Here is a 144,179-nt window from a genome sequence, read left to right as displayed (position 1 = left end):
AATGGGAGAAGTCTGAGGCCAGTTCTTTGTACTTGCAAAGCTTACTTCTTGACTATAGTTTTCCTCTCCCCCTGCCCCTTTTTTTTTTTTTTTTTTAATTACCACCCAGCCATTTAGCTTTGTCCTATATGGCCATTTTTTTCCCCACAGAAGTCAGTAAAGAAGAGGTACTTACAAATTTTCACCACGTTCTTCGAAAAAGTATTTTGTAGTGTTTATTTCAGTATGACAGCATTGATTTTTTAGGCTTAGGTAAAAAAAGAAAAGGCACAAAAGTAGGAGCATTTTCTTTTGCAACTATCAATTGTATGGAATAAATAAACTCTACAAAAATACCTTTCAAGCTACTGGAAAATAACCTTAATATATAACTGCTTCCACAAGAGGCCATTCATTTAACTGTTTTCCTGTATTTTATACAAATAAAATAAGATGGGGTATTTTTTCTGTATTTGTAATTAAACCTCATGCTCAAAGCAGACACACAAGTAATTAGAAAAAAAAATACAGGTAAATCTTTGAATGGCAAGAATACAATACGTTCCTTTATTACAGGGAATATATTTCTTTCCAGCAACGCATACACAAAGCTGCTAAAATAATGTTAGCTGAGTTACCAGTCATAAGAGTGTCTCTAAATAACAGAGGGCATGACATTGTGTGGATACCATTCCCCACTCCAGTATGGTCAGCTAACAGTCTCAATAACATAGTTTACAAGTCCCAGGAAAACCTTACTAGATATGGAAACATCTGCCCGGACCATTTAAAAGTGTTTGGGTTCAGGATTCCGAAATATGATGAGTTTAGGTGAACAATAAACTCATTTCCTAATGGTTGCAAGCCATGTTTTAGAAAAGCTACAGTTATTTTTGTATTTTATTTAGGAGGCTGCTCTCTGCCATATTCTGAGGCATTCTGCCGCTATCTCTAGGAAGATGGCTAGTCACATTGTGAGAATTCAAGAAAATTCAGAGCTCAGTCTTTCATTCCTTTGCTCTCCCAGAGTACATTTCAGTTCTGAATTACCTAATGTCAAACTGTTTATTTCACACCAATGCACATTCCTCTATCCCTACCCCTCCTCTACTTTATGGTTTACACTAGCCTTCCAGCTCTTCATCTGACACAGGTAACTTCTTCAGTAAAATATGTCCTTGAATAGTTAAGAATTAATTTTTATATGTAAAGAACAATGCACCTGATGGATGAGCGATCATCTTCCAGAGGCTGCTGAGTTGGAAACAGTCATTTAAAGATGCATGTGCAGCACCACTCACTTACAGGACTCCAAAAGTCAGGAGACATTTTAAGAGGCAACATTACTAAGGCGTTTCATTGTACTAGAAACATCTTGCCAGTATGTACTTTCCCCAAAGCTTTCTTACATGAAAAAATCCTCAGCTGCCCTCCTCTACTATAAAATCTCCAGCTCCTCATCTGAAACCTGCTGCAATTTAATTATTTATTTGTTATTGATACAGATTTCTGCATCATCTCACTCTTCTAAGTAAAAGCAGTATACAAAATTAATTGAGTTTAGTTCTAAAAATAAATTTAGAAAATTAGTTTATAACAGCTAATATGTACAAAAGAAAATCATGTCATAAGTGATGTAAAGTGTGCGTGATGTAAAAAGTGTGAATATAATAGTAGTGAAAATAAGCAGTCCATGTTTCCTACTGAAATTAAAACTGTGGAATCAGATATCCAAATATCTCCTCTGATCTAAACCTTAGTGTATTCTCTACAGTTTTAAGCATGAGCTCTGGAAAATATTTAAGCTCAGGCAGCCTCAATTCAACCTCATGTAACAGTGACATGTAGGGACATCTATTGACATTCATATACCAATATCTAGTTAGTCACAGTGTACTTAACATATATTTTCTAGTACTCTTTCACCTCTTCGTTTTTTTTCTTTATTATTTTTTCCCTCTTGTTCTCTTTTCACCCAAAATGAAAGGGGAGGCAGAGGCAGCAGATGAAACTTTCATTTAATCATCAGCATGTCAAGGGAAAAGAAGCAATGTCTTTTTGCTATGAAAAATGTAGACTTGTTCTTTGATTACTGATCAAAATCTCATAACTTTTGTGCTGTGAGGCATGAAACTCATCCTGTCAAAAGAATAGCACGTTCAGTGTAGAGTTACTAAATATTTATTTCAATGGCAATGTTCTGTAAAGGTTCGACTGCTTAGATTGAGTGCTGCTTTCAGACCTTTTCCTTTTTATTGATTGCATTAACACTTTTAACACTCCACCTTCATAAATAGTCCCCAGAAAGCATTCATTCAACACTCAGCAAAACACTTTTGCATTGAGTAGCATTATATTTGCACATGTATAAATCAGATAAACTGTCTTTATCCAGCTGGGGGTCACAGAGCGTTCAGATTGCACACTTTCATACCAGTCCTCTGAATGAACTCTCGAGGCAATAGATGTATTTTCCTGCCTTTCCCAGAGCTATTTTAAAAGTCTCCTAAGACTTGCCAAATCTCCTGTTCCTGGTCCATCAAAAAAATAAATGTAGGATGTAAATAAAACCTCCTGGAAATAAAATGTTCTCATCATAGCTGTTTGCCAGGAAATATGTCGACTATAAAGACAAGATAATTTTGCCTCACCACAGAGCAACAAGAGCCACTGAGGAGGGAGCCTCAAGTCCTCGACAGGACTTGCACAGAGCTCAGCTACCGCGAGGAGGTGACTCACCAGGGGCGGAGACAGGAGGAGTGGCACCAACTGTGAGTGGTTAAAAATCTACCCAGGAGCACGGCGAACAGAGCGGGCAAACAGAGCGGGTGGAGGCAGTTTGCGCAGCAGTTCACACGGGCAGGCGAGCGGGATGGTGAGCTCTGCCCTGGCTGCCCCGGTGGTGACCAGTGTAGGCACCCAGACAGAGCCGGTAAGTGGGGAGGTTGCGGTGCAGAGATTGGAGTGTAGAGAATGCCTGCACTGGTCTGGTGAGGGAAAGGTGCAGAATGGGCAGGGCTGCACTCGCTGCTCCCTGATGGAGGTCCTCCTCCAGCAGGTGGCTGAGCTGCGGGATGCTGTCAGGAAGCTGCAAGATGTCAGGGAAGCTGAGAGGAAGCAGGACTGCTTGCTCCAGGACCAAACAGCACAGGGGCCTCAAGATTCCCCTCTAACTCATGGAAGAAAGAAGGAGGCTGTTGATCAGGGAAGCTGGGAATTAGTAACAAAAAAAAAAAAAAAACAACCAAAGGAGGAAGAGAGCAATTAAAAGCAAGGGGCTTCCTCCTAAATCTGCTGTACCCACCCAGAACCGCTTTGCTGTCCTGCAGGGGGCTGATGAGGAAATGCATTTGCATCAGGAACAGTCGGCTGGTGCACTGGTACAGAAGATCTCTACTGGTGCTGCCAGGAAAAAGCGGCGGGTTGTAGTAGTAGGGGACTCTGCCTAGAAAGGGACAGAAGCGCTCATCTGCCAGCCTGACCCGGTCGCAAGGGAGGTGTGTTGCCTACCTGGGGCACCGATCAGGGATGTTGCAGAGAGGCTGCCTGCTCTAGTAAGTCCCACGGACTATTACCCACTTCTAGTGATACATGCGGGTGCTAGGGATATAGATAGTAGTAGCCTGAGGAGTATGAAGAAGGACTACAGAGCTCTGGGAGAGGTGGTCATGGGTTCTGGAGCTCAGATAGTCTTTTCGACAATTCTCCAAGACACAGGGGAGGACCTTCCAAAGGCAAGGAGGATTGGACAGGTTAATAAATGGTTAAAAGGGTGGTGTCATAGTCAAGGGTTTGGGTGCCTTGGGCATGGGGCCCACATTTGTAGGCCAGGTCTACTGGTGGCTGGTGGAACTGCTCTGATAAAGAAAGGGAAGAGTGACTTTGCTGGGAGGCTTGCCAGACTTGTCAAGGATGCTTTAAACTAGTTGTGTTGGGGGAGGGGAGCACCATTCCATCCCAACACACCCAGCCAGTTGCCAGCACCTATAATAAATGCTCTGAGCAAAGTGGTAATATTCTAGCCACTCCAGGTACTGAGCTGGCTTCATTTGGAGCTCGGATCAGATGCCCCTATACAAATGCCCGTAGCATGGGGAATAAACAAGAGGAATTAGAGATGTGGGCACATCTATGGGACTATGATATAATAGGCATCACTGAAACATGGTGGGATGGCTCCTTTGACTGGAGTGTTGGAATGGAGGGTTATAGGCTTTTTAAAAAAGACAGGCCCGGTAGGAGGGGAGGGGGAGTTGCCCTTTATGTTAGGGATAGGCTGGAGAGTATGGAACTCTGTCTGGGGACAGGTGATCAGTTAACAGAAAGTTTGTGGGTCAGGGTTAAAGGGAAATCGGTGATGGGACCCATTACTGTGGGGATATGTTACAGACTGCCTGATCAAGAGGAACCTGTGGATGAAGAACTCTACAGACAAATAGGAAAAGCCTCACACTCGCAGGCCCAGGAGAACATCCTGGGGGACTTCAACCACCCTGACATCTGTTGGGGCAATGGTACGGCACGGCACAAGCAATCCAGGAGGTTTCTCGATCGTGTGGAAGACAACTTCCTTCTGCAAGCAATAAAGGAGCCGATGAGGAGAGGTGCCCCGCTTGACCTCATGCTCACCAACAGGGAAGGGCTCGTTGGAAATGTGACTCTCCAAGGAAGTCTTGGATGCAGTGATCACAAGATGGTCGAATTCGAGGTCCTGAAGACAGTGAGAAGAGCGTGCAGTAAGCTCACTGCCCTGGACTTCATGAGAGCAGACTTTGGGCTCTTCAGGAACCTGCTTAGCAAGGTCCCATGGGATATAGACGTAGAGGGCAGGGGGACACAAGACTCTTGGTTAATATTCAAGGATCACCTGCTACAAGCTCAGGACTGTTGCATCCCGACTAGAAGGAAGTGCAGCAGGAGGGCCAGGAGACCTCCTTGGATGGATAAGGAACTGCTGAGAAAAATTCACAAGAAAAAAAGAGACTTATAAAAGGTGGAAGCAAGGACAGGTGGACTGGGATGAATACAGGGATGTTGTCAGGGTAGTTAGGGACCAAGTTAGGAAAGCTAAGGCCCAATTGGAGCTAAACTTGGCAAGGGATGTTAAAAATAGGAAGGGATTTTATAGGTACGTAGCGGCTAACAAACAGACTAAGGACAATGTAGGCCCCCTCTGGAAGCTTTTGGGAGAACTGGCTACACAGGACTTAGAGAAGGCTGAGGTTCTGTATGGCTTCTTTGCCTCCGTCTTCACTGGCAAACGCTCTGACCGCAGCACCTGAGTCTTGGAAGGCGGACGCAGGGACTGTGAAAACCTAGACCTTAGGCCCACTGTACATGAGGATCTGGTTCGAGATGATCTTAAGAACCTGAATGTACACAAGTCCATGGGACCTGATGAAATCCATCTGCGGGTCCTGAAGGAGCTGGCAGATGAAGTTGCTAAGCCACTGGCCATCATATTTGAAAAATCATGGCAGACAGGTGAAGTTCCTGATGACTGGGAAAAGGGAAATATAAGCCCCATTTTCAAGAAGAGGAAAATGGATGACCCGGGGAATTACAGACCAGTCAGTCTCACCTCTGTGCCTGGCAAAATCTGGGAGCAGATTCTCTTGGAAGGCATGCTAGGACACATGAAAAAGAGAAAGGTGCTTGGTGACAGCCAGCATGGCTTTACTAGGGGAAAATCCTGCCTGACCAACTTGGTGGCCTTCTATGACAGGGCTACAAAAGCGATGGACAGGGGTGGAGCAGTTGACGTCATCTACCTGGACTTGTGCAAAGCATTCAACACTGTCCCACATGACATCCTTGTCTCTAAACTGGAGTGTCATCAATTTATAGGTGGACCACTCGTGGATAAAGAACTGGCTGCATGGTTGCGCTCAAAGAGTTGTGGTCAATGGTTCAATGTCTGTCTGGAGACCAGTAATGAGTGGTGTCCCGCAGGGATCAGTGTTGGGACCGGTCTTGTTTAACATCTTTGTCACTGACATGGACAATGGAATTGAGTGTGCCCTCAGCAAGTTTGCTGATGACACCAAGCTGTGTGGTTCTGTTGATACGCTAGAGTGAAGGAATGCCATCCAGAGGGACCTTGACTCACTTGTGAGGTGGGCTGATGCCAACCTCATGAAGTTTAACCATGTGTCATGGGTGCAGCAGTAGCAGTCATGTTTTCTCCTTCTTGTAGCTGATGCAGTGCTGTGTTTTGCCTTCTGGGCTGGGAACAGTTGCTTGATAGCAAGCATGTTTTGAGGCTGTTTTTTGTTCAAGGCCTTTTTCTGAGCTCATGCTCTGCCAGGGAGGAGGGGAGGCTGGGAGGAAGGAGAGACAGGACACCTGACCCAGGCTAGCCAAAGACGTTTTCCATACCATAGCACGTGATGCCCAGGATGTAACTGGGTGAGAGCCGGAAGGGCTGGAGCTCTGGGGGGGAATGGAGGAGGTGTCGGTCAGTGCTCAGTCGGGCAGGGTGGAGTGAGTTATGGGTTGGTGGCTGGTGAGGTGTTGTATTCTCTTTGCTTGTTGTTTGCTTTATCATTATTATTTGCAGTAGTAGTAGCAGGAGTGATTTGTGTTATACCTTAGCAATTAAACCATTCTTATCTCAATCCGTGGGGGCCACATTCTTTGGATTCTCCTTCCTAACTCTCCGGGAGTTGGGGGAGCAAGGGGGGGAGTGAGTGAGCGAACTGTGTGGATTTGGTTTAAACCACAACACCATGCCAAGTGCAAGGTCGTACACCTTTGTGGGAGCAATCCCAGGCACAGCTACAGGTTGGGCAAAAAGGAAATTCATGGTACTCCTGCGGAGAAGGACTCGGGGGTGTTAGTCAATGAGAAAATGAACATGAGCCAGCAGTGTGCACTCACAGCCCAGGAAGCCAACTGTATCCTGGGCTCCATCAAAAGGAGCGTGACCAGCAGGTTGAAGGAGGTGATCGTGCCCCTCTGTTCTGCTCTCGTGAGACCTCACTTGGAGTATTGTGTGCAGTTCTGGTGTCCTCAAAATAAAAAGGACATGGAACTGTTGGAATAAGTCCAGAGGAGGGCCACGAGGATGATCAGGGGACTGGAGCACCTCCCATGTGAAGACAGGCTGAGAAAGTTGGGGCTGTTCAGTGTGGAGAAGAGAAGGCTGCTTGGAGATCTCATAGCAGCCTTGCAGTATTTGAAGAGTGCCTACAGGGATGCTGGGGAGGGACTCTTCATTAGGGACTGTAGAGATAGGACAAGGGGTAATGGGTTGAAACTTAAACAGCAGAGGTTTAGACTGGATCTAAGGAAGAAATTCTTTCCTGTTAGGGTGGTGAGGTACTGGAATGGGTTGCCCAGGGAGGTAGTGAATGCTCCATCCCTGGCAGCGTTCAAGACCAAGTTGGATGAAGCCTTGGGTGATATGGTTTAGTGTGAGGTGTCCCTGCCCATGGCAGGGGGTTTGGAACTAGATGATCTTGAGGTCCTTTCCAATCCTAACTATTCTATGATTGTCAGAGGTAGATGAAATACATTCAACATGATAAATTCTTATGCAACCAAGTCATTTCACAGACATATAAATAAGATCTATAAAGTTTAAGGAAGATGGGAAAGATGGACCTCCAGAATCTGCCTTAGTATGCGAGCTTCTCATGGTTGCATTGTGACTTGTGAGGAAAAGCACTATATGAACTACAGCAAGGCCTTGAGCCTGGCTCTCCCATGTCTTTGACTTGTCTCTTGACCACTAGCATGTAAGCTCTCAATGCAGTTTTGATCAAATGCCACCAAAAATGTATTTGTCCATCAAAAATTTATTTTTGACCCAAGTTGGACCTGATTCACCTTTTTTTAACAAAAGCATTGGCAAGAGGTTGCCTTAATAAAATGTGGAAGTTAAATAAATTTTGGAACTTTTTGAAAGCTAGTGTGAAGAAGAATTATTGCCCTTCAAGAAGCTCAAGAATTTTGTGTCAGCAGTGCCACAGGAGGAAGTGTATGGTTACATGAAGAGGTACAGACACAGGTTTCAGCCAATGGACTTTTATTTAAGTAATGCATTAGCAACTACTGAATGAGATCTGGTTTAAAAATTTACATAAAAATTGCTCAACACATGAAGTTGTTATGCCCGTTATATTGGTGTGGTTGTCTTAGATAACCTTAGGATCCACAGGATGGCACTGTGCCACAGAAGATGCAATCATCCTGAGGTTGCTAAAACAAATATTGGAAAGTACAACATAGTCTCATCACAACATCACAACCTCTGCTTATAATGAGAATCATTCCCACTTGTAGATACCAAAGAAAAGAACTGCTTCTTGAATGAAAATGCTTTCCCTTCCTTTTAGTGCTAATACACATGGTTGAAAGCAATACATTTTTGCACCTAATAGGACAGGAAATGTCATTGAATGTGATAGTCTACTTTTTATCCATTGTCCTTGGGTAGCAGTATTTTAATCAAAAAAAATGAGAACTTAAGCTTGTGAGAGGAATGTATATACAAAATAAAAAATTATGACTAGATGGGCAATAGTTTGTAAAACAGTAAATGCAGTGACTTCTACAGCACTCAGGATAGGATTTCGTGCTCAAAAGTCTGGCCTGCAAAATGTACAGATGAGAGGGCCTTTAGAGAAATATTTATTCCTATAATGGACAACTCAGCTCATTTATTTATTTGTCTATAAATAAAGTTTCCAAGGTCTGGCTTTTGTTCCAGAAAAGAGCAAAGCAAAACTTTCTGAAGCCTGTTCAGACAAAATAGGCATAACAATGCGTGAGTTCTGAACCCTCCCTAAGAAAGTCCTCATGAATTATGTCCATATAACCTCTCCACTTGTCTGGACACAAATGTGCTGCTGTTTTCATAAAGATCAAATATTTCCAGAAATGCTTATGATGCTGCTGTTCAGCATTTATTTTCATGTCTGGCCCATATCAAGTTTGCTATCCTTGAAACTTATGGTTTCTCAGATGAAACAGGTTCTTCCTCATTTTACAGACCATTCATCAGGGCTTGTTTGGTGTACCAAATTCAATTCAAGTCACTTCTAGTCAAAAATAAGGTTAGCTTCAGTTGGACCTGTACTACCAGAATGATAACAGGAGTGCATAACATTCATTATGGGGATAGCAAAAGTGCATCCGAAGCCCAGAAAATAAAAATTAAAGGGAATATTATTAATGATTGGATGTATGTTGAAAGCAGGTATAAACTGACCATGAATTTTCTAACCATCATTGTGCTGGTTTTGGCTAATTTTCTTCATAGTACTTACTATGGTGTTATGTTTTGGGGTTGTGCTGGAAACAGTGTGGTTAACACAAGGATGGTTTTGTCATTGGTGAGCAGTGGTGCTTACTTATGAATATTCCATACCATAGGAGGTCATACTCAGAACATAAAGCTGGGGGAAGAAGGAGCAAAGAGGGACTTTTGGAGTAGTGGCGTTTGTCTTCTCACATCACCACGATCTTCTCACATCACCACATCACCAGTCCTGCTGTTCTGGAGACGGCTGAACTTTCTGACCATGGAAAGAGGTGTATTAATTCCTTGTTTTGCTTTGCTTGTGTGTATGGCTTCTGGTTTACATGTTACACTGTCTCAAACTCACTCTCAACCCATGAGTTTTCTTACTTATACCCTTCTGATACTCTTACCCATCCTACATTGAGGGGAGCAAGCTATCAATTGTGAGCTACCAGCTGTGTGGGGCTAAGTTGCTGGCTGGAGTTAAACCACAACAACAAGATAAGTAGTGTTTGGGTACAAATTTTAAACATGGCATTTGTCAGCCAGCAACCTACTTTACAGCAAAGTGGAATTTGATAAATTAATGTGTGGAAGCGACAGCAGTGATGACATTCTGCACCTTTCAATATACTCACAATATTATTTATAAGCTATTCTCCATTAAATAGTTATGGTTTTAAGCTTCTCTTAATTGCCTTTGGGATTCTCCCTTTTCACTGACAAATTTTAGGAATTTTTCACTACCAAGACTGTACCTAGATTTAAGGTGGATCTGTTGGATGAACTGCTGCACTTCCAGAGTTTGGAAAACATTTCTCACATTTGATTCCTTCCTTTGAATACAGTCAGCTATTTCCCTCACACAATTTTCTGTTGTTTCTGTTCCCCAGTTGCTCCTTCTTAATATTTTTTGCTGATAGCAGAGAGGAGTACCAGCCATGAATCAGGACCTTACAATGCTGAGAGCTAACCCAACACCTAACAAAAAAGCCAACTTGCAAAAAAGAAATTACACTAACTTTTTATCTAAGGTCCTATCTCTAACTCCTATTCATGTGTGAATCTCAGCCTAAATTTGATAAAGAAAGCTGGTGCTCATTTGCTACCATTCACCCATAAACATTCATCACCTGCAGGGGTGTATTCTTCTTCACCACAGGTCCTAAGACTCACCAAATTCACCTTCAGAAAACACTTCTGCATTCCCTTTGGTATGTAGAGTTTTCCAAAAATCCTGAAAAAAATAAATTTCCAGAGATAGAAATGCAGAAATCCAGATAATGTGTAGGTGATGAGTTCTTAGGTCATTCTCATGCATCTCATAGCTTTCATAAAAGAGCTTTCTCTATGGAGAAAAAAAGAGCTCTCTCAGTAACTTTCCAATGAACTCAAAGTTGGTGATGCCTAATGAAATTCTAATTAATTAATTTAGTGGCTGTTTATGAAAGAGAATATTAAGTAAGAAATTTAAAAGCAAAAGTTCTCCTTGTCTTTCTCCATTTCTGTTATTCTGTTAACCAAAACTTATACCCCTTTATAGTTTAACAAGACCCCAGACCATTAAATACAGCCACATGAATACCTCTTTTTGCTGATAAGCTTGCAGGGTAGTTTTCTCTTAATTTTTATGTGGTTCTTCAGTCTTCTGTTCATTCCTTGTTTGTGTTCAGCTCTTCTTTCAATTGAGTGTGTTGTCTCATATTTTGATACTATTAGTATCTGATTATATTTCATTGCCTTTGTCATGAGTAAATCCAAGAAAAAATGGGTTTCTGTTTATTAACTTCTTTCCTGAAAACAATTAGCATCGGCAGTGCCTTGGCTTTGTCACAGTATGAATCACACCCTTGTTTTACATTGCCTCATAAGTATTCATTCCCTACATCTCATTGTCATGGTTTGAGCATGTTTTAAGGGTGTTTTTGTTCAAGGTTTTTTTCCAGCCAGGTGGAGGAGGGGAGCCCGGGAGGAAGGAGAGACAGGGCACCTGACCCAGGCTAGTCAGTGAGGTATTCCATACCATAGCACGTGATGCCCAGGAAGCATACTGGGAAAGAGAGGCCTGGAGGGGTAGAGCTGTGGAGAAAAATGGAGGAGGGAGCACACGGTGCTCAGCCGGGCAGGGTGGAGTGAGTTATGGGTCGGTGGCTGGTGGGGTGTTGTATTCTTTTCACTTGCTGTTTGCTGTATCATTATTATTTGTAGTAGTAAATGGCAGTAGGGGTTTTGTGTTATGCCTTAGCAATTAAACCGTTCTTATCTCAGTCTGTGGGGGCTACATTCTTTGGATTCTCCTTCCTAACTCTCCGGGAGTTGGGGGACTTGGTTTAAACCATGACATTTTTGGCGCCCAACGTGGGGCCCGAGGGATTGAGATAAGAACAGATCTGAGCGGATTTATGGTCTCTTGTCACAATGCTGATTTATTGGCTCTTAGAGGTTTTTCTCTGGATCTCGCTGTTTCGGGATTTTGCCGGGTACTTTGTGTATGGATTGGATGTGTTTGTGTTTGTCGATCATGGGGCTTGGGCTAAAGCTTTTGTTTCACTGTACTTTGTGTCGGAGGCTTGTAATACGGTGGGGCTCCGGCAGCAGGGGGGGATGGACGTGGCCGTGGACTTGGACTTGTACCAGGCCGTCCCCTGGTTGGGCGCCCTAATGACTAGCCTGGGTCAGGTGCCCTGTCTCTCCTTCCTCCCGGGCTCCCCTCCTCCACCTGGCTGGAAAAAAACCTTGAACAAAAACACCCTTAAAACATGCTCAAACCATGACACTCATCCACAGTAATCAGTGCTGAATTCAACCTATTCCTCTTTGTGTTGCTGATTAACTGGGAGGGTAAGAAAGAAAAAAGAGAAAGAATGTAGTACATGGTCTGTTGTTTGAGTAAAATGGGGTTTATATATGCAAAATGACATTACTTAGGTTATTCTCCATCCCTGGCAGTGTTCAAAGCCTAGCTGGACGGTCTGGTCTAGCGGAAGGTGTCCCTCCCCATGGCCAAGGGCTTTGAACTAGATGATCTTTAGGTCCTTTGCAACCCAAACCATTTATTCTCCTATTCTATTCCCAGAAATGGCTATTTGCTCCAAGTACACACTTCTCTCAGACAGATAGATCATAGTTACAAGCAAAGGAAAATGCACTTCCCTGAGAGCTAGCCACTCTGTAGCTGAAATGCAGTCTGAGGGAGGCTGGACCTGGAGCAGATAGTGGTACTGTGCAAAGACTCTACAAACTTTACATAAAAGGTATCAAAGCAAAGAGTGTTTGCATTCAGAGTGTATGTCAGTTTAGAGCTAGTGGTGTTGCAGTGATCTTTCTAATCATCACTGGGTTCTCACTGAACCCAGTTTTGGTTTGAAAGAACTGGGTTGCTTCATAAGAGTGTCTTCATGGATCTGGAAATCCTGATTAGCAAGAATAGCAATGAACACTTTTCTTCACAATGTCTCAGTAAATTTCTAGCTTCCTGGATTTTGCAGAGCTACAGCAGAGAAGGGCAACAATCATACTGCACTCTACACTGGTGCTTTCAGGCATAAGAGACTCGTTTGTTATGTTACAGCCTTGTAAGACTAGAAAGTGTAAGTAAGAGAAACAGAGCCCACATGATAAGTAAATTTTCATTCAATTTCCATTTATGTTCTAATTATACTTAAAATCAGTGGTAACTACAAATTCATGGGAACCCAAAGTCCATCACATTGGGCAAGATTCACTTACTCTTTCTGTGAAAACAGCTCACTTCTTATGTGTGCACAAAAATCTAGTCAAGATTATGGCATTGTCAGATAATTATACTAAAATTTAGTATGAGGCAAAAATGAATTTAATAGTATGTAAAATAAAGAATTTATTGTCAGGGTAAATAAAATCTTAATAGCCTAATACACAATGTCTTATTAAGTACAGATCTAATTATTATAGAAAATGAAAAGGAAAAAAAAACAACCTCTTATCAAAACAAGTCTCAATAATAGTATAGCTAAAATTATATACACATTTAAAGAGTCTACACCTTTTTCAGGTGTTTTGCTCATGCTTTCCTTACTCCCTGGGGTCTTAATGATGAGGTCTTCAGTCTGACAAGGAGCACAACAAGCTATCAGCATCCCAAGACTTTTGCTTGGAAAAGCATGATGATAGTGAGGTTTTCTTCCTTCCTTTAGGATCCATTTGCAGGTTATTTTAAATTCACTAATGTACTTTACATTTCAGTCTTTCTTTATTGATCTGTAAGTCACATTATATCCAAATTTGCAATATAATGGGGCTTTTTCTGCATTATACACTTGATATTTGTTTCATTTTTTACCCCTAAAAAGCATGACTTTATCCAGCTCCAGGGCTGCTTTTGTTTAACTGATCAATAATAAGTTGTTTATAGCAACAGGGTCTTGAATGCTGGCCCATGCCTTGATTCTTATCATGATTGCTGCTCTACTCCACATCCTGCATCCCCAGTTCTCGAGAGCTCTGCTACTGTACCGGACTGTATTCCTCTACACTATGTCACCATTCTAGTTACAATACTTCATTCTACACAGAATAATGGTTTGTTACAGCTATCTGTATAAAGCTATGGTTGTACTACACGAAGATAAGCTAAAGTAAAATAAATCAGGTATAGCCACTTGGACTTGCTGCAGCTAAACCTTGAAAAACCAAGCTCCCAGACAGGTTCAGACAAAATTGGCCTAGGAAACCTCAGTCTTGAGGTCTTGCAAATACACTGAAATGCCTACAGCATATTAATAACCATGAATTGGCTAGGGAGCTATTAGTAAGTGACAAACAAATCATAGAATCACAGCCTGGTTTGGGTAGGAAGGAACCTTAAAGCTCATTTAGTTCCTAATCCTTGCTACTGGCAGGGACACTTTCCACTCGACCAGGCTGCTCCAAGCCCTGTCCAACCTGGCCTTGAGCACTGCCAGGCATGGGGCAGCCACAGCTTCTCTGGGCACCCTGTGCCAGGGCCTCACCACCCTCATAGGGAAGAATTTCTGCCTAAGATCTCATCTCAATCTCCCCTCTGTCAGGTTAAAGCCATTACTTTTGCCCTGTCCCTGCAGGCCCTCATCCAAAGCCCCTCTCCAGGTTTCTTGTAGCCCTTTTAGGCACTGGCAGCTGCTCTAAAGTCTCTCCTTAAGGAGCCTTCTGTTCTGAAGGCTGAACAAGCCCAGCTCTCTCAGCCTGTCTCCAGAGCAGAGCTGCTCCAGCCCTTGCAACATCTCTGTGGCCTCCTCTGGACTCTCTCCAACAGCTCCATATCCCTCTTGTGTTGTTGCCCCAGTGCAGGGCACAGGACTGCAGGGGGGGTCTCCCTAGAGTACAGCAGAGGGGGAGAATCCCCTCTCTTGACCTGCTGCTCACACTCTGGGCATGCAGCCCAGCACACAGGGTGGGGTGGGTTCTGGGATGAAGCACACACTGAAGCTGGGTCATAGGGAGCTTCTCACCACCCAACACCCCCAAGTTCTTCTTCTCAGGGCTGCTCCATCCAGTTTCATAGAATCATAGAATAGTTAGGGTTGGAAAGGACCTTAAGATCATCTAGTTCTAACCCCCCTACCATGGGCAGGGACACCTCACACTAAACCATATCACCCAAGGCTTCATCCAACCTGGTCTTGAACACTGCCAGGGATGGAGCATTCACAGCCACCCTGGGCAACCCATTCCAGTACCTCACCACCCTAACAGGAAAGAATTTCTTCCTTAGATCCAGTCTAAACCTCTGCTGTTTAAGTTTCAACCCATTACCCCTTGTCCTATCTCTACAGTCCCTAATGAAGAGTCCCTCCCCAGCATCCCTGCAGGCCCCCTCCAGATACTGGAGTGCTTCTGTCCCTTTCAAGGCAGAGTCCCCTACTACTACAACCCGCCGCTTTTTCCTGGCGGCACCAGTAGAGATCTTCTGTACCAGTGCACCAGCCGACTGTTTCTGATGCAAGTGCATTTCCTCATCAGCCCCTTGCAGGACAGCAAAGCAGTTCTGGGTGGGTACAGCAGATTTAGGAGGAAGCCCCTTGCTTTTAATTGCTCTCTTCCTCCTTTGGTTGTTGTTTTTTTTTTGTTACTAATTCCCAGCTTCCCTGGTCAACAGCCTCCTTCTTTCCTCCATGAGTTAGAGGAGAAGCTTGAGGCCCCTGTGCTGTTTGGTCCTGGAGCAAGCAGTCCCAAACTTTGTTTGTGTTCAGGATTGACCGACCCATGTGCAGAACTTTGCACTTGGCCTTGTTGAACTACATGAACTCCATAAGGTTTGCCTGTTCCCATCTCTCCAGCCTGTCCAGGTTCCTCTGCATTCCATCCTGTGTGTCAAGAGCACCACACAGCTTTGTGTCATCAGCAGACTTGCTGAGGGTGCTCAATCCTACTGTCATTGTTGCCAAAAAAGTTGTTGAACAGGATAGGTCCCAGTACCAACCCCTGAGGGACAGCACTCATCACTGGTCTCCATTCCATTGGGACATTAAGTCAGGTTGGATGAAGCCTTGGGTGATATGGTTTAGTGTGAGGTGTCCCTGCCCATGGCAGGGGGGTTGGAACTAGATGATCTTGAGGTCCTTTCCAATCCTAACTATTCTATGATTCTATGATTCTATGATTGATCACAAACAACTCTAAGTGTGACCAGCCAGACTATTTGCTATCCGTTGAGTGGATCCATGCCTCTCCAATTTGGATACAAGGATGCCATGTGGGACAATGTCAAATGTCTTGCACAAGTCCAGGTAGGTGTCATCAGTCGCTTTTCCCTTATCTTTCCAGCAGCGTTGTAACCCTATCATATAATGCCACCAAATTTGTCCTTAACAAATTGCCTTATTGTAGTCATGCTGGCTGTTGCCAGATCTCTTATTGTCCATGTGACTTAGCACAGCTTCCAGGAGGATCTGCTGCATGATCTTGCTGAGCACTGAGCTGGGACTGACTGGTCTGTAGATCCCTGGGTCCTCTCTTATCCCTTTTTTAAAAATGGGGCGTGTTTTCCAGTCAGCAGGAACTTCACGACGATGCCATGACTTCTCACACGTGATGGATAATGGGCTGGCAACATCTGCCAGTTCTCTCAGGATGTATCTCACCAGGTGTCATGGACTTCTGCACCTTCATGTTCCTCAGATGATCTTGAACCTGATCTTCTACAGCGGTGGTTCTTCATTCTCTAAATCCCTGTCTTTGCCTTCTGTGACTTGGCAGTGTGGCTGGAGTTCCTGCCAGCAAAGACCAAGGTAAAGAAGTCATTGAATGCCTCAGCTTTCTCAATGTCCTAATAACCTAATGTATTTGTGTTAACTAGTGTGCAATTAGTGATGCATTATTTTAAGTTATAAAAACACATCACAGTTATCCTGCAACAAAAAACTAAGTCTCCAAATTCAGGCTGTCCCAACAGCACCTGGCAGACAAAATACTGTAGTGGGCTCCATCACAACAGCCAGACTGTGGATAGATCCCTTCAGTTTTCAAGGCTGCCAGTCTTCCACTGCTCTCAAGCACTGCATCAGTTCCTTTGCAAAATGCACACAGCATTTTGAATTTGGTAAATGTGCAGATAATGACAGCTAGTCTTATGCATTTTACTATTTGGAGGGAAAACATGTATTACAAGACCTAATTATTTATTTTGGAAAAGTGGTTAGTTTATTACACTGCGAAGACACACTTCTACATTTTGACTGGAAGCGTAAATCAAGTGGTAAGATGCAGTCACCACCAGAAATTATTGAATTAGACACAAATATTCTGCAAATGGAAGGTTTTGGGGACTGAGATTCCCTAGCAAAATATGATGCTTTCAGTAAAACTAGTCTTAGCTCTTGCCTTTTTATTAAAATATCATATAATACCAGGTACTTCTGTACTAAAGACAAAAGATTAAATGTATGTCAATGAAAGATTAACTGTTGCCCTGGGCAAGATTAAACAAATGACCCAAAATGAAATTTGTACAGAATTTAAGCTCTAAAACTGAAACCCTGAAAACCCAGCTCATCTCTAATTATCTCGAAGAAACCTAAAGTTGATCATGTTGTACGTCTTTAAGGTGCAAAATATACCCTCAGTTATATTGCAGACATTGAGCATCTTCAGTCTTACCTGTTAGGGTAATGTGTCTTCTAGGATGTGAGACAAGAGAAAACCTTCCCAATGACGAAGAATTTCCCAGTGCAACTAAGATGCATTTTGCTATCAGATTTGAATGAAAGAGGTCAACATAAAAACAAAATAAAAGACTGAACTTTTTGAACTTTCTGAAATATTGTAGCAAGTACTTTTATCAATTTCACTCTTTGTGGCTTTTAATTTTGAAAACTTTATTTCTTATTAAAAGTTGAACAAAACATGAGGTGTGCGCAAAAAGACCCAAAAAGAAAACGCCATGATTTTTTTTTTCTATTGAAGAAAGTATTTTAGGCTAACTTAACTTTCTTTTTTTTGTTTTTGTTTGTTTGTTTGTTTGTTTGTTTTGTTGCTTAGTTCACCAAAAAGCTGAAAAAAGCCTGGTTTATTTTGTCTATTGTGATGTATGCACTTGATCCCCTTAACCAAACTAGGAGTAGTTTGATACTGGATCAAAAGGAGGTAAAGAGCCATGGTCACACAAGAACTCCTCCAGGAAACCCACAAAGGCAGAATGACCCAGTGAGTCTGTGACATGGATCAAATGATTATCATATAGATAGTGTGTGGACTTTCCAAGACTCATTTATCAAGGAACAAAGAAAGTTGTGTGTACAAGGAGTCTCAAGCATATCTTTCTCGTCTTATGCAATCTGACTACAAGCCAACCCTTTTATCCCATAAATGTGACAGCCTTAGTGATCCTTCTTAGAGCTCTCCCTTCTAGGCAGCATGGCTTTGGATGAGTTGAACTCGACCCTTCCCTGAACTGCAGTTGGACAGCACGCCACTTGAACCTCCTCTTGATCAGGGACGTTTTCGCAAGGTTTGAGACTCCTTACCTGAAACTAAGAGATCCTTTCTCACCCAAGGGGGAGAGACCCCTTACCTGAAACATATCCTCAGTAAGTAACTGACAGAAAGCTGAATTAACACTTCTGAAATCCATACAGTTAATTCCTTTAGACATACACCATTGTCCAGGTTTGAGAGCAAGACTGACCCTAGCTACACCTAAGCTCAACTGAAATTAGAAATCAAGAATTCTGAACCTTTCGACTCAACAGGAGGGTCTCCCTTACCTTTCTGTGTCTGTGTAAATAATTCTAAACCAGTTCTAATGCAATCTACCTTTGTATGTTTCATCCATGTAGTAAGTAATAGAGTGAACCTTGCCCTGGAACTTTGTTAAATTGCACTTTTATAAATTCATATTAAAACCACTTTTGCTAATACCTTTGACAATGATTCTTTAAGTGACCTAAATCACCCATTCCTGACAAACTACTGCAGTAAATCAAGATTCATGCCACCATATATGAAACTTTTCTCATGGTTTAAATCCATTTGCAAAATCTCATTACTTTTTTTTAAAGTTTTTTTCTGAAATAACAAACCGTATGTGGTTTATTCTCTGCTTTCCTTTGTTCTCCTTTTTCACCTATATGTTATACCTGAACTGTTTTGATTATAAATACTTCTGCTGTGCTAGCAAAGACAGTTGCTTAGAATCTCACAAGCTCAGATGATTCAATGCATATTCATCAACCATACATTAAGGAGAGCGCAGTTTACATGGTATTAATATACCATCTAACTGATGAAGAGAGTGATAACATTATCTGTGCAACCCAGTGTGAAGTAGTATTTCAAAAACATATCTGTGTATCAGTAGTTAATACTACATTGGACAGATTTACACTAGCAGAAGGCTTATAAATTCAAACAGTAATTAAATTAACAATCAAGACTGTGGTTTATTGGCAATTCCCTTGAGGTACATTTATACTCTGTAGAATCCTTGGAGAGTAAAGCAATTCATTAAATACAGACTGTCCTAAGCTGGAGGCTCCAACTCAGGAGAGATGATGCCAGATGGATGTAGCTCGTTAGAGGAACTTGGTCATAGCTCTAACAAGCTACAAATCCATCCTGTCAGCTCTTGGGCAAACAAGCAGAGTGGAGGCAGGGAACCAAGCCAAGTACAGCTGGCTAATAAGGTATGTAATTGCCTTGTTTCTTTGCATTGACTTTCCAAATTTAGCAACTATGCAGTTGACTTTGCCCTTTAGTAGCTTAGAAATCATTTTGTTTTCCATCAAAATCTTGTGTTATGTTCAACACCACTTAATTGAATCAAAACACGGACCTGTGTACAACGTGCCTCTCATCAAGACCTTATTCTTGTAAGCTGCAAGTCCATGATATGAGATGCTGACCATGAGTCTTAACAGTAGGGAAAAAATTCTCTTCATTAAATGTTGGTATCTTTGTGTTCTGCAGCAAGGAAGCAGCAAAGGAAGATAAGATTTCATATTCAAATATCATCTTATGGCACGTACCCCATCCTATTCCTATGTTCAGAGAGACACCAGGTTCTTCTAAAACATAGAATCGTAGAATGGTTTGGATTGGAAAGGGCCTTAAACTCATCAAGCTCCAACCCTCCTATGGGCAGGGACACCTCACACCAGAACAGGTTGCCCAAGGCTCTGTATAACCTGGCCTTGAACACTGACAGGGATGGCGCATTCACAACTTCTCTGAGCAACCTGTGCCAGTGCCTCACCATCCTTACAGTAAAGAATTTCTTCCTTATATCTAATCTGAACTTATCCTGAGTTTAAACACATTGCCCTTGTCCTATGAGTACAGCCCCTGATTAAGAGTCCCTCCCTGCATCCTTAGAGGTCCCCTTCAGATGCTGGAAGGCAGCTACGAGGTCTCCATGCAGCTTTCTCTTCTCCATGCTGAACAGCCGCAACTTTCTCAGCCTATCTTCATATGGGAGATACTACAGTCCCCTGATCATCCTCATTGCCCTCCTCTGGACTTGTTCCAACAGTTCCATGTCCATTTTATGTTGAGGACACCGGAACTGCACACAGTACTCCAAGTGAGGTCTCACAAGAGCAGAGTAGAGGGGCAGGATCACCTCCTTCAACCTGCTGGTCACGCTCCTCTTGATGCAGCCCAGGATATGGTTGGTTTTCTGAGCTGTGAGCACACACTGAATCTGGCTCATGTTCATTTTCTCATCAACCAACACCCCCAAGTCCTTCTCTTCAGGGCTGCTCTGAATCTCTCATTTTCCCAACCTGTAGCTGTGCCTGGGATTGTCCTGACACAAATGTAGGACCTTGCACTTTGCTTTGTTGAACTCCATGGGGTTAGTACTGGCCCATCTCTCAAGTGTGTCCAGCTCCCTCTGGACGGCATCCCTTCCCTCCAGCATATCAACAGAACCACACAGCTTGGTGTCACCTAGCACATCTGGTTAAGGAGGTGATACCATCCCTCTACTCAATACTGAAGAAGAGTATTAACCTCCTGGCCCAAATGAAAATAAGCTGTGTCAATCACTACCTGGTGATCTTGCTCTGAGTAGTACCTACACCTGAGGAGCAGTCAGGTTTCAAATCTCACCTGACCCCACGTGCCATTGGTTAGCCCCATCCAATTTCCCTTCTCAGTAGTCTGTGCGCTTGCATTCTTTCCTGACCTACTACTTCAGGAACTCAGACACTTGGGATTTCACTCTTGGCACAAGCTACCTAAATATTACACATGGCAATACTCTGCAGCACAGTACTTGAATCTTTTTGTTTGGAACAGATTTTTTTTTTTTTAATTTAATGTGCAATATCTACTGGTCTCATAAACCAGCAAAATGGTTATTGCTGCTTTGGAAAACAAAGAGATGCCAAATGTTGTTGCCCTGCTAGAAGGGTAGCAGAATATGTATGAACATCTAACCTGGTTCAGTATTCCTTCACCTCAACTAACAGTTATATTTTTTAATTGAAGTTACGTGTCAAAGTACATACAGTTACATAGCTGCAAGGAAAAACTAAGAGAAATCCTTAATCCTTTAAGCTTTACTCTGAATCTACAGGAATTGTTTTTGTTCATTATATTTTTTCATCATATCAGCTAGCATTTGCTAACCACAATGACATGAAAGCTTTCCTTCATTCTTCAACTAGCAGCTCCACTAAAATCAAGACATTGTTAAAAGAGGACAGCAGATTCAAGCTCCTGTTGAAATAGTTAATATGATAATGCGTATTTTACACAAAAAGTCTGATTTGGCTGACAACTATGGAGTAAAGCAAGTACTAATTATTGCCATTTAAATTTTATATCCCACTGGAACAACTGTTCAGTGCAGAAGCTGCTTCAGACATAGGGATTACTGTTTAGTTTAAAATAATTCTGGGAAGAGCTGAGAGCAAAACTAATTCCTAGGGATGGAGTATATATTATTGCAGCCACTGCATTGATAAATTTGACTCTGATACTCTTGTGATTAAAACATGCTTAAGTAGACCCTGGCAAAATAAACTGTAATAGATTTAAAGAAAACATAGATGTAGAAAAAATGTAAAAGTAAAAAAGACTTTTCAAAAAATAGGAGCCCCATTAGAGCAGAAAATGAATATATTTGCACCAGGAGCTTACATGAAATAATATGGTCGCTGTGTCCTGATTTATATAAGTTCTGTGATTCTCCATATTTTTTGCATAATTTCTTTATACCTTTTGCCTGAAAGGAAAAAGAGAAATTCTCACCCAACTTCAACTAAGCTATTTCAGAGTAACATTAAAGCTTTGACTTGGGCTGACAAATGACCTCCCCATAGGGATCTCTTTCTCTGCACAAAACTGGCCATTGAAAAATACTGTAATCAGACATGGTGATGATTTTATTGGAATAAGCTTATTCATTCCTGTTGGCTGTCAAGCAAGTTTCTGTATGAAACATTTATAAAAAAAATCAGTGGGAGGCTTTTGATTATCATTTTTCTTGAAAACATATAGAAATACCTAAGCTTCATAAATGTATTGATGTGTGTCCCTGTGTGCGTGGGTGAGTGAAATGAAACTGTGTCTGAACAATGAAAAGCTATAAGAAGATCTGAAGTTCTCTCAGATGAGGTCCCAGTGTGGCATGGAAATTCCCCCAAAAACTTTCCATCAAACAGGGACACTCTGTGGAGATTTCCCAAAGAAATGGAACAAATAAAAGAGCAAAATGACTTTGTGAAATGTAAGATAATTGGGTGATAAAAAAAAAATAATACTCCTAGAGAGTTTCTAAAACTTATATTGCATCCTATGAAAAGACCTATCTTCACCATGTCCTGTCTTGCTGGATTCTTTGTCTTGAGCAGCCGCTACAGACCACTGTCAAGAAAAGGGATATGGCATAGCCACAGCTTTGTTCTAACTTTTCAGAAGTATTCATATATTAAATATATAATGCAGTAAAAAGAATTTAGATAATTTATATATATTTTAATGATCTTCAATTACGCAGGCAGAAATAAAGAAAAAGTTCATATTCCTAGTATATATACACTAATGTGTTCAGGTTTTCCTCTAATGCATGTATGAAGACACATACAAGTTCAAACACAACCCAGTAATTTTCCATCCAGGCTCACTAGAAAAGAATCACTTTGGTAAATACTTATGGAAGGACACATTATGTCTAAACAGAATAAATATATTTACATGGACAGTGGTACCACATTTGTAACATATGTAAAACAGGAAGGTAATTTTTCACAAACATTCATGGAAAATTACATGTGCAGAAAAGAAAAGAAGACTTTATAACATTCCCTTCAAATGATACAAACACTGCCTCATTTCCATGCCTCTTGCAGCGTGTGAAGCCCATGGGACAAAGCTTCACCAGAGACCTACCTCACCTTAGGCGATGTGCATTTTACCTCAATTTGAGACTTCTGTCCTGTTTCAAAGAGAGCAGTGGAGAGTTAGGTATCCTAGTATTCTCACCTTGCATATTGAATTCTTTTCCATCCATGGATGATAAATAATCACAGACATTTCGTTTGGTTTGCCAACTGCGAACTATGAAACATGGCATGTCAATAAGAGAGAGACAACATTTCTGAAATCAAATAGATTTAGATCTGCTTAAAACATTGGAGGAATTTAAAAGTACTGTTATATTAGTAACAATTCTCTTTTTAGTTCTGGCTACAATATAAGAATGTGGATGAGAAGGACAGGTGGATGGAGAACAAGACTATTGTGATCCCTAGCTAAAATTATAAGTGAAAAAGATAGTATAAGGTAATGATGTTTAGAAAAAAAGGTAGAAAACCCAAAAAGGATTAATGTGATGTAGCTGCAATAGAGAATGTCAGAATACAGCCATTAGTTTCAGAATGACACTGATAAAAAGGGAAGGAAACACACATGAAATTAAAAAGAAAAGGAAAAAAAAGTTAATGAGGGCTTCAGGAAGCATTTTTCATGCAATGAATTATAATACTCAAGCTTGCATTCAAGAACAAATTGTAAGACAAAAGCTGCGTGATTAATTCAAAAAAGATATGAAAAATGTCATGCTGTTACTCTGATTACTGGTTAGATTTATGATATAAACTTCACAAATTACAGTACATATAGTGGAGAGGAGGAATAAATATTCTTTCTGAAACTTAATGACTTTCTAACATGAAAAATCTACCCAGTGGTTCTTCAGAGACTAAAAATGTAACATGCAAAGCATTATTTTGTTGCTGTTGTTGTTATTTAATCTTAAGCTAAATCAGAGGAAACTGTAGTACCCAAATCCATCTGAGACCTCAAAAATATAGTATTAGCAGAGTAAATTGCTCTCATGTTCAAGCTGCCAAAAGCAATTTAGTCTGTGTGTATAGAAACACAATCAGAGGACTAAATCAATATGTTTTCCCATGTTTGTGCAGAAAAGATAATCAATTGGAATTATAGGTCACATCTATGCTAATGTACCACCCAGTAGCTGACAGTGTCTCTCTGTATTTGAAATGAACACCAGCTCATAATACTCATATACCTTTTAATTACTTTGCTTTGTAGCCAGAAAATGGAAGGCTAACTCATTAACCTTCTTTGTCTTTCAAGGTGGGTTTTTTCTTTCAGCCTTGTTTGGGCCTGCAGTTCTGCAATTCCCATAGACCACAGAGGTATCTATTACCAAACCTGATCAGCTGCAAATTCAAACCCAAATTCCAGTCTTACCAGTAAATAGAAATGTCATAGACTATTTTTCCTATTTCCAGGTATAAAGCAGCTTTTGCAAATTCTAAAACTATTCTACAGATTGTTTCATTTCTGGCAGATAATTAAGAAAATATTTTATAAAAATAGATATAGAACATAGATTTTTAAAACAGGACATTCACTTGTAACAAACATTTCTCTTACTTAAGAATAATGACTCCTATTTAATGTGTTCTTAATGCCTACCTAAAGCACAAGCATCAATGTGCCAGGAAGAAAAGAGAAATAGTTTTCCTGGACCACTGTAGAATTTTTCAAGGTCAGAACAATAGAACTGGATGAAGAAACACAAATTAGACAGCAAATATCAGAAAATAATAATCCTGTTGCCATTACAGTGTTTTGTTTATTTTCCTATAAGAAGACCTAGAAAAAGAAGAGAACCCTATAATATATAATTCCCCAGAAAAATTAAACACCTTTGCACCTTTCTGTAAGTTGAAGATGCATAAAGGTTACATCATGTGTGTGAAAAAATAAAAACAATCAAAGAATAAGAATTTGTTTCACACTCTTCCATTCCCCCAAAATAAAAACGCACAGTCATTTAAGGGGAAGCCATAGATGAGCGTGACTGTATCTAATTTTGGTAAGAAGCTGTGGTAAGCACAAAGGAACAATCCTGCACTTCAAAGGAAGCTTTAAGTGACATCAGGTTAAAACTGCTTTGTCTAATAAGTTGCTTAAATACTACTAATCACCTGGGATATGTGCCAAGCTCCACACCTATAATCTGAGGGTTCCATACTCAGATCAATGATTTTTATGTGCTTGCAAGTTATAAGAAGGGGACTCCAAGAAAAGCTCACAAGTTAACACCTTCTACATTTTTAAAAGGGGCTGCATACTGAATATGTAAATTACATCTTTAGAAAATTATAATATATTTTAAAGAAGCTACAAGCAAGGGAAAACATTCAGAAGCCAGGAATGCAGCAACTAAGGCCCATAGTAGAAATGTTAATTGAAGGTTCCTATGCAGAAGGCAGAAGGAAATTCAATGGACATAAGGCCATGGCAGTAATTTTGCATTAGTTTCTCTGCCTGCCTCTTTGACACACATCTTCTGCGTTGTCCCCTCTGATGTACTTGCCCATCTGCTTGTACATCTGAGGAAGTCTGGAATATGGGAACATCCTAATCTGAAAAAAATAACCCTTTTTTCTTATTTATTCCAAAATAAATTTTTGCTGACTGATCAGGTTCATGGTCTAGCTCACCACATGACTGTAGATGCAGCTGGACAGTTGCAGAAATTAAAGACCTGGAAAAAGATGAAATTCCTTATGTTGATTCATATATTATTGCTGCATACCAAAACCTAACAAATGAGGAAGCTGAACTCTTCTTAGGAGAGAATAAGTAACTGTCATTTCATTCCAGTGCAGAGACACAGCTGGAGATTAAGTGCACCAGCACCAGTAACCACCTTTAATAAAAGTAGCAGAAAGATTTGGGTTGGGAACTGAGAGTATACAATAGCCCTGAGGCAGTTTGCAGGAGCTCATTAGCCACAGTCACAAGATAGGCAAGGTTGTGGAGCTGGTGAGGCAGTAAGGGTAAGCCCAGTAACAGTTTCCGTTGTTTCATTATCTTCTGGTTTTGTCAACTTTTTTTAGAGAAAGCAAATCAAAAAATAAAGACAAAGACTGGTATTTCCTACAACTGAGTCTTCCATGGAAGATGCAAGAATTTGAGAGGAAATCCACCAATGATGACAAAGAACTGAGTATAAAGAGAAAAGAAAAGCTGCAAGGATAAGATTGAAAGACAAATTTCTAAATGTATGGTGATCTTATTGCTCCCCTAGTGATCATGTTATCATTACACAGGCTTGCCTGGCGTAACCCCAAGGGCTGTTGGCAGGATGCAGGTTTGAATCAGTCTCAAAGCCTGAGCTCTTCAAAAGGATGTGCCTAACACCCTGAACATCAGTCTCAATATTTTATTGACTGAAGCTGCCGGGATGAACTTTGTAATTTTCCATCTTCACAGCACCCTAAGTAATCAAATATGAATTATTAAAACGCATTGCTGCTCCCAGCAAGAGGTAACCAGAGGCAATGCGTATCATAATGATAGCCCACTCCCAAAACAGGGATGCTAGAAATTATCATCATGTAAGAGTCAGTAATAATGACAACATATTTTGTATGTGCTCAAAGCACATTAAATGCACAGCATCTGTGTTTTCTGCTCCAATTTATTGGCTATGCTTTTCTACTAACTTCTTACAATAAGAGTGTAATGCTCCCAAGGTACTCAACAGCCACCTTTTTAACAGCTGTGTGATGCTTTTATGTACAAAAAGAATGAATACCACATGAGATTGGACCAGGAAGTTGCACTGCCAACACACATAGATTGGATAACAGCTTTCTTGTGATGGCAACAGTGGCAAACTTACATGAAATGCCAGTACTAGGAGTAAAAATTAACCATAAGAAAAATTAAATGTCTTATTTCGATGACCAAATTCAGGCCATTTAAAATATCAGAAACTCCAGGGAAATATAATGGGATGCTATACAGCAAGAGATAGCTAATTTGAGAGCAAAGATGTAACTCATTGACTTGCTGCATCTGGAGAACCAGGAAAGAAATTCTATTCCACACCCAGTTAGAAAATCATGTGTCTCCAGTTTAGAGACAAGGATGTCATGTGGGACAGTGTTGAACACTTTGCACAAGTCCAGGTAGATGATGTCAACTGCTCCACCCCTGTCCATCACTTCTGTAGCCCCATCATACAAGGCCACCAAATTGGTCAGGCAGGATTTTCCCCTAGTAAAGCCATGCTGGCTGTCACCAATCACACTACTCTTTTTCATGTGCTCTAGCATGCCTTCCAAGAGAATCTGCTCCCAGATTTTGCCAGGCACAGAGGTGAGACTGACTGGTCTGTGATTACCTGGGTCATCCATTTTCCCCTTCTTGAAAATGGAGGTTATATTTCCTTTTTTCCACTGGTCGGGAACTTCACCTGACTGCTATGAATTTTCAAATATGATGGCCAGTGGCTTAGCAAGTTCATCTGCCAGCTCCTTCAGGACCTGTGGATGGATTTCCTCAGGTCCCACGGACTAGTGCACGTTCAGGTCCTTAAAATTATCTTGAACCTGATCCTCTCCTACAGTGGCCAAAAGTGTTCATTCTCACATTTCTCTTCCAAAGACTTGAGAGCAGTGTGATCAGAGCATTTGTCAGTGAAGACTAAGGCAAAGACGCCATTGAGAACTTCAGCCTTCTCCAAATACAGGGTAGCCAGTTCTGATAGCTTCTGGAGAGGGCCCATGCTGTTCCTAGTCTGTCTCTTATTTGCAAAATAAAGCCTTATGGCATTTTGCCCCATTTCCTTCCTGCAGATTGGAAAGCCTGATAATGCAACTTGTTCCATTGCTTTGAGTGATGAACTTTGACCTAATTGACCATCTGTGCATTATACTAAAGTACCTTTCTGCAGCTGCCTGTAGTGTCTTGCTACTCACTGCAGTAACTGCTGTAGCTTTACCCCTAGTCACAAAAGAAATTTGCATTCTTTAATGACTTTTTGAAAGTGTCCTGGGTTCAGCAGAAGCAGTCATTTTTCTCCTTCTTAGTAGCTAGTGCAGTGCTGTGGTTTTGACTTTCAGCCTAGGAACAACACTGATAGCACCGATGCTTATAGCTGCTGCTCAGTAGCGTTTACTCTGACCAATGACTGTTCAGTCTCTCACACTTTGCCAGTGAAGAGGAGCACAAGAAGCCAGAAGGAAGCAAAGACAGGACACTGTCGTGGTTTAAAACCCAACCACAGTCTCCACACCTGACCCAAACTAACCAAAGAAGTATTCCATACCACAGCACGTCATGCCCAGTATATAAACCAGGGGCAGTTATCCGGAAGAGCTAGATCACTGCTCAGTTTGGGCTGGGTATCGGTTGGTGAGTGGTGAGCAGTTGTATTCTTTCTCCTTGTTATTTCCCTTATCATTATTATTATTGGTGGTAGCAGTAGTGGTTTTCTGTTATAGCTTAGTACTGGACTATTCTCATCTCAACCCGTGGGAGTTACATTCGTTTGATTCTCCTCCCCATCCCTCTGAGAGTGGTGGGAGGAAGAAGGAGGGAGTGAGTGAGTGGCTGTATGGTTCTGGGTTGTTGGCTGTCTTAAACCATGACAGGACCAGAAAAATTTTTGACTCCTACAGGAAGAGATAAAAAGATGGAACTGAGTAATGACATTCCACTGTCATCTATTTACGAAGGATGCACTATATATCATTCCCTTGGGTATTTCTAGAAGCAAAGACTTTGCCCAAAAGCCTTCACAAGAGGCTTCATTTTCTTGGGAATATCACAGTGGCTTCTCTTTTCATGTTTTAGCTTTTTTTCTGCTTTCCTATATCCTCCTGGCATGCATGTGCCTCCGCCTGTGTTCTGGTTCTCCTTTCACTTTGTCATTCACCAAGGAATAACCTAGTCATCTGGCTGACCTGCTCAAAACTTCTCTCTTGATGAGGGATGTAAATGTGATATCTTCAGCATTCTGATTATGGAGGGGGGTGAAAAGGGGGGGGGGGGGGGTCTCCTTTTTTTTTTCCCTTTTTTTCCTTTTTATTTTTAGCTATTTCAAAAGCTACTGTGGTACATTTACGACACATACAACTTCACTGGAGAGAGGAGTTTTAGCAGTTTTAGCAGCTTGAATATCCATCTTCCTCTCCCACTAATCTGAGTAACTTTCTCTTCATGACTAAGCAGTAGCCAAATATTTCTGTACTTTCATATAGAAATTCAACAATAATGATGGCTTTGACATTAAATAATGACTGTGTTAAGCACTTTAGAAAAGATAATCAGAATTCAAAAGTATACCAACAAAGTAATCTTCCAAAATCCAGGAAGAAATTCAGCTTAGTAGAGGATGCTGAATTCACAAATACCAAATGGGGGTTAAGAAACTACCATGAGTCAAGTGGCAGAGATGGTCCTGGGGTTATAGGCAGACCAAAAAATTTCAATTAAGTTTTATTTTTACAGAAGATACATAAAGTTACTCTGCTCTACAATGATTAGTAAACTGTCAGCTGGGACACTGTCTGTTTTATCATGTACTTAATGAGAAGTAGACACATGTCAAGAGTGGGAACCATTGCACTGTGGCAGGGAAATGCCTGTTTGGTAGGCTTAAATAAGTGTAACTAATCTCAGCGCATGGGAATAGAGTATATGTCTTGAGCTCCTTTTCAGTCCTTTTCAGATTGAAATTACACACAGTAAATTTAGAGAATCTGAAAGTAGAGAAAAATGTTCCTACAAACCAGCATTTCAGCCATGGCTCCACTGCTTCAGGATAAACCATGGCAGCTGATAAGTCTTAAATGTTTGAATTTTAACCTCTAAACCCATAAGTGGTTTCAGGGTTAGTAAGCCAAAGGTCTGCCTCTTTCTCATAATACATATTCATCTGTAATTCATATCAGTGGAGACAGTTCAAAATAAATTAAAAGCTTCTATGGACTGTCTCCTGCTATATTTCAGATAGCTCTTATGTCTTCATGTTCTAGGTAAGATGCCAGGTCCATCTATTTTGCCATTCGCTGGGACTGGGTATGTGCAAGGCTAGAGTGAATTGGCTTTTCTTGCCTTCAGTTGTGAATGTGAGACTTTTCTGGCTGCTATGAAGAGGTCTTTTATAACTATGATGGCTGAAGCATATATTTATTTGGTGTTAGGAGGATTTCATTCACTAGGCATGTATAGCTGAGTTCCTGAGGAATACAGTTTATCATAAAAAATCTGAATAAATACACATTAAACATAGACTAGTGCTCTGCACTAACTGAATTTTAAGGATACCCCTCATATTTAAGTATATTTGTTCAGCCTTGGAGTACAGTATGAGAGAGAATTCATTACTGTTTCAGAGCTTCAGAGCTATACGAATACTCAGTCTTTGACAATAAATGTCACACAGGTTTTTCAAAAAAGAGAAATCTCAAACCATGGAAGCAAAAGTGATCTCAAGTTAAAAAAAACACAAACCCACAACCAAGCAAGCACAAAATAAAACTCAAAAAGTTAATCTAGATATGTGGTTTTTACCAATTTATTTCCTTATTTCTTTAGCTGACATAAGAGACTGGCTAATTTAACCAGTCTCTTATTTAATGCCAACAAGAATGAGTGTAATTCTAGGCAATTATTCTCATCTTGATGCAGACAACTCAATCATTCAATCATAATGATAAATGTCCATTAACTAGTGCAAAATCACACCACTTGTTATTTGGAAAACTATATGACCTCTGTATGAAGTTTAAATTAATTTATTCTGATTAGCTACAATCAACTATCAAATTAATTCATAATGTTTTGAATAGTATTACCAAGCTTCTGAAAACCCTGTTCACTGAACAATGACACACACTCATCACTTTCTCAAGCATAATGAAGCCTAAAGTGCTAGGAAATTATCTGCAGCTATAGTGGCAACAGCAGTTGGCATGTTCCTCACCAAAGAAACTACTGCAAATACACAAATCTCCTCTTCATTCTCCAGGAATCTTTCCATTGTTAATGAGAATTTTTATTTTATTTTACTTGTCTCCATTTGCTTTCCAGCCTGGGACCCAGCCAGTAAAGCATTTTGGAAGCAGAGCCGCTGAGAGCAGTAATATCCATGACCTCTGGAGCAAGATTTTGCCTGGTAAATGAATGCTGGAGTCTGTCTGTTTTCTGCCTCACATTCCACTGGGACCCACATTCTCACAGATCACCAGAGAAGCTTTGTGTTTCTCTCACCAGAGCAGATAACACACATGAGCTGCTCTGACAGAAGAGGTTAATGAAGGAGGATGCTATGACCTGGCACTACTCGTCGCAAACAGGGTACTACCAGGACAAAGAAAGCCTAGGTAAGGCACAAAAAGCCCCCTTGCAGGAGAAGTGATATGCAGCTTCTTTTTCATGTAACTTGGTCTCTGAACTATAAATTGATTTAAATCTGCTATCTTAATTGTTTCATCTAAGAACAAGATAAGAAAAAGTTTCAGAAATAAGGTGTCAGAAGTTGTCCCTAGGGCAGTGCTTCCTTCTTATGTTTTATAAATTTCATTATCTGAAAAACTGCTTAAGCAAGCTCCCTGATTTGTTCCAGGAAATAAAAAAATGCACTGTTTCATTGGCTCAAGGAGGCTGGTGTCACACTTATTTTCTGGTTTTAGGGATAATTATTTTTTATTATTGTGTTTCACTCAGTACAGCACAATATTTTAGTCCTAATCAAGCACATTGTCCCATGGAGATGACTTTCCCAAGGATGCCTTTTAGTTTACTCCATGGATGGGCATTTAGGACTGCCATATCATGAATCACAGGGCAGAAAGTTTTACTCCTTAGCACAACATAGCCAGTCAGCTCTAGCTTTTCCTGTAGACTAGAAACTCTAGAATACTGTCAGGATAAGACACTTTTGTCATATTTACTCTTAAAATGTCACTTCACACTTAGATTTGAACACAAAGAGATGGGAGTTCGCTGGCCTTTTCCTGATTGTGCCTCTGTTTGATGTGAAATTATGCATTGATACATACAGCCACAAGAAATTTCAAGATGAAATACTTTTCAGCAACATCAAAAGCAAGAAAAGTCTGAAAAGTGTCATAATTTTCCTAATGTGTCAATAGAGTGCACAGTGCATCTGATATAAGGCTTTGCCTTGTGCATTTGTCATGACATAAACGGCTCTTCGTCCTCAGGAGACCTGCTTGGTATGTTCTAGCCCCTTTTGCCCAGAGATGAATTAGTGCACTTAAAGGAGAGCACAGAGGCTGCTTTCTGAGGCTTAGGCCTTACTTTGTTCTTGGTTGCAACTCAACTCACAGAAAGCATCATTCACACGCACAGACACTTACAGGCCCAGGTTTATGATTAATCCCACCGCAGTGTGCTCCTACATGCGTAACAAAAATGGTCCCTTTGTGGAACCTGACAGACTGAAACAAGGGCACAGTATATTCAGTCAGTTTTTTGACCAGTAGGTAAAAAGTTCAAACTCAGCCCAAACTGAAGGATGACTCAAGTTTCGTATCTGGAGTTTCTGAAAATTTTCTCTGAAAACAGTATGTGTGGGACAGTACACATGTACAGGAAAAAGTGATTACAGAAGATGAGGAGGTAAAGAAGGAGCATGCTCAAGAACTTGTAATGAATTTGCAATTTTGTTAGATATAGCACACAAAAATGTTGCTTGAATTCAGCATGTAATTGTTCTTTGCCTTCCCAGTGGCTTGTGGGAACATTCCTTTTAGCACCTTAATTTGTTTTCTCTAAGCTTAAAAATGTATTGGCAGCAGCTAATGACTAATCTGGCCTAGATACAATACAGTACTGTGCAGCTTTATTACACTGCAACAACAAATTGGGAATAAAAACTTCGGGGAAGCAGTAAATCAAGGTTGCAATTAATTCTTCTCCAAGTGCCATGGAGAGACCAGTGGAGCTTCCAGAGCACTGCTTCCCAGTCACTGCGTATGCTAGCTGCCCACCCAGGAGCTGGGCACTGTGTATTTAAGCTGCTGGTTGAGCTCCTGGCTCCACCCTACTCCTCTCTCCTTTCCTTCATTCTCAGTGGGAGTTTTTCTGCCCTGGTTGCAGGGGGAGTGCTTCCTGGCACCTTACATCCCTCCCTGCTCATTGCTGCTCATCTCTGGGATGGTGCTGTGAGATGGGGCAAGACTTGTTCCACCAGTTACATCTCATATTGCAAATCCAGATAATCAGCTGCTCAAAGATCTCAGAGATTCAAAGATATTGCAGCCAAACTGTTACTGATGGAGGAATCAAAAGGAAGACAACCATGACAGCTTGGCTGTATGAAGCTTGTTCTTGATGAGTTCAGCATTTAAACACTGTTGTTCAGAAATTTTTGTGTTCCTGACTGCTGAAAATAATTATTGCCGTGCTGTGAACCCCTCCAACAAGTAACGGTGGGTTTATACATTGTGTTTTTTAATTATGATGCTGGAAAGAAATGGACAACACAAGTTTTTTTAGTGAATATACAGATGGCTGTTCATCTTCATCAATCATTTCTCATATTGTGAACTGTCTTTGCCTAGATAATTATTGCTGTGATCAATAAGCTGCTAAACTAAGATCAGAAGTGTCCATTCTTGAAAGAGAGAAGTGCAAAATGATGACAGTGACATGGGTTTGAGTTAGGGTTAGATGCTCACATCTATGAACATATAAAGGTACACTGAGAAAATGTAAGTCCAAAAAGAGGTGACGTTGTAGAAAGAAAGCAAAACAACTGCACTGGATAGTGTATGAAAAGAACTAGTAATCATGAATTCTTCAACACTGCAAAGAAAAAATGCTTAAATGGTCTTTTTAATGCCAGCAGGAAGACTGTAACCTCAATGAAGCTGCAGCAGATGCTGAAAGAGATTTTTGAAACTAGGAAATAATGTGCTTTATTCATAAGAAAAGGTATTGCTAAGCATGAGCAACAAGGACTTGTTCTGAGACTTAATTTGTGTGTTCATTAAAAATAGAAGGCTAGATTTTATTTTGTTGCCCACAGAGCTCCTATAAATTCATTGGAATGACAGAACAACATCAGTTTATTAGAATCTGAGCACAAAGCAATTCTGTCAGTTCAGTGTGTTTTTGAGATACACAGATGCTGACTTGTAGTAGGTTGGCAGAAGACCTAGATTCTCTTCCTAACAATCCTATTTAGTACCTAACTCTGACAGCACCATAGCAGACGGAAAGGATGACAGTCATATCTTGCTGTTCTTTTGCACAGAAAAGTCCTATTGATTTCAGAGGAAGGTTTGTACCTGTAAAGGCTGTAGAACTCAAGTCTCTGATCATTTTCTGATAAGCATGCGTAGCTAAACAAATGTCTGTTATAACAAGTGTAGCCTTGCTCTTGTGTGGATATCCTACTGACTTTGGAAGGACGTCTCTGTCTGAAAGATGAGTATGACTGTGTCTAAAACAGTTGTAACCACCTTAACTTCTTACAGCTTTTTCTCTGGGACTCTGAAAGAGAATCTGCAGTAATTTTCTTGGGTAAGAATTCTGCACCATCAGTGGTGGGTTGGATCCCAGGGGCTTCTATGCCACTTCTTTACAGGTTCAGCTGAGATGTAGCAGCAACAAAAAACTGGGATGCTATGTCTGTTTGATCCTACAATGCTGAACTGATGCTTGTACACTGTTCACAGCTGGAAGAAAAAAAGGGTGGCCGTGTGGCCATCTTGGATATGCTGGTTTTCAGCCACAGTCAAGTGCCAATCAAAGCTGGCACTTGATTATGCCAAAAGAGGGAAGGGGGAAAAACACTACTGATGATACTTTTTCACAATACCTGTTAAATGCAGGTTAACTTTCTATCTGGAATTAAATGGAAATATATGAATGTAAATACAATATAAAATACATAATGCAAGTCTTATCAAAAGCCCTCAGGATTTTCCACTAGCTTTAGTTATTTTTGAAGGACCATTGTCCATAACTATTTCGATTCCTAAAAACATCAATAAGAATACAAGACTATCTACAAAAATTGCATGCTGTTCAGCTACCTTTAAAGGACTTCCAGTAGGTACTAAGATAGGTACTTCAGAAGCCTGATGACCTGTGTAAGAGAGATCATAACCTTAAAGCCGTGCTAAGGGTGTATTGCCCAAGGAGCTGCAGGTGAAGTTCAGAGGAGCTCAAAGGTTGTAACTAAGTGATCAACCATCTTAAGGTATCTGCCTAGGCTTCTGAATTGTCTGTGGTTACTCCTTGACTCTTTAAATCTGCAAAGAGACTTTCATTATTTTATCTATGTAAGATCTGGGTAATTTGACTTTTCTCAATTAAAAATCAATTTTCTTAAGTTTTGTTGATTCATGATATTCAGAATTATTTTTTTTCTTTCAACTAGCAGAGTTTGAAAATATAGTTCTACTACTATATAGATTTACGTGGTTAACAATTTTTTTTCCTCCTACTTATGAAAATGCATTAAGAAAACATACAAGAAAGAAGATCACCATCTTCTTCCTTCTCTGTACCTGCAGCAACTTGAAAGAAAATGATGACTGGCAAAATGTAAGAGCAAAGGCTCCTGAAATGAAAGAAGTTATTAAGTTCTATATTTTAAATTAGAAATAACTGCTCTGAATGCATAAGCAGACATCCTTTTATGTCCTGGTTAGAATCTGAAGCTTCATTAATTGCATCACACACAGAATTAAGACTTCCTCTAAAAAGGCAGGCTTACTCAAAGAAAAATTTAGTGTTGTATGATAGCATTTTCCACATTAGAGTTCTGGTCATGGCTAAATCATCGTGGATAAACATACGTATATTTAAACAGAGAAAGAATACACTCTTTTAGTCTAAAAACTGAGCCATAGAAAAACCAGTGGACTGAATACTGATTATTCAGATGAATCATTAAGCAAAGAGAGGTTAGAACCAAAAAAATATGAGTTACTATTTCTAACGTTCAAGTTTGTGTGATATTTCTAAATGTCTTTTTGTCATACCCAGTTGCTCCATGTTGTTGCAAATAGAGATGAAAACTAGATCAAAGGATAGCCTGTGTTGCTAGTAAACATTCAGCCTCCCTTTTCCTTTCAGTCATAACTTTTTTTACACTAAATAAATCTGGGAGCATTTCTGTGTTTTTACCATTTAGATCATCACATGATTTCCACTGGAGGATGCACCAAAATAAAGACAAGCATAGGACAAATATGCAGCAAATCTGGATGAAGTACTGAATATCTCCAAATTCACTTTGAGAAAAAGTCAGTAAGCCCACTGAAACTTCCTGAAGGACTTTACCCATGGCACTGAAGCACTCAAGAACTACTTACATATGTAATTGTACACTCAGGATCATATTTTGTATGAGCTACTAACAGTTATTTGTGTAAATAAAAAAAAAAAAAAAAAGAAAAATGGAGGCATACATTTTATCCCATCATGAGAGCACCTTAATTTATACATCTACATTTTATAATCATTTTACCAGACTAATTAGTATTTAAGGGAAACATGTACTTCTCATGAAAAGTTATACAGTGCGATCATTGCTTTAGTTAAGCTATAGAAAAACCAGGTTGAAAACAACAGCCATGCTGCTAAACCATGTTAGGAATGAATGTGTTTTTTAACTTGAATCTTAAAGGAGTACAGTACTTCTTGTAACCCTGCCTGAATTTTTCAGAGTATAATTTTTTTTTTTCCATTTACCCACTTTTGCTGTAGTCAGTTCTTTTCCTATTACAAATCCCATGTAGTTTATCCAGGAACTCAGGAAAATCTAGACAACAAATAAGCACTATGAGGAAAGATGGAAATATTTGAAATGTTGAGCTCACAATAACAACAGAACATTCATTAAGTGAAAAACCAGACTTCTGTTACATTTTCATTCACTCCTGTACTACTGTTGATGCCTTTCTAAATAAAACGTGTGCATCACTACTCTCTCAACTGCAACAAACATTTTCCTATTTAACAAAGCTCCTTTGAGGTCATTCTCCATATATGCCCTTAATAAAAGCAATCTTAAAATGAACTTTCTATGGCTCTCACCTTGTCCATTTTACCGTTTTGCTACTCTCTGCTAGCTTTCCTTCCTCTGTCCCATTAAACAGAAGCTACTGGTTTTCACTTTGAAAGCGATTCATAAGGAAACTTCGGGAATAGCCTTTGAGTCTGGAAAAAGGGAAAGGGGTGAAACTAAGTTACCACTAAGGTGGCACTGACTTCTTCCATTTCTGCTGGCATGAACAGGGATTTTCATCCAAATAAACAGTTTTGTTATAAGTCCTTAAAATCAGCTCCCAGAACTACAGCCATTATGCATTCTCAGCTCCCCTGTTCAGTGCATATTCACTGAGTCTGGTACGTAACAATAGTAACTATGCCCGTATTTCTGACCTTTTGAGTGAAAATAGGAAAACCCTCCACAAATATGGGTGAGAGCTCCATGTCCCCTTGATCTCTGCATACCTCTGAATCATTTTTTCATAATTTGTATGGATCTCAGGAGAAAGAAAATAACAGTAGACATCTAGTAGCAAATTGAGTAATGACAGCAAACAGACCTTCCACTGCAAAACTGTGGGAGAAAAATATAGTTCATAGCTGCAAATACATCACACGTGAAATGCCAGGTAAAATTATTTTTCTACAGTATGTGGCTGCTCTCAGAAAATTGTGTTTATCCCTGAGACCCTCATTATTGAGAAGAGTTGTAAATTGCAGAGAGGTCAGTGCAAAACCACTGGTATGATTAAAGTGGGCTGGAGGCATTGACTTAGGAAGAAAGATGAAAAGATCTAAATAAACATGGCCTGGCTGTGGAATGTTTGAAAAGCATCAAGACAACTATTAACAAAGAGCTGAAGGACATGAAAACTAAGCAAAGAGATATTTCAGGTAGCATAAAACAGAACAGGCAAAAGTAATCAGATGAAAATTAAAAAAGGAAAAAAGTGTCTGGATAAACTCCTATGGAATGCACCATGCTATGGAGCACTCCCTCAGGTATAAATTGAAGTCCTACCAGCTGAGAAAAATAAAGCTGGGTAGACAGAATTGAAGTGGTTGTACAATGGGTTTGATCCTGCCTTTTTAAAGAGGTTGGCCAAAATGTACAAATAAGTCTTTACCATATCTAATATCTATGCATTACTGCTGAGATAATTCAGCTATCAATGCAATTTAAAATGCTCATGCCTCGCAGAGAAAGCATGAAGTCTACAAACAGTATGGTTCCAGAAGATAAAAACTCTCCAAACATACCTCTTACATTTGGAAACTTCAGACTTTATTAGTTTGTGTATAATCTGATTTGAGTTTTTAGGGCTACCAGGCATGGAGCAATTGTGGACAAATTAATGAAGACTTTAAATCTTCCTGAGCAAAATTTTCAGAAGCAAAAGAGGGTGTACCTAGAAAAATCACATTTAAGATAATTCTTCCTGTGACCATTAAGAAAATATTAGCCAGAACTATTTTTATTCCTTCTTATTCCACTTACTGCCAGTGGGAAGAGAAATGTAAACAGTGCCTGTTTTCTGTTCAGGGTGGCAGCCATAATACACAGGCTAAGCAGGAAAAAAATCCCTTTCAGTTTTCATGCTCTCAGATGCAGTCACTGACATCCTAGCTACAACAGTTTTTATCCCTTTGGGAGACTTAATATGGTCAAATGATGTATCTGCAACCTGATGTGATTCACAGGCTGGTGGCACAGGGACCCCAGTGTCTACTGGAAGGCTGGGCACTCCACCCAGTACCAGAATCAAGATTACTGCACAAAACGTCTGCTCATTCCAAACAGGCAAAGCCTCATTGCTGCACCTACAGCAACAAGAATGAAACACTCAGGAACTGACAGGCTTGCATGACAAGGAAAGAAACATGCAGTGTCTGTGCAGTAGTCTTAGATGTGGAACAGCAATGCGACTTTTATCCAATTCATGCTTGAATAAGCTGAGCTTCCTCCTGAATGTATCTGATGCACCTCAGTTGTGATGTATTATTATCTTCTCTCTTGTGATTTTGGGCTGCATTCACACTTACCCACTCTTTTTATTATCTGTCGGCTTGATCCTGCTGATGCCATGTCACTTGCTGTGTGCTGTGCATGCTGTCACAGATCTGAGCCAATTGTGATTGCAGGCACAATTACACTGTGAGCCTGGCCTTCTCTTACAACAAGAAACTTAAAAGCTAATTTTGCTTCAATTAGTTGAACAGTCTTCCTTGCATAAGAGGTCCACCATCCTTGAGAACACACTAATAACTTCTGGTCAAATTGGATTAAGCCTAACTAGCAGAATGACACTAGCATTTAGAAGTAAGTCTCTATTATTCAAAAATATGACCCAGTTGCACGTCTTTCTTTTTTGCACTGTCTGCCTGGAATTTAGTTCTTAAAAAGTTAAGAACTTAATTTTATTTTTAAATAGTTCCATATTAAAAGAAAAAAAAAATAGGAAAGATTTTCAAGGAGACATAAGTTCTCTGAAAATTAAAACTACTTATAGAACTTCATAATAATAACCTTTCACAGGCTGCATTTGTGTAGAGATTATTTCACTAATTGTATTACATATAACATCCATTTTGGCAAATCACAAATAAGAAACATTCCAGTCTGAAACCACAGGTAAAATTTCAGATACAGAAAAATTATTTTTTATGCCAAGACTTATCTTTTTCTATTCCATATGTCTTACTTCACTTTAACCCTTATCAATGACCTTTCTGGTGCTACATGCAGCTCTAGAAAACAAAATTCTCTCCATCAAACACAGAGCTGCTGGAATGATAGAGGCAGACTGGTTTGGGTAGGAAGAAACCTTGAAGATCATCCAGTTCCAACTCCCTCCCACAGGCAGGGACACCGTTCACTAGACCAGGTTGCTCCAAGCTCCATCCAACACGGCCTTGAGCACTGCCAGGGATGGAGCAGCCACAACTTCTCTGGGCACACTGTGCCAGGGCCTCACCACCCTCACAGGGAAGAACTTCTGCCTAAGATCTCATCTCAATCTCCCCTTTGTCAGGTTAAAGCCATTCCCCTTCCTCTGTCCCTAAAAGCCCTCGTCCAAACCCCATCTACAGCTTTCTTGTAGCCCCTTTAGGCACTGGCAGCTGCTCTAAGGCCTCCCCTTAAGGAGCTTTCTCTTCTTGGTTAATATTCAAGGATCACCTGCTACAAGCTCAGGACTGTTGCATCCCGACTAGAAGGAAGTGCAGCAGGAGGGCCAGGAGACCTCCTTGGATGGATAAGGAACTGCTGAGAAAAATTCACCAGAAAAAAAAAAGGCTTATAAAAGGTGGAAGCAAGGACAGGTGGACTGGGATGAATACAGGGATGTTGTCAGGGTAGTTAGGGACCAAGTTAGGAAAGCTAAGGCCCAATTGGAGCTAAACTTGGCAAGGGATGTTAAAGATAATAGGAAGGGATTTTATAGGTACGTAGCGGCTAACAAACAGACTAAGGACAATGTAGGCCCCCTCCGGAAGCTTTTGGGAGAACTGGCTACACAGGACTTGGAGAAGGCTGAGGTTCTGAATGGCTTCTTTGCCTTCGTCTTCACTGGCAAACGCTCTGACCGCAGCACCCGAGTCTTGGAGAGTGGACGCAGGGACTGTGAAAACTTAGACCTTGGGCCCACTGTACATGAAGATCTGGTCGAGATGATCTTAAGAACCTGAATGTACACGAGTCCATGGGACCTGATTAAATCCATCCGTGGGTCCTGAAGGAGCTGGCAGATGAAGTTGCTAAGCCACTGGCCATCATATTTGAAAATTCATGGCAGACAGGTGAAGTTCCTGATGACTGGGAAAAGGAAATATAACCCCCATTTTCAAGAAGGGGAAAATGGATGACCCAGGTAATCACAGACCAGTCAGTCTCACCTCTGTGCCTGGCAAAATCTGGGAGCAGATTCTCTTGGAAGGCATGCTAGGGCACATGAAAAAGAGCAGGGTGCTTGGTGACAGCCAGCATGGCTTTACTAGGGGAAAATCCTGCCTGACCAACTTGGTGGCCTTCTATGACAGGGCTACAAAAGCGATGGACAGGGGTGGAGCAGTTGACATCATCTACCTGGACTTGTGCAAAGTGTTCAACACTGTCCCACGTGACATCCTTGTCTCTAAATTGGAGTGTCATCAATTTGATAGGTGGATCACTCGGTGGATAAAGAACTGGCTGCATGGTCACACTCAAAGAGTTGTGGTAAACGGTTCAATGTCCAGCTGGAGACCAGTAACGAGTGGTGTCCCGCAGGGATCGGTGTTGGGACCGGTCTTGTTTAACATCTTTGTCACTGACATGGACAATGGAATTGAGTGTGCCCTCAGCAAGTTTGCTGATGACACCAAGCTGTGTGGTTCTGTTGATACGCTAGAGGGAAGGAATGCCATCCAGAGGGACCTTGACACACTTGTGAGGTGGGCTGATGCCAACCTCATGAAGTTTAACCATGCCAAGTGCAAGGTCCTACACCTGGGTGGGAGCAATCCCAGGCACAGCTACAGCTTGGGCAAAAAGGAAATTCATGGTAGTCCTGCGGAGAAGGACTTGGAGGTGTTAGTCAGTGAGAAAATGAGCATCAGCTGGCTTCAGTGTGCACTCACAGCCCAGGAAGCCAACCATATCCTGGGCTTCATCAAAAGGAGCGTGACCAGCAGGTCGAAGGAGGTGATCCTGCCCCTCTGTTCTGCTCTCGTGAGACCTCACTTGGAGTATTGTGTGCAGTTCTGGTGTCCTCAACACAAAAAGGACATGGAGCTGTTAGAACAAGTCCAGAGGAGGGCCACGAGGATGATCAGGGGACTGGAGCACCTCCCATATGAAGACAGGCTGAGAAAGTTGGGGCTGTTCATCCTGGAGAAGAGAAGGCTGCATGGAGACCTCAGAGCAGCCTTCCAGTATCTGAAGAGTGCCTACAGGGATGCTGGGGAGGAACTGTTCATTAGGGACTGTAGTGATAGGGCAAGGGGTAACAGGTTGAAACTTAAACAGCAGAGGCTTAGACTGGATATAAAGAAGAAATTCTTTCCTGTTAGGGTGGTGAGGTACTGGAATGGGTTGCCCAGGGCGGTTGTGAATGCTCCATCCCTGGCAGTGTTCAAGACCAAGCTGGATGAAGCCTTGGGTGATATGGTTTAGTGTGAGGTGTCCCTGCCCATGTCAGGGGGGTTGGAACTAGATGATCTTGAAGTCCTTTCCAATCCTAACTATTCTATGATTCTATGATTCTCGAGGCTGCACCAGCCCAGCTCTCTCAGCCTGTCTCCAGAGCAGAGCTGCTCCAGCAATCACAGCATCTGTGGCCTCCTCTGGACTCTCCCAGACAGCTCCACCTCCCTCTTGTGTTGTAGCCCCAGAGCTGGACACAAGAGTGTAGGGGGCGGGTCTCACAAGACCCATATAGAGGTGTAGAATCACCTCCCTTGACCTGCTTGTCATGGTCTTTTGATGCAGCCCAAGATACCACTGCCTTTTTGGGCTGTGAGCATGTTACTGGCTCATGTCCAATTTTTAATCTAGCAGTATCTCCAAGCAGCTCTTTACAATCCATTCACCACGCAGTTTGTACTGGTACTGGGGATTGGTCTGACCATGGTACAGGACCTTGCATTTGGCCCTGTAGAATGTCATGAAGATCCCACTCGTGGGATTGTTTTGCTCAGGGACCTGCACGTACTTGGTAGGTAACGTGCGAGGATGGGAAAGTCCGGTATATACCTCAAGGGGATTTGATTTTAAGGGAAAACAGCCAATGAACTCAAGTGTATGTTGTTGCCTGCTATGTCGCACTTTTATAGCTCACCAGGTAGATGTCTTCAGGTCACCAGTGACTGGCCCTGAATTCCCTCCAACCATCATCCCAACAAAGAATGAAATTTAACAAAACCAGACCCACTCAGAAGTGACCAGACAAGTCCACGGTGTCATCAGCAGGCAACAGCCTGACACTGCACATCGTCTATCCTGCTCCGATAGACTGTTACAAGAGATGGAGCCAGATATCATGGACTGGATGAATTCAGCAGCTTTATAGTTATTTGCCCATGCACTAAGGAATAATATTTTTGTGTGTATATATGTATATACGTATATGACAAAATTGATGGTATATTGAAAAATGTGGGATCTGCGCATGATATGAAAGGTATGGAATAAGGGGTGGATACTGTCCTGGGTTCAGCAGTAGCAGTCATTTTTTTCCTTCTTAGTAGCTGGTGCAGTGCTGTGGTTTTGACTTTCAGCCTAGGAACAACGCTGATAACACCAATGTTTATAGTTGCTGCTCAGTAGTGTTTACTCTGACCAAGGGTTGTTCTGTCTCTCATGCTCTGCCATTGAGGAGGAGCAGAAGAAGCCGGGAGGAAGCAGAGACAGGACATCTGATCCAAAACAGCCAAAGAGCTATTGTATAGTATATAAATTGGGGGAAGTTACCTGGGAGGCCCAGATTGCTGCTCGGGCCATGCTGGTAGGTAGGTGGTGAGCAATTGTATTCTCTCACCTTGTTATTTCCCTTATCATTATTATAAATGGTGGTAGCAGTAGTGGTTTTGTGTTATACCTTAGTTACTGGACTGTTCTTAGCCCGTGGGAGTTACATTCTTTTGATTCTCCTCCCCACCCCTCTGGGAGCAGGGGGAGGAACATGGAGGGAGTAAGCAAGCGGCTGTATGGTTCTCAGATACACACTGGGCTTAAACCAAGACACATTGATCTAAATCCTGAGGCCTGTCAAAGTCTCACTGTATGGCATTCCTTCTCCCTAATGAATGAACTGCACCGCTCAGCTTGGAATCAGCTGCAAACTTACAGAAGGTGCACTCAATCTTACTGTGTGTCATCGATGAAGATATTAAATACTATTAGTCTCAGTATGGCCCCTTCAGGAGCACCACTCATTACTGGTTTCCATTAGGATATTGAGCCATTGACTGTAACTCTTTGAATATGGCCATCCAGCCAATGCTTTGTCCATCTAACAGTCCATCCATCAAACCAATTTTTCTTCAATTTATAGGTAAGAACATTGTAGGGGGACTGTATCAAAGGCCTTACAGAAGTCCAGGTAGATATACCTAGGCAGTACTAAGAAATGCTAATTCTGTGGTTACCATTAAGACCAACCCTAGTAATAAATGGGTGGGATACAGAGGGATGAAGACCACTGCCAGTGACAGGACCTGAATTTTAACCCAGATCTCTGCATTCGATCTTTGTTGGAGCTGTGATGTAAGCATGCTGGTGCCCAGAATTCTACATCACATCCTCACCTTCCTCATAGGACCTCCCAACATTATCATGAATTGGTTTCATGGCCACAGACCAGTCTGTATGGATAGAGAATAGTTAGGGTTGGAAAGGACCTTAAGATCATCTAGTTCCAACCCCCCTGACATGGGCAGGGACACCTCACACTAAACCATGCCACATAAGGCTCTGTCCAGCCTGGCCTTGAACACTGCCAGGAATGGAGCATTCACAACTTCCCTGAGCAACCCATTCCAGTGCCTCACCACCCTCCGATTATTTATTCCTTATATCCAATCTAAACTTCCCCTGTTTAAATTTTAACCTGTTACCCCTTGTCCTATCTCTACAGTCCCTAAAGAGTCCCTCAGCAGCATCCCTGTAGGCACTCTTCAGATACTGGAAGGCTGCTATGAGGTCTCAATGCAGCCTTCTCTTCTCCAGGATGAACAGCCCCAACTTTCTCAGCCTGTCTTCATATGGGAGGTGCTCCAGTCCCCTGATCATCCTCGTGGCCCTCCTCTGGACTTGTTCCAACAGTTCCATGTCCATTTTATGTTGAGGACACCAGAACTGCACACAATACTCCAAGTGAGGTCTCACGAGAGCAGAGTAGAGGGGCAGGATCACCTCCTTCAACCTGCTGGTCATGCTCCTTTTGATGAAGCCCAGGATATGGTTGGCTTCCTGGGCTGTGAGCACACACTGAATCTGGCTCATGTTCATTTTCTCATCGATAAACACCCCCAAGTCCTTCTCCACAGGGCTGCACTGAATCTTTTCTCTGCCCAAGCTGTAGCTGTGCCTGGGATTGCTCCCACCCAGGTGTAGGACCTTGCACTTGGCATGGTTAAACTTCATGAGGTTGGCATCAGCCCACCTCACAAGCGTGTCTAGGTCCCTCTGGATGGCATTCCTTCCCTACAGTGTATCAATTGAACCACACTGCTTGGTGTCATCTAGAGACTACGGACATGGTGGCTCCTTGGTGGTTTGCATACTGCCTGTCCTCGCTGCTTCCTGCTTTATCAATGATGCTGTCTGCTACTAGCTTATAGGGGAGAATTAAGATATCTCTCAAGACATGGATTCAGTCCTTGCCCTGCTGATCACTTCAGTAACAGATCAATTGACAAACCACAAATCAATGGACAAATCACAGTGGACGGATCACAAAAACTTTCCTGCTTAAGGACCATTTTTGATTTTGGGGCACATGGACCTAAATCCTCAGAGATATGCAGAAGCTTAGGTAGCAGTGTTTTCACTTGGATTATGCCCTTAGAAAAGCCTGACCAACATGAATTGCCCAAGCTCAGGTGTTCAGCCTATTGCAGAGTGAATAGTTAAAACTGAATCTCCAAAGTCCCAACCCTCTAAAACAGCCACTGGACTTCCCTATGTTTAAAATGAAAGATTACCTTGATAGGAGCCTCAGAATACATAGTTTATTATGACTGTCAAATTAAATTTTTAAAAAACAGTGATGTGAGACGAATCAGAGTCTCCTAGTTACAGGCAATGACCCATTGTGCACCCATTAGCTAGATGCCTACTCACTTTTTGATAAGGTATCTGTTTTATAAGCAATGTGCTTCAAAGGCAGAATCACAAAGCCGAAGTGGAAAGAGGAAGGTGGCAGTCTGCCAACTTGAAAAAAAAAAGAAAAAAATTCCCTTATCTGTTATATACTGAAGTCATTAACTATTTTACAGCTATAAAAAGTACATTAAAATGTCCCAGTGTGCTCCTAGTGGGGTCATGATTTGTTGGTGACTGAGAGGCCAGCACTGTGCAGTTTGACAGGTATTTAGGTCAGGATGAAATATGACATCTGTGATCCCTCTCAAGAGCTGGTATCAGTTCTGGATGATTTGCCAAATGAAGATCTATTCAGAAGGTTTCAGTTTGACAGATAAATAGCCCATCCAAGACTTTTCAGTGCTAGGGCATCCAAGAGATTGCCCCATTTATGGTGCTTTGTGCAACCTACAGACATTTTAATCAGCTTTACTGGTATTTTAACAAACAGACCTTGCCTTCAGTATCTCAGATACTGAGGTCTGTACACGTCTTCAAAGGAAAATCCAAAACAGGAAAGAAAAGAGAAAATGCAGAGCCTGCAAATTTCCCACTAAGACAAAGTTATGCACAGTGAACTATCCCAGACTAAAAGGCAGAAAAAAAGGTAATGAGATTATAGAATTACAGAACCAACTAAGTTGGAAAAGATCTTTAAGATAATTGAGTCCAACCATTATCCCAGGACTGCCAAGGCGATCACTAAACCATATCACTAAGGGCAAACTGATCTCCCCTCAAGACATCCCCTCATGGCCACCCATCACATCCTCTGGCTGACCCTGCTCTTCCCTCACGATATTCCCTCAAAAATGCCCCTCATCCCTGATGACCACCCCTCAAGATTTCCCCTCACGGCCACCCTCACATTCCATGGCCACTTCTCTCCCATAATGGTCTTCAAAGACCAACAAATTTTATGTCTAGTATAGATCATGATTTAAACATTTGGTCCTAGTGCATCTTTATTCATAAAGTCTATTCCCATCCCACTGGCTGATCAGAATCCAAGAGTATGCCCCCATCACCTGTCTCTTAAATGTGATGTGCTGAATAAAAGGTAGAAAGCTCTGAAAAACATAAAGCATCATTCAGATTAGAAAGTATGCAATTCAACACTTAGCTGAAACCCATAACTAAAGTAGCTGAAAGTGCATATAGAGTATCTGTTGCTATAGAAGAGTGTGCACATGAAATCAAGACTTTTCTCAATTCTCATAAGAACTGGACTAATAACAAGAAAAAGATGACATTTCTAAGGACACAGGGTCATTTACCATCATGCTGTGGCATTGATCATTTGCTGAAAAGAGGAAATTATCAGCTACAAAAGTTAGCTTTGCTTTGATTTTTTTTTCTTTAATTAAGAATGTCAAAGTAAAGATGAGGCATGAGCTTACTTTCTAAGCTTTTTGTGAAGAACAACCCACAAAGCGCCTTTTTCATCTCTGCTTCCATTTGGAATTATTGGTATATGACCTGTAAATAAACTCAGATGCCTACTCCCAAGAAAAAAATCACATCAAGTCCAGATACCTCAATTATACTAGCAGAGCTAGAAAAAAATGGATTTTTATTTTAGGCACTCGTGGATTCTGTATCACCTCAGCCCCTCTGTTTGGGGCCATCTGAAAAGTTGATGGGCAAGGACTCTGATCTCCTCTGGATCACTGATAAAGATGTGTACTGATTTGGGCTGGGATACAGTTAGTTTTCTTCATAGTACCTGGTATAGTTTAGTAGCTTATACATGCAGCTATGTTTTCGATTTGTGATAAAAACAGTATTGATAACACAGGGATGTTTTAGATACTAATGGACATGCTTACAGAGCATCAAAGCCTTTTCTTTCTCATGCTCAGGCTGGGGGTGCTCAAGGTGTTGGCCAGTATTAAGCCATGACCGATATTAATGAGAGGTCCCAGAGAGACCCCAGCAATGCCCCACTTGTTACCAGGACAATATGCCCCATTGATCACAGCACTCTGAGTCCCATTATCCAACCAGTTTTTCATCTGTCTCACTGTCCATCTATCCAGATCATCATGGCCAAACCTGGATATGAGAACTGTGACTGTGTCAAGAACCTTGCTCTAGCCCAGGTACATGACACCCACATCTCTCCCACCATCCACAAAATAATAATTTCTTCACAGAAGGCCATCAGGTGGGTCAGGTGTGATTTACTTCCAATAAACCTTTGCTGAAAAAACCTTGTTCCCAATCATATTATCCTCCATATGCCCAGAAATATATTCTACAGTTTTCCTGGGGACTTGTGATGGTTTAATCCCTGCCAACAACTAAGGATCACATAGTCACTCATTCTTCACCCTTTGTGAGGTGGGGAAGAGAACTGGAGAAAAGGTAAAAATGCATGAGTTGAGATAAGAATAGCTTAATAGCTAAAATAAGGCATAGTATAATATAATAATAATGAAAAGGGAAATAACATATAAGCCTGCCTGGGGAGAACTGAGGCAAAGGCACCATCCAGTTCCCCTGCCTTCTGCACCTGCCACACCAAATCAATTAACATCTTAATCACAGCAACAATAACTTAGCTACAGAACAAATGGGAAAACAGCATGTTTATTTCTCCCCCAGAAAGACAGATTAAAAATAATTATAATATTTCTGATGAAAGAAATGCTGATTTTGGAATGGAAGGGTTTTGGTCCCTTTATTAAAAGTAGATAGACAGTAACAGTACAAACATACCCATTAAAACCACTAAATGGAGAACACAGATCTCAATAAATTCTGGACAATTTTATCTTCCTTTTACTGTATTCTTCAACAGTTGCAACTGCTGGAGCAGCTATTTTTGGGAAGGCAAGTTTAAGGGAAAGAACAAAGCTGTCCCTGGCCAGATGAAGAAAGTTCATAATTACAGACTATCATCACCTCCATAATGGGATGCTCCCAAATGATACAAAAGGGAATAGTTTACTCTTCCTGTCTATATCACGAAATAATTGCTGACAAATTTAGCTTTTATTCTCTGTATATTAGTACACAGTTTTGTCACAACTGATCTCTGCATCATCAGTCTTCCCCTTGCTAATACATTTTGCACTGTTTCAAGTTTCTTCATAAGAAAAATCCTCTTATGTCTAAAATAATTTGCTTTGTACTTGAATATTGATTTAAGGCAGGATGAACTTAATATATGAATTTTCTCTCACCTTTATGACAGTGCTATGGCAGTTACTACTAGTTCAAGCTTTAAGCACTACTTTTATGTAATAAAAACAAGGGTATACATAAAAATTAAACTAGCTGTCATCTCTCGCCTTAAAACTAAACAATACCAAGCTTGTATAGCTGTACTTCCTGAAAGACTGGAATTCCTGAAGTATCAAAATTCCTAAAGCATTAAGCATAGAAATACAGATAATGCATCTACATATATAACAGTAATACTGCAGTCTCAGTACCATTCTATATATTTTCACTAATGCAACCTGTTATCTTCTTCTTTGACCACCATGGCACATTGAGCAGATGTTCTTATTGAGCTTTTCCCCTGTGAGGCACAGGCCTTTCTCTGGAATGATTACAGGCAATTTATAACCCATCAAGGTATATGAAAAATTCAGATGGTTCCTCCCAGCAATAAGAGACCTTCCAGAATCAATGCCGTTGGAATTTATTTGAGAACAGAACTGGCATTATCTGATATTTCAGTACCACACTGCCAGCAGCTGTTTAATATTTTCATATATGCCATTCACCCTCACTAGGGCAGCAGGCCCTAATTAGACCTTACTGGTCTAATTACATAGGTTTATATTTTACTTATTTACTTTCCCAAAGTCTGTCATTCTCCAGAGGATCTTTTCAATCTATTACCAGACTCATGACACCTCAATACTTGTCCATAGAGAGAAATTAAAACTGAGCCTTCTAAAATGCTGACAGGACTGTAACCAAATTCCAAGTCATTGTGCACAAAGAAATCAAAGTATGTAGCTTTATTAAATCACAGATATATTGAAGTCCAGCTATCAGGAAAAACATTGGAAACTATAGCATAAGCCATACAAGTGCCACTTAGCATTCTTCTAGATTCATGAAGAGAAAAACTGTTTTTTTGAAATACACAGTCATCTCCTTGAAAATGAGCAGCTGTCTGGGTGTGGTGCATTTTCAGAAAAGACATGATTATTGTTACTAGTTTAGTGTTAAAAAATGACTGTGTTCCTTGAATCAATACATGGAAGAAGGACTCCCATAAGTGGTGTGCAGGGAGCTGAAGTGTAAGTGCAACACTTAATCCAGAGCTTGGAAGATGTGAGGCAAGAAGCAATCTACAACGAGTGCTCCCAGGACAGCTCAAAAGTCTGCAAAAGGATTCAATTCACAAATCTTTCACACCCCACGTCCACTCAATAGCTCAGTGGCTGGTGCTTCTGTCTAAGCTGCAGGTTAGAACAACTCAGCTTCCTCCTACGTCTGCTAGACAAACCACTGTGCCATAACTGCAGCTTTGCCTTCCTCCCCATATGGAGTCCATGCATAAGTAATTAAACATCTACTAGGATAGACATCAGCACTCAGAGGTTTCATCCAAATACTGGGTGAGTCAGAAAAGTTTTCTCTCTCTCAGTAATAACCAATATAACTGGAAAACAGAGGCAGATTGACACCTGGCAGTGTACTGTGCACAGGGGTGCAACCAGTTTTATCATTGCATCGTGATTGTTCTGAGGCCATGGTGTTTCTCTTTTCCATAAAATACGTAAACATTTAGTGAGAACAGACAAGTGACTGTGTCAACAGTGGTGAGAACACTTGGCTGAGGGGTGTGAAAGCTTAATTATTGATTCAAAGCTGTAGAGTTTCAATGGGACTCCTGAGCAGACTTCTCCCACCTCTTTCTGAAAGCATCTTATAGACATTAGAAATGCAGTTTCATGCACCTCGGAAGAGAACTCCATTTGAGCAGTTGCTCTGACTCTAGTTAGAGGGTTAACTCTAACTGTTGCTCTAACATCTCTAACTGTTGACTTCAACCCACATTTACTTCTTATTGTTGTAAATAATGTTAGCACTGAATTAAATTATTTTGGGTGAGTGAAGCTATTCTCTCCAGGAAAAAATATTACAAATTGTGATTTCATTCACCATTCTCTCTTTTTTCATCAGATACTCAACTCAGAACTCAAATTTAACCCTGCTACTGCTCATTCCTCTTCCACCTTCTTCCATCAAACTAGCAAAACTGGATTCAGATTTACTAGCCAAAATTCAAATCCGCTAGCATAGCTACTATACAATTAATATATGAAAAATTAGTAAAAAAGTTAGTATATGAAAATCAAGTAGAAACGAAAAATTTTTAATACATGATACAGGATAGTCAAGTAAAACACTTTTTAAACTTCATATTTTCTATGAAGCATATGAGCAACACAGGGCAATCAGCTGACAAAGTAAGGGATAAAAAGCGGACCCAGTGTAAAAACCATTCTGGATAATTGCAAAGCAGAATTCCAGGAACTGCAGAAAAGGTCACAGATAATGCTTGCAAAAAGCCCCAGTGTATGTAAATATTAAATACCATTTTTAACTACAATATACAAGAAGTGCTCCTTCTGTTCAAGTTGGACATAAAATATTAGTAAAGTGGCAATGAATATGTGTGTATTCTGTAATTCCAATAATATGCAGCCTGAAAAAAAAAAACAACAACATTTCTTTATTGAAAACTTCAGCACTGCATCAAAGCAGGACTTTAATACTTTGAAGGGAAAACAGCACAGAGGGAAATGACCCAGGAAAGTTTCTAGGAAAGATTAAGACTGGTGATCCAGAAAGACCTACATATATATTTGATGTGAACATAAGTCGAAAGAGGCAGTAGCTATTTAAGAGAACAAAATAGAGAAAAGGAAATGTAAAAAAAGTAAAGAAAAGTAAAATCATTCTGACGGATAGTGAAATGCATCAGGTTGCTCACAAGTTATTTCTCAGCATGCCCTTCAGGGTGACCCTATCTCCAAACTTGAAAAAACCTTAAACATTATTGTCTGAAGTTTGCTATTTATCATAAAGCAGAAGCTCAGATGCAGCTTGGAATTTCTCACAGGACACAGGCGTTTTAGGCACTGGTGTTACATACTTGCTACAGGGAAATTATGCATCTTGTTCAATCTTATATCCTCCCAAACACTGTCCTCCCACAGTACATACCCACGCCATGACAGATGTGAAATGCTGCACTAAGAATGTACTCATATGCTGGAAGAAGTCCAAGCACAGCATTTCTTTACCTCCACAACTGAAGAGATTGTTTAAATAGCTTTTTCCTAGTTCATAACAAATAGCTCAACTAGTGATGACTACTTAGAAGGACTAAAAATCTGGAGAGGGGCTTTTGACAAGGGCCTGTAGAGACAGGACAAGGGGAATGGCTTTAACCTGACAGAGGGGAGACCGAGATGAGCTCTTAGGCAGAAGTTCTTCCCTGTGAGGGTGGTTAGGCCCTGGCACAGGCTGACCAGAGAAGCTGTGGCTGCCCCATCACTAGCAGTGTTCAAGGCCAGGTTGGAAGGGGCTTGGAGCAAGCTGGTCTAGTGGAAGGTGTCTCTGCCCATGGCTGGGGTTTGGAACTGGATGAGCTTTAAGGTCCCTTCCAATCCAAGTGATTCTATGACTCTATGATTCTATGACTAGCGCAATGGACTACCCACTGTAATGCAGTGCAGCTGCACCTTTGTATCCACTGGTGTTCACAGTTTCAGAAAGTGGTACTTAATTTAATCCACTGCAAATGGAGCTCCTCAGCTTTCAGTAAGAGATATTCATTTGTTTCAAGCTTCCTCTTGAATTTTTTACAGTGCAACATTTCACAAGGGTGAACTCCACTGACATCCATCAAAAGTCATGGAACCAGAAGGCAACAGGAAATAAGTATATCTTACCATTCACTAAGCAAAGTAATTTTCAGCAAAAGTTTACCTGTTGAGAAAATACCACTCCTGTCAGGAAGTCAGTATTGGCTTTCAGCTGCAGTATTCAGCCCTATTTTAATTTTTTTTATTTCTTTTTTTTAATAAAGAAACTGTTAATTTCTTGCCTGCGGTCAACAAATTTCTCATAGCACATGGTAAAGATCTGATAATTTCATTGGGACAAACATTTTCCAATATGCAAAGATATTAGACATCATGTGCTGCTTTTTAACTAATGTGTAAATTTGATTTCTTTCTTTAAATGCATTTAAGGCCACATATTGGAAATTTTATTCAGGCTGAGCTTGTCTTATTCTGTGAAACCACTAAGTTAATTTGCTTGTGAACTAAGGTCTTGGCATCAATGGGATTTTTAGAATGTGAGCCTATGTATCCCGAAAGGTAGATCCGACCAAAAAATGTGAATACTAATCTAATCTTAGCCATCCCCTAGCAACTGCTTTTACTTGAAAGCCTGGTACCGTAACTGCAGCATTTTTATAAACTTAGATTGCATAATATTTATCAGATATTTAAAAATAACAACAGCAGTTTGCCCAGCAGTTTGCCCTGAAAAAAATCCCCATCAAATGCATAGAGGATATTTTATTCAGGATCAGATGGCAAAGGCAAGTTCCAAATCAATATCATAGGTACAAAAATAAAATACAGGCTAAATGTAGGTAGCCAAATTCAAAACCAGATGTTCTAGATACCTACTTCTGCTTTCTCATACCACAGAGCTCAAGCCAGTACCTTCATTCTGACTTTCTGGTGCCTAATTTAGGTTGCATGAAGGATCCCTCTCTTGCCACAGAATGTATCATTACATCTATTTAAGTATGTATTTCACTAGTTGTGCATTCTCGGGTTTCTACCTGGCAGCAAAACCAGCTACCTCTCACTTTACTGCTAATCAGTATCAAACTCTGCACAAACAGATATACTTTCTGGTACCTTCTATGTTTTACCTTTCTAAGTTTACTGTACAAGAAATTAAGTGGCTTTAGAAGTATAAGTCTATTTTTAATGAAGAAATAGTTCCCTAAATCTGCAGAAAATACAGAATTTTCAGATCATGTGTGTAAAAATACTGAATAATTTCACTGCTTGGGATCTGATCTGCATATATCTTGAATAACACTGCTGCACCCAATAGATCATAAACACCTCCTTGTAAAACAGTAACTTTCTGGTCCTCTAAAATGGAAATTAATAAACAATTTCCTGGGTAAACTGGGAATATTTTTTTTCAGTATGGCTTTTTCTTTGTAGTTCTTAATATTGGAAAGTTGCCACTGAGACCAGTAGGTATTATATTATTGTAATATTAAAGGAACATGGGGAGTCTAAAATTCAATATACAGAAACTTACTTCTTTCAAACTGAGTTTCTATGCAGTGGATTGCACAGATGCTTTCATCACCATGACTCAAAAGTCTGCTGATATGAAGAAAATAGCATAATTTAAATGACATTCAGAAAATACTTAAAAATAAGATAATGTTGCCATCATTGCTCATCCTTGTTCTAAAGGTTTACTATTGGCCATAAAATTATTCCACTGCTGGAAAGAAGGATAATCCCTTTTACAAACTACTTCAGTAATGCTCTCCTGTTGCAAAGTCCACAGAAAATGTTCAGACAACTGGAAAAAACTTTAGTTCATCTCTACAGGTATTACCAAATAAATTAATGCAGAAAGAATTGGACAAAAAAATAATATCAGCTTCATCTGAAATTTAGTATATGACACAGGAAAAGACTAAGGGATTTTCTCTTTTTTTGACTATGGCATGTTTGAAAGAATTCTTCATTAGTCAGGACAAAAATACTATCAGATTTTTAGAAAAAACACATACACACATATACATTGCACATAACAATTATTTTTTTAAAGTACAAATGAAATAAAAATTAAAAATGCATTATTAGGCATTTTAGAAGTCAAAATATTTGTGAAGCTATAAAAACATTGCTATAATTATTCACTGCACTTTCTGACACAAAATAGTGTAAGACCAACTTTTTTTTAAATCTAAGAAGTTATTGTAGCTTATTCCAGCTGGTCAGTTAAGCCAGTTATTTGCCTGCTGGTTGTGGTGAATGGTTAGTGATTAAGTTTGAAAAGAGAAAGGCTCTGAATATAGGAAACCCTTTTCAAATACCCTGATCCTCTTTATAGATCAGGGTAAGGGTCCCTGTGACTCAAGTTCTGCAGAGTTATATCCTGAACTACTGTTAGCTTAAATCCTGTATGAAGTGTAGAAATTCATTCTGTCTTTTGGCCAGCAAGGCTTCACAAGATTTTGTTATTTCACCATTTTTCATGTCTTTAACTCTGCTTTCCTTCTTCCAGCTCCTGTACCAAGAGCAGAGATGTACTTGATACATTTTCATTTGTTGCAAAAGTACAGAAAAAGCTAGGCTGAACTGAAAGACCATCACTATGCAGGGCTCAATTTTAAGTAATGCGGCATAGCTGACAAATATAAAACTTCAGCATTCCAAAAACATTCGGCCTTCCTTCTTGTATGAATGGTTTCATAGGTGATTACTCAGAATTCATGCAGGTAAAGTTAATTTCAACCCTGGTGAATAGGTTTTTTCTCCCATTTAAGCTGTTTTCTTAAGTAACCATCTTCATCTAACAGAAAAAAAAAAATTTTCAATCTGGTCTCTTTAAGACTCTGTTTCTAACTATGCTCAGAAGACTTATTTCCATATGAAAAGCTAAATCAACATTTTCTTATTATATTGATTTTCCACTTACAGTAACTGCAAAGACTTTCAGTCCTCCCAGAAAGAAAAAAGAAGGATCAAAGTCAACATATTTTATAACTTTATGATATTTTCCACATTGAATCATTCAACAAATGAAAAATATTAGTCTGTAACGTTTAAAATCAGGTTGAGAATACACTCCAATGTTCAAATGCCATATTTATGAATATTTAAAATTATTAAGTTATTGGCAGCCATATCTTCTGTGCTTACACTAACAAGAGATACCACTTCAAAATGGTCCACCCAGACAGGAATCAAAAGACAGTACCATAACTGATTCACTGGATCTTGCTACAAGTTAGATGAAGGTTTTGTCCCTTGTGGCAATTTTTGCAAGGATAAATAAACTGTAAATGAGAATACCTACATCCAGGTTTTCCTCCTGTGTTAGTAGGTACAGCTGCCCTGACAAAGGACTGCATAGAGGACAACTAGAATTATTTGTGTGGGCATATGCATATTGAAATAATTAGTATTAATTCTAGCACTTTCAAAAATTACCATGAAAGGCATACATACAGGTAAGAATACTGCTGTCAGAAAGGAGTATCCTATTACAAGAAAACAGCAGGACAGAAAACTTCCTGCAGAAAATTATTTAATAGACTCAAAAGACAAAGTGAGCACTTTCTTTGCACAGAATCATGCAATCCATAACTTTCCAATAGCACCACAAATAACTTCTACAGACTTCTGTGCATGACAGCTGATACTGAATTGTCTGAAAAGCTCAATATGTCATTGTTACACTTCTACACCAAAACTGTTACCTATACAAACTGCTCAAAGGCAATTCTTTAAAACAGAGAAACAAATGGCTGTCATGTTGTTCTCCTTCACCAGCTCACAACTACTCATCAGACTGTCTGGAGAAAATATTCTTGACAGCTAGGACACTGAAGCATTAGTAGATTTCAAGACAACATAAGAAATACTTTTTTTTTTCTTTTTTTTTCCCCTCAAATATTAACACCTCTCATTTGAGGCAAGTCCTGTAGGAAACCAGAAAGCAGCACATAAATATTAAAGTGATACCAGAGCTTTGCATGGTTATTAAAAGATATCCTAGCAATTATTGAAGCCAGGGAGTTACAATCAAGATGATCCTTATTAAAATAAACTAATGAGATTTGACAGAGTATGAATTTAAGCCTAAATACCAACAATGTCATACTGTCAAGCAAATTAAATATATTAACGGAAAACTGCTGCATTTGATTTAAGGCCCTGTCATGAAAATGAGAAAAGAGGTCATCTTGGACCTTCAGGGAATCTGTTCTTACAGAAATTTTAATTTTGTTCACAACCCCTGGGAAGCAAAAGTAATGAATTGCCTTGCTCAAAGATGTTAGAGGTGTACCAGTCACACACTGACAGCATTACAGTTCATATTATCCTATCCACCTACATGAAACACTCAGCTAAAATAGCAATAATAATTGGGAATAGAGAGTATTCTCCTTTACTCACACTAGAAATCCTGCTTCAGTGGAACTGTGGATCTGAGCAAGTGTTAAACATTTCTCAGAATAAGTGGTATACCATGTTTGTCTCTTGTTTCAGTCAGGAATGGGTTTTGTATGTTTTAAGTGTAATACAATAGCTCCTTATGTAGAATGGAAGCTGTAAAATAAAGAAGAGTAAGCCACAGATTCTTTAAAGAAGGACTCTTTGGGCCAGTTACTGACAGCAACTTGTAAATGCAGATGTCTGAGCCTGTGCAGTTTTGAATGGCAAACTTTATCCATCCAGACCTCAGACTGCATCTGCAAATCCAAGCAATGATATATGCAAACAAAAAGTGACCCAAAACTGTGATACAGTTTCAGTCCTACATATTTCTAGGCCAGTTGGCCTCAGAGTGTGAGCAAGCAAGCTTGAAGGCTTAGCTCTCTGGATAGCAGCTGGTCTTTTGTCCCAGTGTCCGCAGGCAAATGCAGCGTGCTGCATTCACCACCTCCTTGACAGCCAAGTGGCTGAGGCTACTGGCTCTTGCATGGACTTCATGATCCCAACCCTTATGACACTAAAATTTTTAGAGGCACTATTAACTACAATTGCCAAGTTTCCAAATGCCTCAGCAACCACTTTTTAGTGCAAGAGATGCACTGCAAAGTTGCAACTCTGCAGCACAATCCTAGTGTGGAAGTACACAGCATGTCACAACACAAGTCATGACTAGACACTATTTAACCAAACTCATCAGGACTTTCTGTACTTACAAAACAGACACTTGAAAATACTCCATTGGAAAGCTAAGCTGTCTCTTTTTCTATTGGCACAACCAGCTGGTTAAAAGCTGTACTGACTGAGATTACTCTGGACATTTTGGAGACTGATGAAAATCCTTTCTTCGGCACTTCAATTCTAATAATATAGGACACAAAACAGCAAGTAAAAAAAACCCCACCTAATTGCTAGTGGCTTGGACTGTCTGGTAGTTCTGTAATAAAAAGTGTTTCTTCCTGTCTGAATGGCTTGAAAGATGTCAGCATAATCAGGAATCATGCTTCAGTTCAGCAACATTTTGTTGATATTGGTGCATCACTGAGTGAAATCTGCCTTAGCTTTCCATGAAAGAAGGCTATTCCTTGGACTCACTTCTTTTTGCTTTGAGAACACCACAATTGCCTGAAATCATCTCTTTCGTGATACCAAGTAGCAACGATCAGTCACATTCTCACAGATTAAAAAACGTTACCTAGTCTCCATAGGGGAGTATCTGTGATCTTTCTGGCATAATACATTCTTCACACACAGAGGAATCAGTGATTTGCCAACAGTCACAGTGGAAGTTTATCGACTTTCTGAGAGTCAATTGACATTGCAGCCATATGTGCTACTTTTAACAAATGACTGCAGCAAAAGCAAATCAAGTAACTTACAAGAACTGGTAATTTTTTAACTTTTTTTTTCATCTTAATGTCTATATGGGAAAATCAGCATTTAAGAAAACTAAAGTTTGTAGCTTTAAAAGTATCTTATTCACTACTGATCTTGCAGTTCAATGCAAATTTTTCTTATCACTTCCTAAGACATATTTAAAGGCTTGTTTTTTTTTTCCATCTAATGGAACAAAACCTGCTTATTCCTGGGATGTGCAGTGCATGAACACTTGTGAGACCTTTGAAATATGTAGGAGTGTAAGTGCAAGGCATTTCGCTAACTTCCATGTTGACAGAAGTAAGTTTCCTGCTTCTGCTTATACACAGCATTACAAAGTCTTTCTTCTTGTCTTCTTTCATTTCTGCCTTCTTTTTTTCTTGATCACATTCTATTTCTGTCTCATCAATTCATCTTCAGAGTCTCACAGAAAAACAGAAATATAATTAAGAACAAAATTTATAGAACACACAGAAGATAACACGTAACCGGTCTGGTGTGTTGAAGAGTCACAACTACTTGTGAGACAAAGTATTAACATTAAAAGAGTTCTCAGAGAGTCTGGAGCTGGCCCAAGTTTGTAAGTCCAATCCAGTTCCAGGGCAAAGATAACACAGATCAGAAGACAAATAAATCATTATTCTGTAGGGAAATGTGAAAAGATTGTGTGATGAAGTGCTAAATCAAAGGTGTATTTATATCTAAATGATTTTTCTGATACTATCAGACAAAATGAAGACCATGCAAATTCCTTTAATAAAGATCAGACATCTGTCTCCAGAGAAACAGATGTTAAAAGTGATATAATTAGTATTTTTTTCCCATGAACTCTTTTTGGTGTTCCATTTCTTAAGCAGCAGAAATGAAAATATTGTAAACAGAAAAAGACTACCTAGCCAGGAGTACTAAACAGCTATGAATGTCCAAAATTCTGCCTCACTGAAACTTTAAGTAAGTCAGGTTTTTCTGAAGAAAACAACTTCATACTGTAAAAAGTGTAACTTGTGAAAAGTAAGACAAAACACTGTAGTCCCAGAAACTATAAATAATCTCAATTGGAAAGCTGGCTGTTCAGCTGGCATAAAATAACTTACTGTATTTTCAGTCAGTTTGGAAAATGAATGTCTTAATATATTTTGATTATAGTTTGATTATAATTTATTTTTTTATGGATGTTGCTTGAGTTCTCTCAATGTTTGTATTTCTCCTCAGTGTTTTTTATTTCAGTAATGAATTTTTATGAGTATGTAGGATATGTTTTAAAATTAGCATGTTCTACTACTTTTTTCCTGCAGATTTCTGCATCTTCATACCAGTGACTCATAGCATCCACCCTGCTGAATTTTCCAAACAGAAGAAGCATATACACATTTTTCACCATATTATTAGCTTTTACCTTATGTCTTCTTCCTCAGTGGGACCAACTGTACTTCATTTTTGTGTCGAAAAAGATTCTTTTACAGTTTTTTCCTTTCTCAGCTTAAGACAGAACATCTCACTGTATGTGAATACATTATCAAAAGATAATCACTACTAAGCTAAAACTGCACAGTTACAACAGCTAGCTTTGAACGCAATGAGAACTGTGAACAACAGCCAAGATAAACAGCTTTTATTAACTACACAAAGATCACATAAATCTTGTCAGGTTACTCCACTGAGTATTGTAGTATAGAGTTAGTTGCCAGAGACCTGAAGTTTCAGTTAGCTGTCTGTTATTCTTTAAAGAAAATGATTCAGAGTTATTAAGAGTGTTTAGCAAAAGAAGATCACTGTCACATGAATTGGAAAGTAAGGGAATGAATGCAAATGAAAATCATGGTAAATGGCAGTAAACAACTAAGAGAGGACCTGAAGGTGGAAGTGTCTGTGGTGCCTTTGGGACCAGTGTCACGTAGCATAACCATTACTGGTCAGGAAGACAGATGTAAGAAGAATGACAGTGAATAAAGGTGCAGTAATCAGAAAAACCAGTTGTGTAAGATGAACAGACTATATGTTCATATTACAGGACAACAATCTTCTTGCAGGAAGATGTGTCTGGCGCTGTTTGCTAACACCTGATTTTTTGACAAATCCTAAATGTGCTACATTGCAACACTGAGGAACTCTAATCTTTATCTCCGCTTTATAGGTTTATAGTTGCAATCCACTCTCCCCACATCAGGATTTTTACATGTGCTAAAAGTGGGTTAACACAAAAATTGGTCAACTCAAAATCAAGCAAGCTGAAGTGATAGACCTGTTAAACTAAATAGAAACACTGAAACTCTTCTTCTCTTTTGGTTTATCATGAAATCTACATTTTAGTTGTTTAAATTTTAAGTGGTTTCAGAGGGAATTTACAAATTCTTTTCAAACATGGTCTAATGATGCATAACTCACATTAGCTTTTGCAGAAAATGCCATCTTTGCATCCATATTGAAAAGGAAAATTCAGGACCTTTGGTACAACAATACTGAACATTCATTTTTTTTGCATTGTTGCCATGGTCTGAGGTGCTAGGAATAATAATCACCAGGCCTATGAAATTGCTCATCACGACAGAGTTCCTAGGTAAAAGAAAACATAATACCCATTCACCTTACCTAGGCTGGGTTTAAGCAAACAGCTTTCAATCTGCAGGCTTTCATGGTCAATATTAGGGGACAAAAAAAATGTAAGGCTGGAAGAAAGGCAATGCAACATCCTTCATCACTATTATAGACACGATCCTTCAGTGACTTATGCTTCCCAAAGAAGATGAATACACATGGAGCACCAATAGGCATGCAGAGCTGCTCTTCAGCTGGAATTAACTGAACATCCCTCTAAAATTTATACAGAAACATCACTACCAAGATATGCACATTACACCTCCAAATGTGACAGAGTAGGAAATCACTTTTTTATTTACCTTTGTTGAGTGCTAATCAGGAAAGTGCCTTTGAGACTGTGCACTGTAACTCATGCTAGCTGTGCAGAGCTTTTTTTTTAACCAGAAATACCTGCAGTATCATCACGGTCATCTTAAGCAAGGCCTATAACAAACATTACGCTTATTTTGAACCTACATCTTTGCTCAAGACAAGATGTGAACATCTAAAACTTCACACATGAATATTCAAACTCCTCAAAACAATGCTCATCTAGTCCAGCATCTTGCTCAGCAAAGTCTAGCAGTGGGAGCCTGAAAGAGGAATATGAAAAAGACAGCAGGAAAAAAAAAATAATCTTCCAGTAACCCACCCTCTTAGTATCCTGCAACCAGCAGTTGAGGGACATCCTCAAACACAGACTGCTTCTGGGTTTGCTTTGCACCAGACATTCAGCTACACATTCAGCTGTGATTATAAAGCCCTTAAATCCAATATAGCTTTGCATGTGGATTTCAGGGTTTAAAAAAATTGCAGGAAATTAAACAGCAGAATGTTATAATTCACTGTCATTCCATTTATTTCAAATGTATGTACTGATCTAGACACTTTTCCATCAAAGATTCAGGGGAAAAAGACTACCTTAGTTTTGTACCTGCTCATGGAGTGCTATGGACTCTGCTATCAATGGAGCTGGCAGGATTTTCCTCATCCCACTGTTCCCTTTCCACTTTTCCATTCATTAGCAAAAGAAGGAGTAGTCATTCTGTACATGCCCCAACATTCTTTACAAGTGTTTAGATGCAGAGTCAGAGCACTTCTGCCCCACTCAGCCCACAAACAGCTTACTGCCTCTGTAGTTTATAAAACCCCACGTTGTGTTGATAATCACAGATAGTTTGGGTTGAAAGGGACTTCAAAGCTCATCCAGTTCCAACCCTCCTACCACAGACAAGGACACATTTCACTAGACCAGGTTGCTCCAAGCCTCGTCCAACCTGGCCCTGAACACTGTCAGGGCTGGTAATACTGACAAAGATTATTGATCAACATCATTCTATTAGAAAAGTCTTCAAATGCCATAATGTGCCCAAACTAGTTTTAATACAATAGAAGACTTTAGCATAGAATCCCAGACTGGTTTGGGTTGGAAGGGACCTTAAAGCAGTTCCAGCCCCCTGCCATGGGCAGGGACACCTTCCACTAGACCAGTTTGCTCCAAGTCCCATCCAATCTGGCCTTGAACACTGCCAGGGATGGGGCAGCCACAGCTTCTCTGGGCACCCTGTGCCAGGGCCTCACCACCCTCACAAAGAAGAACTTCTACCTAAGAGCTCATCTCAGTCTCCCCTCTGTCAGGTTAAAGCCATTCCCCCTTGCCCTGTCCCTACAAGCCTTTGTCAAAAGCCCCTCTCCAGCTGTCTCTACGAGAAAAAAAAAAAAAACAAACCTTTACGTACTGAAAGGGAAGGAAATACCCTGACAGATAATCCTTATCGACTGCCCGTTTAGAGTCAGGCACGCAGCGCGTTTGCTGCGGGACCTGAGATGGGGCAGCAGGCTAGGCAGCGGGCCACGCTCCTCCCCACCAGCCGCCGCGGGCAGCCACAGCACTACGAGGAGGAAGAGAGGGAGGAGGACAGGGAACCGAGATGGGAGGGCTCCCGCCGAGCCGCCTCAGCCCTGGCCATAGTACCGCAGGGCGGGTGGGGCAGCCGCCGCTACCCCTCCCGGGCCGCACCCCGCCGTGCCCCATCAAAGTCCCCTCTGTTATAGAAACCTGAGGCCGCTTCCGCCCCCGAGGAGGCTGCTGCCGGTAGGGGGGGACCGGCGGGGTTCCGCGGGGCGGGTCGGTCACCGCCGCCGGGAAGAAGCGTGTCTTTGTTCGAGAGGGGGCGGCCGGGCAGGGCTCGCTTGAAGGCAGCCCTCAGCTCTGGAGGAGCCCCCGGCTCAGGCACGGCTGTGTCTTACAGCCCAGGTGCCTCGCCTGTGTCCACCTGTACCCGCTTATCACCAAACAAAGGCATTGCTTCTCTTTTTTTTCTCATTTTTTGATGACCGCACACCAACAATACCCTGATACTTCTAAGCAGAGCCCAGTTTGTTGCGTGTTTCTCTGGCCAGTGGGATCCACAGTGAAAGAGCTGATGGGCCACAAGCAGTGGCTGACCCCTGCTTGGTGGCTGTGATACGACTCGTGTTTTCAGATGTGCTTTTGCACCAGGGTGCGTTTGTTAAGCTCTGGCATTTTCCTGGTCGAGGAGGATTGATGAGCTGCAGCCTCTTTGAATGGTGCAGGCTGAGAATTCGACACCCACAATGATAAAAGCTTGGCAGGGTCTGGGCTGAAAAATTACGTTGGAGAGTTGCAATGAGTGTGACACAGTCATATTCTTCTGTTTAGCTGGCGAAAGGGGAGAAAAGGGGGTAAAATGAACCAAGTTGCCTGGGTTACCTGCATTTTTCTCATCCAGCAGAATTTAGGGGTTGAGGGTTCAGGTTTATATCTCCTGCTGCTGTTGGAAGATTGAGCATCAAAAGCCTGATTTTTTTTTTTTTTTTTTTTTTTTCAAGTGGAGAAGAGCAACTACCCCTGCTTTCCAGTAAAAGCAAATAAATACTGTTTGGGCCTCAATTTGCCAACCAGTAGTCAGTCCATCATCAAGGCTTGGCCTTTTTGTTTGTCCTTTTTCTTTCTCCTGTTGTTTGATTTGGGGTTTTGGTTTTGTTTGTTTAGGTTAAGTAACACACACATTTAGAGATAATAGCAGCACCTTTTGTCTACAGTTGTAAGAGGTAAGGTTTGATGTGTGTGCATTTCATGCCATGGGATTTAGAGGGTTAAAAGCACAATTGCTTGTATTTTAGCAGACTCTTTTGAGGTCATGTGTCTCCTGATGCGAAAAGCACCATAAACTGGAGATTTTTGGTGCTGGAGGAGCACTTTAACCCGAGATGGTGTTCAGAAATTGTGTAAAGACTTGGGACCAACAATTGCCTGGCTTCAGGGGTTTGTGATGCCAGTGCTGTGAGCAAGGCATGTTCCGTATTTGGGGTGTAATAGGAGAAGCTGGGCTTGTTTCCGGGATTAATAATTCAATTGGAAGTTGGGGGTAAAATAAAAACACAATGGGATTCTGTTAGGTCCAGCTGTTTCCACCCCACTACACCCTTCCCCCCTGCTGCTTTTTATGCATCACTTTCTCCCCATCTGAAAGCATATTCCCATCTTCAGAGTTATTGGGGGGGGGGGGGGGGAGGGAGGCTGGGAAGGGAGCAGAGGCAATAAGTATCTTACTTCTCAGGGTATCACACACCCTAAATCCCTAAATTCAATGATCCCTTTATGAGGAACACTACCACTTTTTTTTTTTTTTTCCTCTGCGGTTTTGATTCCCCCCCCCCCCCCCCCCCCCCCCTTCGCCCCGTGTAGTTTTTAGCTCGGGACTTGTGTGCTTTGCAAGAAGCTTTTTTAGGTGCGGATCTGGGAGGGCTGGACTTGAGTGGCAAGGACAGGGAGTTGGAGGGACAGGGCAGTGTACTGGGACGGGGTGGGTGTGTGTGAGAGAGAAACCGCGTGTGTGGGTTTATTTTTTCCTTTCATTCCTGGGGTCTGAATGGAAAGCACGTTGAGCTGTAATTAAGACATCTTGGAGGCGTACTTAACTCATGACGTGTTGCTTTTCTTTTCCTCACGGTGAGAAAGTGGCTCTCTCTTCCCTGAATCAGGTCCTCTGCCACCCAGAGCCACAAAGAGTCTTTCGAGACATAGGCACACACACACACTGACTTAAGGTGAGCACCAAAAACTTCCTCTGCACTTTGCTGTCATCTGTTTCAAACTGCTGGAGAGTTCTGATAGCATCTCAACTCAGGAGCTCTGTGCAAGGTAAAAAACAAATTATAACCAAACTTTTGGGAAAGGTTTTTTCTCTGTTATTTCTGTAAGCTGGATGGGGATCCAATAACCAATGCCTGTGGCATCAGCTCCAGGGCTTCACTAGAGGAATTTTCAAGCAATCTAAATTTGGCAGCTGAGGTGGGGGGGCAAGGACGAAAGACAGATTGAAACTGGGTAACTTCAGTGTGTTTGACTTTAATTGCTCTGTGTTACCAAAGGAGAGACCATATTGCAACTGCAGATTCCGTCTGAAAGACAAAAGTTGTGTACTGCTACTCTGTGGTTTCCTTCTATGGGATTCTACATTTCATAGAGATTTTTCTTTTCTGAGGGATTTCTCCATCCAGTCAGAGGCTTTTAGAAGTTTTTAAGATATAGGAAAAGGATGACATTAGACAAAGCAAGGATTTCAAGGGCTGGAGTAGATTTTCATAAAGTACTGACCATCCAGTTAGAAGTAAGAAGACTTTAATAAGGCGTGATAAATTACATACTGATGTCATATTTGGCTATTTATTGTCAGGGAAAGCCTGAATAGCATTTGGCATTGGTTTCTGTATTGTATTCACTCACCAAGAAAATTTAGGATGCCACAGCATTTTGAATGTATAGCTGCTCACTAGCTGGTCCATGGCTATCTTAACTTCATAATTTTACTGGTTGTTTATTTGTGACATTTGGGGTCAAATGAATATGCAGGCGTTGTTCAAAATGTTTTTTGTGACAAAACTACTTACATGGAACGTTTAGATGTAAAGGGTTGGAAAGCATTTGTATGTTTGCATTAAAGACGTTTATTGCTGTCTTTATATCATTAGAAAGGGGGTTCATTACTGCTAGGGTCTTTCAGGGAATATTTTCATGTATGCTGCCATGTGATGTCATGTATCTGATATAAAACCTTCAGGAGAGTCTGGGGACCTGGCAATGTGCACAAGAGAATCGTGTAGATTACTAACACCAATGAGTTTGTATACATGGCTGGCAGGACAGTTCTAGTGCCTAAATATGGAAAGAAGCAATCTGGAAAAATACCTATTTTTTTTTTTTGGGAAAACAGTGTATGATGTAGTAGTTGAAAATGTAGATGCTGTGAGGCTGTGTAACTAGGGATACGTACCATTCCAATAAACACTGTTTCTAGAGACAGAGCAATTTCAGCACGTGCAGAAACATATCATAAACAGGAAAATTATTCTCAGCTCCAATGGAGAGGGAACCAGGAGTCAACAGTCTCATGCCAAGGTGTGTTATGCAGAATGCTAGATCCTTGTGTTGCAAAGAAACAGCTCATGCTTCCTTGGCTTTTCATATGAAATGGAGGCAGATCTTCAGCTGTGTAAGTGCTCCAGATGCATTATCTGAGACTCTGACCTGTGTGCACTTACTTATATCTAGTGAAAAGGGGAAAGGAAAGAAGGAAGGATGTAGGAAGGAACATAAAGAAAGAAAAAAAGATTGATTTGTGATAATTTTAACATAACAGTTAAACCAAAACACGTAAAATTTGCAGAGAGCAAATATTTCAAGTTAAATTAAAAAAAAAAAAAAAGACAATGTAAAAATCAAGACACTGCTGGTCTGCACAGAAATTTTGCTAAAAGGCCTGTCTTCCTAGTAAAATTCCTGAACGTAAGAGCAGAGTCTAATGAGAAAGAGGAAAAAAACCCTCTGTCATTATGAAGAAAACTATTACCCACAGCATCATCTTCTTCAGAGACGTGATTGACAGTGTAAATCACAGCATAGCAATCTTTCATTCTGAACCTAGTGGGTGCAGTTTCCTCTCAGTTTCAATTAGCATAGTTGAAACAACTAGGAGATACTAAAAACACCCTGAAGTAGTACAAAGGCTTAGGGCTTGCAGAGGGAGATTTCACAGAAGGGTGGAGGGTTTCTGTGGCATGCTGCAGTGCACTGTTGTTTTACAGTTTGTAAGCTGGTAAGAAGACCATTTTCTACTGCAGGTCCCTAGCTTTTCTGATTCTATGCTGATATGTGACTAAAAGAAAGATTTTTGTCCTCTGTTGGCCACAGTCTGCAGCCAAAAGGACTGTTATCAATGCTTACTTAATGAAGTCACTTAACCTCCTTGCCCCTCAGGAAAAATCTGGAAATAATATTGACCAACCTTTAAAAAGTGTTTTGATACCTTCAAGTGAACAGTGACTTTGCAATTGCTTTTGTTTAAAAATATTCAGAGGTTTCCAATTCACTGCAAGGATTAAAGTGTGAGAACTGAAATAAGTATTTTCTGCTTTTCATTTGCCTTTTCATTGAAATGGTAGTTAATCTGTCATTGGAAGTTGCAATACTTTGCATTTCTGTTTCATTGTAAAACTGACAGTTCATTTCATTACTGAAAACCCTCTGGAAGTGCAAAATTTTGGGAAAAAAATTAATGTGACAAGCTGCTTCTGTTGCTTGTGAGGAAGTATTAGACATTCTGTCTCTGCTGTTAGTAACTGTAGTGTACAGTACTGCACTTGAAAAGGTAGCTTGTAATTTGTAGCTTGTAACAAAATGTTCTTTGGGGTAAAAAAAAAGTCTGAATATGCTTAGGATTTCAATCAATGTTGTTTAAGGAGGATTAGAGGAAACAGCTGGCTAAACAAATATTAGGTGTAGAGTGGATGCAGTGGTATAAATTAATAATGCAGTTCTTTATCGGCTGTATGAATGGGAGGTTTGTGGAGATAAGATGATCTAAGCACGGTCTCTGTGTGCCGCCTAGTGGACATTGAAAATAGTATGTCAGAAGGTTTTTTACTCAGAACATCTGCAACTAATCCAGATGCAACTTTATTGTAGGTGGTCAATTTTATCCGGTTTTACTATTAAAAATTATCATCTAGCTTCTCACCCCACCACGGATTATTAAGGGAGGTTCTTTTTGCTCTTTAGGTGCCTATTAAGTCCAATAAAAATCAGTTCAGTTTTTATTTTATGCGATTTGCCACTAATATCTATTTCCAGAGACTTGTTATATCATTCAGTAACAAATCGCCACAAATTAATGCTTGGTTTGACATATTGAGCTGTTACTGTAAAGTGAAGAGATTTCTGTACTCATATTGTGGCAGGAGCAGCTATATTCAGCAGTAAAGATCTTAAAGCTCCTTCCAAAACTCCTTTATCACATAGGATGTGCTTTTGTTAAGCCCGCTTTTGTTTTCTCCCTGACTATTTTGTCAATGATAGGCACAGACAAAGAAAATGTCAAATTACTTCTGATGGCTAATAAAAGGTCATAAACCCTCTCCATCTTCCTTTTCTGTGCATGTCATTTATCTCCGCCTTCCTCAGACCTCACACACATGTATTGCTTAGACTATCTCTTTATTAGAGAAGGGAAAATTGCTTTTTGGTCCACTGGATTGTTTATTCAGTAGTAGGTGTTCAGGTGCTGTAAATTTTCATAGCTTTAAGTATCCAACGAAATGACAGGGGTTTAAGCAGGCATACATCAATCTGGATATACTTTGTGACTGTTTTGTGCTGTGTGGTCATCTTGCACACTTTCACTTCCTGAGCTTTTTTAAAATTTTACCATCATCACAGCTTCCACTGTAGTCATCTCTTGGGCACCTAAAGCGTGTGATTAGTCAATGGTTCTGATCCTACATTTTTCTAGTGCCACGATGGCTACTGGAGCAAAGGAGTTTTAAAATACTTGGCAAAGTCAAGCTCCCTGTGCTTTACTTCCTCCTGATTTTCATCACTACCTGAACAGTAAATCAAATGGCAGTATCACACTTAGCAGAAAAAAATCCTTGTCCTTCTCATTCACTTAGCTTTGAAAACACATTTTTTTCTTTTTTTTTTTTTTTTAGTTTGTTTGTTTGTTTCTTTTTAATTAGTACATCAGAATGGAAATCCTGAAAAAAAAAAACTGATCAGTGGCTCTGAAAACAAACATATAAAACATGAATTAAGAAGTCACAGACTAATAATCTGTGCTATTTTGAAAACTTTTCTCAAGAGTTAAATATTACCATAGGAAGTTGTTAACATGAAGCATGAGCTAATGGCTAAAGTGAGAAGGAAATATGCCTTTACATTAATCAGCCAAAGTTTACAAGTGAAAGTCTAGGAAGGTAAAATACCACAGCAGCAAATGGGCTAATTGATTTGATGTTGTACTTCATAGGTGGATACCTTTCTTCTTAGCTCTGCCTTACCTAATATTGTGAATCACAAGATCTGCTAATGAATCAGACCCAAACTGTATTGATGAGAGTCCCTGCAAGGCTTCAGAGTCTCTTCTGGAACAAAGCTTTCCACTAGTCACCAGCACACAGGGTCACCACCATTTCCCAGAGCACGGCATATCAGATCTTACAGCAGAATCCACATTATTAATTGTCTGGCATAAGATAAATAAAATCATGAGACCAGAAGATTGTCCCTGGATATATGCCTCTTGCTTCAAAAAAATGTCATCTTGGCATTTGTCTAATAGCAGAAAGCCGTTATCTTGAGACAGCTTTCCATTAATAATATCTCCTAATTACTCTAAATGCTTGCAGCCTACAAGGAACATATGGGCAATGGAGACAGGTTAGATTAGAAAAGTTTTTTAGCAAAAATGCAAGTAGTTAAAGCAAATGTTTCGAACTACTCCAGGGAAAAATGAAGGAAAAGTTACTTAGTGGTAGCTCAGATTTGGAATTCATCACTTTTGCTCATTTCTGTTGCAAGTAAATGTTTTTATTTATTTATTTATTAGTTAAGTTATTTTGCACTGTTTATGTCATGGTACCTGGTAACTCATCATCTAAAGTGTATCAATAAGAATTAGTGCATTATGCCATGAGATATACTGGCACCTGTTGTGATTGATGTTTCTTTACGTTCAGAATTCCTTTCCTTCTATAATGACTATACACATGGAGAAGAGGCAATCTGTGTGCATCTATGCATATGTGTGTGTGTATATATATATATATTCTTGACATGTAATTTTATTTTTTGGAAACTGAAGATTAAAAATCAGTTGTGTAAAAGGGCATGCTACTGTTGATTTGTAGTTTTTACAATATACAGACTATTACCTTCCATTGTTTTAAAACTGGTGATTCCATCTTCAGCTAGTTAGCAGCTCTCACTGCTTGGCACTTGCATCTTGGAAGATTATATGCTCAAAAGGCAGGGTACAATACAACTGTGCTGTGAGATTCTGATCCAACAAAACAATATATAATTTTTTACATTAGTAATCTAGTGAAATCTGTAGAAACTCAGGCAGGGCTCAGTGAATAAAACTATTAGTCTATTTGCAGAAGGGCATCCAGAATACCACACGTGGTTGAACAAAAAGTAGTACATAAAGGTCACAAGTATCCTGGTGGTATCAATAAAGCCTTAAGTAAAACTGTGTACTTTACAAAGTGCAGAGGAGCCAAGACGGGCACCTATTGAATTTCTGTGTAAAAGTAGTACATGTTTAATGTAGAAAAAAATCTTTTATTGCTAAAATAACTTCCCAGCCTCTCCAATTGAAACTGAGTAACTACTCATCTTTTTATTAATATTTGAGAGAATCTGCATTCCAAAATACCTATGTGGTGATGGTTGGTTTTTTTGTTTGGGTTTTTTTTTTCGTAAGTATATTTTCAAGCCAAAGAAAAACCCAACCCTGAGTCACATACAAAAATACTACCTAGAAACTGGAAAAGCACATTGCAGATAGTCCTGTTTTGTAATCACTGTGAGGGTATTATAATGTAGCAGTAGGTGTGGTGGTTCTTTTACTGAAATTGCAGTGATGTGTGTTGCAGCTACAGCAGACCATCAAGGTGCTGCCACCTTCTGATATATGCTGCTCATTGCCTAAGGTGATTTATTCCCATTTTCTAACACCTGAAGAGCTGTCCATGCAGTAGTGAAGCTCTGTGGTTTTAACTTCATGCATAACCTGAAAGATTAATAAGCACACTGCTATTTTCAGATAAACTATGTTTCCAGATTTCTGAATGTCTGAAACAAAATTTCCGGTTTTGCTGAGACTTCATAACTTGTTTAATGGGTTTGATTATAAAGATTTAAAATCTGTGTACAAAGTGTGATTCCGCTTTTATTAGCAAGTCAAGTAGGCAGGCAGATTTTTGTTTTGTTATTCAGATGTTGCTGTATTTATTTGTTGATTTACTTGATTAGAATACATTTTCACTCATGTACTAACTATGTTTGGACTTGATAATCTGAAAGGTCTTTTCCAACTGTGTTAATGCAATGACTGTGTATTTGTCTGGTTGTGCATGTTGTGGTCTGTCTTGGCACATATATATCATGTCATGCTGTCTCCATGTACTTTGGGGACGTAATGGCCATCTCTGTGAGCCAAGAACCAATGAGAGACAGTAAAGATTTTGGTTTCTCAAACATTTTCTGGATTTTGTCCAGCTAAAGCAGTGAATAGAGGGGATGTTAATTCAGCTGTTGTTATTGATAAAGTTAACAACAGACTATTGTCTTTTTACTCTTAAATATTAATTAAAAGGCTTGGTAAACCTGACTATAATCTGGCTGTATTATACTGCAGATCTGTCTCCTCAAATGTTATTGCAAACAAGAAAAGACACAGAAGTCAGGCTTTTGCTAAAGAGGTAGACTACCAACACTTTTGAGTGCCAGGGTAAGAGGCAGCATTTACATAGGGTAAGAGTCATTTACACAGGGGCTGGTGTCTGATATGGCACACTGGTGTGAATTTTCTCTGTGCTGGTTTGAAGTGACATGGTCCCTTACACCCCATGCATAAGGGACCACATGGCAGGAAACAGATAGAAGCACGTGGCTGCTGCAAAGGTTATGTTTCTTTCAACACAGCTCCATTGAGCCAGGGAAAAAAAAACAGTTGCACTCCAGATGTGACATGCTGGTCTTAGGTTGTAAAATATAAAAAGCAGAAAAAAGCAGGTAGAAATAGAATGTCTGTACAGGAGCCAAAGATGCTGTGCAGTTAAATAAACAGCAATATATCCTGGGGAATCCAGCAGGAAAAATGTAATTTCTAACCAAGAATCTCTCAGAGCAGATGAAAAGAATAATAAAATATTTTTTGATGTGTCTGAACGGTTCTCTTTAAGACCAATATCTAGCCTTTTAGCCAATGAATGGGTTGTTGCATCCAGTTTCCAGACAATTCATTCTGTTTTCCCCCATGAGCAGGCTAAGAAAAGAATGCAGCTATTAAATTTTTCCAAAGCAGCCTTCATATCTGATTGCATCTGCATTTTAATGTGTGTTCTATTCTGATAAAATCAGACAAAAAGAAAAGTTTTCAAATCTGGTAAGACATTCTCCAGTAGGATGGGAGAATGATAGTGGCATGTATAACATCTTCATAAGCAAGTTATGAAGATTTTGTCTTGATAAAACTAGTGTTACATGTTTTCAAAACTGATTAGGAAATTGACAGCTCACTGTGAAAATAAAAGCACATATCAAATAGGATTTTGCCAGGGTTAGTCAGTTTTGGTACTCCTCAATATTTTCATAAGTAACTTGCATAATGGAATAGAAAATATGCTTAAATTTTTAGAAAAAGCAAAATAAGGAGAGATCAAATTATTTTGAAATCTATGCTTTGAAGTTAAAATGTTCTTGCCTAACTGGAGAAAAAACTAGGAAAAAAGTCTTTCAACAAATAGAATGCAGTAAACTGAGGCAGCAATAAAACAATATACAAAGATGAATATGTTGAAGGTCTTATTTGAGCTTGTTCTGGTGCCAGGTACTACATTTTGAGAGCTGAGCAGACCAGCTAAAGAAAGTCAGAAAGAAAATAATGATAGTTTAGGAAGAATGAGTCGGAAAAACCATCTGTACAAGCTGATGTAGCCTAGCCTAGCCTAATAGTGAATACACTGAAGTCTATTCATGAAGACATAATAATAGTCTTTAAACCACAAAAAGGTGCTAAAAAGCTAAAGTAAATCATTCATTCCTTATGTCTTTAGCAGAAAAGAGAAGTGTTGGGTGCATATTGCAGGAAGAAAGGCTGGAGAAAAAATTACTAGAAGATGAGAAAATTCAGGCATAGGTTGCCTGGAAAGCATGTGAAGTCCCATTATTTAAGTTCTTAATACCATGCTAGACAAAATGGAAGTATAAGGGTGGTGACTTCTTTTGGTTCTCTGTTGGACAACTTTTCTACAATTGTGTTGAATTTGATAGATTTTTGTGGGAGAAATACTTTTGAAAATTATTACTTGCTTTGGCATCTAAATAAGCAGAAGAGTGTTTAATGACATCTAAGGAGGTTAATGAGATTTCACAGTTTGTGGTTCATTGAATATTACTCTGTTCTTGAATGTAGTAATTCAAATATATGGTCTTTGCAGATACAGTTGAGTCCAGTATGGCTTCAAAACTCATTTGAGTAAATGGAGCTTGAGAATTATTTATTTTTAATCATGTACCACAAATCTGAAACAAAAAAGTATCCTCACCCGAATCACTGAATGATTCATTTTGGGTATCAAATTGATAGAAACTTTAGGTTTACTGTTTTTGAGGGAGTATCAAGCAGCAAAAATATGCAAGAATTATGAGATAATGTCACTTCAATATAACATTTCCAAGAAATAATGGTCATGCATCAGAAGCTTAGAACTACCACACTTATGTACGACACTGTGAGTGTCAAGGGAAATCACAAACATTCATGTCCAGACCTGGAAACATTGGTCATGTCAGGTCATATTGTGAGGATGACTTATTTTGGTGAACTTGGTGATAGATGCGGATTCTATTATTCTGTCTGAGGAATGTGATATGGTTTAGTGTGAGGTGTCCCTGCCCATGGCAGGGGGGTTTGAACTAGATGATCTTAAGGTCCTTTCCAACCCTAACTATTCTATGATTCTATGATTCTATGACTGCAGTATTACCAAATGACTGCGATTTGTTTGTTTGGACTTGAGCCTTCTCCTAACATTGTATCAGGGAAACATGACTTTTTATTTCTAGCTGATTATGAGTTTCAGCAAATCTATACTTCTGCGATTTGCAGTGTGCAAAAGAGTAATCTAGGAAAACAGCCTTTCTGCAGACAGTGATATTTATTATTTTTTTTTTAATATTACTTCAGAAACTGCCGTAGAACTATGATTTACAGTTTTTATGCTTATATATATACATTATATATGCTTATATGCGCTTTTATATATATATGTGTGTATATATTAGTACTACCTGTCCACTTTATACTGAGTTTCTTACATAAAAGTTGAATAAAATCTTACATATGTAATATAATAAAGAAAAACATTTGGTGGAGGCCAAGAGCTCACCCTAATAGCTCTATGTAAAAAGAGGGAAATGGAGGTCTCCAATGTGGAAGAACACAATCTTTGAGTTCCTTTGACACCAAATTGCTAATTTATCATATTTCTTACATCAGGTTTAAATATACCCTAAACCATGACCCAAAATCATTAGAAATCCAGAATCTTGGTTCAGAAATTTTGTCTTCCCGTCTTCTAAGTCCACAGAAATGCTACCCCTTTTGGTAACGGAGTCAGAGTCCCACTGTGTTTACTTCAAGGAAGATTATAGATAATCTTTGTAGTCTGGAGGAAAACCAAAAGCAAGAATATGCATCTTATTTGGCAATTAAAGTTTTGAAGTTCAGTTACTGTACAGTCTGCAAATAAATTTGGATCAAAGGAAAAATTAAACACTCTGTTAGTAAAAATCTATACCTTTTAATTCCCCTGTTTTTAGGATGCATATCCTCATCTTAGGAAATCCTGCAAACTGAAAAAAAAATGTGATTCTCTATAGACATGTACGTTTGTCCCAAACTTCAGTAAGGACAATATATAAGGAAAAAGGAAAAAACAAATGGGCTTACTTCAAGGAGAATTTGGATCATATTTCTCTGTCATGGAAGCTTAGATATGGCAGATGACCTAGAAAGCACAAGAATGAATCTACTCTTGCAATTCTCACAGCATTTTGTGGGTTTGTTTAATTAGGTCATCAGTTTTAAAAGTCATAATACTAGATAAGAGTCTTGACTCCCACTAAGACAAGTTTTTTTGGCCTTTGTGCTTATAGTGGAAAGCTTGTATATGTGAACTGCAGAAGTAAATCAGAGAATCCTGACCACATTACTTAGTCTAGCAATTATCTTAATCACTGGCTTCAAAGGGACTGAAAGGGGCATTCTCATCTCAGTGGGACACTGTGACACAAATTGGAGCCAAGAGGCCCACACAGAAATACCAAAATTTCTGTTTAAATAGAAGACTGTGAGGGTGATTGAACACTGGAACAGGTTGCCCTAGCGTAGTGGAAGCATGTTCATTCTTAGAGACAGTTCAAATCCAACATAGAATCATATAATAGTTAGGGTTGCAAAGGACCTTAAGATCATCTAGTTCCAGCCCCCTGCCATGGGCAGGGACACCTCACAGTAAACCATATCACCCAAGGCTCTGTCCAAAACTTGAACTCCGCCAGGGATGGAGCATTCACAATTGGACAACCCATTCCAGTGCCTCACCACCCTTACAGTAAAGAATTTCTTCCTTACATCCAACCTAAACTTCTCCTGTTTAAATTTTAACCCATTACCCCTTGTCCAGTCACTACAGTCCCTAATGAAGAGTCCCTCACCAGCATCCCTGTAGGCCCCCTTCAGATACTGGAAGGCTGCGATGAGGTCTCAATGCAGCCTTCTCTTCTCAGACTGAACAGACCCAACTTTCTCAGCCTATCTTCATGCAGGAGGTGCTCCAGTTCTCTGATCATCCTCGTGGCCCTCCTCTGGATTTGTTCCAACAGTTCCATGCTCTTTTTATGTTGAGGAAACCAGAACTGTACACATTACTCCAAGCGAGGTCTCACGAGAGCAGAGTAGAGGTGCAGAATCACTTCCTTTGACCTACTCTTCTTTTGATGCAGACTAGGATACAGTTGGCCTTCTGGGCTGCAAGCGCACACTGCTGGCTCATGTTCATTGTCTCATCAACCAGCACCCCCAAGTCCTTCTCCACAGGGCTGTTCTGAATCTCTTCTCTGACACAGACCTCAGCAACCTGCTCTGCCCAACCCTGCTATAAGCGCAAGGGTTGGACTGCATGGTGTACAGAGGCCTCTTCTACCCTCAACTGATCTCCAATTTTTTGTCTTTACAAATTCATACTTTGTCATATACCATCTAGATTCACAATACTGAAGGGAAAAAGAGACATTGATTTTTGCTAAGAAGAGTTACGTGTTCTTTCTTGGCTGTTTGGCTATGCAAAAGCACAAGAATAAAGAAGGACAAGACACCACGAAATGACGCCAAACCTTCACTTTAGCAGCTTTTTCTCATGCCATTCAAGGAAAGAGGAAAAGGGGCAAAAGTTTTCAGAAAGAAAGAGTGAAAAATATCAAAACTGCAGTATTGCTTTTCCTCAAGCAAGAACAAAGAGGTGTAAGAAGGAAGCTTGACCCCTCTGCATGGTAACTGCTGTTGTCAAATTCTGAACAGCCCTCTTAAAACTGTGTTTAGCTGAATTTGGAGAGGGAGGTAAAGAAAACATCAGGCTCATTTACACTGTATTTCCCAATTGACTCTTCAATTTCCTATCATGCAGTCCTTAATTGCTCTTGGCTTTGACCTTTAATGCAATTCTCCGGCACTAGGCTGATCAGCATCTCTAGATTGAGTCAGGAAGATATGGGTTGCTTTAGTGCTAGAAGAGCCTTTTGAAGTGTTATCTTTCATCTCAGAATGACTTCAAATATAGTGTATTGCTTGGATAGTGAGGAATGAGCCAAGAGATTTGTTTGTGATGCTGACCTTTGCTTTACCCCTTCTGAAATAAAATCAGAGTATAGAATAGGCAAAGGTCCATAGGCATAAAATAGGCCATTAGGGATAAGTTAGTACTTGCAGTTTCTTTATAATATAGTTTGTCATGTCACTGCTGCAGGAATTCTAGTGTGATTACAAGTCAGGCAGCTTTATTGAAAAGCCGGTGACCAGCACTTTATTGCTTCTATCTCCCTGCCACTGAGACTGGGAATTTCTCAGTGCATAAAGAAGTGCCCACAAATGACTTATAGGGAATCATTATTGCCATCTTAACTCCTTGCCATGGGAAGGGAAGGACTGTGGTTGCTGCACTAGCAGAAAGAGTGTGACACAATATCAATTTGAGATTCAGGCATTTGAAAATAGATATTAATTGCTATCTTTTAATTATATATTATTTACAATAGGGAACAAAGTGTTACTGAGTAGTTAAGACCTTTTACTGTCACTTGAGAAGCATAGTTTCAATTCCCTGCTCAGACTTAAATCCCTGAATTACCTCCACTTAGTTGGGAGTGCTTAGTCCTTCATTCCCCCATCTATAAAAATAAGATGATACAACTTCCCCTCTTCACAAGGATGGTATGAAGATACAGATCTTCATGTAGGCAACCTCAACAAGTTATCAGCTAGTGGTATAGTGCCACTTGCAACATGTGGTTGCGCAACCAGTTCAATCAAGCAAGGCATATTATTACCTTCAGATCAGTGCTATGTGTAATTCTTCTGTGACACTATCCCAGAAAGTGAGTGTGTCTGCCTTCATGCAAGCCAATCTAATCCTGACTAAGTCTAATGGTTTTGGGAGGAATTATAATGTAGGTAACCCAGAGGAACTTCATGGAGTTCCTCATCTATATCATTGGTCATTGCTCAAGTTCCTCATCTTTATCATTGATTGTTGCTCAGTTGATACTACTTCATTGTTTTTATACTAGACTCATGATTCCAAAGGGATTAGTGAGCTTCCAAGCAATTCGAAATCACAGCAAGATAGTAACTGTGTCCAAAACAGCAATTCCTCTAGAAGCCAGAATAGTTCTCAGCACTCATATTGCTTGAAGCTGTCATCTACTTTAATACTTCAAATAGTCATTATTCCAAATGGAGAAGAGCTGCCTGCATGCTCAAAGAATATGGGAAAATAAGAAGATTAAAGTGAGAGTCAATAGGTAAAGAAGTGAGGTAGCCTGAGATTACTGGGAATTGAATAGTTTAAAAGAAAGTCTTCTGCCTTAGAAACTTCAACAGGCTTCTAGAAAAATACAACTTCACAGAATAGCTGTGTAAACAATCACAACAACAAAAGTAGAAAAAAAAACAAACCTGCATACCTGATCAAAGTTAAAACTAAAAAATGTAAGTATAGCAATGAAAATTATATATGGAATTCTGTACATTTTTCAGTGCTAACCCCCATTAGTCACCTTGTTTAAGATACACTGTATGTCAATGCTGAGCATTTACTTTATGAAGATGTTAAAGTCTACACAAGCAGAAGGCCAAGGCAAATCTGGTCAAAATGCTTTGAGCAAATAAGGTTATTGTTCCATATGAAGAAGGCAAAAAAGGAAGTTCTAGCTCATGTTTTGTTCCAGATAGTCATGTAACTTTCCATTGTTTACTTTTCCAAGGGTTAATACAGCAGCCTGAAAAATGTTAAATAATTACAGTAAAGATTGCATATGCTAATGTCTTCTGGCTCATTGACTCACAGGCCAATAATACTCCTTTCGGTTTTCTGACTTTGTTTTCACTTTAAAGTATGTATAGCTTCTGAAATGATTAATTTATAAATTTGTAGGCTTAATAGGAATGCTTTTAGGTATTTCTTACAGCATATTCAAATCAGGTAAAATTATTTCATATGCTGGCCAACAACGTCATCGTCAGTATGTTTTATATGAAATCTTTGGGTTAGTTGGATTTCTACTGTTGTAAATATTTTACTCTTCCACTTGCTGAAAGGATTCAGTTCATAGAATTACAAGAGAGATAAAATCTCATCTAGTTCCAACCCCCTGCCACAGGCAAGTTCTTTCTGCTTGTTATGCCATGGTAGAGGAAGGAACTGCACCATATTGCTCACTGAGCAGCAAGTGTGAGGCCATTTGCTGCAAACACCTTTTATTTCTTGTCTGAATGATATATGGAAAATGTTTCTTACAAAATTCTATTAAAAGGTAAGTAAATAACAAATAAATCTTGAAAGTGATGAAGAATTATAAAGAAATAAATCAGCTAAAGTAGAAATATTGTTTCTGAATTCAGAGCACATAATGAAAGTCTATGTTGTAGTCAAGGTGCTATTTATGGCTTATACATTCAGAGTTTACACTAGAAATGAGTTTATAATGGAAAGTATGTCGGGTTATGAATGTGCCAGTATCTTTCTTTCCAACAAAATCTAATTTGAGACATTTAAACATAGGTGTTTGGAGTAGAGGTCTAGTGTTGAAGGCTTTTTTTTTTTCCTTTTCTTATGACCAATTTGAAATCCTTCATAAAATATGTGTGCCAGCCCTTTTATAGTAAAATGAAGCTATTTTCTTGGCTCTTAAATAGCATCTGACTTTACAGCCTTCGATGTCCTAGTTGTAAAGTACAGTAAAATACACTAGCTCACACAGTAACTGTGTACACATCCACAGCACATTCTCAGTTCAGTCTCTGATTTTGGCTTTATCCTTCCACTCTTACTCTGCTTCCAAGAGATGCAATCTGTTGCAACCACCCTCTGCTTTGTGCAGGATGGTCTGTTGATGGCTATTTGTGGATATGATTGTTAGACTTGACTCATTTTCCACTCCTGTTCTCCCAGTTGTTTCAGCAGGGAACCTGCAGTCTTTCCTGCAGTCACTTTTGCCCTTACTGCTGAAGTCTAGACTACCATCTGTTTTGCTTAGTATATTGTTTGTACATTTAATGCTGCATTAACAGCTGAGGAAGAGCTGTATTCCCTTGTGTGACCTACGTAAAGCACACATCAAACTGCACTCTCAGTCAGATGCTCTGCCAAGAAGCGTTCCTCTCCTCTCCCCCCTCTTCTCGCCCACATTCTTGGAGAAAAAAAGAAAAACATTGCTCCTGCAATTGCTCTTCCCTTCCCAAAGAAGAGAAAGTATCACATTTCTTTAACTGTTTTTCCCTGCAGCACATCTGAGACACTCTGACTTCCTGCAAGTAAAATCCTTCTGGTATCTAACGGCAGGAGCTGTTCCATCTTGACACCAACAAAGATCAAAGCTAAATGCTGCAAATTAGCCTAGAAGTGCAAGGAAAATCACCCTTGCTCTACATTTATATAAAACAGATACATCACTATACCTCAAAAGATGTGTCATGTAAATTTCAGATGAAAATAGCATAGTTGAAAGGCATTAATTCTATGTAGTGTAATCTTTTAGTGGCATGCTGGAGATGCAAAATTGGTCTTCATTAAATGGAGGCTTTATATGCATGCTTTTATGTCGATGTTGGATTTAATTAGAGCAATGATCTGATTTTTAAGAAATAGATTTCTACTCTCTACTGCATTTCTAGTGAGATTAGATTATTATAAAGGTCATTTATTATATTTATGCTTTTCAGATTATTTCATTTTGAAGCTCATAAAAACTGTTTTTAGATAGTACCCATTCTCAAACTGACCAAAACCCAAGGTTATTTCATAAGACTATTATTGTACATCAGCCAATTAAACCATGGGGGTTTTTAAATGCTTTTGCTAATTTCAGTGTTATTTTCTTTACTATTTTATGCTATAATACTAGCTATGGCCCCTAATATGACAAATGTGAGAATGTTCAAATAACTGTGGTATACGAGTAACCCATTTTAAAAACAGATTAAACATTACACTGTGGTGTGAGAGAAGGGGGGGGGGGGCATGCAGGTTGCATCTGCAACCTGCTCAAGTCCATCGTGTTTCCAGTCCCAGAGAACAGCAAGTTAATAGTTTGTGAATAAGTATTGACTATCTGCCTGGGACCCATAACAACTGTGTAAGTAGTCATTCTTTTTTTCAGAGCAGATAATAATGTGTTTTGATGCCTTGGGAGTAAAAAAGAGAGAGAATTATTTTATTGAAGATTTTGTGTTTGGTAATTTTGTTCTCTCAAGCAGACATCTTGAGAAAAAGGATGACAAAATTCCTGCATGCTGGTTTATTTTACCAGCTTTTACTGCTGCAATCATGTCAAACAAAAGCATATCTTGTTTTATCAGAATATGTTCAACAGCCAAAGTTTGAATAGTCATCCATGGATGCATACATATACTTGTGCATGTACATATGCAATGCTAGATGTATGTAGATATGGGTACATATATATGTAGCATTGTAGGTGTACAGTGGGTGACCTAAAAAGGGTTTTACCCTTTTTAACTCTTGTGGCTCAGGCAGAGAGTCCGCCCTTCAGTTCACAACAGTAGCAACTACTGCAGCAGCAGATACCCCATTGTGGCCAAAATAGGGGCAAGTAGTTGGGCTGGCTCCAGCATGCAAACCATAGTCTTTCTGCAAGGCAGCCGTAGGCACAGGAGAGCAGGACTCAGGGCCTGTAGTTGCTACAGAAGTCACTTATCTACTGTGTCATGTAGACTGCAGCACTGATGCAGCTTCACAAATGTAAGAAACCTGTGCATTCTGTGAATCCACTTTGCTCACCAACTGCCATCAGTTATGTTCTTGAAGGCTTTTTCCCTGTGCAGTTATACCCTTGAAGGCTTTTTTCCTTTATAGTTATGCCTGCATTGGTACTGACTGTCAGAATTGCTCTACCTATCCAGCTACATCAACAAGCCTTCTCCAGTGCAGATTAAACCTAATTAGGGATTAGCACAGCTCCCAGTCTCTTGTTTGGTAGCCATCAGGGTGTAAGGTGGAGCTCTGCTAAGGCTGGTTCATTGAAGCCTTCACAGGGATAGGTTTGGGTGTTTGGGGCTTTTATAACCCCTGCTGTTTGACTCATTAAAAAGTCTGCCTTGGCAAAACAGCCTGGAGAATGGCATTTAGCCTATGAGTCCTGAATTTGGATGTAAGTGAATCCGTGCATTTGACCTCTGAGAAAAAAATTAAGCTGAAGTGACCCTACAAGACTGAGATGAGTGGGTGAGAGATCCTAGAACATCATCCTGCATGCTCTGCAGTTCATGTAGCTTGGGAAATTTCTACAAGTCACTGAGATGAAAGCTGGCTTAAGTAGAAGCCTGTATCTCAGTTAACTTATTTGGTAGTTTATGTTCTTAGTTGAAAATGACAGCCCTAACTTGCAAAAGTAATAAGGAAGTGGTAAACCTTGTTGACGTTTGGTACAGATCTCTCATGGACTGACAAACACTGAAGGCAGGTGATATTACATGTTGTATGGAGAAAAATTACAACTGTTCTGTTTTACACAGAATTCTGTATCACAGACTGTGGCTTCTGAGCAGAAATAACAACTTTACAGGGCAGTCTTTACTAGTTCCTTCTGTTTTCTTCTCTTCCCTGTGGAGCAATGAGCTCAACAACCCTAGCCATTAGCACACCAAAGGGAAAACCAATCCTTTTTCCATTAGCAGCACTTTGTGGCAGGGCATCTCCACTCAGACTGTTTTGGAGAGGACTAATGCATTGTTTCTATTGCTTTTCAGTTCTTCACCCCAGGCCATTACTTTAAAACCCCTCTTTGCAATGATAGGAGCTTACTATGGAAATTGTCCTGTTCCCACAGTTTGTCACTCTAGTCTCTGGCACAGGTACTTGAAAGTATCAGCAAAGCTTCAGTAACAGAAAAAAAGAAAAGCACAAGAAGGGCTGTACTGTGTCAAGGCAAAAGTCAACCTCAACCAGTGTGTAATGCTCACCTGCAGTAATTGCTTAGAAAAAGGATATATGTTCAAAAAAGGGGCAGGAATAGTGCAGACCTTCTCTGGCTCATATTTACTATATCTTTGCGAGTGATCTCTTCCTGAGCATATGACTGTTCCTAAGTACAGCTTCACTTCAAATATGAGGATGTGGATTGGGTAACACTGGTTGAAGGGTGTTCAATGCCTTGACAAGTGCCACTTGAGAACTGGGAATTAGTCTGTGAAGTTGAATAGCCTGAATAATCCCAAGGACATTAAAGCACAAACAAAAGCCTTGCATTTATTCTGAGAGACTGTGGAAACGCTGATCCATCTAATTAGCTTGGTTGAATGGCACTTGCAAAAAGTATGTGAATCCTATCTGTTCGTCATTTATTGAAACTGGATATCCTACTTATGTATCTTTGAAACCCCATTCATTTTCAGCCTACCAGTGCTGGTGGTATTATTATTATTGACTAAGCAAGGATGTGCCCTTTTCTGTCATAATCCAAATTGATTTCCATGTTAACTGAATTTTCCAATTCAGACACTGTCAAGAAAATCTGTTGTTTGCTCTATGTTTTGGTTTTGTTTTTTTTTTTTAAGTGAACACAGGTTTACTTTACTTTGCCCAAAGGACTGACCAAAAGCTAGCAGGTATTGCTGACAGTCAAAATAAATGTCAGAACAGTTCAATTAATGATGGCATTGAACTTTTTTTTTTTAAATGTCTTTTCTGTCATATCTCTGCAAAATAAAACCTGGCCTTAGCCTTTTTCTCTCACTTTGAGTATACTCTATCTTTGTTTATACTAAACTCAACTCTGTGCTGTCTGTGGTTTCCCATACATTCTTTTCTTAATTTATGCTTATATACTATTTAATTTTTTCATGAAGAATGTAGGTGTTTCCTGGATACACATTGTTCGGTCACGTCTTCCTACACCTGAATGTATCTGAATCTAGGATAGGATGCACTTTTGTTCTTGTACTAGGTGCTCTAAAATGCATACTCTGTAAGCTATTTTTCTTACACAACTCAGGAGAATTTTATTTACTATGACATGTTCTGCATTATGATTTTATAAGTTTCAAATTATTCTCTTAATTATGTATTTTACATTTTCTGAAATTTATTCAAAACATTATACTATTGCCTTATGAGGATGTTAAACCAGGGTAGCGTGTTCAGAGGAGCTCTTTCATTATTTTTCATGCTACTTCTTTGATTTATAAGTATGTGTCAAAATTCTCTTGTTTTCTCAACTTAGTATCCTCAGTCATTCTTTTTAATAGTCCAAAGTGCAAATGGAACTGCCATTTTCTTTTACCTTTATGTCATCTTAAATCTCAAAAGCATCACAACTAAAATAGATTGTGAAAGAGTGGCATTGCTCTACCACAACTCTGGAACATGAGAGAGCTATCTTCTTCATGTTTTGCACATAATCACTGCAGCAGACAGAGCCAAACTTTCCATATGACTAAGCATTGCAAAAGCCAGGCCATTAAGCCAGCTGCATGTTTCTCCATTTCATTTGCAGATGTTTAATGATTGGTATCAGGAACAACAGCATGGTTCTGTAACACATAGAGTCTGCTTCGGAAAACACAGGAGTCAGATACTAAGTCAGAATATTAACAGCTGCTTTGAGACATCTCTCATTAGAAGACCTAATGATGAGAAAGGTGCATTGCTGTCAGTGCCGAGAGTTACTGAGAGCATGTTTGTAGCTGTATGTGGAGCAATGGGAAGCCCTGTCTGAGTATATTAGATCGTTTCATCAATAGCAGTAGCCTGGAGAGTTTGGACTTGTCATAAGAGGAAAGAAAAAAATTCTGCTTGAAATAGGAATTGATTAACTACTTAAATTGAGGACTTTGCCAAAATTTAGGTGTAAAAGAATGAACAAAAGTGATCTCCTAAGTCATGACATAGTCCTTTTTCCTTCATCTCAGGCAGCTTTTAATAGAACAAACAAGTTCTGATTTAAAACTAATTCGGTTTCTTCCCTCCATGCTAAAATATTTTTGGGAAGACTGATGTTTTTCTCTACCTTAAAATAATTTAATCTGAGTTTCAACTTATTTATGGGCTCACTTTTCCTGTTCCTAAAATTTAGCTGAAATGTTCTTTTCCTTCTGTGGCATTTACTCTGTCATATATTTATAGAGTGCAATTATATCCTTGCTCAGCTGTGCTTTGCTAGACAAACCAAGACAAGCTCTTTTGGTTTCTTTCTATAAAACAGGTTTTCCTTTTCCCTGATTGCCACAGTAGCCCTTGCCTGCATGTGTCCTATTCTAAATTAGTATTTCCTAACTCCATGAGACCAGGGATGCAGGCAGTATATCTGAAAGTGTTGGCAGTGTTATGAAGTTGGAAAAGAGGTTGCCAAGCCAATGGTGATGCAACGTGGTCAGTCCAGCTCTGTGACACTTCCTGTCAGCTACGTTGTCAAATATTCCATTTTCTCTAGCAGCACTTACGGAGGCCATCTAGCTAACCATCTACTTAATCCAGTACCATCTGCTGATTCTGCTACATATAGACAACACCTTCAATATTTTTTTTTGTCCACAGGTTAAATTGGTATGTATTTACTTTCTGTGCCAGCTCATCAATTAAAATACTCCTTGTGACAAATCTGGTCCTGAGATTGCTCCCTGAAGTCATCTGGTTATGCTTCTAGCAAAATTTTGTGATTTAGCACAACTACATTATCCAGATTCTCTGCCTCCTTATACGAGTCTCTTCCTTCTCTACTCTTAATAATAATTTCCCATCTTGAGTTACAGCCAATGTTTTGATACTTTTGTGGGCACCAAGTAGAGTAATAGGATGAAGTTCTTGTTTGAACACAGAATTAGTCTGGTCTGCTCTATCTGTAGCAAAGCTTTTCTCTTTCTCTGGTGCAGTATTTACTGTTCACTCATCACAAAGAACCATTCTGGCTCCCTGGATGTATTTCTTCAGGACTGTCAGTTTACAGATTTTCACATTATTATCTTTTCCTCTTGAAAACAAGAAATTATTTTCCTATTTCTTTCTAGTGTTGCTGTTAACTTCCTTCATCCAAACTTCCGAGTTGCAATCACTATTAGGCAATATCTGCAACTGGTACATACAAAATCTAGCCCTTCAGATAAAGAGTAATTTTTGACATCTTTCTCAAATCTGAGTGAACAAAGAAATCTGTACAAATATCTGTTATTGTCCCTGTAAAACAGCAAATAATATTTTTTTATATAAGTAATTGAATCTTTTTTGATAAATAATTGAGTCAAGCACTTTTTTTTTGCCTCAAAAATAACTTTCAGACCATAGTTTGAATATGTGGTATTATTGCTCTTGCTACTTGCTTTGTAAACCAACCAACCAAGCAAAAGAAGTGTATGCTTAATACTGGTAACACTGTTTAGCAATACAGTTTGAAAGTATTGCTTTTATTTAGATACATTGTCTTACAAACATCTACAACTTTAAAATGTGTAGTATTTCTTTTCAAAAGAATTTAACTAACAAGAAATTAACTAAACAATCATAAGTCGTACATTTTCCCAGTGCTCTCAGTCTTGAAGTATTTCAGTGAAAAGATATTTAATAAAAGCAGGGTGAAACTTGGTACAAGTAGACATCTGCATGCTTGTGTGTATACATGCGATCAACTGCATGTATACATGTGGTTCAAGGCCGGGTTGGATGGCACTCAAAGCAACCTGGTCTAGTAGAAAGTGTACCTCCCTCTTGTCAGGGAGTTGGAATTGGATGAGCTTTAAGGTTCCTTACAGCCCAAACCAGTCCGTGATTCTATGACTCTATGAACTATGACATTGTGTGTCAGCACATGAAAGTGTGCCATGTTTGTAAGTGGACCCCTAACAAAGAAGTCCGTTTCTGCTTTAGATACTGATATGTCCCATTGCAGAATTTGAGAACTCCTTCTAACTCTAAATATATCTGCTTTCACAATACCTTCTGAGGAACAGTTTTCTGGTTTTACTGTTACACTGTGTCACAGAGAGCAAGCTAAGATATCTCAAATCAATCCTCCCCACCACTTCCAGCCCTGTCCAAGGTCCCGAATGAAGAGTAGAAAGGGTAGAGTTGAACTCATGCCCCCCAGTGTATGAACTTATGCCTTAACCTCTAGACCTTCCTCCTGTTAAGAATAACTGATCTCAGTAGAAAGTATGTTTTGCCATTAATTGCTGATTAATTCAATTAAAAGACTGTTGAAAAAAATGTGCTTTTATAAGTGATCCCCATATGGCTTTGATCTGGCTGCACCCTCAGCTAATTCTTCATGACCAAATTCCCGAAGTAAACTTACATATCATTGCAGTAAGAAGCAGATGTTTGATGTAAAAATGAAGTATTTACCTTTTTAGAAATAATGATTCAATGGCGACTTGCACTGGCAATGTGTAATAGCAATTTTAAAAATATGCAGAGCATTATATCACTCTTATTATTTCTTTAGGAAGCTGGGTGGCTTGGTAAAGACATTCTCAATGACATTGAGAGCACCAACACTGCAATTCTCAGACCACAAAAAAGAGGGAGGCCAGGACTAAGCACTTGTGGTTAGCTGGACAAAGGAGTCCCATTTTATGCTTTGCAACAGGATCCATGCCAAAAATGGTATACTGCCTGTAATTCCTTACAGCAGGCTGGCACCAGGCTCCCACTCAGTAAGTCTGGCAGTGCATCTGTTCTCTCACATAGTGGGATTCTTCAAGGATGTGAAAGCACTCTTAATGTTTTTTATTTTTATGTTGCTGGTACAGTCAGCTTAGCTGGGGAAAAGGAGTGAGAACTTTATTGAATTAAATGTTGGGTAGTCAGAGATGTTGCACCTCCCTTACCTAAGCATATAGGATCTGACCTGTTTGCATGTCTCAGTGTATTACCATTACATGGACTGTTTCCTAACTTTACCATTCCAATAAATTTAAAAATATTTCTAAAGCAAAAAGTGTAAGACTAATTTTTAAACTGTGATTACATCATTTGATTGAGTGACCTATCAAAAAGTTTGAAGGAGTTTAGAAAGCTGCTGTCTACAATGGCACAGAATTTTCACATACAGTGTTGGCATATGACTTTTTTCCTGTCTTCTCTTGAATTCATTCCTTTTTTTGCCATTTTTCAAAAAAAAAAAAAACCACAACTTTCTTGTCATTACAGGGGAGTTGTGTTTGGGCTTCCTTTTGATTTGAATGTGTAATAACAGCTTTTCCAACAAGTTTACACTTGTATTTGTTGCAAACTGGAAAAGGCTTGGGTCACTTAAATACATCTTCTCAGTATGATTCAAAACATTGGCAGTTTTTAGGAGGCTGAGAGCACAGGAGGACTTTTTGGGAAAATACAGCATTTGTTGAAGGATGGATGAGCAGAGAAAACTATTAAATTAGGCTAGGATTTAGAGAATTTGTTTCTAGTCACCCTGGGTCCTGCCCTGGCACAGCTTAGTGTCCAAGAAACAGTTAGAAGTGCTGCTCTGGTACTCACTAACCTGAACATTGCCAGTGTGAGCTAACAGTCTTAGAGTATCAGTCAACAAATGTCTCAATCTAATACCAATTAATGAACTAACTGTCAGAATGTCCACTAACTGGAATGGACTTTGAGAAAAAGTTTTTGCCTTTTCACAGTACACAAAACCCTGCAAAATTCTGCCCTCAACTGCTCAGAAATGGTTCTAAGCATTCAATTTAAAAGCATGAAATCTAGTACTGCATGTTTATATACAGAACAGCAGTTAAAATTCCCAGAGAAATCAATTATAATAATAATTAATAATATAACGAAATTTTTATTTAATATTATGAACATGTCAAAAGAACAGTTTGTAGAACCTACCTTGTCTACTGATATATCATATATGAGAATTTCTTTTTAAAGATCCAAAGAAGATAGTAATCAAGTTTTCATTCACCTTTGGCAGGAAAACAGACTACTAGAAACTTAAGTTATTTATGTCCCTGTAAAAATCCAAGCATTCAAAAAAACCTGGCAGAACTGGATGCATCCACAGGGTAAATGTGAAAGAAGCTGATAAAAAACTGTCAGAACTTCCCAAAATAAATGGCCTAGCAGAAGTTATGCAGGCAACTAGGAAGTATATCTGCAACCAAGAAAGCACCTTTAAGATGTGCTAGTGATAGGGGGGACCTGGGCTTCAAAAAAACTAGCTTTGTAAATACGACCAAGAGGTAAGAAAAATGACAGAGATCAGGTTTTCTTAATGACTTCCAATGACCTCCAGGCTTGCAAGCTTAAGTCTGAAAGAGGCTTTTTGATGAAGCACAGTCTGGCTGGAGAGCCAGCTCTCAAGCTGGACTGCAGAAGTTTTCTGAAGACCACTAATACGTGTGGCAATTGAAGTAAATACTTTCTCTAAAGGAAAGGACTGCAAGCAAGTGGATCTGCTTTGTAAAACAAAGAACAGAGTTATCTTTCTATGGTGTCATGTTGCCTGTTATCAGAGAATATCCCATTGCCATACTTGAAGCAAAAACATCCAGATTCCTGAACTAGAGACTTATTTATGTAGTCCATTATAAAGAAAAAGAAAGAAAACTGTTCAAAGGACTGAGTGACCAGTATTCCAACAATGACAGACCTTAACTGAAGCACATTTGCCGTATCCTTTTCTACATTAAACCTAGAGTACCAAATTTTCTAAGTTCTAGTCATAAAGCTAGTCCTGACCTTGGCTATACTCTATGAATAATGTCAAAAGTACTGTTAGCATTGTTACCCTGTGTATCTGAAATAGATTTCATGTTTAAGACAAGGCAGACACTTCAAAGACTGTGAAGATATTTGCTTTCTCCCTGCAAGCAATTTATCAGCATTCTTCCCAGGAAACTAATAGACTTCAGGGGATTCCAGATGTCTTTGACTGGTCATGCTGCTTTTCCACTGGACTGTTCTGCCTGTGGTTAGGGAACTACTATGACAACCTGCTCTCCAGACTGTCTGGCACTTTAGATGGCCCCAAGACTCACACAGTCTCACACATTTCCAAATTGCCTTAACTAATGAAGTAGCATGGGAGGAGGTCTTGGAATGCTTGCTCTAAGTCATTCTAATAGAGCATGTAAACATTATCGTTCTTATGCCATCAGTTGTTCTTTCTTTTTACCATGGCATTGGCAAAATTTATTTTGTGGGAACAATTTACCGTGGGGACCAGTCTGCTGAATCTGTCTTGCTTTAATTCCACCAGCCTGTGGGGCTTTTTCACTGAGTAGAACCTGTCTCCTTAACAAAGTAAATAAAAAGTAGAATCAAGACTAGATGTTTTAAGGCCATATCAGGTCAAGAAGTGGATTTCAATTTGATTTTACTGAGGTCTTAAGTCTGTAGCTGGAATGGAGTATTTTATTGTTGCCTTTGAAGACTGGAAGGTCTTTGAAGGAGACTGTAAATACTTATAAGAAGTTCAGTGCCCTTCAAGAGTAAGGCTGACTTTGTTGTTGCCTACTTTAGATGCCTACTTCTGGCATCAGGACATCTAAAATGAGAGTGTCAGTGCTACCAGGATGAGTCAGAACACTCACCCTTCTTGTGCAGTCAATAAATGAGTATTTTTTTCTTAAGGTGTTGCTTATCGTACTGAGTGGGAAGAGCTAGCCAAAAGAAATACTAATTATGTGGGGAACTCTGAATCATGGTTTGTAAGGAACCCCTGAGCCAAGACTACATTTCAGACACCTTTGTCCGTTGCTATCCCTTTAATCCTGCATGATGAGTCCTTGACTAAATGAATTTGCATCAGTATTTTGTTTGCAAAACAACCTCCTGTTAGATCACTCAGTCAAAGAGGCCATGTAAAATGTGCCCCTCACATGAGTGTGCAAGATTTAAGCACACAATTCCCACTTCTTTAGAGAGGTCACACTGCAGGTAGATGAAGTTATTGAAAGACAAAGTGAATAGAAAAAAGACATCCTACATCTAACATCCAGTGGCCACAGTGGTTAGGTATAAAATGACTGTTATGATACCTTATACTTGTAAGTGAAAGGTGAAACATTTATGTACAGACGCACTAAGTTGGGTGTCCATGATCTGGAGCTGAATTCCATCCTTGTGTCTTGACTCAGTTGCCTAAACTTTGGTATCTATGCATATATATAAGCTGTACATATATATCTAAGGTATGACCTTTAGGAGGCTTGAACCAGTCTTTTGGTACCATAGAATTGTCTAATTTGCTATATTGAAGTATTCTAGTTTTAAGAAAAGCTATTGGAGAGTGTGTGAGTACTGCCTAGACTGGTCTTTGTCTTATTCTATTGTTTACTACCAGTGTCTAAAGATAAGAGACTCTCAATTGCTGCAGCTGATGCTGTCTCCTTGAAAATACATAATTTCTTTTCACTGGTAGGTACTTCCCTTGTGCTTGACACCAATTTGCAGATGAGCAGAGCTCTACAGAGAGGGGGGCTGTGAAGGCTTTTATTATACATCAAGTTTGTGCTCAGATGTGACTCCATACATCTGGGGCTATTTCAACCCTAAATTATTGAGTCTGATTTTACTGAATTTGTTACCTGTTTCAGATTACTACCTTTACTTTCTGGGTCTCACTGTATTAAATATAGGAAACCTCACAGAAAGAGAGAACCTTTTATGAAGAAATCCTATGTGTCTGCCATAGGAGTTAGGTTTTCTGTCTGTCTCTTGCACTGCTACCCCATCTCCTTCTTCCACAGGTATCTGCTTTTGGACTTCTCCTAAACCTTCTTTGCACTATGAAGTTACACACATGAGAAGATGGCATAGTATGTTGTGGCAATACTGTCTTCTCTGAGGGTGATTGAGATTAGAATTTCAAAGTGTACCTAAGAATGAAGAGTTCTTAAGAATTTTAAAACAGAATGTTCAGTCACCTTGACTATTTCCCTGAGCTTTGATGTCTCCCTTTAAAAATTACTTTTCAGCTTCTTTGTGTGTCTGTTCATGGAGGTAACAGATTCATAACCTGCAGGAATTGAAACCAGTGCAAATTTCTTCAGTGTGATTAATCATTACCATTTCTTACAAAAAAAAAATCACTCTCAATCAAGATTTTATAAATTTTAATATAAAAAATCCACACCTGTCATGTCTCCCCCAAGGTCTTCCTTGGCTGCTGCAGAAATGTCATCTAAATTCTATTGCTTTGGCTGGAGATGAAGATATGAATTCCTCTAGCTAATTGCTTTTTGGATGACCTACAAAGCACTAGGGGTCAAATTCTTGGCCTGGTAACATTGCTTCTCACTGTTCTGGCATGATGCCACAGTTCCCATCATGGGGAATCCCAAGTAGGAGAGTGAAAACAGGTCAGGGTATTCCTAATTTCAGACACCCACATTTCCTCAGCTGCTGTTGTACGTGGCAGTAAAAGGGAGCAGCCTTAAAACTGCTCGGACTTAAATGGAGGGTTGAAATGGCCCCCAGCATGATGATTCTGACCAGCTAAAACTTTACTCTCTGTTGATTGGCTTCAAGTATGAAGCAAAGATATGTGATAGATGCATTTTCTAAAACATTAACCAGGCATTTGCTCTCCTGGAAAATAGCTTTTAAGTTCTTGTTGGTTCTGTGCAGTCTGACAAACACACCTTAAAGGTGCAGATGAACGTTATCAGTGTCAAACAGAGCACAGACATACACACATACCTGGTAACATACACACATGGTAACATGTGACATCTGAAATTGTTCAGCTGCATTCAGCAAATAGAAGAAAAAGAAGATATATCCAAGTCATGCTGACCTTCCTCTCATCCCACTTGTGTGATGCTGTCATATAAGCTTTATAAAGTAACAGGATATTTGCTTGAAGGCCAATATCTCTGAAAAGTATATTCTGCCCACTCAGTGCATCAGGCTAACCCTGAAACTAGTTGTTTTGACAATTATAACCTGATGACGCTACATGGAGAATTTTCCCCCATCATATTAGGGAGACCTTCACAAAGAAGGGGAACATGTGTAGAGTTTTCCACCCATGTAACCAGGAGGTAGATCTTTCTTATTCCACAATAGACCCCCAGTCCCTATGCACATGGAGTTTGGTGGCGATGGGGATGCTGTAGTACCATCTCTCATCTGATTATGTGGTTGTTTTTTTTTCACTAGTGCCATGGAAAATACTAGGTTTGTGGCAAGGAGTAGAGACAACATGTTAATGCACAGATAAGGTGCTCCCAGAGCAGGTCTGTGCATTCCCCATGGGCTTTACTTCCACTTACTGTGTCCAGGAGTTTTAAATCCAGCATAGGCTTTAGGCTGCAGACTGAGGTGGGAACAAACTTTCCTTCAAAATCAAAGATACTTTGTTAACCAGACTATTTCTAAATCAAGAAAACTCACTCCCAACCAAGAGAAAAAAAAAAAGTAATAAAATTGACAGTTTTTAGTCAACAGCCAAAAAAAAAAAATCAAAACCTCAAACCTGAAGCTTTCTTCACTCTTAGAGGGGAAACATCACGTGCCAGCTCTGGGATTTATGGGGAAAAGAGACATTTGGTATTACACCAGTGTATCCTGCCCTTTCCATCAGCCAGGCTGGTGGTCCCATTGTGCAGGCGGAATACAACTTTTCTGGTTAGCCAAGGCTCCGGCTGACGTGCTCCAGGGGAAGCCGCATCTGTCCTTGCTCTCTGGAACGGAGGTCATCTGCTTTCCAGGAAAGAGGGAGTGGCTGGAGAGCCTTGAGATACTGAGAGTGGACCACCTGGAAAACTGTACAGCCAGCACTTGTCCTACCTCTAGACAGTCCACAGTAAGGAGTAAGGGATGCTGAATTGGCTTTGAACTCCCACCCAAACTCGCTTTGAACAAATGGAAGAGCAGGCAAGTAATATGCATGTTCTGTTAAGAAAATATAGAAGCAGCATTTCTGCATCTTAGTCTGTAGTAGAGGTTGGCTCAGATTACAATATTTGACTCTAGACTTGAAACACATAGGTGTTTAAGTCTGTTTGGGGACAGGGGCTGTTTGCAAAGCTCAGACATTGATTCAGGTTGTGGTTGAGAGTGCACTGTAACTTTGATGTATTTCTACCTTACTGGAGAAAAAGGGGAAAAAAACCAAATTTGTCTCTGCATCACAGAAGAAGTATGTTAATAATGCAGCCACCCTTTCATGATTGGGGAAAAAATATGAGTCTCTTGAAAGACAAAGTTGGAAAATAGCTGTCTTTTATTTCGTGAAATCAGGGTCATAAAAACCAGACTATAAAACACACAGCAACCTGAGCCCTCTACATAAAACCTCTTGTACTTTTATGCCTCCTTTTCTATTTCAGGTCTTCATTTGCCTAATTGCAACTCAGAGGCTGGCAGAGATTTTTCCTGCAGTGCTCAGCTCTGCTGACTGCAGAGACCCTACCTGGCATACTAAGTTAGTGCGTCAGCATTCTAGGTAGAAATGAATGAAAAATCAATCAGGGCAACTGCAGTGGTAGCATATACAACTGTAACTTACTTTGTGCCTGGTTTTGAACATTTCATTGTATATTTAGGCATCTTTTAAAATGGTAAGTGGATCTGAAATAAAATAGTTCTAGTCAGCCTAAGAAATGTTTTGTCATCTTTACTGCTTAGGTCAAGCAAACTTACCACCCTGACTGCTAAGTTAACTTGCAGTCTTGATTGAAATGCCAAAAGCTATGAGAAGATTGTTTTAATCTTGAAAATCTATCACCAGCAGATTGCATCATGCAGTGGATGTAGATACAGTGATAGCTTTGATTGTTTTAACTTTATTTGTAGACCAGATCTAGAGTAAGTCTGGAAAACCAAAAGCACACTAGAACCCTCTTTTGAAACACAGGCATTGCTCACATATGATCTTGCAAGGAGTTTGGTTTATGGATAATTGTGTGTGTGCTTTTATTTTTTCATGTTGCATTTCTGCGTAGGCAGAGTTAAATATGGATTGGCAGTTTCATTTAATGAAAGTCGGTGATAAAAACATCCAGTCTTCATATCTAAAAAATTAGTAGCTGTGGTAACTTTTTCAGCTGAATGAGTTAAATATCTTATAAACCCCTTGTAAGATCACTGCTGTAACAAGTTGTGCAGTGCAACACTGAAGGTATCCAAAAATTCACAAGCCTCTTTGTATGTGATGCCCTTACAGTGAAGAAGATTCTTTTAACTATAAAGATGAAGAGTCTACTTTTTCTGGTGCTGATTTCTGTCTGCTGGGCTGAACCTCACTCTGACAACTCAAGTCTGGGTCATGAAAGAATTGTTCACATTCAAGGTAAGGAAATACAAGAGAAAATACCAGTATCTACAGATTGCTGAGGAAAACATTATTGCTGCGAATAATGTGCTTAATGAGCCTTATTTTTTTTATAAAGTTGCACTTTTTAAAATATACTATTATTACTGATGACCACACCTTTTCTTTTCTGGTTCTGTTGCATTACTATTACTCCTACAGAAAGTAAAAAATTAAATGAAATTTGCACTGTTTCATAGCACTTAGTCACAGCCTTGCAAATATTAGTGAGTAAAGTACAGCATAATTTAAGAGAAAGGAAAAAACATGCATCCTAAAGTAAGAAATAAGCATCTGCAATAGTTGTAACACCTTTAGTTTATTGTGGAATATATTTGATTTTAAGAGGACTGTCATACATAGTTCTTCACATTACAGAAATTTATTGCTGATGATTATTTTAAAAGGCTCAGCACATCTGAGATCATAATTAGGCAGTTAAATTAGGGGAAAAAATAGCTTACCCCAGAAGAAAATGTGTCTTTCCTCATACTTTTAATTCGCACTATGTATTATACTGGCCTTCTGCATAATCACATTTGATTCAGGTTTGAATCCTAGAGCTTATAGCTGTAGCAGGATTCGAGTCTGCAGTACAATGCAGCTGTTTTTTCAGTCCCTGCTTTAGTCATTGAGGGCCATTCTCTGTAATAAAAAAAAACAGGGGATTTATGCAATAAGGATAGGAAGAACTAACAGGGATTTTCCTGCTTTCATTTATAAATTTCTTGAGGTTGGCTAAAATCAATCTTGCAACATTATTGTTCTTTCTCTCTCTTTCTCTCTCTCTTTAATATTGATTCCTTTCTCTTTCTCAGCTGGCAAGCTGTGTTATTTGAGTGTTTGTGTAAATATGGATTACTAAGTTAGGGCAGGTTACTAAGAAATCCTTAACATTCAGAAAGAAGTCCACAGGAAAGTCACAGAAGTTAAAGATACCCTGCACTTATTAAAACAGGCACTCAGATTGTCAAGGTCAAATAAGGAATAACAGATAGCTGGCTTCACATTAAGGAAGCTCACAGAATGAAGGTCAAATGAATGTGTTGTATCAAAATGAAGGTATATCACTGTTGTGAGATGATGAGTATTTGTTACCCAGGGTAAATTTCAAACTTGACATCAATGTTTAAGACATACACAGTTTGCCTTTCCTTGTATAATGCAGTTTCTTATCTCTGAACTCAATTTATCTTTTTGAAAGTTTAAATAAGCGGAAACAATTAAACCCATTCAAAACTTGCTTAGTCAGCAGTTTAGTGTAATTCTGAAGTCATGCATGTGGCTTATCACACTATCTTATCTGCATCACAGAAAAAGTATGCATGTGGCTTATCACACTTATCACACTTCTGTACAGTGCAGTCTGAAAGTGCTAAATAATTTGAAGGTGATAAAAGTTTCAAGATTCTCCCTACCTATGAAAACTCATCAGAACCTCAAGTTTATTCCTTCCAGGAATGCTTAAAATTGAGCTATACCATGAGCTTAGTTCATCAGCTTCTTCAGGCTCTGAAATCCATAGATCACAAATAAAATAGAATAAAACTACTTGGAACTTACATTAGTATTTCAATACTAATTTTCTTCATTCCTTTCTACTGTGGAATCCCAAAAGGTTTGGGAATCCACCATGCCCAATGTTGCATAAACTTTTATGCTGGAAATAAGCTGGAAATCAGGAAGCCAGTAGAACACGTGTTATAGCTTCATAAAAAAAGATATTCTATATTACATTAAGGAGTGTAGCTTCCCCCTCCACAGCTGATATCCAAGAGATCTGTAGCTATCTCCTTTTGGACTGCATGTTTTGGAATGCCTTGGAATAACAAAAGCTGGGGATAGATGTTGTGTAGTCAAGTACTCAGAGCTGAAAGGGACCTCTTGAGGCAATGAACTAAATTGTCCTCTATTCCAGTTTCTTCACATCAGGAAATCTTCTGTAGGTCTAGTTTGATTTTTAAAAAAGAACGTTACTGTAAGGTAGTTTCGGATACTATCTGCTACAAAAAAAGCTCTCCTAATTCTCCCTGTTTGTTCACAGCCATTGTATGGCCTTATGCTTCCAGTGTTATTCCTTAGCTTCAAATAAAAAAAAAATTCCTTCTTTAATGTTCACCTTAAGATGTTAATAAGTTAACACCACATCCTTACAGCTATTATCTGAACAAACTTTTCCAAATTCCTACCTGAGTGTATAACCTACAGTTACCTGGTAACGTTAATTTCTATACTTGTTCTTGTTTGAATGCATACTTCCTGAGTGTGCCCAGCCAGGATTTTATTCTGGATAATAATTTACAGTAGCATAACTAATTATTTTTTTTTTTCAGCTATCATTGCACTGTTTTTAGACTTTGGATTAAATTTGTACTCTTCCCAGCCATGCTGCAGTGATGCTCAATCATCTGTTGTGATAGATAATATTTAGCAGTCATTCTCTCTCATCACTTGCAATTGCCAGTTACTAGGTTTATATGACTAATTCTTCATTTTAGGTCTTCAAAATCTATGTATTCAACATGAAATGTTACCATACATTTTCCATTCATCTTTCTTCAAATGTTCTAAATACTCATTCTCCTCCCTTCAGTGATGCATAATATGCCATGTGAAAATTTTATTAATTCAATGGTTTTATGAGGTAAAATTAGTGGAAATATTAGGGAGTCTCAAAAATTATGCTGGAGACAGTTCATTGGACTTTTTTTTTAGGCTAATCATTGATGTTTCAGACCAAGCAATAATTTCCTGTGTATCTAGTTCTTAGGCACTTAACAAAGTTTCTACCAAAACAGCTATTTTCTCCATCCTAATTCCATGTATTTCCAGAAATTGGAAATGAGCTCAAGTAATTGATACATCACATTTCCTTAGCATTATACATTTACTGTTATTATATATTTTATATCGAATTAGCCTGATACCCTTTGGTAGGTATCTACTGCAATTTATCCCTCTTTCTAATGACATATTCCATTTCTGTTCTTCAACATTTTTTCTTCAAAAAATGTTCTAATGCCCTGTTTGCTGTTGAGGTCATGCTAATCAGCTTGTAAATAGTTAAATTACTTTCCTTACATGTATTTGTTATTTAACTGTTGTCCAGAAACACACGGCACATTCTTAAAGTGGTAGATGAGCCATTATCTCTACCATCAGGTTTGCCATACCAAGTATCAGTAATAAAGTCAGTAATTCAGGCTGTGAGGTGAATGTCATATATTTCATGAGTTCAGCTTTCATCTTTATGTTTTCATTTCATACCAATGCTTTCATGTACTTTAAGCAGCATCATACTTTCAGAGCATCAAATCCAAAGTTATTAGAAAGAGGATTTGTTAATACAGCACTTGTGGTATTGCTCTATTGTCTTCCACTTTATCTGTGTAGTGACTCCATACTGCAAAATGAAATTGTGCCAGTTTAAAAGACTTCTATTTCGCTGCTTCATTAAGACTTTTAACAGCCCTTCCTAACCTGCTTTTGATCCACACTTTGTTTTGTCCTCACCATCATTTCTTATTTTTTCACAGCCTCCTAAACCACTGATTCACAGTGCCACCTCATCACCTTTATCTTTCATTTGGCCTTCCTAAAACGCAACCACCTATTGATACTGTATTGTGGTCTGACAGCTATTTCAGCATGCTTCTCACTCCCTTAACAACTCGTGAACCAGAAGATCCAGTTATCTCACTTTGCTGCCCTTCCATTAATATAAGAGCTTCTGCCATCTCTCTCAGATTCAGCATTTGCTAATCAGAATGAATATTATTTAATAAATTTTATTGTTCTTTTATTACACTGATAGGTCATTGCTCTTATGAACACTGAGCTTACGTCTTTCAAATGTCTACACTCTTGAAACAAATTCTTCAGCTTTGCTAAACATTTACCAACCTCTTTAACAATGCAAAAGGTATAGATCTGTCCTCTCTTAAATCTACCAATTTTTAATTTGAAGTGAGTTACTGGCTTCGTTAATATGCCTGTTCCTGCTGTCAGTGTCAGTTCTAGTTCCTGGTTCTCCTCTTTTTGGTTAATAAAGTAAAACAGAACCTCAGTCAAATTTCTCATCCAATAGATACTTCTACCTTCCTACCTTTATTAGTACTCCTTTCTGTTTCTTTCTTCTGGCCCACTTCTTTTGTACATATCTTTTATTCTTTTCTTTCCTTCCAATATATATGAACAAACTTTTTAACATATCTAAAGCTGCATTTTATCTTCTGTGACTTTATTTCCTTTCCTGAAGCCTCTGCTAGATTTCATGCTTTTGGTCAGGCTGCTCTATACTGACCATACCAACTTCCTCTCTGGTAGCTTGTCTGCATAAAAAAGTCATTCCAGTTTAACTTTTGTGGATAAAGACAAATGAGGGAACTGTATTTAAATAAGATGCACTGTCCGTCTGGTCTCCATCACCCCAGCAAACTGTGTATGTCTTAAGGGATACAAATTTCACTCTTCAAAAAAGGAATACTCCTAAATTAAATCACATAATGAAAATGAAAATGGGACAAAAATATACTCTAGCTGCATAAATGACCACAACAAAAAAATACTACTACTTTAACCATATCAATGTAATTAAAGGCATAGTTTTTCCTAAACTCATGTTCTGTGAAGGAGTGTGTCCCATGAGAGAGGAAGACCTTTTTTCCCAGTGTTCAGCTTTGTATATCTGTCTAATCTATTCATAGTGCTAGTTGCTGACCAATTATTCGAAGAGGCAGAGTACCCTTCAGAAAGAAGAGCATTCTTCTGTGTGTAGCTGTTCTGTGAAATAAATGAATTTGACTAAACCATTGCAATAATTGCTAAGCTAATTACTCGGGAGAGGCAGGAGCCTTTAACAGATGCTACAGTTTGATCATGGTTTAGAAATACAAGAAAGGCCAGCAAAGAGAATACAAAGCTTGGTTTGTGAAGGATCAACCTTTAACTTTTTAGGGTTTTTTTTTAAATATAAATAAATTTTTATTATGCAGCATATATGGGAATACACCAGTTTGCCTGTCAAGGTCTCTGCGCAGTTTTATTTTACACACCAAGAAATATATCAACACGTTGGTGCTGTTTAGCCTGGAGAAGAGAAAGCTGTGTGGAGACCTCATAGCAGTCTTTCAGTATCTGAAGGGGGCCTATAGGGATGCTGGGGAGGGACTATTCATTAGGGACTGTAGTGACAGGACAGAATCACAGAATTCCAAGTGTTGGAAGGGACCTTGAAAGGTCATCTAGTCCAACCCCCCTGCAAGTGCAGGGTAACCTAGAGTACATCACACAGGAACTTGTCCAGACGGGCCTTGAATATCTCCAACATAGGAGACTCCACAACCCCCTTGGGCAACCTGTTCCAGTGCTCTGTCACTCTCACAGTAAAGAAGTTCTTCCTGATGTTAATGTGGAACCTCCTATGCTCCAGTTTACACCTATTGCCCCTTGTCCTATCACTGGATATCACTGAAAAAAGCCTAGCTCCATCATCCTGACACCCACCCTTTACATATTTGTAAACACTGATGAGGTCACCCCTCAGTCTCCTCCAAGTTAAAGAGACCCAGCTCCCTCAGCCTCTCCTCATAAGGGAGGTGTTCCACTCCCTTAATCATCTTTGTGGCTCTGCGCTGGACTCTTTCAAGCAATTCCCTGTCCTTCTTGAACTGAGGGGCCCAGAACTGGACACAATATTCTAGATGTGGCCTCACCAAGGCAGAGTAGAGGGGGAGGAGAACCTCTCTTGCCCTACTAACCACACCCTTTCTAATGCACCCTAGGATGCCATTAGCCTTCTTGGCCACAAGGGCACATTGCTGGCTCATGGTCATCCTCCTATCCACCAGGACCCCCAGGTCCCTTTCCCCTTCACTCCTTTCCAGCAGGTCAAGCCCCAACCTGTACTGGTACATGGGGTTATTCTTCCCCAGATGCAAGACTCTACACTTGCCCTTGTTGAATTTCATCAAGTTTCTCCCTGCCCAACTCTCCAGCCTGTCCAGGTCTCGCTGAATGGCAACACAGCCTTCTGGTGTGTCAGCCGCTCCTCCCAGTTTAGTGTCATCAGTGAACTTGCTGAGGGTACACTCAGTTCCCTCATCCAGGTTGTTGATGAAAATATCAAACAGCACTGGTCCCAGCACCAATCCCTGAGGGACTCCACTAGTCACAGACCTCTAGCTAGATTCTGTGCCATTGGCCACAACTCTCTGCCGTCTTCCTTTCAACCAGTTCTTGATCCACCTCACTACCTGATCAAGACCACATTTCCTTAGCTTATCTATGAGAATTCTGTGGGAGACAGTATCAAATGCCTTACTGAAATCAAGAAAAAACGCATCTACTGCTCTACCATCATCTATCCTAGTTACTTCCTCACAGAAGGCTGTAAGGTTGGTCAAACATGACTTCCCCTTCATAAAACCATGTTGGCTGCTTTTAACGACCCCCTCATCCTTGATATGCCTAGAGATGGTGTCAAGAATAAGTCGTTCCATCACCTTTCCAGGGATGGAGGTAAGGCTGACCGGTCTATAATTACCCGGGTCCTCCTTCTTGCCTTCTTATAGACTGGTGTGACATTTGCCATCTTCCAATCCTCAGGCACCTCACCTGTTTCCCACCACTTATCAAAGATGATGGAGAGTGGCCTAGCAATGACCTCCACCAGCTCCCTCAGCACTCGTGGGAGCAATCCATCCGGACCTATTGATTTATGGATGTCCAGATTGCATAGCTGATCCCTAACCCAATCCTCGTCTACCAAAGCAAACTCCTCCTTTGTCCTGACTCCTTCTGGGGCTATAGGAATCTGGAGCACACAGGGAGAGTCTGCAGGAGTAAAGACAGAGGCAAAGAAGGCATTCAGCACCTCTGCCTTCTTTATATCCTCTGTCTCCAGGGCACCCACCTCGTTCAGCAGTGGGCCTATATTGCTTCTTGTGTGATTTTTACCCACTATGTATTTGAAGAAGCCCTTTCTATTGTCCTTAACCCAACTTGCAAGATTAAATTCCAAGGAGGCTTTAGCTGTCCTAATTGCTTCCCTACATCCTCTTACAACTGTCCTATATTCCTCCCAAGTGGACAGCCCCTCCTACCATAATTCATAAATTCTCTTTTTCCACTTGAGTTTGCCCAGCAGTTCCTTGTTTAACCACGCTGGTCTCCTAACTCCCTTACTTGATTTTTTACCCATTGGGACGCTCTGATCCTGAGCTTGGAAGAAGTGGTCTTTGAATGCTGACCAACTATCTTGAGCCCCTTTACCACCTAGTACCCTTTCCCATGAGACTTCCCTTAGCCGTTGATTGAACAGGCCAAAGTTGGCCCTTTGGAAATCCAGAACTGTGGCGTTGCTAAGTGTCCTATTCCTCCCACACAGGTTCCTAAACTCCACCATCTCATGGTCACTGCAGCCAAGGCTGTCATTGACCATCATCACTTTAACCATACCCTCCTTTTTATTGAGTACTAAATCCAGCAGCACTTCTCTCCTAGTTGGTTTGTCCACCATTTGCCTTAAGAAGTTATCATCAATGCACTGGAGGAACCTCCTAGACTGTGAATGATTGGCTGTGTGAGTCTTCCAGCAAATATTGGGGTAGTTAAAATCCCCCATGAGGACCAAGGCATGTAGTCACAAGGCTGCTGTCAGTTGCCTGTAGAAAGACGAGGGGTAATGGGTTAAAACTTAAACAGGGAAGGTTTAGATTGGATAGAAGGAAGAAATTCTTTCCTGTTAGGGTGGTGAGGCACTGGAAGGAGATGGAAAGGACCTTAAGATCATCTAGTTTCAAACCCCCTGCCATGGGCAAAGACACCTCACACTAAACCATATCACCCAAGGGCTCATCCAACCTGGCCTTGAACACTGCCAGGGATGGCACATTCGCTACCTCCCCAGGCAACCCATTCCAGTACCTCACCACCCTAACAGGAAAGAATTTCTTCCTTATATTCAATCTAAACCTCTGCTGTTTAAGTTTGAAAACATTACCCCTTGTCCTATCACTACAGTCCCTAATGAAGAGTCCCTCACCAGCATCCCTGTAGGCACTCTTCAAATACTGGAAGGCTGCTATGAGGTCTCCACGCAGCCTTCTCTTCTCCAGGCTGAACAGCCCCAACTTTCTCAGCCTGTCTTCACATGGGAGGTGCTCCAGTCCCCTGATCATCCTCATGGCCCTCCTCTGGAATTGTTCCAACAGTTCCATGTCCTTTTTGTGTTAAGGACACCAGAACTGCACACAATGCTCCAAGTGAGGTCACACAAGAGCGGAGTAGAGTGGCAGGATCACCTCCTTTGACCTCCTGGTCACACTCCTTTTGATGCAGCCCAGGATACGGTTGGCTTTCTGGGCTGTGAGCACACATTGAAGCTGGATTATGTTCATTTTCTCATCGACCAACACCCCCAAGTCCTTCTCCGCAGGGCTGCTCCGAATTTCTTCTATGCCTGTAGCTGTGCCTGGGATTGCTGTGACCCAGGTGTAGGACCTTGTACTTGTTATGGTTAAACTTCATAAGGTTGGCATCAGCTCATCTCACAAGTGTGTCAAGGTTCCTCTGGATGGCATTCCTTCCCTCCAGCATATCTTTTAATTTTCTTGAATTTATCTTTTCAGCTTAAATTTCCTTCTGGTTCTGTTGGCATTCAGGGCAGTTTAGATTATGTCATGATCCATTTTGCAGTCTCTTCTTACAACTGAGCTGCTTCCTTTACATCAACACAGCTTATTTTCCTCTTCAGAACATGGCACGTTCCAATAGCCATGAAAAGTTATAGAAATAGTTATAGAAATGTCAGCAAAGAGCAACCTTGCCTCCTGTTGGCATAGTGGTTCCATTAAGCACATTCATGACTGTGTATGCTGGAATAGACCTTAAATGATAGGTACCAGTACTAAAAAAAAAAAAAAAAAAAGTTGTAAGAATTTACTACATAAGCAAAATACCTAACTTTAAATTACTAATTTGCCTTTACTTGCTACATCAGTCGAATTCCATATATATAGCATCTAAAGGTAGAGAATTAGAAAAGCTCCTCAGTATTGTGATATTTTGATTTTTGTCAAGCATTCTCAATGCCACCCATGAAGATTTCCTTCTCTGCAGAAAAGGTGCAGAGACAGTGTCATGATTCTGTTCTATTTTGCTCTATGAGGCCTGATCTTTGTGCAATTTCTTTATGCTGAAGTAAACATATTCTTGAAGTTTATTTAAGGTGGCAATATTTTAGAAGAGCTGAAGTTTTTTATTTCCCTGATGGCTTTATGCACTCCATAAGAAAGAAGAAAAGGTCTCCTAGAAACCTAAACTAGAGATAATACTGCCACTTTAACAATTCCCCTTATTGTGTAACTCAGGTTGAGTAGATGGCACCAGACGAAAAACATTTTACCTCAGTCTTGTCATCTCTATGTTGGAGAGACAGATTTGTTCTCTACCATTTATAAAATGGGTATTTTTAGCTGCATTATTATTTGGAACAATGAATCTGAATGTTTTTTTTTGCGAAAATTTATCTAGCATCTCTCTTATCAATTGCATGTCAAAACTTAAATGTATAGATTATTTTAACCTGTCAGTTTAGAGGTAGGAACACAGGAGGTAGATGCTTATATTTTCTTTCTCATGACATAAAAAAAAATTACATTAATGCTTGGGACAAATTGAAACAGCTTTTGCTAGTCTTTTAGATGATGTAAATTTTTAGATTTTTTTTTTCTAAAAGCAGAAGGAAAAAGTAGTTAGTTAAAATATAGAAAAATGTAGTAGGAAAAGTATGTAAAAATGTCATTCTTCTTTTGGGTTCTCTGAGTAATAGACACGTAAATTGATAATGTAAACATATATATTAGCAATGCACTTCTGTCCATATTACAGCGAGTAGAAATTATTGTTATCACCTAAAATACTTTTGAGTTTTAACTAAACTTATCGCTACTATAGGAAGAGTGAGGATATTTTAGAATAAGAGTTACCCTCAAGTGCCTGGTAATGCTACAGGACAGCAAGAAACAGCTCAGTGTTTAAAATAGGATGGCATACAATCTTATTAACCTAATGGTTTATTAGCAATGTGGAATATTTGGCAATACATGAGTTTATCTGACAAAACACATCTATGGTTTGATCCCTGACTTCATGATTTTTCTTTTCTCTTTAAATATTCACATTTTTTTCTCCACTGTAACTCTGTAAATTAGTCCACTAGAATATGGGAATAATGAAGTTTTATAGCCAGGTCAGCATAAGCTTCTTGATGGTTCTGGTGGATAAAGTACATAAAGCTGTTTGCCAAGGATTCATACTGGCACCCATCCTTTCTGCCACACATTATGTTCCTGGCCTTCCAAACTGGCTTGCCATTGCTCTTGAATGCAGAAGCCAATTAAGAAAGAGAAAAAGTCCAACCCAAAGCAAAAAGGAGACAAAAAGAAAACCCCACAGCAAAGAAAACCAGCATAAAAGGCAAACAGATCTAAGTGAGTGTACGGAAGGAAGATTTGGAACTAAACCAGTAAACCAGCCAGGTGAGACTGAATTGACAGCTCTAACAGCATGGGAGCAAGTCCACTTACTGTCCTTGAAAGTGGAATCACACCAAAGTCAAGAGAACAGCAGTGCTAATTGCATAGCATTCAGTGAGTTGAAAAATAAAACAGAGGGAGTATTGTGCTATTGCCTGTGCATATTGCTTAAGGTAGCAAGATACCCTTTTGACAGCAGTATATGACTGCTTAATTTGGCACCATTAAGATACAGCAAAGATGACCTGAATAGTTTTGTGTGTTATCTGGTATGGCTTGTCAGTTTCTGCAACTTGGGCAAACTCATTTTTAGCTAGTTATATTTTTTGCATTATGTTACCTTTGTCATCCATCTAATTGCAGCAGGAGGATTCACAGAAGGCCAGTCTGTCAGAAGTGATATTAGGGAAGCAGGAGTAGAAAAAATGTGGCAAATTACTCTCCAGTGGTGCCTGGTTCTGTACTAACGGCTAAGCTGTTTTACAAGGAAAAAAAATGTCTGCAGTGGTGAAAACTCCACCGAGCAAACCTTTCTCATCCTATTTCTGGTATTAGAGCTGAGACCAGAGCCAATAACCAGGCTGTTGCCATTTCTGTTCCTAGCAGAAGTAGCAGCTGGATGTTGCCCATCACATTCTTCACCATTAGTCCACTGTCTTAGGCGCTTGAGTGCCAATGCATACAGTTTGCCTTGTCTCCAGCAAGGATCCAAACTGTCTGGTTGCAGACAAATGATTAGTGAAGGATTATCTGGTGTTTGGAGAGTTTATAATGGCTTGGCCATTCCCCTTACAAATTCTGTGGTGATACTTCTAAAGAAAGTAGTTCTTGGGGAAAAAAAAAATTACTTTTGTTGAAATAACATATAGGACTTTGTGATAACACCCATGTGTCCCACCTTTTTCTTTCTTTCACTCATCTTTTAGATATTCCTGCCATTTAGATACAAAGATAATTTTCAAAAAAGAGCAGCCTCATCAGGAGTCCTATAAGCAGCCAGATCTGACAGGCCTGTAAAATAGTGTTGATCTCATCTTCTATGATCAGATCACCAGTTCTCAACAGCTTGTTCTATTAAGGTAACTGAGGAAGCAGGATTAATTCCTCATTTAAGCTGACTTTCACAGCAGTAAGCTGGAATGCTGAACCCAGTGTGCTAAACATATAAATGAAGGGATTCTGGTTTGCTCTGTGTTTGGACATTTTTGTTTGTTTGTTTGTTTTGTTGGTTTTAACTCCTCCTCTGTCAACTCCAGAAAGACCAAGACCATTTTGCCGTACTCCCAAAAATATGCAGTTATGTGAATTTCACCCTGATTCTCACAGGCTTCAGGATAATAAAGACCTTTTGGCTTCTTGCCAAAACCCAGTCATCTCATTTTTAATTCCAAATCCCTGCTGCCTGCATGTCTTCTGCATGTGTTCTAGCCCAAAAAGAAACTATGCAGTATCCCCCAGCCTGATATGTGCTTTCCCTTGAAAGCCAGAGATCCTTTCTTCCTCCTCTCCTAGGTCTGGGAACAGCAGCAATGTGATTTTCTTCCCTGCTATGTGGACAGAGAGAAGGCTTCATCATCTCTTTTTCTGTAGAAAAGAACTGGCTCTTAGAAAACTTGAGGGTGGAGGCATGTTTCAAGCATTGAATATCCCTTTAAGACTCCAGGGACAAAAGAGATACTACAGGCTGCGAAAAGCCATGTATTCCTTTCCCTGGTTCCCATCCCCTCTGTTCTTTACACTTGCTGAGATATAAACTCAGGTAATGGCTGCTGCAAAGGGCCAGAGGAGGAAGGAAGCAGCCAGGAGAGAGGTACACCACCACATTAGGACACTAATACTGAAATCAGAGGTGACAGTGCTCTGGGCAACTCTCCAGGTCTTGCCGGCACAGACTAGCTGTTGTTAGAAAGAGCAAGTGTTAGCAGCCTGAGTCAGACTCTCCCTTCTGTCCCAGTCCTTTCTGCTAATATTTATTGACTATTTCAGTATTAAAGACCCAATATAGTTGAGCTCTGATTCAGATTTCTTGGTAATAACCGCCCTAAAGCATAACATTCCTCCTCCCAAGGTGGACAGAAGTCTGTGGAACATCTTTGTCTCTGAAGGAAATAGGGAATTTAACCAACAAACCATTCTGGCTGCCTTTACTTTCTTCCTTCTCATCATACTGTGGAAACAGTGTTAGCAACACGTTACATGGTGCCTTGCCTCAGATCACCTCTGTCCTCAGATGCTCTCCTCTGAAAGGGGAAAGATGAGTTATTGGAGTAACCCTCGCAGGGCTACTCACTCCAGGGAAGAAGGGCAGTAAAAAAGAAAACCAGTTTTATGGAGCTGTGGATGATCTGCTTTGCAGTAGTGATTTTTCACTAGGTAGGGAGGCCTCTTATTCTGGTAGAACAATTTGTGGCACTCAAGCTTGTTCCTTCTTGAGAAATCTGGTGCCCTGGTTAGTGTGTCCTGTGCAGGTAATAGCAACAGCATCTCCAGACAAAGAAGGCATTTGGAATACCTGTTTTCCTTAAGCAGATGCATATTTGCACTCAAGATTGTCTTTGCAATTACCAGCCCTGAGCTTTTTGCATAATCATAACATGCTCCATACCCTGGTGTTTTTTCTGCTGCTTACTGCAGCCAGCATGGACACGTAGTGAAGGTAGACTGAAATTACAGTTTAGATTAATATATCATTTAGATAGCCCAGAACTCTTTTGAGACACTGCTGAGCTACAGATTCTGATACCTCCCTTCAGCATAGGGTCAGCTTCTCAGCAGCTTCTGCACTCAGGAGCTTAGCCTTGGCTTTTGCTGCACTTAGAGAGAGACAAACGGCTTGAGCATGTGTAGAGAAGGCCATGGAGATGCTGCGAGGGCTGGAGCAGCTCTGCATTGGAGACAGGCTGAGACAGCTGGGCTGGTTCAGCCTGGAGAAGAGAAGGCTCCTTAAGGGGAGGCCTTAGAGCAGCTGCCAGTGCCTAAAGAGGCTACAAGAAACCTGGAGAGGGGCTTTGGACAAGGGCCTGTAGGGACAGGACAAAGGGGAATGGCTTTAACCTGACAGAGGGGAGATTGAGATGAGCTCTTAGGCAGAAGTTCTTCCCTGTGAGAGTGGTGAGGCCCTGGTACAGGTTGCCCAGAGAATCTGTGGCTGCCCTATGCCTTGCAGTGCTCAAGGCCAGGTTGGATGGAGCTTGGAGCAACCTGGTCTAGTGGAAGGTGTCCCTGCCTGTGTCAGGTGATTGGAACTGGATGAGCTTTAAGGTCATTTCCAACTCAAACCAGTCTGTGATGCTATGATTCAGACTAAGCCTTAAAGTTAAGAATCACATTTCTGGGCAGTTGCATTGGCTTTCTGAACACACAAAGGCAATAACAAAGTCTTTCTTTGCAATCTGTTTATAGGGTGAGGTCAGTAGCTGTTCCTAATGAACAAAGTGCTGGTAATGCATTACTACCTTTGGTCAGTGTCTTAGTGATAGAGTACAGCAATATCTACAGAAACGCTGAGCTTGCTAAATCAATTTTGCAAAACACAGTCAAGAAGTACAAAAAGAAGGAAAAATTCTCAGTTTTGGATAACTCTGTTGACTGCCGCTGTGAAATCTGTATTTTCCAGGATTTTTCCAGGGCAGCACAGTCTGTCAAAGAAACCCCAGAAATAATATATTTATACAACTTTATCTTCATGACTATGGAATGTATAGGATGGTCTCTACCTATATGATGGGGCATTCGGGCAAACCAGTTTGCCCTTCTGCCTCTCTGGGAGTATACACACACAGACATACTAACAGCTAAGTAAACAATTATATAGAACTGGTTTATACACCCTGCTACTGCATAGGTATAAAATGATTGCAATGAAATGATGCTGCAGACCTAAGTATAATATAGCTGGTTGCTGCTACGACATTGACCATATCCATTCTGTAAAAGGTAGATTGCAAACTAACTCTTGGTTTTGTTTTCTCCTTGATTCCTAACAGAAGATGGACCCCGTCTACTTGTGGTAGCAGAGCAAGCTAAAATCTTCTCCCGCCGGGGTGGCAATGTCACACTGCCATGTAAATTTTACCATGAACACACATCAACGGCTGGCTCAGGAACCCACAAGATCCGGATCAAGTGGACCAAACTCACCTCAGATTACCTCAAAGAAGTGGATGTCTTTGTTGCAATGGGACACCACAGAAAGAGCTATGGAAACTACCAGGGCAGAGTGTTGCTGAGGGAAAGCAGTGAGAATGATGCCTCTCTTATAATTACAAATATAATACTGGAGGATTACGGGAGATATAAGTGCGAAGTGATTGAAGGATTAGAAGATGACACAGCAGTGGTAGCTCTGAATCTGGAAGGTAGGTAACATCTGATTCATACTTAAATTCAGATTTCTCAGTGTTTATGAATACCAGCCTTTTTCTCCTAATACTGCTGATATTGTATTAACACTGGTAACGGCAAGCTGAGAACTGGGATTCATTGTGCTTTGGGGATTTTTGCCTGGCAGCTCATGACAACAATCATAAATTAGAAGAACATTAGGAATTCTATAACTTATGCTAGCTTATGGCATATTCTGTTTCCGGTGAGACTTGGTGTGTGGGAAAAAAAAAGAATGATCAAACATACTACAAAAAAAATCCATACATTTTTAATGCCCTCATGTCACTTTACAAAAGTCATTGCATGTTTCTACAGTAAACTTAGACAAAAATGTATTAAATATTCCCCTAACAGCCATTTTACGGTACTTTGGGACATTTTGGATTACCAAGCAATACAAATCTTCTTAAAAAGAGGAAAATGTTAAAGTAGTTTTCCAGAGACAACAATTTCATTTTTTCCAGCCTTATAATTGCATAAAATAGAGCTCAATATTGCCTGCCAGTACAACTCCTACATGTAGTCTGTAGTCATTTCTCTCAGCAATATTCTTCAAAACAGTAGACTACAAAGCATTCTAAAAATTAACAAAACAGGTTTAAAGAGAACCAAATACTCAGCTTTCCTTTACTCTTAAGAAATTCAGATATTTTTTTTTATGTAGAACGCATGTAAACCAACATTTGGCCTTTTTCCCCAAAGCACTGTCCAGAACTCAGCAGTAAACTAGAAGTTGCATGAAACTGTCTCCCTTACCCTTATACTTACCAGCAGGTGTGTGTCAGAGAGAACTTTATAGAAATCACTTTATCTGTGAAAAGTAGTTAAGAATAAAAAATGCAAAAAAAAAAATCAAACCTCTGGCTCTCAAACCATTAAACAAGTGAAATATATGACTCTTTCATTGAGGGTTATTGTATATTATGAAGGTTTTATAGTTACCCTGCACAATAAGACTGTCTGAGTGGTTCTTGAACCAAACAGATGTCATGGGCTTAGCTTATTACTTTTCATCTATTTTTCCATTCCTTGTTGGAGGTTGCTGAAACCTTCAATTTCTGAATGCAGAAAGGCTCTGCAACAGTTTCCATGACAGGAGGATAGTTGATTTAAGTTGTTTCACTTCACATAATTAATCTTTAATAAGAATGCATCCTGATCTTTGCACACTTACAATATAAAACTGAACATACACCTGTCCAGTTTAACTTGTCTAAAACAGTTTTGAGTGAAAACAGAAATGAGTAGAAGGAAAAAGCATTTTACTTTATTCTTCCCTGCTAGCCACAAGGGCTCCCGTGTGCTCAGTCTTCTTGTCACTCAGGCACGCAATGCAGTGGTTGCTTGTTGCAGATGCTGTTATTGAGATGAGCCACTGCAGTGAGCAGTTTCCCTTTGGAATGTTCAGCTTTCCTTAAGTGAAAGCAAAGCTATGCTGGGCTGCTCAGGCTGCAGGTATGGGCCCTGTGACTGGGACTCACATTAAGAGGCGGATAGTTCCAGAGTGTTCCACCTCACAGGATCATTTCCAAACAATAAAGATATAAATAAGAAGTGTGGTAAGTACAGCTATTTGCTGAACCTGAGGAATAGCAAGTGCCAAGTCAGAAAAATGCGGCATCTGTTTTAGCTGTGTTTGACCATAGCATATCTCTTCTCCTTTCATGCTGTCATGCAGGCAGTCCTGCAGCACTCCTCTGGGTTGCAAGAATGTTCTGTAATTTGATAATATCCTTCTGTCAGTCTTGTTTCATCCTAAGTACATACCTCTGTCAGTCTTCAATGTATTCAGATAAATAAGTGCATAACTATATCAGACACTGAGATTTCTCTGTGTTTTACAGCATTATGGCACTTTGTCAATGTAAAATGTCAGTGTAAAATCTTTAAATTCTTCATCACACCACACATCTGGATCAGATACTCATTTGTGCCACTTAGCATTGTGCCGCTGAAGCAAAAGTTGATTAGTCTTCTAATCTTAAAAGCAAGGAGGTTCCAGCACAAATGCTTCCTGCTGTGCCAAGATTTCCTGCGGAAGGAGAGATGCTGATGGCTCTAGTGGCAGATTGGGAAGTTTTGCCTGAAGCTTGGTACATGTGTACATGCAGAGATCCACATTTGAAAGACAATATTTGATTAATACAGGAGTAAAAAAGCACTGAGAAATCTTTCCTGTAGTGCAGACAGTAAGACAACTGAAAAAAAGTGAGATTTTATACCTTTTTTACTGTGACTGTTTCATGATACAGCACCAGACCATTGGATACAAGGTTTGGGTACCACCTCCTGGTACACAGTATCCTCTCTAGCTTACTGTTGTGCCTTGACTAAACAACGTATGTCAACTCCAGCCAATCCTGTCCAAAAACTCCACTCCTTCCTGTTTTTCCCCACCTCCAATATCAGGAAATTCATAAGGATAGGAGGAACCATATTTCTTCAACCAAGTATGTTCCAATCTCTCCTCAACAGACAGTTATATATTTTAACTACTGTCTGGCTAACATAAGAAACAATTCTTTTTTAGTTATTTCGATCAGACATGGAGCAGGTGTGAGGCTGTTCATTTCTGATGCTATAGGGTGATGTATCCTAAACTGACAGGAAAATTTAATTTGTAAAATCACTCTGTAAAATGTAACCGTCAGATAAGACTGCTGAGTATGTCAGTGTCAAACCTGCTTTTGACAATTAAATCCAGTTATTCTGGATCTAAGTTACAATGAAGTTTCCTTCTGAAGTGATAATGATTAAAATGCGCTTATTTACAATGGACATTAATAGCTGATATTTTCCTATATTTACATGCCACTGTGCTTATTTTTTCATCTCATCTGCAGCTTTATGTAGTGCTGGCTTTACTGTTTCATGTATTTGAGCAATAAGGAATAGACCAAAAAAAAATATTATCTATGGAAATAAATAAAAATATATCATCCCATTCCAACATTCTACATCTGTTATAAACAATAAGGTTTATCTCACAGTGGGAAGGATTTGCATCAATAGCCTGATGTCCTGAGACGGCAGCCCTAAGGATGTTAATTAGCAGCAAGACAAAACCATTTATACCAAGGAATGCCCATTAGCAGTGCAAAACAGCTGATGACTCTGATGTGAGCTCACTGTACAAACAGTATAGCTTTGGCTCCGTGAAAGCATGTTAATTTATCAATAGGAAAATAGTTGACCTTTACCTCAGTGAACCTTTTTTCTTCTTCAAATGTGGGAGTGTTTTTTTCTTATTAGGCTCAAATACTTCCCTGAGATTGTCATTAAATAAATTGTTTATAGTAATTTCATACTTTTAGCTTAGAAAAAACAGAGGAATTAGATTCAGTCTGTTTATTGCATGTCTTTCATGTTTTTGGTATGTTTTCTTCACTATTATTCAATGCAGAATCACACCATTTCCCCCCTACACTAACGAGATAATGCTGTTGAGTAGCTACAGCTCAGGAGTAGGATTCACTACAGTATTTTGCAGCCACCAGCTTGAAGAACTATTTGATCATGCCATGATTACCATCCTGTTGGCCAGCTCAAGTACAAAGTCTAAGGGCAGGAAGGCTGTGCTGGGCATAGTGGCTGCAAATTGTAATTATTGCATAGAGCAGGACACTTTTCATGATGCCTTTGTCACCAAACCATTTTCTTACTGAACTGGCCTTACTCTCCTCCTGCACATAAAGTATGGATCATAAGTTTTACACTCTGTCAAATGTTCTGAAAGTCAAAGCCTTAACAAATTAAAGGCCTCATATGCAGATAGATATTGTTGCCCAAGTCATAAGCAAAGAAGGAATTGTCAGCTTATATTGAATTTTCTTTACATTAGTGCTTTACTATTTTTCTTTCTCATGAACACTAGGCACTGTAATAAATCTCACTAGATCATGTCTTTGTACTTCAACTTCCCAGCATGTAAAGGTTTCAGCTTGGGTATGCTGCTCAGGCACAGATTTTGTGTACTATTCCTTCATAAGATTCATGGGCAAAGAAAATGGAACAAGGCTAAACTGCCCAAAGCAGTTTTTACTCTATTAGAATTTTTTGTAATAGTTTCAGTCTTCAGGGAGAGACTATAACTGAACTCATAAATTTTGCAATACTGGCTATTAAATAATTACTTTTTACAGTACTAGGAATATGCAGGTCTACATAAAGCCACTAAAAATCTCTGTAGAAAGCTGATTCTAGATAGAAGCTAACTCTTTGAGAGGCTCCACATGAACCAAAAATCTCATCAGGTTTTATGATCTCGCTTAGAGGTATGTTAGCTTTTATGTCCGAGATAGAAAAATAACAGGCACCTCTTTCAAAAACAGACTTTGTAGCTCAAAATAGATCAAACAAATCTACAAGCTTCATATAAGCAAATTCTTCCAAATTGTTACAGTGATAATTTTCTAATCTAGTCACTTGCCTTAGGCTAGACATAAGAAATGATGAATTTGTGGTTGAAATCAGCATGAATTGGTTGAAACCAACCAGCTGAAACCAACTGTATGGTCTCAAAAGCTGGAGAAATATGATTCAGCCTGATATTGTTATCTCATATTTGTTTCTTCTGTGTATTTATGTTACATTCATACACGAAAAGCCATTTTAAATACCCTTTGTATGACAATGTGTTGTACTGTCTACTATAAAACTGATTTTATAGGATAATGAAAGAGTATTAGCAGATCCTTTGAAGGCTACAGAAAGTCTTGTGACAAACAACAGGAGTTTTTCAAGAGTAAGTAATGACAGAGCAATGTAATTCCTTCTATGAAAGAGTAACAGGGTTTTGCAGTCACAAATGTGTTTGCAAATGCTATGAGAAATGATACCTGAAAGATTCAGGTGAAGTAAAAAGTTCAGAAAAAATAGGAACAAAAATTACCTGGAAATTATGAGAAAAAATCAAATGCTAAAATTAGTTCTAGTTACCCTAAAGAGAGCAAGAAAACATAACAGTTTTCAAATTTTGATAAAGGCTGTAAAATACAAATTCCTGCATACCAGTGCAGTGTGAGCCTAGTTCATATGCCCATGCTTGTCAGAAGTAAGCAGCCACACTGACAGCTTGGTTGTGGGATCTGCAGGCTGGAGGGACACTATCTCAAGCTTCAGTTTTGTTTTCAGGGAGATTGATACCTACCAACAGCTAGTGGCCCACCTTGTGGGTGTATGGTCAGTCCTGGCAAACAGAGCAATGGAGATGGTGTCTCAAGGAAAATGAGGGACTTACCACTTTTTACAAAATTTCAGAAACCCAGCATGGAAAACTTTGCAAGCAAGTGTACGAACCTGCCAGCATAAAACTGTACCCTACAGTATAGCATATACCAAGCCCTACTGTTACCCTGTGTTTACACTGGCTACAAGAAAACATACTTTTCTGTTTGGGCTAGAACTCAAGGAAGCTCATTTCTTTACCCTGGCTGTGAAATACCTTTTTTTTTTTTTATTTTTCCCATGTGTGTCAACAAAAATTTGTGTTATTTTTTCAAAGTGTAAATACTCTTAAAACTGCTAATTGTATATGGTGCTGGCTTAATAGACACCCATAAATTGCTACAGTAGTTGGGCTTTCTAAGCTCATTTCCTCACCTTGTTGTACTGGGTAACTATTACAGCTTCTTGCACTGACAATGTGTCTGTAGCTACTGAGCAATTGCAAAGACCTTACACTGAATTGTAGGGATTACCTGCATATAAGGTCTGAAATAGCTTATAGAAGACACACAGATATCATCTCTTTTGCATTCCCTAAAAAACACAGTGACTGAAGCAAAGCTGTATGTTTGTGGAATTGAATGTAAAGCATATGGAAGTACAGGTGTGAGTATGGGGAGGATATGTTATACATCCAGTTCTTATGTTCTTAATTGGTTGAAATCCTAATTTCCATTGCAAAAGTAATTTTCTGGACTGTGATTGCATTGTCACAGATGCATGCAGCAAACCTCATCTAGCCTTCCTCTTCCACTAACAGATTTATTCTCCACTGAATTGATGTGTCTCAGGTTCTTCCTCTCTCGATGGGAGGAAAGGAGGTCCTTCCCCAGGGGCAGGACTTATTTCAGAGAACTGTGTGTTTGGGAGAGGAGAAACACCGACAAGTCTATATGGTAAATTAATATTCCCTATTCAGGCTCCAGAGGTGGCTTAGCTGCTTCCTTAGGGTAGGGAGCTGAATCACGAAGGTCAAGTTAAGACTCCTCAGCTCAGTCTTCCCACAAACTAATTTGATTCTAACCACCTGAGGCTAGGAGATTTTATCTTTCTCCATTTTTTATCCTGAATTTGCTAATGTTTAGAAATGGGTGTTTTGTCTGGAAGTGGTAAAACACAGGGTTGTATTCAGGAGTTTGGGTTCAGTTGGTAGTTCAGGAACAGTAACAAGCCTCAGGACAGCTTTTGCCTGTTCAAAAACAGATGGGATGGATTATCCTTTGATGGGTTATAAAATCCAAGACTGAAGAAGATGCTTTGCAATTAACCAAAGTTCAGCATTGCTAAACTGTAACAAAAGGAAGATCAATAGTAAGATCTAACTATGAATTTCAGCTAGATTTGATATGGAAATAAAGAAAGAAAAAATAAATTAACAAAGAGGAAAGGTAATACAAGGCTGCACAAAACACATACCCAGTCAATTTTGCTCTATAGAATCATCAATGGCCACCCCCATCTATAGGGTCAAATTAACGTTAATCAGTTGCAGGCTTGTACTGCAGGTGACCTCAAACAAAAATCAGCTTCCATGCAGTCTACTTCAGTATAACTGAAAGCCAACATTACAGCCATATATATGTTATTAAAACATTATGTACCAAAGTGTCAAATTCAAATAGATTTGTAACAAATTTTCATGCATATTTCACCCCTTTTAAAAAGCTATTGTGGAAACCTTAAGGACTCAAATTTCTTTGAATCATAGAAGTATGTAAGTTTAGATCTTGACTAAAAATATTAATCTCTGATGATTTTAGTATTTTTTTTTCCATGTGTTTGCAAATCAGACACATGTACTGGACAAGGAGTTGGTTGTCAGGGGAAGTGGTTCTGGAAAAAATAATAAGTAATGGATTTCTAATAAAGTAATAATGCTTGGACCCCTCTGACATTTGCTACATGTTTAGTATAGCCAGTGGTATTTGTATCCAGTATCACTGAAGGGGAATGAATAATTTTTTATAAAAGAAATTAGGAGGAGGAAGGAAAAACAAGAATTCAGAAAGATATGAAACATCTACAGCTTCTTTATGAATTACAGTTAACAGCACATGTTGTATTACATTACATTCATGCTTTATAGTTCAGCACAGCTAATAACTCAAAAAGCCCTTTAACAAAGGATTTACAAAAGATCCTCAGCAGAAACTCTAGTTAATTGCCAGAGGAGAACAAAATACTGTTTATTATTACCCTGCCAAGTTTACATTTGTATGCTTTATTTTCCTGGACCAAGTTACTGAAGATTAGTAATAACAAAAATTTGTTTAACAAAAATAACACTTCCTGGACAACAGAGGAGTGAGGGAGAAAAGGGAAGGAAAGGGGATGTTAAGGTAACAGTGGTATAGACACCAAAATGGGTTTAAATATTTGGAAAGAAGAATGGCTTAATTGCATGGCAACACTCTTGCATGACCATAATGTAATATCTGTCTCCTATGCTACATCGCCCTGAAGGCAAGGAACTTGTTACAGGTGGGAGAATTCAACAGCAGGGAAAAAGTAAAAAGAAAGGTCAATATTTATACCAGTGTAAAGTTTTGGGCTCATCTCATGTGTTATTTTATCTTCAGTCCCTCTGCATCCTACAGCACTTTGTTCCACAGAGATGCTTGAGAATAAACATTCTGAGATCGATTTTCTCTGATTCTGTTGTATTTCAGCTTATGAGACTGGGTTAAAGCCAACTGTAAAATTTAGATCTGGGTTAAGTTTCTAAACCCTGCCAAATATCAGGGTGGTCTTATCTAAACTTTTATTTCCAGTTTCTCTCTTCTATCAGAACCCAGATGGGGAGGTTGCTCTTCAGCATTTTCAAGTGATCTTTAACTACAGATCTTCTTAAAGCAAGCAGAAAGTATACTGTGGAAAAATATGTCAGACAAGAGCAATGACTTTGATTCAGTATTGCTGCTGAAACAATTCTGAACGTGTTCCCAGATTTTCCATCTCCACTTAGATGTCCTCTCAGAGAGAGGACATCTCAGATAAGATGTCTCTGCCACATCTGTCTGCAATGGTTCACTACTGATGAGCAACAAACAGGGCTTTGGGCTTGCCTATGGCTGGTCCTCAGGGGTGGAAGGAAGTATTTGTCAGGTCCATACTCATTGCACAGTGGCTATCCAGCAAGTGTCCTTTGCTTAAGCCAGCAGTGCTCTTGGTAGCCATGGGGGCAGTGAGCAAAGGTGCTGTCTCACATGACTTCTTACTAGGGCATTCTTTGCTGCATGCTGTGTGCTACATTGCTCACCATCTGCAAGTGGGGAAACATGTCTTATACTCAAAGAACTATGTTCCCTGATGGTCTCTATGAGGAGCTCTCCCTGCTTGAGTGGTGACAAACTGCCAAATACCAGCTGGAAAATAGCAGAAAGGTCTTCCCAAAACCATATACAGCTTCACTGATTTTATTCCTCAGGACACTATAATTATGCCTTCTACCAGTGTACCCTTGAAATGTTGTTATTAAAAAATGTATGAAGTATCTTCTTGTTCCTAGCATACTGTGGCATAAAATAAAACCAAGCAAACTACAAAAGTGATGGACAGAGGTGGAGCAGTTGACTTCATCCACCTGGACTTGTGCAAAGCCTTCGACACTGTCCCACATGACATCCTTGTCTCTAAATTGGAGTGTCATCAATTTGATAGGTGGACCACTCGGTGGATAAAGAACTGGCTGGATGGTCGCACTCAAAGAGTTGTGGTCAATGGTTCAATGTCTGGCTGGAGATCAGTAACGAGTGGTGTGCCTCAGGGATTGGTGCTGGGACTGGTCTTGTTTAATATTTTTGTCGCTGACATGGACAATGGAATTGAGTGTGCCCTCAGCAAGTTTGCAGATGACACCAAGCTGTGTGGTTCTGTTGATACGCTAGAGGGAAGGAATACCATTCAGAGGGACCTTGACACGCTTGTGAGGTGGGCTGATGCCAACCTCATGAAGTTTAACCATGCCAAGTACAAGGTCCTACACCTGGGTTGGAGCAATCCCAGGCACAGCTACAGGTTGGGCAGAGAAGAGATTCAGAGCAGCCCTGCAGAGAAGGACTTGTGGGTGTTGGGTGATGAGAAAATGAACATGAGCCGGCTTCAGTGTGCGCTCACAGCCCAGAAAGCCATCCGTATTCTGGGCTGCATCACAAGAAACGTAATCAGCAGGCTGAAGGAGGTGATCCTGCCCCTCTACTCTGCTCTTGTGAGACCTCACTTAGAGTATTGTGTGCAGTTCTGGTGTCCTCAACACAAAAAGGACATGGAGCTGTTAGAACAAGTCCAGAGGAGGGCCATGAGGATGATCAGGGGACTGGACCACCTCCCATGTGAAGACAGGCTGAGAAAGGTGGGGCTGTTCAGTGTGGAGAAGAGAAGGCTGCGTGGAGACCTCAGAGCAGCCTTCCAGTATCTGAAGGGGGCCTACAGGGATGCTGGTGAGGGGCTCTTCATTAGGGACTGTAGTGATAGGACAAGGGGTAATGGGTTGAAACTTAAACAGCAGAGGTTTAGACTTGATATAAGGAAGAAATTCTTTCCTGTTAGGGTGGTGAGGTACTGGAATGGGTTGCCCGGGGAGGTAGTGAATGCTCCATCCCTGTCAGTGTTCAAGACCAGGTTGGATGAAGCCTTGGGTGATACGGTTTAGTGTGAGATGTCCCTGCCCATGGCAGGGGGGGTTGGAACTAGATGATCTTGAGGTCCTTTCCAATCCTAACTATTCTATGATTCTATGAAAAACCAACTGTCAGGAACCTCTCAGGAAATCTTTTCAAGGGTCCATGCAAAGAAAATAACACTTTTTCATGTCAATCAAAACATTCCAACCAAAAAATTATGCATAAAAAGACATAGTTCATATGCCACTGTACTACAGTTTCTTCTCTCCAAATGACTGCCAGAGGACCACCAAATCCCACCCCACAAAGAACAGAACTAGGCTGAATTTTAATTTTATTTTTTTAATGAGAAATTGATCATATCACTGTAAACTGGAATTTCCTAATGAAAAACCTGTAGTTGCAAAATTTCAATCAGTTCTGCCTCTCTTTAAGGGCTCTCAGGCTCCAATGACTGTAAATGCTGTTTCTCCCATTTTTTATCACTTCAGGCGTTGTATTCCCTTACTCTCCACGGCTGGGTCGTTACAACTTAAACTTCCATGAGGCTCAGCTAGCCTGCCTGGACCAAGACTCTGTTATCGCCTCCTTTGACCAGCTCTACGATGCCTGGAGGTCAGGGCTGGACTGGTGTAATGCGGGCTGGCTCAGTGATGGCTCCGTGCAGTACCCCATCACCAAGCCCAGGGAGCCCTGCGGAGGGAAGAACACAGTGCCTGGGGTCAGGAATTACGGGTTCTGGGATAAAGATAAAAGCCGATATGATGTCTTCTGTTTTACTTCAAACTTCAATGGTAAGAGTCTTCTTCACCCCTAACTTGCAAACTGTTTCTGTTCTTAGGAAAGAAACTCCCATGGCAGCAAAGACATATTTGATTTGTCAAGGCTTATGTTAGGCTTGGAAAATTTTCTTGTTGAATTTACTAGGGCTCTTGCCCAGAGTAAAGTTGTCTTTGCCACATATTCATGTAGATGGTTTTTACAACTCAGAACTTGTATTGGCAGGAGTTTCTAATATCTCTGCTGTCACCCCATTAAAATTTATGTGTGCTCTTTTAGTGTTGATATATGCCCAGTTTATTTCTGTTAGAGTGATGAAGCCTGTGATTCATTAATTGTGCTTTCCTGTTGAATTCAATTATAATTATGATGGTTCAAACTCAACTTTGTCACCAACACAAAATTCTGATCACCACTTTTTTGCTGTTGTGTCAACCAGCTCCTGCTCAAGTACCACGTCTAGTATGATTAATACTTCCTTACCAGCAAAACTATTTCTAGCTTTTATGCCTGATAATTTAGATCCCTAATCTTAGTACACTGCTAAAACATATTCACTTTTGCTCTGAGCTTGGTCTGCTCTAAACTTTATTTTAGTGACTGCAAGGTTTTTTGCTGTTAGTAGATGTTTAGGTATGAAATTACTTGATATCAGCTTGCTGTCATTTCAGGTTTAATCTAGTGGCTGAAAAGGGTTTAGAAAACATTGCTGTGAATGAGAGGAATGCTGCAAGTAAACGTGTGCAAAAGAGTTCTACAATCCTCTACAATACCATACTTGTGGATATTCCTACACAACCTTGCACATGTTTGGCTTGCAGCCCACCCAGACCAAAGAGCATGCACTTTTTTGTTTATGCACAGATTGCTTATCCACAATGAGGCATTTTTGTCCTGCAGCACACCAAAAAATAAACACAAGCCTTACTTTCAGAATCATAAAATTGTTTAGGTTGGAAAAGACCTTTAAGATCATTAAGTCCAGCAGTGAACCTAGCACTGGCAAGTCCACCACTAAACCATGGCCCTAAGCACCACATCTAAACATCTTTTAAATATCTCCAGGGACAGTGACTTCACCCCTGGCCTGGGCAGCCTGTTCCAATGCTTGACAACCCTTTTTTTTAATATCCAACCTAAACCTCCCCTGGCTCAACTTGAGGCCTTTTCTTCTTGTCCTACCACTTGTTAATTGGGAAAGAGAACAACCCTACCTCCTGGCTCCATCCTCCTTTCAGGTAGTTTTAGAGAATGATAAGGTCCCCCCTGAGCCTTCTCTTCTCCAGACTAAATGCGCCAGGTCGCTCAGCTGTTCTTCATCGCACCTGTGCTCCAGGCCCTTCACCAGCTCCATTGCCCTTCTTTGGAAGATAGATATGCTCTAGTGCTAAGTCTGCTCCACATTCTCAAACTCCCCTCCTCCCCCCGTATCTTGAAACCAAGAATATTAAATTAGACTGGATTAGACTAGTCAGAAACAAAAATGTAGCTATTTTTGTCATGCTGCATTATTCCGAGAAATGCTGGCTCATGATTTTCTTGCCTGATTTATCCAAGGTGAAATCCTATATGAGCTCACCTCTTATATGCAGATTTAGTCTGTACTATAGAAATAATCTTGAGAAATAAAATAAGCAAGAAAAAAGAATTAAAATGTGCTAGCTGCACTATTTATAATGTTTGCAGAGTAAATGTTTTTGACTATTGCTCATTAATGGGCACCCTTTTCCACACTAGCAGCTGGACAGTTCTTCATATCTCTTAATGAAAGAGAATAACAAATATCTGAGAAAAAAAAAGAGATGTTCTGACAGGTAAATATTGTCTGTGCATTGATACAGAAAGACAGGAATAGAAGGAGAAAGAGAAATGAGGTAGGGTGAGGAAAGGATAAGGTTACTGGCAGTAGAGAAATCAAAGGGCACAAAAATTAATGCCATCCTTGGTGAGTCTATTAAACCGACCTGCAAGACAGAACATTACACAGCATTTGGATGATATATAGAGCTAAGCACCATCATGTCTAGTTCCTTACAGCTCGGTGTTTTCTCAAGGTGTCAGCAGAAAATCTGGGCTTCTGCTTCTCTCAGCATCCATTTCCTTAACCAGAAACTCACCAAGGTATGTTATCCTCACATGTCCCTGCTATGTTCCCCACTTTTCATGTCCCAAGCTTACCTTAATATCCACAGTAAACCCAGTCACTCTCCAAAAATACCAATTACCTATTTTCAGCTTAACAGATAGCTCATGTGTGCTTAAGAGCATATGTTAACTTTCTCACTGTAAAGGGAAAAGCTCATAATAACCCATTTTGACATGAGGCTGCAATTGCCAGACAGTGGCTACAGGCAGAGAGCTATTTCTGCAACACCCAATATTGATTCTGTCAGTTCAGGAAGAGCCAAGGAAAAAGAGAAGTGGTTAGAACTCCATGCATTTCCAGCGGTGGCAGTGACTGCTGGAGTATCCTAACTGTAAGACAGAGAAGCCTTCAGCTTTATGTAAGAGAGCTGGGAAAACGCTAAGGTCCCCAGTATAATGCAAGCTCAAAAAAACCCCCAAAGTAATCTCAAAGAGTGTCAGCTGTGGGAGTCGCTGTAAAGACAGAGGGTAATGAGGTTTAAATTTCTGCTAACTGGATACTTTTGAGGGAAAGAAATTTTCAAATACATGACAAAATCGGAGATTATAACAAAAAAAGGACTTAATTTTAAACAGTTCAGCAGTCAAAGCAAAAATTCTTTACCTAAATTCCTAAATTCCACACAATACTGTTTGTTTGGTTTTTTTTTTTTTTTTCCTGAAGAAGAAAGCTACAAAACAGGAAAATTACTTTCAGCAATTAAGGTGAAAAATGAAAATGTAGTCATCAATCCATTGAGTTCAAATCCAGCTTCAGTGCAGACCACCGCGATTTCTCTCCCTGCCCTGTCCCAAGAAATGGGGATGCTCCTCTTCCATACAGTCCCTCTAGAAAGTCAATTTGGGCTTCTACAATTTAGGGGAATAAATGCAGATGAATCTTTTTATTGCAGTCTGCCCCACAGAGCTCCGAGGAATAGCACAAAGAATATACAATAGTAGAGCTGAGTGTTTATTCTTTGCTTAATTTCTAAGGTCTTCTGAAAGAGAACAGTGAGATTCTGTAAGGAAAATCTTAAAAATCTATTGCACTGAAAAGTGTTAATACAGCTTAATCTAAACATATCTATCAGTTTATCTATAATTAAACATTTTAAAAGAAAAAATATAAATAGAACTTGTATCACACTTTCGGCTCATTAACATGCATTTTGTTCTATACATTGAACACAGAACCACAGCACAAAATTGATTTGTTATCAGCTGTAGCAGAATAAAGTAAAAATCTCATGTTAACAAGTTAAAGATACAAAAAATAAATTTTAAGGATCATGTTAAAAATGCAGTGAACCACCTGCTTGTTATAGCAATGTGTGTGGTAAGTTAACTACCACAAGCCACTTAAGTGGGAGAAGGATCTAGAAGGTCATCTCTAATGCATGTTGACTGCTTATTTGAACATTTCAGAACAAAATTCTGAGAATCAGTGGGAATGTGTAGCCATTGTTCCAAAAAGAGAAATAAAGACACCCAAAGTGCCTGTAGGGACAGAACAGGGGGAATGGCTTTAACCTGACTGAGGGGAGACTGAGATGAGGTCTTAGGCAGAAGTTCTTCCCTATGAGGGTGCTGAGGCCCTGGCACAGGGTGCCCAGAGAAGTTGTGGCTGCCCCATCCCTGGCAGTGCTCAAGGCCAGGTTGAACAGGGCTTGGAGCAACCTGGTCTAATGGAAGGTGTCCCTGCCCATGGCAGGGAGCTGAAACTGGATGAGCTTTAAGGTCCCTTCCAACCCAAACTAATCTAGGATTCTATTAATATTTTCTTAGAAGTGACTGTTTCTGAGTCACTGGAATCACTGCTGATACCAGGTGGTGGGTGAGGGCTTGTGGAAAAGGATTAAAAAAAAATATTCCCACATATTTAATGTAGCAATTCAAAATCTGCTTATTTGAGGTGATCACTGGGTATGAAAATGCTTATCAGGACCCTATGATGAACAGAAAGCACCTCACTTTGCACAAATTTTTAATATGTTCTTCAATTTTGAGAAGCAATGGGCTTGCTCAACCATTTAGTACTCAGAGTCCTCGAATGGTTTGTGTTGGAAGAGGCCTTCAAGTTCATCCAGTTCCACACCCCCACCACAGGCATGGACACCTTCCACTAGACCAGGTTGATTCAAACGCCGTCCAACCTGGCCTTGAACACTGCCAGGGATGGGGCAGCCACAGCTTCTCTGGGCAACCTGTGCCAGGGCCTCACCACCCTCACAGAAAGAACTTCTGCCTAAGGACTCATCTCAATCTCTCCCCTGTCAGGTTAAAGCCATTCCCCCTTGTCCTGTCCCTACAGGCCCTTGTCCAAAGCCCCTCTCCAGGTTTCCTGTAGCTCCTTCAGGCACTGGCAGCTGCTCTAAGGTCTCCCCTTAAGGACCCTTCTCTTCTCCAGGCTGAACCAGCCCAGCTGTCTCAGCCTGTCTCCAGAGCAGAGCTGCTCCAGCCCTCACAGCATCTCTGTGGTCTCCTCTGGACTTGCTTGATCAGGATGTATGATAGACCGAGCTGAGTCTGCTGAGCAGATGATAGGGTATACACATTGTACAAGCCACAGATATACACTGCTGGCTGCTGAGAATGTCTCTTACTGTCATATGAAATCACAGATTAGAGCACAATAAAACAACTTAACTGGTTTCTGTGACCATTTTTAGCACAGGGTTGCAGAAGTCATTCCCAAACTTGGCATTTCTCCTGCATGTGCTGCCACACACCAAGCACAGCTTGCTGCCCAGCTGCCCTGCACAACACCAAATCTTGCCATGAATCTGGGCAAGAGGTTATCCCAGCAAACCATAAGCCACTGGGAGTAGTGTTAGGGCTTAGGTACTCCATGGCTGACTGCAACTGGAGGCATCCTTCCTGAGAACTTCACCAAGATCCCTCTTTCTAAAGCACTGCATTAGCACTTAACACACAAAATAGCAAATGGGGTGATACCGACTTTCTGTGCCTTTAAAAAGGTTGTCCACTGGCTAGCACACCCAGCTGCAATATAAAAGCTTACTAATTAACATCTCAATTTAGAGCTGAGCTTGGGAAAATCTCCAAGGGTTGTGCAGCACTCAAACACCCACAGTCACAATGATATATTTATATCACAAAGTGATATACAGTATTTATATCACAGTCACAGTGATACACAGTATTAAAGTGCTCAGGTTTTCCTGTTTAAGCTGTTCTGTTATACATGCAAAACTTAAAATAGTTATTATAGCTGGGCTTTGATTAGGTCTGCATAAACCTTCTGTCCCATGATTTGTATGTGAGAAAGTCAAATCAAGCACGCTTATCCTATGTAGGAGTAACCTGACTACAGGATGTTAATGAGAGAAACAGAGTTAATGCCTCTGTCCACTAAATTAAAATTGAAAAGTTAGAAAGCCCTCTAACCTATTATCAGGGGACAACCAGCAAATCTGTACCAACATTATTAACAGAATTTTACTTAATCAGACATTCTGGATACACATTGCACCCCTGTGGGGTTTACTATCAAAGTTCCCCTCTTTGAGGAAGAGGCAGTATATAAGACTATATTATTGATGTCATATGTCAAAAGCCTGACCTTACTGCAAATCCCTAGGAAATTACATTCAATTGACATATGGTTTGGAGAGCAACTAATAAGCTAGATGAAGTTTACACACTATCAGTCCAAATCCCTGTTCCCGTAAGTATGAAATTCTGTTTGCTCTGGGGGAACCTCTTAAAAAACATAGTAGGAACAGGTTTCCACTTGATAAACTTCTCTTTAGCAACACCTTGTAAATGCTTTCAAGTTGTTTAAATTGAGTTAAGCAAGCTTCTTACAAAAGGGAAGATTATCTCTTCTCAACAGTTTTTCTGTAGAAATGCCGTAGAAATTGTCACTGACACCAATGAGATATTTTAAACATTTCTTCTCTACCACAGCTGCAATACCTTTTTTTTTCCCCCTTAATGTTCATATCATGGTATACAATTTCCAACCTTTACATTAAGTTAATTCAATTATCTTTACATTGTCATCTGAATTGACATTTCTTTGCTTAGCAAAAAGTGGGCTTTGCAGGGTTTCGAAGCTGACCTAACTCTTCATCCTGCTCATAACTTTTTATTCACCAAGAAAGTAATCTGAAAACGAGCAGAATTGTGTTTGCATGTTTGCTGGTTTTTATTAGGAAGAAAAAAGGATATTATTCTATACTACTTTCTTAATTAAGAGGTAAAGAGTGTGCTCTGGAATGAAAGATTTCCACATAAATAAATTCGCATGTTTTTTAGCTAACTTGCCTCTTACAACACACTCAGATTGAAAAGTTGTGAATTTATTTGGAAATTATTATTTCTTCAAATAAACACTGTTCCTTTCTGATCCATTTCTACCTCACACTTGGTTAATTGTCAAATCAGTGGTGATAAATAATGAATTAAAGGCTTACAATGAATTTATATTTCCTTGGTAAATTAAATTAACGTTAGTATTGTTGCTGCTTATGGATTAGTAGGGGAGACTTTCTTTTTAAGTTTTACTTGCTGCCATATGTTTTTATTACCTTGAGATGGGGGGCACATTTTTCTTAGCAGCAGTATCAATTCAGTGCTGTCTTACAGTGAGGATATATATACCCTTTGATGCCTGAAGAGAAACAGAGCTGCACAATGGCTGCCAGTGATTTTGACACTGCTAATGAAGATTTAATGACAGGCATGGTTTTGATCTACCACAGGCTCAAGCTCTGCTTCCAAGAAGTTGTGCAATATCTCGGCTTTCTTAAAGATAAATAAATAAGTAAATGAAAATGCTGCTTGTGCTTAACCAGAAACAAGGTCACCCACTGCCTTGTCAGAGAGTAAATCTTCAGCCCCCCCTCACCCAAATGCTATAAAACGCCAGATCTTGGTATGCCATGCTTCTGGGAGGAAAACCCATAAGGGTTTTCAGCTAATGCTGTGAGTACCATGTAGAAGTGCACTGCTTTGGATGTTTGACTGATTTCCCATCTTTGACAGTAAGCTACACCTTTATGAGATCTGCTTTGGCTGAAATTTGTCGTGTTCCTCAGTTGTTTCACTGGATTGTCATTGACATCATGTTGGTAAAAGCCTCTTACACCATAATGTTAGAGGCAGAGCTGGGACCCTCCTCTAAATCCCAAGGTGTCTTTCATCATTCCTCTCTCCCAGTCTTCCTGATTTTCTGCCTCTGAGGATGAAAACACATTGCAACAGTTCAGTTATCACTGAATGCAACTGAGGGTGAGGATGCCACACTGTGCTATGCCAGAAGAAATAAGTATAACACTATTGTTATGTACAAATAGTCTGTGATCTCTATGCCACAGTTTTATTTTTATGCCTGATATTTATGAACATACCATAAAAATAAATATTTTTAATTGTGCAGCATCCACATTGTGCAGTCACAAATGAACCACTGTTTGATATGATTCTGAAGTAGAACGTCTCCATTTCTTCTCAAAAGCCATTGTGATATTGTCACATCATCTTAATCATGAATATAGGAATTCTTCCCTGTGAGGGTGGTGAGACCCTGGCACAGATTGCCCAGAGAAGCTGTGGCTGCCCCATCCCTGGCAGTGTTCAAGGCCAGGTCGGACAGGGCTTGGAGCAACCTGGTCTACTGGAAGGTGTCCTTGCCTGTGTCAGGGCACTGGCACTCAATGACCTATAAAGTCTCTTCCAACGGTTCCCACCCAAACCATTCCATGATTCTATGAACCAATCCATGATCATATTCCTAATGATCCTTTTTTCTTCTTTCCCTTACTAGGTCGTTTTTACTACCTAATTCACCCAACCAAGCTGACCTATGACGAAGCAGTTCAGGCATGTTTGAAGGATGGAGCTCAGATTGCCAAAGTTGGCCAGATCTTTGCTGCCTGGAAGCTCTTGGGTTATGATCGTTGCGATGCTGGCTGGCTGGCTGATGGCAGTGTTCGCTACCCCATCTCCAGGCCAAGGAAACGCTGCAGTCCTAACGAAGCAGCCGTTCGCTTTGTAGGCTTCCCTGATAAAAAGCACAGGCTATATGGTGTCTACTGCTTCAGAGCATACAATTGAAAATACCTAGAGCACAAATGTCTTAAATTCATTAAGAACATGTGAAAAATTTCTTTTCAATATGAACTCATGAAAGTTACCAAAACTGTGATAAACCTTTTTTGCTTACTATATGAGTCTTTTTCATAAACCCAAACCATTATTTTTTGCTTTATTTTGGGGTTTTTTTAGTATTTTTGTAAAAGTACCATTCCATAGATATTTAAAATTAATATAATTTAATGGAAGTTCTAGGTAAGGAAGTTTTAGAGCCAGATTCTTTCAGCTACATCAGCCCAACAAAGTACACTTTTCATGGATGGGGCAGGCAATAGAGCTTGATGATTGCTAGGGCACAATTATGGAATGTAAGGCTACTCAAAGCAGAATTTTTAAAAGCACAGATTTTACACATTTGTACCAGTTTGAGAAACATTGCAAATTAATTATAACATGAATTTTGAAATAAGATAATCTTTTTTGTTAAAGGGGATAAGTGAGGTTTTGCAAAAACCCTCACAATAGCATAGGTTAGAAAATAACTTTTTTTCACTGGTTTTGCATGGAAGTAACACAGAATTTAAGAAAAGCAGCTAGAACAGTCCAAAAAAATAAGACTAGTTCTAAAATCTAAAAACTTGCCTTTCTGAAAATTAAGCTTATACATAGGAACAAGATCAATTAGTTGTCCTGGACATTTTTATTGTGGTTTTGTTGTGTATAGATCGATAATGAAGGGCATGCACTTCATTAACATTCTCAATAATTAGCTATTGAGAAAACTTTGGTTTTGTCTTAGCTCTTATTAAAGATGCCTAAGTGTTGCATTACCTTTGAGTAGCTTTACTGAGTTATTTTTAACTCTTAAAGGCCATTTGCTAAGCAGCATATAGCATCTACTCAGGGCAGTCGTATAAAAGAACTGCTGGACAGAGAAAATGTAAACTTTAGCAGCTTGATTTTACATTAGCCTTTGAAATGTTATTGTCTTAACAAAATAACATTACAATATTCAGTATTCTCACCTATTTATACGTTATAAGAAATAATTAGAAAAAACCCATTAAAATTATGAGGTCTTGGAATAAGATTATTAAATAAAATCTGAAACCAGCTATTAAGGTTTCAAAGAAAAAAAAAACCAAACCACACTTCTTTTCCTTACATCTTATTTGTATCTAAAAGTATATCTGCATTTTAAACTATCAATGAAAATATAGTATCACTAGCCCTGGGTTATCTAGCTAATCCTCTGTAGAGTTAACAGGAAAAAAATAACAAAAAAAAAAAACCTATTGAAATACTTCTTTTCTCTGCAGCAGTCTAGGTGGAAGATGTTTACCTCTATCTGCCAGTGTCAGAGATAAACATGCACTGTGCATGGTGCCTAGGATTTTCAGAGCTGCCTAAAGCACTGGGTCCTCCCTAAATACCAATTTGAGGGAATCTGGATTTCTGATGCAAACTTATTTTGGATGCAGCGATTCTTGGTGCTCATCTTCAGATACCTTAATGCAACCAGTTTTTCAGAGAGTAGGTGCTCAAGGCTTTCTGAAAATTCTCTCCACTTATGGTGTCTCAAGCTGGATATCCAAAACACAAAGAGGCCACTGATTAAAAATATCTTGGTCTTGAGTAATCTTTTAGGCAGTTTTGATGTTCTCTGTCCAGTATTGATTCTACCACTTAAGAATGGAGAACTCTTTTTCCTATTCTGTGCTTGCTGACTACGAAGATTTCAGAGGACCAATATTTGTATTTTGCAAAGTTTTATAGCTTCCCACTGTTTCCATAGCTCAGTGAGATTTAGTGGTATTTATCCAAGTAGGACACAACTGTTGTACTTTCATGAATGGTTTGGTGTAGTGATTTTCCCATGGGCGAGTAAATAAATCTCTTTCTTGGAGTGGTTGTGGTCCTGTTTTAAAACTCTGTTAATAAACCAGAATCAATATATGGTAGGATTGTAGTCAAAAGAGACAATAGCATACAGGGTATTTTGTTGGAGTTCGTTCCCATCAAGCTCAGAAGAAAAATTCCATCTTTCTGAGGATATTGGCATCCACTATGGATATTTGCTTATATTGTGCAGTTGAAGAAATCTTGGTGCCAAACCCCCATTCCCCTTTTCTTAATCCACCAGGATCTGAATTTTCATGAAACTCTATCACTTAGCTATAAATAGAGACTTATTACAGGGCAAACCCTTAAACCCATGTAATCTTTACCAAACAGCAATTTTTTAAGTCAGTGTTCATTTGACACATTTTCTCAGGGCATTCAGAACTTTTTCTGAATCCCAAGGAGAAAAAAGAAATGGAAATGGAAAGAAAAAATGAAAATATGCATACAGGGAAAAGAATGGGGTATGCAAGACTGGACCACGACCAAGAAGAATACATTTTATTCTCCCATCCAGACTTCAGAAACATGGAAAAAAGGTTCAGATTGTTTCATTGTCTTTTCTGAAGCTTGGACAGGCAGGTTATGGGATGGGAAAAGATGTAGGGAATATCCCAGTTGTTACCCCAGCTGGATCCAGAGCTGCTGTAAAGAGGGAAGCCTTTTATGTGGCTGGTTCTAGGCTCTATCCTCCCTGAAGATGTGCTGGATCTGGAGGAGGCTGCATGGTTTTCCAATTGCACAGAGGTGAAGAGACCCTCATGAAATTTTATGTTAGTTTTTTACCTCTCTAGGGAAACCCTTCACAGGGTTCTACCCAGATACACCTTTTGGTTTTTTTGCAGGACTGGGGATGATATTTTGCCTGCATAAAAAAAAAAAAAAAGTACACATCCAACCCACTTGTAGGGCTGGCTGAAGTGCTCTCACTGCTAGACCAAAGGCACTGTGGGAAAGGTGAATTCAGCCTTTCACCAACTTTGCAACGCTCTGGAGATGGCTGGTCAGGTCCTAAATCACAGCAATCTCAGGCTTGCGCTTGCTTATGCCTTCTGTGTCCATATGCTGGGTTGCCATCGTGACAGTCCAGGTGTAGCATCCCCCCAACCCACCCCTGCTTTGTGCATCACCCTTACCCCGGGTTGGTAGCTGAGCAGGCTCTGCACCGCCCAGGTGATCCCTCAGCTATGGGGACAGTCCATGAGCTCCCAGCTTGGCAGCACAAAGAGCCCATAAGGCAACAAAGGGGTTTGGTCTCCAGATTGATACTGAGCTGGTGTACAATCACAGATGGCCAAATTTTGTCAGTTCAAGTTATGCCTGTAAGTTTGCATTGAAGATACTGCTCTCTAAAAATCATATGTTCATGTAGTGGAGTCACAGTATGAGAATTTGCATTCATCATGTTACTTACAAAGAGATCAGTAGTCTATCTTGGGATCAGGTTAGATTTAGATCTGTATATTGATATGCAACATTATGTATTATTGTAACAGATACAGATAATTGGATAATTTGATGAAAATATGTTTGTTTGAAAAAAAATAGTTCTAATGTAAGCAGGTAAAAAAAAGCAAAACATAAAAAGTGTATGATTACTTGAGAAATGGGAACAAATTGACAAAAAGACACGAATTATATTTATTCTTACAGCTACTGACTCCATTTCCTTTTATAATATCAAATGTCAGAATGTTCTCTTATTTTCAACTAAGCTAGCTAGGTGCTTGGATAAAAACTTTAAAAAGCAACTTAAGAACTGGATAAAAGTCTGTGCCATTTTCTGTCCATGAGAAAATATTCTATCAATACAGTCAATTAATATTCTCTATCATTATCTTGTATTTCACAATGTAACTGAATTTTAATGCCCATGAACTGACAACAATTAAATCATGTTGTTCTTTCAGTATGATGATTTCTCCTTATTGACTGGTCATTCCTGTACTTCTGTCCCAGAAAACACAACAAAGGAAACTAATAAATCAAAGTATGAAAATACTTACTTTGCCATAGTAAACACAGTGATTACAAGACTAAGGGGGGGAGGGGGAAGCAGAAAACCAACAAAAAAAGCCTACTCTGTGAATATGATTTACTATTAAAATTAAGAAAACAGTATTCCAAAGTCTTTGTTTTATGCTTCTTTGAAGCATTTTGGAAGTAGAAATTCAAGTAAAATTTTTTTCTTTGTGTTCTATGCCATCTTCTAAAATAAAGTAAAGCATAAATAAGAAAAGCTTTTTTATTATTATTATTATTGCATGGTTGGTGTTACACTGTATATGCGAGACTAGAAATTTGACACAGAACAGTGTTTCATGTATGAGGAAAATTACGAAATTATTTATATAATCCTATGCCCTTAGAAAATAAAATCCAAGAAAAATCAACCTTTGCAATGTGCAAAGAGAAAGATTTCCACTATCAAGCAAAGTATTAGTTACTCAAAGCACTGGGCTAGCTTTTCAGTTTCTGTATTTAAACTATCTCTGCATTGTTTTATTGATCTGTGGAGGGAATTAACCCTGAAAGTAACCTACACTGCACCACTTCACTGAGAAATAATAATCTCACAGAAGTTTTCAATATATCAGGTGTATTTTAAAATAGATGACAAAGAGCATAGAAAAACTTGCAACTCAAAATAAGGGAAATGCGTATTACCATGAATAAATGATTGAGACAAACCTACTTATTTTCTAACAATTTAGTAAAACCAGTTTTAAAACTAATAACAATTTCACTCTACAACATTAAGCATAAAATTAAAACTGCCTTTTGTAGAAGCAATCCCTCAATAATTAGGATTTCATTAATAGTAGAAGCTCTCATTGAATGACATCTCACTGTTCAAAAGAGAGGCACTGTCTTGGGGCAAATTCTCTTGGAAGGCATGCTAAGGCACATGAAAAACAACAAGGTGCTTGATGACAGCCAGCACAGCTTCACTAAGGGGAAATCCTGCCTGACCAATTTGTCAGACTTCTATGATGGGGCTACGGAACTGATGGACAGGGGCAGAGCAGTTGACGTCATCTATGTGGATATGTGCGAAACGTTCGACACTGTCCCACATGACATCCTTGTCTCTAAATTGGAGTGTCATCAATTTGATAGGTGGACCACTCGGTGGATAAAGAACTGTCTGGATGGCAGCATACAAAGAGTTGTGGTCAATGGTTCAATGTCCGGGTGGAGACCAGTAGCGAGTGGTGTCCCTCAGGCATCAGTGTTGGGATCGGTCTTGTTCAACATCTTTGTGGCTGACATGGACAGTGGGATTGAGCGCGCCCTCAGCAAGTTTGCTGATGACACCAAGCTGTGTGGTTCTGTTGATACGCTAGAGGGAAGGAATGGCATCCAGAGGGACCTTGACACACTTGTGAGGTGGGCTGACGCCAACCTTATGGAATTTGACCATGCCAAGTGCAAGATCCTACACCTGGGTTGGAGCAATCCCAGGCACAGCTACAGGTTGGGCAGAGAAGAGATTTAGAGCAGCCCTGCGGAGAAGGACTTGTGGGTGTTGGGTGAAGAGAAAATGAACATCAGCTGGCTTCAGTGTGCGCTCACAGCCCAGAAAGCCATCCGTATTCTGGGCTGCATCACAAGAAGCGTAATCAGCAGGCTGAAGGAGGTGATCCTGCCCCTCTACTCTGCTCTTGTGAGACCTCACTTAGAGTATTGTGTGCAGTTCTGGTGTCCTCAACACAAAAAGGACATGGAACTGTTAGAACAAGTCCAGAGGAGGGCCATGAGGATGATCAGGGGACTGGAGCACCTCCCATATGAAGATAGGCTGAGAAAGGTGGGGCTGTTCAGTGTGGAGAAGAGAAGGCTGCTTGGAGACCTCATAGCAGCCTTCCAGCATCTGAAGGGGGACTATAGGGATGTTGGTGAGGGACTCTTCATTAGGGACTGTAGTGATAGGACAAGGGGTAATGGTTTCAAACATAAACAGCAGAGGTTTAGTTTGGATATAAGGAAGAAATTTTTTACTGTAAGGGTGGTGAGACACTGGAATGGGTTGCCCGAGGAGGTAGTGAATGCTCCATCCCTGTCAGTGTTCAAGGCCAGGTTGGATGAAGCCTTGGGTAATATGGTTTAGTGTGAGGTGTCCCTGCCCACGGCAGGGGGCTTGGAACTAGGTGACCATAAGATCCTTTCCAATCCTAACTATTCTATGATTCTATGTTTTGAAGTGGCTGGATTTAAGATTTGGTGGAGTTACCACAAAACCAGAAATGTCTAGATTTTTACCTAAAGGCCTTTTAAATGAAGTAGTAGGCTGCCATTCTATTTAGCCTTTCTTACATTTGTTCACCGAGGGTTCCATCAGCTTTCTGTTTAACAACAACAGCTGATTGTTCTACTTGAAGGTTTTAAGAAACTGAATATTACACATTTGTTGGCCATTTTCTCTCTCTTTCAGAAGCAGGTACAAAGGTTAAACAAATATGGTGCAGAGCAGTAAAATTTCAGTGCCAAGTAATCTGCTATGCAAAGAGACAAAATTTCTCTGGGTTTCAAATCAAAAAATCCAAGCGAACAAGTAGGTTTAATTTTAAGAGCAAGGCAAGATGAACTCATGAAAAAGAATTACTACTGAAAACTAATTAATAATGATTAGTGAAAAATAATTACTTCTCTTCCCGTGTCATGAATACAGATGGTCCCCTTAAAGCAGGGGTGACCTGAAAGAATCTTTAACAAGCAAAAGAAAAGACAACAAAAAGCAACTCTTTAGCTCCTGATCTTTCACACTGGGTTTGCCTTTGTTATATATTGCCCAATAATTATTAACCACAAATTTAAATGTATAATTAAAATAAACCCAACATATTAACAATAAATTAAAACTTTGGAAAGGATTTCTTTTTTTTTCTTTGTCAAGCCTCAGACTGGAAACAGGAAATTCTCGGTAGAATTCTTTTGAGTAGAGTACTGTCCTCTTTTTATGTGAGAATGTCTCAATTCATAAAGCCACAACAGGGTAAAATGTAAAGTCCATCTATTTCTTCAATAGGTGCCAGAGGCAACCAATTGTATGACTAATAACAACAGCCCTAACATGTGACTCATAAAATGAATTATGCACTAGCGAATTTTCAAGTGTGTCCAGTGGGTATTTAATGGATTTTTTTTTTCTTTTCTTTTTTTTTTTTTATTTCCTTTTAAAGGCTAGCAAAAAAAAAAAAAAAACAACAAAAAAAAAAAAAAAAAAAACAAAACAAAACCAAATTGATATGCCTCAATACGAGGTGAAAAAGGACAGTCTGGGGTTTATACTCTACTAAAAAAGCATATTGTAAGGTGTTTCAGTTCTTCACTTCCCATGCTGGTGTTTACTGTACTTGCATGATGCCAGTTGCTTTCTACTTAGTTTCAATATGATTTCTTTAATATCTAGAAGAAAAGTTTCTGGATTTCTGTTATGTAGAAAAAGATTGGATTTCAGAATTTTGAGGTTCCAGCTCAAAAACAAGATAGAGAAATGGTGTTGGTCCACATCCCATCAGTGACTATGCTTTTTCCTGACTTTCAAGGCTGTTTATTTTGTAGGCTTTCATTCTTTGTTGCAGCTTCTGACTTGGCATTTTTTATTTTTCAGTAGTAATTAAAATAAAATAAACAAGAAAACCACCTTTCCCCCACCTCTGACCCTCCCCCCCCCCCAAAAAAAAAAAAAAAAGCAACACAAAAAAATAGGGGAGAAAGAAGACAGGAAGAAGTCAATAACTCAGTAGATTATAAAAATGTCTTCATAATAATACTGAAGTAAAATGAAAAATGAAGTAACTGTAATAACAGGTAATTTCACAGTTCCTGTTCTCAGAGAGTGACATTCATTGCTCCTTTGACTGAAGGTTTGCCACTTCCTGGGTGTCCTACATGCTCAGGCAATTTCTATCATGTTGACTTTTGTGTTTATGTTTTTCGTGTCTCTAGTGGAAAAAATACTTAAACTGCTCCCTTTATCCTGCTTAGTTTTCCCTTGAATTTAAGCATCTGCCAGCTAAGTGTTTCTAAATTTGTGACTATAACAAAAATAACGATTTCTTTACTCAGATGACAGTTTAAATAGTGTGTGCATGGAGTAAGGTCACAACTATAAATGGCCACATGTATATTAAAAACAAATCAGTGCAATTAATTGAAGGCAAGTATGTGGTTTTGAAGTGTACCTATCTTCTGACCGTCCCACTTCTTGCTCTCTGCATTGTTTTAGAGTGGAGTTTTGGCATGCATGATTTTGGTTCTCATTGGAGGAATCTGTATCGGAAGCTCAAACTGAGGTGGACATCAAATGCCTCCCAGCGATAAGGGATATAGGAGTCTGAACTGGCCCTCAATCCTCCAGACACCTTCAGAAATATAGTGTGGAGTTTTGTTTCAGGGCCCAAACTAATACAGAGTTTGATGAAAAAAGCTCTATAACTCAGTTTGCAGAGGCAGGAAACTCAGAAGTAACTGCTCCAACCTACTGAACCACTCCTGTTGTGTTGAATTACTTTCCAATGCAGACACAGCACAGATGGACAGCTTGGAGTACTGTTTACAAGCATGTGGCCACAGAGATTATGGACCAACTGTATTTCATAACAGTGTTAGATGCCAGCCACTGGCAGTATTGGATGTGGCATGCTTGTATTCAAAACACAGATGTCCAGCTCCTTGTGGAGTCAGCAAGGCTGCCATCATATCTAGTGAGTTTTACAGAGAGTTTTGACTTTACATGTATCTTTTACCCGCAATTTCTTTGCATACAGAAATGGATAATATTTTCTCGTCTAAATTTCACAAAAAAAAAGGAAACTTAATATGCTTTGTGTTTGAATGGCGTTCCTGGCTGGAGACACATAGTGGGTCCTTACTTCTGCTCTGGGTCTTTCATGACCTGAAAAAGGTATGGGGTGAAAGGAGGGGCTAGCAATGGTCATTGCTGAGGTCTTGGGTTTGAAATATGGTGGGATCAGTCTTGGACACTGAGTGTACCTCAGAGTACATAGACATGAATGGAGGATGCAGCCTCCTTTGCCACCAAACCTAGCAGCTCCCAAACACACTCACAGAACCAGGAAGTTAAAAACACATATTTTAAATCTGTGCACAGCCTGTTAAAATGACAATACAAAAATTAGGTTTGATAGTAGCTTTCAGACTGTGTCCCAGTCTGACAGTACTGAACTGCAGTCATACAGTTTCCATCAAGCTTTCCATCATGTTATATCTTTCCATCAAGTTTCCATCATATTATATCTCAATCAAATCCAAAAGATCCAGGTAATCTCATTTCTGCCCATGCATCACAGGAAACTAACAGTACATTTCTTTGTTTAGTTATCAAAGCAGCACAGCCTTATTAGCGTGCACTGAGTGTTGCTTGTGTGGAAAGTCAGTTAAATTAAGATTTTTTTGCTGTTACTCACTGCAGTAGAGTAGAGCTGAGCTTTACTGCACCAGCTTCTCTCAAGGGAGATTCTTGGGATATTTAGCTCTGAAGAATACAGAACTCAGCACAAAACTAACTTTCAGGATATTTTTAACCCTTCTTTTCTTTCTCTGTATCATCTCTCTGTAGTAACAGGTTCTCCTTTATTACACCAAGAGGTGTATGCAAAGAATGGACATAGCTAAAAAACACAGAGCTGTGAAAAAGTTTTCAATTCCAGCAGCTTATCCAAGCATCAAATTGTCTCAAAGATAATTATCATAACAGGAAAGCCCCAAGGATTGCATAGGGAAAGCCCATCTTTCAAATTTTTAAGGCATGACCTTCAAAGTTGAATACTTCCAGAAAAAAAAATCATCTGCATTTAAAAAATTCTAAAGATAGTATATAAATCTTGATCTTCTCTGGCAAAAGAAAGTTAATTTGCACATAAACCTTAAAAAAAGAAATACCCTACAAAAGAACACTTTCTTCATGACAGTTCTTAATCTCTATTAACATTACTTAAATATGTGTTCATATTTCCAATGCATTTTCAATACTGAAGTTGCCCCACTGACCCACAACACAAATTAACTTGATAATTTTCAGCCAATTTTAACATGGGAAGAAGCATGCCAAAACTCCATCTAAGGGGGAACTGCGTCCCCTAGATAGTTGTGGTCTTCACCAACAGTACATTCGGTTTGCTCTAGAGAGGAAATCTATCCCTCTTCATGGCTTTTGGTGTTAGAAGATATCAGTGGTTACAAGGTTGAGTTTCAGCTACACTGAAACATTTTTCTTGAGACAAGCACAATCTCCATATTAGTTTCCCAGCTGGAAGCAGATTTCAATGTAAGTCTTAGAAATGCTTATAAAGCCTTACCCACACTTTTCTGAATAGTTTTGCTCAGTTATGGATGGATGAAGACCAGGCCTTGGGAAGAGCATCAATAACAAAAGCTGTCTTTGAGGAAATATCCTGACAATCACATTAACGATGCTGAAAGTCTGCCCAGACAGAGGCACTGGCAATTCCTAATTAACCCACTCTCCATTCCCAACCCCTCACATTACAAGACAAAGGCCTGGCTTGCCTATCCATCTTTAATATTTTTTAAGTAGACCAAGGAGTAGAATTGTGGCAGATAAGAACCTGGCTTGCCAGTTAGCTGAACCAAGTCTGGTACGGTTTAGGGGTGTTCTAAAGGGTGCTATCAAAACCACCAGCTCTGCACATCCATCCTCAATCAAAAAGACAAGAAAAATTGAAACACTATTCATACAACCTTTGTAAAACTTTCAAATTAGAAAATGCATGGCAGGAAACCAAGAGAGAAAGCAAAAATACAATGGAGATCGCAGGGTCATGCAGCCAAACTTGTCAAGCTTCACCCGTTTCATGCAAGAGATGTAAAGGAATTACATTGTTTGCAGGTGCTGGTGGGGCAGCCACTTTCTTATGTCTGCAGCCACACACCTCAGCCTCACTTGTCCACATGAGATGAAAAGCCCACTGCTCAGAGGTGTATTTCAGAAGTAATTATGAGAATCTGCCCTCCACAGGATAGTGATTTACATGCATAGGATAATGGTCTCCCTTGTGACTACACTCGGGACAAAATTTATGCATGTCAAGGGGAAGCAAGGCCATGAACAATTAGCAATTCATATTTACTCTTGCATAGTCTTTTGAGCTTAATTTCCATTACAAATTAGGCAATAATTTCAGCCCAACTTTGAAGCAGAAGTCCATCTAAGCCTTATCCTAAACCATAAACACTTCTGTAAAAGTCTTTGCCTAAACTGTATTTAGCAGACTGAAAATTATATCCAGGAAATGTGACCTAGATTTATGAATGACAATTCTGACATCAAATATCTGAACAGCACTCTTTCCATCATAGTAAGGAATTAAGAATACAGGGATTATAAATCCACATTAATAAATCCACCACATATCCCAAATACAAAGTAATGTTTTATTTGTCAGAATTCTTAAGTAAAAAAAATGTTACATTGATTTGTCATAAAGCTATAATATTTGTACGGCTGTTTAAAGATTCACTGCCCATTTGGTAGATGCGCAGTTCTAAGCATTAAAAATGCAAAGCAGTATGTATGCTTCACTGTTTCTTTCTCTGAAGCTGACCTAGCTTACTGAGGGAAAAAAAAAAACAAACCAAGCTTAGCATTTCAGTAACACAAAGACAAAGCTTCTGAGGTATATCTGCCCCACCAAATTGCATTGCTGTACAAATTACTTCCTTAGACTTTTAGCCTTGGTGCATAGGAGTAAGTGGCCACCCAGCCTGGAGAAAGTTAACAGATGAACCTGATGGACACTGAGTTTTACAGCTAGACATAGCTCTCATGAGAAAGGGGCATCAGCTAACTGCAAATGCTTGTGTTGCCAACAGGGGTGTACAGCCAATGCCCATGATCTCTTCCAGGTAAGGGTGACAGTAGACAACATGCACTGTTCACACCCCTAGCTTGTGTTCACAATGGGGTTTCCACCTCCATCAGAGCCATGTGGGACAAGGAAGGCTGCTGCTTGATGTCAAGGCCTGCATGGATCATTTTTTTCAGCAATACACCCAAAGTTATGCTCTTTTCCTCAACCACTCCTGGTCTCCTTCAGGTCCTGAATGAATCATCAATTCTTTGAGCAAGAAAATTAAGTATTCAAGGTACAAGTCCCCTAAAAGTAATATAAATTACCTACATTGAACCAAACTTAACCTTCTTACAATTCTTCCAGTATAACATCACAATTCAGTCTTTTTTCCAGGAATCATGATGAGGGTTTAATTTCTCAGGATAATTGCAGTGCAGCTTCACAGGCTGGGTGGAACAGCTGAGCAGAAAGCTTCAAATAAAACAAAAGGTGTTCCCTACTTTTGAGGCAACATTATGAACATCCAAGTATTTAAGTAGCTTACAGAGAGCACCAATAAGGAAAGATAATTTAAAGCTCACTATCAGCAGCTAGTTGTCTAATTACACAAAGCAATTTAGGCCTGCCTGGTAGCAGATATGCTGAACTGTGATTTCCTAATAAGAAGAGTGAACAAGATAACTGTGAAGTAGTTCTTGCCTACAGATTAACACAAACAGGGTTTGTGGAGAGAAATTAATGTTCTCAGTCTCTCCACACTAGTCCAAAGCCAGCATAATCAAGAAAAGAATTCTGGAAAACCTCTCATGTCATAAAACTCTGTGTTTTGCTTCACCTTTTTCTACAGTTTTGCTTTAAATATATAAGGAATTATAATTTGTGGCATTATGATTCTTGGCATTATATTAAAAGTACAAAATAACTAAACCATGCCACGCAAGGCTTCATCCAGCCTGGCCTTGAACACTGCCAGGGATGGAGCATTCACAACCTCCCTGAGCAACCCCTTCTAGTACCTCATCAGCCTCACAGTAAAGAATTTATTCCTTATATCCAATATAAACTTCCTCTGTTTAAATTTTAACCCGTTACCCCTTGTCCTATCACTACAGTCCCTAATGAAGAGTCCCTCACCAGCATCCCTTCAGAAACTGGAGGCTGCTATGAGGTCTCCAAGCAGCCTTCTCTTCTCCACACTGAACAGCCCCACCTTTCTCAGCCTATCTTCATATGGGAGGTGCTCCAGTCCCCTGATCATCCTTGTGGCCCTCCTCTGGACTTGTTCTAACAGTTCCATGTCCTTTTTGTGTTGAGGACACCAGAACTGCACACAATACTCTAAGTGAGGTCTCACAAGAGCAGAGTAGAGGGGCAGGATCACCTCCTTCAGCCTGCTGATTACGCTTCTTGTGATGCAGCCCAGAATACGGATGGCTTTCTGGGCTGTGAGCGCACACTGAAGCCAGCTGATGTTCATTTTCTCTTCACCCAACACCCACAAGTCCTTCTCCGCAGGGCTGCTCTAAATCTCTTCTCTGCCCAACCTGTAGCTGTGCCTGGGATTGCTCCAACCCAGATGTAGGATCTTGCACTTGGCATGGTCAAATTCCATAAGGTTGGCGTCAGCCCACCTCACAAGCGTGTCAAGGTCCCTCTGAATGGCATTCCTTCCCTCTAGCGTATCAACAGAACCACACAGCTTGGTGTCATCTGCAAACTTGCTGAGGGCACACTCAATTCCATTGTCCATGTCAGCGACAAAAATATTAAACAAGACCGGTCCCAACACCGAACCCTGAGGCACACCACTCGTTACTGATCTCCAGCCAGACATTGAACCATTCAGCACAACTCTTTGAGTGCGACCATCCAGACAGTTCTTTATCCACCGAGTGGTCCACCTATCAAATTGATGACACTCCAATTTAGAGACAAGGATGTCATGTGGGACAGTGTCGAAGGCTTTGCACAAGTCCAGGTAGATGACGTCAACTGCTCTGCCCCTGTCCATCAGTTCCGTAGCTCCATCATAGAAGGCCAATAAATTGGTCAGGCAGGATTTCCCCTTAATGTAGCCATGTTGGCTGTCACCAAGCACCTTGTTGTTTTTCATGTGCCCTAGCATGCCTTCCAAGAGAATCTGCTCCAAGATTTTGCCAGGCACAGAGGTGAGACTAACTGGTCTGTAATTCCTCACATCATCCATTTTCCTCATCTTGAAAATGGGGGTTATATTTCCCTTTTTCCAGTGGTTGGGGACTTCACCTGACTGCCATGATTTTTCAAATATGATGATCAGTGCTTTAGCAACTTCATTTGTCAACTCCATCAGAACCCGTGGATGGATTTCATCAGGTGCCATGGACTTGTTTACGTTCAGGCTCTTAAGGTACTGTCGAACCAGATCCTCTCATACAGTGGACCCAAGGTCTTCATTCTCGCAGTCCTTACGTCCGCCTTCCAAGACTTGGAAGCATTTTTCAGTGAAGACTGAGGCAAAAGTCATTGAGAGCCTGTCTTCTCCAAATCCAGGGTAGCCAGTTCTCCTGATAGCTTCTGGAGGGGGCCTACGTTGTTCCTACTCTGTTTTTTATTTGCTACATACCTATAGAATCCCTTCCTGTAATCCTTAGCATCCCTAGCCAAGTTTAATTCTAACTGGGCCTTAGCTTTCCTAACCTGGTCCCTAGCTTCCTGGACAACATCCCTGTATTCTTCCCTGGCCACCTGTCCATGCTTCCACTTTTATGAGCCTCTTTTTTCCTTTGAATTTTTCTCAGCAGTTCCTTGTCCATCCAAGGAGGTCTCCTGGCCCTCCTGCTGCACTTCCTTCTATTCGGGATGCAACACTCCTGAGCTTGTAGCAGGTGATCCTTGAATATCAACCAACAATCTTGGGCCCCCTGCTCTCTAGGGCTGTATTCCATGGAACCTTACTAAGCAGGTTCCTGAAGAGACCAAAGTCTGCTCTCTTGAAGTCCAGGGCAGTGAGCTTGCTGCACGCTCTTCTCACTGTCCGTAGGACCTTGAATTCGACCATCTCATGATCGCTGCATCCAAGACTTCCCTGGAGCATCACATTTCTAATGAGCCCTTCCCTGTTGGTGAGCACAAGATCAAGCACGGCACCTCTCCTTGTTGGCTCCTTTATTACTTGCAGAAGGAAGTTGTCTTCCACACAATTGAGGAACCTCCTGGATTGCTTGTGGTGGGCTGTAGTGTTGGTTGAAGTCCCCCATGAGAACAAGGGCCTGCAAGCATGAGGCTTTTCCTATTTGTCTGTAGAGTTCTTCATCCACAGGTTCCTCTTGATCAGGCGGTCTGTAACAGATCCCCACAGTAATGTCTCACATCACTGTTTTCCCTTAAACCTGACCCACAAATTCTCTGTTAACTGATCACCTATCCACAGAGAGAGTTCCATACACTCCTGCCTATCCCTAATATAAAGGGCAAATCCCCCTCCCCGCCTGACGGGTCTGTCTTTCCTAAAAAACTTGTAACCTTCCATTCCAA

At 39.8% G+C, this 144,179-nt stretch overlaps 1 protein-coding gene across 2 annotated transcripts; it reads left to right on the top strand.

The window, feature by feature from the left end:
* The first annotated feature begins 65,105 nt into the window (after positions 1-65,105).
* HAPLN1 (hyaluronan and proteoglycan link protein 1) lies at positions 65,106-129,435 on the top strand. 2 transcript variants are annotated; one of them, XM_005143771.1, is made up of 5 exons: positions 65,106-65,213; positions 95,037-95,162; positions 109,708-110,079; positions 120,447-120,749; positions 128,654-129,435. In XM_005143771.1, the coding sequence occupies exons 2-5, from the start codon at positions 95,063-95,065 to the stop codon at positions 128,941-128,943; spliced, it is 1,065 nt and encodes a 354-aa protein (XP_005143828.1). In that variant the 5' UTR covers positions 65,106-65,213; positions 95,037-95,062; the 3' UTR covers positions 128,944-129,435. The 2 variants fall into 2 exon arrangements, with proteins under 2 accessions (XP_005143828.1, XP_005143829.1); XM_005143772.2 differs by lacking the exon at positions 65,106-65,213 and adding an exon at positions 101,069-101,071 and having other exon boundaries at positions 95,063-95,162; positions 128,654-128,943.
* The last annotated feature ends 14,744 nt before the right edge of the window (positions 129,436-144,179 follow it).

The sequence above is a fragment of the Melopsittacus undulatus genome, chromosome Z (assembly GCF_012275295.1).
Source record: "Melopsittacus undulatus isolate bMelUnd1 chromosome Z, bMelUnd1.mat.Z, whole genome shotgun sequence".
Lineage (NCBI taxonomy): Eukaryota > Metazoa > Chordata > Aves > Psittaciformes > Psittaculidae > Melopsittacus > Melopsittacus undulatus.
The sequence above is the reverse complement of the archived record's forward strand: the minus strand, read 5'-3'. Positions and strand labels throughout refer to the sequence as shown.

Bases quoted from the DNA above. Each gene is read 5' to 3' on its own strand.
- HAPLN1 (XM_005143772.2), top strand. From the start codon at position 95,063: ATGAAGAGTCTACTTTTTCTGGTGCTGATTTCTGTCTGCTGGGCTGAA. The intron at 110,080-120,446 runs GTAGGTAACATC...TTATCACTTCAG, and splicing joins GGTAGCTCTGAATCTGGAAG to GCGTTGTATTCCCTTACTCT. The intron at 120,750-128,653 runs GTAAGAGTCTTC...TTCCCTTACTAG, and splicing joins TTTTACTTCAAACTTCAATG to GTCGTTTTTACTACCTAATT.